This window comes from Amblyomma mixtum, chromosome 5, assembly GCF_055824585.1.
Source record: "Amblyomma mixtum isolate Tamu chromosome 5, ASM5582458v1, whole genome shotgun sequence".
NCBI lineage: Eukaryota > Metazoa > Arthropoda > Arachnida > Ixodida > Ixodidae > Amblyomma > Amblyomma mixtum.
Window position 1 is genome coordinate 123,491,909 of NC_143016.1, and position 144,179 is coordinate 123,636,087.

A 144,179-nucleotide genomic window follows, 5' to 3' on the forward strand; every position below is an offset into this window, starting at 1 on the left:
AGCACGCAACAGACCGTGGGTTCAGTGGAGGAGGTATTCTCGCGAGTTGCTGAGTTCGATCTTTTTCTCGGTAAAGTCCGATGAGAGGGAGGCGCTGACTGCTCTGTTCAATGAATACTCGCAGGTGTTCGCCGTTAAAAATTGCTTTTTGAGGAAATGAAACGGCGCAGCATGTCTCATATATCTCGGCGGACACCTGAACCGCGCTGTAATTGAAGGTAGGAAGGTGAAGTGAGAGAAGAAAGAGAGAAGGAGGTGCCGTACTGAAGGGCTGCGGAACAATTTCGACCACCTGCGGATCTTTAACGTGTACTGACATCACACACGCGCACACGGGCGCCTTTTTGCGTTTAGCCTCCATCGAAACGCAGCCTTCAACGTCCATCAAATTGCGACATTCCAAGACGCATATGCCACATGCCCGTGCCCTGTGCACGTATAGATGTCCTGTCGCGTATAGGTGCGCTTGACTCTCTCGCACATGCATTAAAAAACAAAGTTAGAAAAAGCGAAACGCAGCTACACTGGTAATAAAATTTATTGCGTATGCCCAGTTGCTCTCTTCAAAACTTGGGCTTGTGTGCGAACGCGTTGTGTGTGCGCAGCAGTGCACTGTGTGTAGACACAGCCTGTGTCTTCCATACTCCTCTGTTTTTTTTTTGTTGCGAATCTGCTTTTTGTTTTTTGTTTCCACCTTCGAATTTCGCGCCTGGTGCTATACCAACTGAGCTATGGCGGTGACTGTCCAATGGAAGTGCCACCTTTTGGGCGGCACTTCCTTTAAAGTTTGAAGTTTTTTTGGGAGTATTTACAATCAGCGCCACCTAACCTTTATAGTGTCCACCAGCGCCACCATCATCTACAGCGGCAGGTGTAGTAGTCCTGTACTACCGCGAATGCCACATGGGACGTGATCGAACGGAGAGGGCGAAAGCTGCCCTGGAACCCTCTTCAAGCACGTTACTTGTGCACCTTTTACTCAAAATTAAGGCGTAGACAACGCTAACACAGCCGCATATATTTTTTTCTTTTGCAAGCGGCCGCTTGCCTCCCCAGAATATGTACGTAGCATTCCTGACGTCCACGTCCATGAACCGAGCAATGCGTGTGGCTTTTTCGTACTATGTTGCTCAAGAAGGCACACTCGGCACCTAGCTTCGCGAAACTTCGTGCACCTCACCTTAATCTGGAACATCGCCACGACGCCGACGCCGAGATGAATTATTTTGTGTGGTGGTTTACGAAGTCTGCGGTTCTTGTCTCGTTTGCTGATGAAGATTATCTTGTGGGCGGAATGAAAGTGGTCGCGGTGAATGAGCTTAGTAATAACGACCGGCTGCAGGCAGCGGTGGTTCTAAGGGGAGGGGGGGGGGGGGGGGACGGGTCGGTTGTCACCTTTCCAAGAGCCTTTGCACATCTTCGCGAACGACCATTTTGAGGCTTCATAGGGCGAGATGCGATGTTTGAAGTAGAACTGGAAACCTATTTCGTCGGTGATTAGTCAAGTAGTCCCCTACTTTTTACGTTCACCCTGTTAGCGGCTGTTTTATTTCACACTATTGTACGTTCTACAGGTTGGTAGTTATAAGAGTAGAATTCGTAGTGATTTTCGAGGTATCGTGGTCCTGCCGTTCTCTTACCTTGGCGCCGTCGCCGGTGTGCTGACGACGGCGGCGGCGGTGCCATTCGCCTTAGGTTGCGATGGCCAGCAACCTTGTCGCGGCAGCAAAGAGCCACCCATTGATGTCTTGATCCCACCATAGGGTGTGTCGATGGCCAGCGCCGAGTGGACATCAGGCGCCCTATCCCACGATGGGACACAGTGGCGCCAGCCATGGGATCATCCCTTTTGTTGCCCTGACAAGCAGCGCCGAGCAGGCGCCTTGTCGGAGGGGTCCGAGGGCGCAACAAAGCCCAAACAAAGAGAGTGCAGATGCGGACGTTCTAAGAGGTGAGAGAAACGTGCACGGTTTCATGCCGTCGTCTAGAGGCCCGTGTACTGTGCGATGTCAGTGCACGTTAAAGAACCCCAGGTGGTCGAAATTTCCGGAGCCCTCCACTACGGCGTCTCTCATAGCCTTAGTCGCTTTGGGACGGTAAACCCTGTAAACCAAACCAAACCTTTCCTCTGCAGCTGAAGCTGAAGCTGCAGGGAGGTGCGTAGCAAGCCTTCGGCAACCGTCGGCGCAGTAAGACGAAGCATTGAAGTCGCACTACACAGATTTAACTGTGCAAACTCCGTGTGAGTCCACTGCGAAAGCAGAGCTTCTCATCATTCCCAATGCTCGGCGCCTTCCCGCCTAGCCTCCATGCATGCCTACATGTAAAGTCACTGGAACTCTGAAAGGGCCGCAATTGGCTGGAGGCGCGAGGTTAGTGCTAGGGTATTCTTGCTTGAAATGGTCCAACGCGGGAAGCGCGTCGTCTGCTTGGCGAAGAAAACACGGATACTGCGCGTAGTGTCTTCCCGACGGCTGATGTGCTGATCCTTGTTTCACAGAAAATGACGACCTAAGTATTAGCACATGAAAACAAAAGAGATGAGGGTTTACGAAAACCTCCGCAGTTTCGCACGAAACACGCCTAACCTGTCAGTTTCTTAAATCCTCGGGCGTGTGCCCATAACCAAAGGAGCAGGCTGGTTCTTACGCTTCATACCCTTCTTGCTTCGTTGTTAGCAGTGCAAATGACACTGCCTGATCTTAACTATTTGTAGGTGGTAAAATTGCATTTAAGGCTCCTCTAGCAATTGAAAGAGATCATTTCCAAGCAGCTTAGGCCATTGTTTTTGTAAAAAAAAAATCAAGGCGACAATTAAGCTCCGCCTTTAAGGGTATCACGAGACAGTGTTAGTGGCTCCCTTCAGCGCTTTCTCTTCACACAGAGTCGCTGCTTTTTGTGCACAAACACGCATCTGTCTCAGTTATCAAAACACAATTTCCACATTCTTGTCCTCGAAGTCTCCCACACTGCAGTTTACGCACGCAATGTTGCTCTAATTAGTATTTCACTTCTTAGAACATATCTAGTCCACTGCACTAATTACCGCATAAAATCACGAAGCTAAGCCAACAAAATACCCTAATATCTCCCCCTCCCGCCTTGTACTTTAACCAAGTCAACATGCTGACTTGACTTAGCGGGTAGCGTGCCTGGCTGGCGACCCGAGGGTCGTGGGTTTGCATACAGCCTACAAATTATGCCAAATATTCTGTACGTAAAATCAGTCACTTCATTCAGGTAATTAATTTGAACCTGCTCCGACCTTTATTTCATAATACTAGTCCTCTTCAATTATTTTCGTTCCACGCATGCACGCGTGATGTGACGCATGATGTTGACGTCATGTCACTTTGGTTAACATGATGGTTAGCGTGGCCTTGGTTAACGAAAGCAATTGAAAGTTAAAGTGGCTGGTAAGAGCCAAGTAACTGCCACTAAGTTAAAGGACGGTAAAGGTAATAAGGGAGTAATTAATCATTGGCATCCACCCAAGCGCAGCCATACGGCTACAAACGAAAGCTATACAGCTTTCTCAGAAACTTTGTAGTTGGTAGAGCTCAGTTGGTAGAGCGACTGCTCCGGTAAAGCGGTGGTCCCGGGTTCGAACCCCGGACCAGGACGAATTTTTCTTTAACTACGAGTTTCTGAGAAAGCTGTATAGCTTTCCTTTGTAGCCGTATGCCTGCGCTTGGGTGGATGCCAATGAGTAATTACTCCCTTATTACAAATCTACTCCACCTTGGGGGATTCCCCTAAACATTTGACCAACACTGTTCCTACTTCGAGTTATTGATCAATTCGCTCTCGCCCTACCATAAGCTTGCCGTCCCGGTTAGCTCAGTTGGTAGAGCGACTGCTCCGATGAAGCGGTGGTCCCGGGTTCGAACCCCGGACCAGGACGAATTTTTCTTTAACTACGAAGTTTCTGAGAAAGCTGTATAGCTTTCCTTTGTAGCCGTATGCCTGCGCTTGGGTGGATGCCAATCAGTAATTACTCCCTTATTACAAATCTACTCCACCTTGGGGGATTCCCCTAAACATTTGACCGACGGTAAAGGTATTGTGCTATAGATGATCATGTGCCCCATCACTGAAGTTCTCCAGCGAATTGGAAGCATTGAGAAATACCAAAATTTAATCAATAAAAATAACATCATTTAGGTAAGGTTACACAATCGGCCTGCGGCTGCTCACTCTATACTTACAGAGGGTATGGCGAGGGTTCGACTCGGTAGGAATACAAAAAGGGTTATTTGAGAATAGCTTTGAGGCTCAGACTTGCTTACGACAATTCTATACTGTAAAGTAGCTATAAAGTAAAAATCGTAGAGTTCATTCTGGAGCTAAACAAGCAAAGTGCAAAAGTAAGAGTAAAGATAGCAGGAAAAAAACGGAAGTAGGGTTCACTAGTTCTGGCTGTGAGCTACAGTACACGACAGGCAGCTGGGTATTGGAAGAGGGACTACATAATTCTAAGATGAGTAACACGACCATGCGATTTGGCACAACACAATGCAGTAGCAACCTCTTCAAGATGTTCATGAATTGTCAGCACCCACAGTCTCACGGTAGAACAAGCAGCGAAGTGGATTTGACATAACTTTAAAAATAGCAATGGGAAAACGTGCATTCCATATTAATAGACAATGTAAATTCCGCTACCAAAGCTGACTGACCTGGTAGCTTGCTCTTCGTGTCGTCTGATGTTCGTCGCTGGGGAAGCGTGACCAAAAAGCGTAACAAATCGCCAACACACGCTCTTATAGGCACGCAATTCTGCTGGTTGAGCTTGAACAAACGTTAGCGCTCTGCCAGCTAAGCTTTGCCTTCGCTGCGCCGCGCCCGTGTGCGGAGGAGAAAATGAGTCACCGCCGTGCACAGAGAACGGCGAAGCGCTAACGAAAAACCTCTAAAAAAAGATGGTTTACAGGACAGTAAAGAGCCCACTACCTCTCTCTCTCTCCTCGCTGGACACCTCAGCAGCACCGTGGGGACAGGACTGAAGAGGCTGTGAAAGAAGACAGAAAGAGGTGCTGAAGTGGAGGGTCCCAAATGATTTCGTCCACTTGAGGATCTTAACGTGCTCTGAAAACGGACAGCACATGGACACCTTTTGCATTTCGCCTCCATGTAAACACGGCGTCGCTGCTTAGGCAATTATCAAAGAGAAAGCCAGCACTGCGGTCTGTGAGAAGAGAAGCTGTTTTCCTCTCCCAGGCTCTTCGATATCTTGCTCGAAATGCGTGTGCCTTAGGTTGTCGCGCCGTCACGGTCGCAGGGAGAGTAGGGCCAGGGGATACACTGGGACGTAGACACCGCCACGACCGCCTTCAAGAGAGTCTCAGAACAAGCTTTTCATTCTCTTTCTCCGGTGGGAGTACCGGGAACTCTAGCGCTAACCCATGCGGTCTTATACAGGCCGTGCGAGGGTATTCAATAGGATTAAAATAAGTAAGTAGAGTACAACTGGACGACACTCTTGTTTCAAGGGATGCTAGTTTAACAATATCTGTAGAAGGGAAAGTACAGAACTGCTGTCTTCTCAGTACTTGCCCGTGGGACAGAAGCGTGAAGGCTAATGAGAATGTTTCAAATTAAACTGATGGCTTTTCTGAAGAAGTAGCGCAAAAAACGAACAAAGGACAGAAAGAAAGGACACATAAGACATTCACGAGCGCTCATGAATGTCTTATATGTCCTTTCTTTCTGTCCTTTGTTCGATTTTGCGCTAACTTCTTCAGAAAATGCATCACCAACTAGCCCGACAGCTTGCTCTAGCCCAACTAGCCCGGCAGCGCATATATTAACGTGGAGGAAAATGACAGATGTGCCTTTCGGTAGAAGCACCATATGAATATATCCTAGCGGAAAGCACGAAGAGGAGAATGACTTAGACGGGGATGAAAATATAGCAGGAAATGCTGGAATCAGGTGGTGGGCGGGCGGGCGGGCGGGCGGGCTGGCAATGTTAATTCCAAGCATGCATAGATACTTGAAGAGGAGGTCAAAAGGGCACAAAGATAAGATAACGTGAAGACATTTGAGTGGATGGCGTGCCTGCTGCAGAAGCATAACAGGGCTTACATGGGCTCAGTGGGAGAGAGGTTTTCTTTTCAATGGACATGAGATCGACTAATATAACGATGAATTAAAAGGCGAGGCCTCACAGGTCTGTGGTATTTTTAGACAGGATTGTTTCTAGATATCGCACAGAAAGTAAAAATTTATCAAGCGAACACCGATTTAAAGTTGGCAGAGAAGCAAACAGCCATGAAAGACGTAGATTTGCTTTTCCATATCCGGAAAGGCAGGGCATTAGAATAGCAAGTCCTAATGCCAAAAGTGACGTGGTCTTATCAAGCGGGGTGCTCTAGAAGTAAAATGATTAGAAGAGAAAAGCGTAACGAGTATTATTTTTTCTTTATTTTGCTCTCGCAGAACTCCGCTTCGTAGTTGCGAAATTTCTCGGGACCACAGAGAAGGTCATAGATGAAGAAGCAAATGCCATTGACTTCGGTCGTGCGATTCCTATCCACCCAAAGCCCGCAACCTGTGACGATGAAAAATAGAGGACATATTACGACCGCCGCTATGGACGAGCGTGGCGCTGGGTAACACTTTGAAGTTTCGGTCATACCATAAATAAATACCCCCAAAACAGAACACTGCACTGCCGTCACCGTAGCTACGTTGGTAGAGCACACTGGAGGCGAAATTCGGAGGTCATGGGCTCGGATGCCACCGGTGGCTGGTGGCGTTTTATTCTGTTATCAAATGTATTATCTTTAAAGAAATGTCCATTAATCTTTCGCTTATGAACACCAGAAATAAAAATAAAAAAGCATCCACTATGCTATTTTGTTTTGGTGTTGGCGTCCGTCATGTAGAAACCTATTTTTGACATTTCTAGGCAAATGAAGGAAAGAAAATCTGTTTTCGCTTTCTGTCGTTATTTATCATTTTGCGGCCATCATTGATGCTGTTGCTGACATTAGTTTTAGCTTGCGAATATTAGTGGTAACTGAATCCTCTCTGCTTCAGCGCTTATCTATTTTAGCCTTCGTCATGGGGCTATGTAAGCAGAGTTCTATTTTGCGATATAGAGGAGGCATAATGTAGTGTCCAATCGTGCCCAACAAAGCCCCGCCCCCCTCCCCCCAGACAACGCTAACATCCTGAGCGAGTCCTCTCACCGTTTGATCTGTGTGGAACACGTAGTATGTCGCAGTTGTCGTCTTCAGAGACAGCAATCGGGTAGTAAACAGAGATAGCGGCGTCTGTAAGAGAATTCATCCACTATTAAAAATATATACACGGTAGGAAGCAGTACACTTCGTACAGGAGGGTTCGTTTCACAAGAAGTGATTTCACAAGCCGTGACTTGACGCTGCTAATTACTCCAATCTATCACAATAGTTAATGCACTTTGGTATAAGGAACTCCACTCTTGATTGCTTTTCAAGCTACCTGTGCAACTAAAAACAAGTCCTCATGAAAGACTTGAAATCAAGTCGGAAAATAGGGTGTACTGGTTTTCCTCAAGGGTTCTGCGCTATTTTGTCTTTGCGTTATTGACTTCCCTCTTTCCTTGACACATCCAGAAACAGCGATGGGCGCCGGTGGCACTGCAATAACTACAGAGGCAATATTGTTACGAAGACGACGAAGAAGCGGGTAGTGGCGCGAAACGAGCGCTCGTGCTAGACCCGCAGCCATTAAAAATAGTATTTCATCTGTCATCATGTCGTCCTGCTTCTTTGCTTGGTACCTCGTAACAATATACATTTAGAAATTGAACCCCTGATAAACAACATTTTTTCCCAGTTTTTAGCACGGTTTAAAGCTAATATAATGGCATTAAATACAGGTAAGAAGAAGTGACCCTGATTAGTCAGCTAAACAAACGTTGCCGTTCTACGCACTTATATATTCTCCTCCACAATGTACTAACTGGGCAGATGGACGTCATTAAAGGGACAGGGCACTGAAATTCAAGGACCCAATTTCCCTCGGCACAATGGACAGCTCGCTGTTCAAGATATTGGAATCCGCAAAGGTTTTGTTGGAAAGGCTGCAGAAATTTAATCGCGAAAGCAATACTACTCCCAAGAACGGCCTTTCGCGTAGCGGCGGCCACTTGGCACATTTGACCTTTAGAATGACCCCTGACGTCATACCATGCCTAGTGACGTCACAGCGTGACGTCATACCAGGAGTGAGAGACGGGCCACCGACTCGGCTCGTCGGGTAACGGCGGCCGCTTGGCACGGCGCGCCGCGCTCTTCCCACTACAGGTGCTGCATATGCAGTATAAAACACCTGCTTTCGCAACCTACCAGGCTTAAAAGGACAGTGAGGAGAGCACTATTTATATTTTTTTTATAGCAAAATCCGATAGTTCGGCATGTCATGGCTTTGTTGCCACTTGGCCGGCATCGAAAGATGCGTTTATTTCTAAGAAATTTGGATTCGAAGTTGAAAAAGTTTTTCCTGCCGCTCTGATTCAAACTTGGGATTCTCCTATGACGACACAGGACTAAGTAACGTGAAACATGACGTGAACATGACGTAACGCAGAGTCCGTGATTTCTAGCGGCCAGCAGTGCGGCCTAGCAGCAGCCGAAAAGAAATCAACCGCCGGCCGCACGTTGAAGGCATCTATCGGCTATTGCGGCCGTCGCTACAGTCGCTTCGCTTACGTTTGCATTGGCGTTTTGCCAGCGTTACGATGGATCTCGTTCTCGAAGTCGTGAAAGAAGTTCTTGCAAGACACCTTTAGCATACCGTGTACCTTAATTGTTACCGCTAGCGGAATACCGGGAGCTCGCCTAACGCCGGTGAGCAGGCGCTGATTGGTCCCGATGCTTCAGGCGCGTGCCGAGCTGCCGGGAACGTGGCGCCATCTGGCGACGTAAAGAAGATTTGCGCATGCATTGGCTGCGCCTCAGTGATTTGTGGCTTCTCGGGTCCTAGAGTTGCTAGAACATTTGGTTCTAGCAACACTGCTTTGTCCTATGACGTCATCACGCTTGTACTAGCGACTTTGGCCTGTAGCGGCGATACCTGTATTTTGTTTCCTGCTCTTTTCTACGTTACAAGAGCTTTGTTGTCAGTATGAGTGGCGTTTTTGTAACCAGGAGCTGGTATTCTGTCGATACAAGCCAACTTCAATTTCTCCTCAATGTCCCTTCAACTAAAGCTAAGCCCCCGCCAATATTTTACAAAGAATTCTTAAATCAGTGCATGCTGCAGTTTTTGAGCGTCGCGATGCTCGAAACCATGATTGAGCGCGACGGCGATTTCAAGTCGGCAAAGTATAAGATTAATGTAAATCTCACCGCCAAACAGCAATACCGTAATTTTAGTAGAGCAGCGTTCACTTAAGTTTCCACACTGAAAGTTGTTACTGCACAGTTATGTTCGCCTCGTCGACGAAAATTTTTTAGTGGACTGTAGTGTCCGCTCCATCCAAGAAAAAATAGTCTGGCGACATTTAGTTACAAAAGCGAAGAACGTATGGTTGACTTCGCGAAGGGAGTGTTGCTTTGGAACGAAGGGCACACTGGAGAGAGTGTAAACTGTGATAAAACATAGTCTGAAAAACTCCTAAAAAAAAAGACACCATGCACTTAGAACAAATAAGCGATATTTTGCCGAGACGTAGTCACGGGGCCTACACTGATAATGGCGGGTTTCACCGGGAGGTAGTTTTTTATGCGATTTTCAATGCGAATTTAAAATTAAATATCCTGTTTGCTTTGAAATTGCATTTTTCGATTTTTACATTATGAGGCATGATCGTTTCATTTCCGCCACCATGACACGCTTTGGTCAGTGGTCGGTGCTTTAAAAAACTTCATGTAACATTAGCTATCAACCGAACAAGTCGACCTTAACTTGCAACGCCATATCAATAATTTGCGCTGTAATGTTGTTTCGGCTTTGTAATCGCGTCTAACTCAAAACTAGGGGGTTTCTTGACATGTACTCCCCTCGTCAAAAGTATACTGCCCAAGGGGTTTACTATTGAGGCCTACAGCATGCCGCGTTATGGATCATCAACGACCGTAATCTTTCGAAAGAGGAATGGTTTTGCGCCCTCAATCCACGCAAGGTTTGGACTGCTTGATGCGCTAGAAAGCTAGGCTAAACAGCTTAGGAGCAAAACCCTTTAGTCTGTATACTTTTGACGAGGGCAGCACTTGCTGAAGATTATTAAATTTTCTTTTTTGCATTGCCATTTGACATAAGAGTGCTAACCTTGGGCCAACACACAAAAAAGCCTACTTCATCCAATTATTTCTCTATAGAAAAGGGCGCAGCATATTGCAGCCTTCCCGAACAGATATTAGTCAGGCATCCCTTTGTATACTACTTGCTTATTTATACAAGTTCTTTTAGGGAAGAGTAAGTAATTCTCAAAAATAGGCTTTTGAGGTAAAAATATGGCTTTTTCAGGAAAGTATTGCGAGTGTTGGCGGACGCCAGAAAATCGGCGAATCGTCTTTAGCTCCATTGCGCCAAAATGTATGCGCTTTCGAGAAGTTTGCATGCAAAGCAGCTTCTCCATTGCACGAAACTCATCGAAATAGCCGAAATTTGTAGGGGCACAGAGCCTAGCGTAATTGCAGTTTAAAAATCCTTAAAACTGATATGAATATTACTTACGGTGGACTACATGCTTTTCAGTAATTAAAGATCCAACAGTAATAGTTAAAAATTTAACTATGTAGTATTAGTTAACCAGCCTGATAGTTAGCACGTCTTAGCTGTATTCTGATGTACTACACAGCTGACAATGCTGTGCCAAAAAAAACGGCTGTCTAACTCAAAAAGCCGATCGTTAAAAATTTTGTAATGTCTTAGGTGCAACACCCTGTATACTGCTACTCATGTTATCTTTTGGAACACTTTTCTGACTTTAAAAATACGTAGGTGTGGTATGTGCAGGTGGATAGTGCGCCAAAGCGGGCTAATGCTTCTCGTAGCTACTAAACGCCAAATAAATAACTAGCCTAATCAAATTGTTTGTTATTTTACAATGCAAGATTATATTGTAATATACTGTATCTTATAGGCAAGCCCAGTTTTCGAAATACCTGAATTAGCGTCGCCATTCGAAATACTGAAAAAGAAAGAATAAGCGCTTCTGAGAATTCTTTGAGTTGGGTGACACACGTCACAGATTTATGAAATGCTGTCGGCGGCCAGGCGTGAGACAAAGACGAAACGATGACCATGCTTGAGAGCGATTGCTTTCGCTCTAGGAAACACGACTACATCTCAGTCATAAAAACACGAATAGTTTCTGGATTTGCTAGCGATACACAAAACGGAATTATTGAAGCTGGTTTCCGAGGCTCACCTTTGTCCTTGGACACCCTCATAGCATTGGGTACTTCGTAGCCATTGGTTGCCTCTGTAGTAAGGTACGCAGTGATGTTAATCCTGAGTGAAAAAAAAAAATGTTTTTCCTGCTTTACAAAAAATATCGTATTGTTCATATTGATAATAAAAAAGTGATTATGAGTACGGGCGCTCTCTGCTTACTATGCTCCTCTATAAGTGTCCCAATAGCATGTTTCACTTATGGCGTACTTTTCTTCAGGATTCAGATATACGACGCTGCCGTGGTGGCAGAGCCCGTCCCAGCCAGTTATTGGGTCGTATTTGAACGATCGTTGATGGAGTACAAACTCATAAGGCTGATAAAACGACTGAAAACAAAAATAGAATCAGATGTTAGTCTGTAGTTTGTAGCCTGGTGACGAACCTTCAGCAAACCAGTGAACAAGCACGTAAAAAAAAGGCAGCTATATACGGGCCATGACATATTTTCATACTGTTTTGAGTGGCGGTTTTTGGCGGACTACGACAGCGTGAACGCGCGCTTCCTACAACTACTGTGGGGTGCAGTGCCGTTGGAAGTAAGGGCACTTGAAATGGAGCTTAAATGTAACCTGCGGATATTTCTACGCCAAATGCATAAACGAAGCTACTAGCCATTGAAATGAGGGAAAGCATAGGGGAATGTGTTTTTAAAGCGATAGCTTTAAAGGTATTTGGTGGAAGAACCGAGATCGGCGTCGTTGCTACTGGGGAATTCTGATTGGTCGACAGGGTAGGGACGTAGAAAAGCAGTTTCTCTGAAAAGAAAAGAGGTTTCTCTTTTCTCTGAAAAGAGAAAAGAGAAATTCGCACAGAGGGATAAATGGCGGCCGTGCACGAGCGCCTCACACCACAAAGTAGGCGAATTAGAGTACAGGAACAGTTACTTAATTACAGTCACTAATTAGCGCAACTAATTTTTATGAATGATGTCTAATAAAGCAGTACTTGATGGCAACAAGCGTGTCGGTGTCTGCAAAAGGGTGCTCCAGGGGCGCCGCAAAGGACCTAGCGGCTATTTAACGGTACTGCATCATACTCTTAAGATGAACTTATAGTGTCACCTACGTTTTACTATTTTTCATTTCGTGGATGAAAGGGAAATTTTCAATGTGATCGCCTTTATCTGAAAGATATTTCGTTGCGTAGTAGAGGAAAAGATAACCACATATGCTCGTGGAATCATGACACATGACCTGCACATGTCACATAGAGTGCTCTCTACCACATCAGCTACAGCGGCGGCCGCCCTACCTTTGGCTATCGAGTGCATCTGTGTTGTAGCCTAACCGATGGATGGATGGATGGATGGATGGATGGATGGATGGATGGACGGACGGACGGACGGACGGACGGACGGACGGACGGACGGATGGATGGATGGATGGATGGATGGATGGATGGATGGATGGATGGATGGATGGATAGGAGCGCCCCCTTTGAAACGGGGTGGTGGCAAATGCCACCATGATCAGCTTTTCTAAATTTTTTTTGTTTACTGTGTTGGCAATTCTCATTAAGAATCGCCACCATCTTTATCTACGGTTTCGTACAATTCTAACTTTATGCCACATCTCTGCTTTTCAGCCACCAATCCTCCAATCGCTTTTTGCTGACTTCCACTGCAGATTTATTTACATGACCATTGTTATCTCTAAAACCGTAGGGCCTCAGGAAGAGTGACTGCGCCTGCATCGACATCCGGACGGATACCGTCACATTTGATTATGAGGTGTTCAATTGTTTCCACAGATCTACCACACACTGCACATGTGTCATCTTCTTCGTTAAATTTCTTTTTGTAGCTGCGCGTTCTAAGACACCCTGACCTAGCTTCAAAAAGTAGGGCACTGCCTCATGAGTTATCATAGAAAAATTCTTTCCTGATCTGCCTTTTCCAGCATCGATATAGTTCTACACTATGTTTCTTTTCCATTGAATTCATCCAATTTTTAACTTCCGCGTTTTTAACCTGTCGTTTAATGCTCTTTCTTTCTCCGTCCTCATGACTGGCATACTTACTGGTTAGTTTTCTAGTTCTTTTCCGCCACTGTGAGTCAACGCTCTTTCTGTATAAATATTTAAATACCTTAGCTGCCCACCTTTTATCGTCCAATTTCCTCAGGCGTTCTTCATATAGTATTTTACTCTTAGCTTCCCGTGCTTCGAACGATGCCCAGCCCATATCCCCTTGTACTGCCTCGTTTGTTGTTTTGCCGTGGGCACCTAGTGCTAATCCTCCAACAGCTCTCTGATTTACATCTAATCTCGACTGAACTTCTGCCCTTAAGCACAGAACCGCATTGCCGAAAGTAAGTCCCGGCACCATTATTCCTTTCCAAATACCTCTTAGTACTTCATATTTGTTGTACCCCCATAATGCCCTATGTTTCATTATCCCGGCGTCTCTTCGTCCTTTTGCCCTAAGAGCCTGTTCGTGCTTTTCCGTGTATATGTGCCCTTTAGAGTTCACCAGCGCCACCCACGACCATAGCGGCAGACGCTGAAGGTACGGTTATATCGAAAGTTTCACATGGAACGTGACGCTGCAGTCGCAAGCTGCGAGAACCATCTTGTGCTACCAGTGACATCAAGATTACCAGAACCGAGAGGAGGGCAGGGATATAAAAGGGACTATTATGATCAAGGGTGGCGCTGGTGAATATTGTCCTGGTTACGCTGCACACAACAAAAATATAATCTAAAAGTAGATGACAACTGCTCTAGCTCGATTGTTAGAGCACCGTTCGCAACATGCGGAGTTCGGGGGTTTGGATTGCAAAGGCGTCATGTACCCGCCGTGGTGGCTCAGGGATTAGAGCGCTCGGCTACTGAGCCGGAGTACCCGGGTTCGAACCCGACCACGTCGGCCGAGTTTCGATGGAGTTGAAACGCAAAAGGCGCCCGTGCGATGTGCAATGTCAGTGCACGTTAAAGATCCCCAGGTGGTCAAAATTATTCCGGAGACCTCGACTAAGGCACCTCTTTCTTCCTTTTTTCTTTCATTCCCACCTCCCTGCCTTCCCTTACGGCGCGCTTCAGGTATCGACCGAAATGTGAGACAATTACTGCGTGATTTCCTTTCTTCAAAAACCAATTTATAATTTCGTCGTTGAGGCACGTCGTGGTGGATGGCTGCTGCGAATTTTGGCCAACTCGATCCCATTAGTGCGGTATGAGAAAAACGTGTGGGCACAGGTGGCAGTCACAGCAAGAAGAAGCTTTCTACACTGTTTACTTTTTTTATTGTGATCTATATATTCCCCAAAACACTACTCAAAGACGTATTCTACTGACTTTACCCAGAAAGTGCAGTGGGCCTTGTCTTCGACTAGATGATTTCTGTCTTCCTTGCCGAGGATTATACAGACTAGCAGGGATAGGCGGAAGGCTAGATTGGCGGGCAAAATTCGGGAGTTTGAAGGGTGTTCCGGAGAAAGCGAAAGGAGCGCGAACAAAACGACGACAGAGAAGGAAAGACAAAAACACGCGGATCCAAAAGGTGCCACAATGTTGGCACCTAGCTGGCACCACAAAGCCAACTTGAACATCCCTCTGGCTATGTGCGCCATCGGAAGCCGGGCCGACCCTCAGCCACCTATCTGCCATTCCGTCCCTGCAATTACTTCCTACGACGTTTACCGCAATCCGGACGCGTAGCGCACGGTGAATGAACAACCAATCTGCTTCCGCTACTGTCGCATCAGCCTCATTGCTGAACACTGCCGCGGTGCTTGGTATTCCCACCCCGCGGCGACTCCTCCTCTGGCTAAGGTCATAACTGTTTCCGGCGCTTGAATTTTGGAGCCTTTGAATTCTTCTGTGCCAAGTTAGCTATTCACGCATGACAAAACACACCTATGTATTCGATAAAATTTGAATACACAGTGATTTTGATATCAACATTCTTTGCGGGAATCAGACTACGAAAAAGGACACAGCACTCATCGAAAAGGCAGCCGATCACCTTCCAGGCATCCTGATATGACGAAAGATATTCCTTTCTTTCTGGGAAATCAGTGGCAGTGGCGAATAACATCACTGTCGTGACGACCGCACAGGAGATGGCAGCATATTTAAGATCCATGGCGATAGCTCTCATTGGGGTCCCCTGCAAAAAATAGAAAAAAAGAATAGATTTTTGAGTACCTGACGTCCACAGCACACCAATATGTAAAATTCGCATCGCAAACAAAGAAGGCATGTGGCAACTTTCGTATTGTACACAATGTGCTGTTTTGGCAGGTGCCCGGGGCATCATATTGGTTAGCTCGCCTTCGTCCCTCATCGCGCTTCTGCCAAGCTAAGCCCATTGGCATCGCTAGATTGTATAGTTATTTCTATTAGTTTTTTAACCTGCCCTACGGCTCCAATTCTTCGGCGCTGCAGGATTATTTCATTTATTTGCATCTGCAAATAAATGAAGGAGGAACTCCAGAGAATGTCACCGTTCTGAGAGCAGTAAACGGCGTAAAGCATCGAGAACGGTTACGTCGCGCTGTCGAACAAAGGAAGTGAAGTCTGTTACCCGGTTCTAAACACAGTGCTCAAGCTGTAGCGAAAGGGCAAGAAGGTAGAATTTTCCCTGGAAACTGCACTTTTCCAGTAACAGCAGCCGAGAGAACATTTCATTTTCCGTGTTCCGTAGGACACCTCTCCAAAGGTATAGACAGTCGTGCTCACGCTTGTACGTGACAGCTGTTTCGGGGAAGGAGGACAATGAGCGGCGTAAGCATAGCTTAGAGCAGGTCGGAATAGGCAAGAAGGGTTCGCGGGAAGACGCCGCCTGCCAATTGAGTAGCAATGAGGAACGGCGTCTGCGACTTGTTCTCTGTCGATTCCGCTGGCCGAATATAGTACCTGTGAGAGAGGTCCGCTGCCGACTGCCGCAGTACACAAAGCGCGTGAGTCGGCGTATAGCTCCCGCGACCCATCATTCACGATTATCATCGTGCTCTGTGAGCGATCAAACTGGTACCCTCAGATATCCCCACGAAACGTCTCGGTGTGAGCAGAGGTTCGATTTGATTTTGCAGTTGCATTGGCCCGAAGCTGTGTTGCTTCGACTCTCGAACAAAAAGGGGAAGGCACTTCAGTTTCGCCAAAGGGCGCAGCGTCACACAGGATATAGAGTAAGGCATTATTTACGATCGACAAATTAAAAGTGTCACTTTCTGTATTGCCATAATAATGAAAAGGTTTGGGTCTCTCTACTAGTGATTGTATTTTTTTTTTGACCGAAGTAGCAGAGTGGACCATGAAACATGCCTGAATGGCTCGTATCTGATTAAATGTACGCTGGTCAGGACTCCACGTAATTTTACTTTCAAGTAAAAGTTCATATTATGTCTCAGTAAGTGGCTGCTGTAGCCTGGCGCTTCAACGCACTTTGTAATGTGACCCGGGCCGTCACTATACATCAACCACAAATGGGATTTCTGCATGCCGCCTGACCTAGATGGGCGTGACTGCTCATGGCTCCAGTGTACTTGCTTCGACGTATTAACCACTAAAAACCTCCTCCAGCAAATTGGCTGTGCGCAAAACCTTCGGTCATTTAATCTGTAGTAGCAGTAATTTTGACACATGCCGCAGAGCATTAAAAGCTCCAATAGTTCACCGAAAGCACTACACCTTAATTGTGTTGAATGTACATGGAACATGGTGTGACAAAGCGTCGGCGCTGCGGGAAAACAAAGCCGTGTTACAATTTCTTCAAGTGTGGGTTCTGTACGCATCCGTTGGCAACCCTGCGCGTGTGTATGTGTAAGTGACCGAGTGTTTTGGCTTATGGTTTATGGAGGATTAGCATCACAAAGCAACTGAGGCTATTTGGGACGCCGCAGTGAAGGGCTGCGGGAATTTCGACTACCTGGGATTCTTTAACATGCACTGATATCGCGCGGTACACGGGCCTCTAAAATTTCGCCCCCATCGAAATTCGACCACCGCATCCGGAATCGAAACCATGTCTTTCGGGTCAGTAGCCGAGCGCCATAACCAGTGAGCCAAGGTGGCGGCTAGAGTGCTTTCGGTAAATATGTTTTGCTTCATAATTATAGCCCTCAACTTGAGCAGCCTGCCAGTTACATCACCACACCGGTGTCTGCAGCGATCATTAACGAGCGCGTCCTCAACCTCCTCCACGTGAGAACACGTGATTCACGATAATTTCGCGGCTGCCGGGTATGCAGCGCGCTTTCTCGCAATTCTGCGACCGTCCCCAGCATTTGTCTCCGATGCCAAAGCCGATCTAAATCATATGATCTGGAACTGCCCGCAGTCCCTACCCGCGAGTCGCTTCATTACCGACTCTCATCATTGGGAGGCTCTATTGCTCAGCCCCGACCCGGGGACACAGATCGAGCTCCTCCAGCTGGCTGAAGACGCCGCCGCTGCCCAAGGGATAGCGGCCGCCGTTTAAGCGGGGGGCGACTTCGGGTCGCTCCTCTATATCCGCTGGAAATAAAGTTCCACCACCACCACCGTCCCCAGCAAAGCTGCCTATTTCTCGTGCCTCGTCCTTTCTTCGTCGTTCTCGTGGGAAGCGAGTACGGAACCTCGCACAGTTTGAGAATGTGAAGACAACCCAGACTTGGACCCCAATCCAAATCGGACATATGAGCGCTGTGAGGTATCCCTTGATAGCCACAGTCCCCGCGACCAGAAATATTTGGTTGAAAGAGGCCGGACTATGATGACAGCCAATGTATTTTCCTAATGAACCCATCCAGAGTTTATGGTCTTAATAAATGTTCTTCCTCCTCCTCTTGTATTCGCCGTTTTCGGATGGCGCGCGCGATACGAACAAGACTCCCCCGAATGAATAAAAAATACTCACGAAAAAACTCTGCGATATTTGACCACCTCCCTAGCCGGTTTTGATCAAGCTTCGATACGCGTTCTTGCTGGTGACTTCAGCGTAGACTACATGAAGCACAGACAGTTCGTGGGAATTGGGAATCTTAAATGTTCTCTCTCGAAAGCACTCCAACGCAGTGACATCAGGAAACAAGTGTATCGATCCGGAGTTAAGTCGGCAGTGAATAGTAAAAGTGATTAGCTCATATCCATGTTCTTTCCTGACCTTTAGCTATAAACTCACTAGGCCATCGCAGAATTACAATAAGAAAGATCCTTATATCAGTGGTTATGGTGCTCGGCTGCTGACCCGAAAGACGCGGGTTCGATCCCGGCCGCGGCGGTTGAATTTCTTTGGAGGAGAAATTCGAGGCCCGTGTACTGTGTGATGTCAGTGCACGTTAAAGAACCCCAGGTGGTCGAAATTTCCGGAGCCCTCCACTACGGCGTCTCTCACAGCCTTAGTCGCTTTGGGACGTTAAACCCCATAAACCAACCAACCAACCAACCAACCAACCGACCGACCGACCGACCGACCGACCGACCGACCGACCGACCGACCGACCGACCGACCGACCGACCGACCGACCGACCGACCGACCGACCGACCGACCGACCGACCGACCGACCGACCGACCGACCGACCGACCGACCGACCGACCGACCGACCGACCGACCGACCGACCGACCGACCGACCGACCGACCGACCGACCGACCGACCGACCGACCGACCGACCGACCGACCGACCGACCGACCGACCGACCGACCGACCGACCGACCGACCGACCGACCGACCGACCGACCGACCGACCGACCGACCGACCGACCGACCGACCGACCGACCGACCGACCGACCGACCGACCGACCGACCGACCGACCGACCGACCGACCGACCGACCGACCGACCGACCGACCGACCGACCGACCGACCGACCGACCGACCGACCGACCGACCGACCGACCGACCGACCGACCGACCGACCGACCGACCGACCGACCGACCGACCGACCGACCGACCGACCGACCGACCGACCGACCGACCGACCGACCGACCGACCGACCGACCGACCGACCGACCGACCGACCGACCGACCGACCGACCGACCGACCGACCGACCGACCGACCGACCGACCGACCGACCGACCGACCGACCGACCGACCGACCGACCGACCGACCGACCGACCGACCGACCGACCGACCGACCGACCCACCGACCGACCCACCGACCGACCCACCGACCGACCAACCGACCGACCGACCAACCGACCGACCAACCAACCAACCAACCAACCAACCAACCAACCAACCAACCAACCAACCAACCAACCAACCAACCAACCAACCAACCAACCAACCAACCAACCAACCAACCAACCAACCAACCAACCAACCAACCAACCAACCAACCAACCTACCTACCTTATAGTGTGAATCGTCATTTCCTCATTCATATAGTGCACCCATTAGCACCTCGATTACTCGCTGTACCATTGGAGTAAGCGCACGTCACTTTTTCTTCTCACCTACCACTTTCCTACAGCCTTACTATATACGGCAATATCCCCTTCACAATTGTCCTGGTTATTCTGCCAGATATAGTTACACCAGATATGAAAGGAACCTGAATTTTAATCTCCGTGTAACGACTAACGCCTATGGCCAACTCTTATTGAAAATTGGTGGGGACCCATCATCTTCGTCTTAGTGATATTACTCAATAGCGTAATGGGTTAATTCGTATTATACAGACGGTCATTGTCTAGTTTACATTAATGGATCCCTGAGAGTCCTCATACCCCTCTTGGCATAGTAGTGCAGCGGTTAAGCGATGCGCCGCTGCCCTGCGCTTGCAGGTGCTTCAAGCGGTGGGCTTTGTGCACCCAGGTTGTTCTTCCCGAGTGACCAATCATTAATCTAAGTGCCAGCTGCTATGGTAGGTGGTTTGCTCAATATACGATGGGCAGGTTTTGATGACGCTGCAAGGTCACGTGACCTAGCTGACCCACTTGCCTCCTCGGTTGCTCACTGGCGAACACCTCCCAGAGCCATGCCAGTGAATTTTCGCTCACAACGCTGACGCCGTTAACGGCGACACTGTATTTTCTGGGGGACGGTATGATCTAGGTATAAGAGGTCTATATATACGAGGTCTACGAATAAATTTAGAGCAGCTTTGGTTCTTTAGTGTGCGCCGACACTTTGCAACACATGAGCATTCCTTCATTTCACCAATATCAAAATGCTGTAGCCGCGACCGGGACTCGTTCGTGCCATCTAGGAATTGGCAATAGAACTCCATAAAAAATTAGTCGCTGGTGCGGGTAGGCAGACATCGTAGTTGACCTTTCAGGCGTGCATGCTAATTCCTGCGTAAAATGATGATTTTTCATTTAAACTCGGCTACAGCTTTGCTGTCATGCAATTTTTAGCCCAATTGCCAATAATTATTCATTGGTGATGCACGCACAATCCATCAAATATTTTCTTGAAAACAACTTCATGCGAATACAGTCGCTCAGCCAATGAATGGTTGCGCATTGAGTAAGGTAATAAATGGGCCTTGGTAACTATATTTAAACATGGTGGTATAGAATAAACTGAATGTCACACTGACAGGAGGAGGTTTTGCCCTATAAACGACATGGGCTGCGATCTGTGTTTATGCAAGCCCTCGTTACGATCATAATTTTCATTGCGCTGAGAAGGAGTGCTCGAAAATACGATATGTTAATGGCTTTTAGTGCGAAAGAAAATGCCCTTTGTGGAAGTCTTTACAAAGGAGGACTGAAATAAAAGGTAAAAATCGACAAAAAAAAAAAACGCTCTCACCTGGAGCTCTCCGCTCTGTCTACAACGGCGTCTTCTCGGAATAGTGAGTATCGGAAAACAGGACTTCGAAGCACCAGGAAAATGTCTTTGACGGCACGTGCAAGCCAGGAAAAAAATTGATTGTCGCTTGGCTATGCACTTCTGTAGCTAAGCAGCTTACGCGTGTCTGATGCCCTTGCTGCGACCCGCGGATTACAGGCTCGCATACAGAACAGGCTGTGCCGACACATGGCTACTATTTCTGTCCGCGTATTATGCAGTCATTCATCCTAACACGGGACGCCAATAACAACTTAAGTTTATCAGATGCGCACTCTAATTTTATTTTCATCACCGCACGCTGCACACTGCATTGCAGATTTTTGCGGGAATTTGTTGTGTTGTTACAGAAGGCTCACATTCTATGCATCCTGTACCTTTTTGCTGCAAGCAATATGAATACACAGATATTGTAGAAAGTTTCTGAACTCTATATAACAAACCTTAAAATGTTTTTCTAGCTATATTGTAATCACTCCGACTGGGATTTCTTAAGTTCTTTTCTTGTGAAAGAACTACAGTGAACCTGGTTCGCGTGTTGAATACGTGGGTCGCTAAGCAGCACTTTTTGCGCAGTTCGGTGACCAAAAAAGACAGCACAAAGAGGCTGGCTAGAAGATAAACAAGGCGCCGTAACTGTCGTTCCAACTGCACAGTAAATATTTTCATGTGTTTAATAGTCTACGGGCTATTTCCTGGCTCTATCTTGCTTTGAAGGTCCTAATAAATACTGTGGTCGATACGGGGTCAGCGTAACGTCCTCGGTAAAGCAGTTTCCTCCGCATACACTCGTCTCGACTGTGCATGTTGAAAGCCTCTTCTCACACACTCAAAGCGTCGAGAGTCTTGCTTAAATTACTCATTTTTTGTTTCTTTAACGCTTACGCGTATATTGCTCATTTAAAAGAATAAAAAGTAAGAAATAATACTCGTGAGTAATCATCCAGCGCACAGCATAAGTATGTTCTAAAGTAATTGAAATCAAGACCGAAGAGAAAAGTGACAAAAAGCAAGGTTGTAAAAACAGAAGGCAGAGGCTACAACGCACGTGGTGAGCTTTATAGTACTATGGTATTAAGGTATGGTACTATGCCCAATGGACATGTCGAAACCTGTGCGGTACGCATGGCGCATACTCCGTACAGTAGAAGAAAAGAGAATAAGTGTCGATGTAGAATCGTACGTATTTATCAGCACAAAATGCATCTTAAACTCGTTGGAACGTATGGTGTGAACATTAGTACCTTGAAGACGGATGGATAGCTGGGCGAGTTTGTAATAATACATCGTGGGAGGGAACAGCGCGAACAAGACGACAGACGAAGCAAGAGGACAAGGAGACGAGCGCTGTGTTTTGAAACTGAATTTTGTATTGAAAAGAAAAAAAACATATATACATCATAATCACGTGAACAAACAGAGCAACGAGCATTGGTCTAGCGGAATCAAGATCACCAATCGCACAATATGCCACGTGGTGAACTCCGAACAAAGGCACCCTGAGAACCGAAATGAAACAAGTCACGAATTATCTAAAAACGATACTTCTGTGTCAACTAATGGCAAAGAAGGCTGGCTGATACACTGTGATTCTTTCTTCCTTATGAAATAAGCTTCCATAACCTCCCTGGTCAATTTATCTTGGTGTCTAAACAAAATTTTAGTTTTTGTGACCAAAGGGTGGCGCTTTTTCTGTTTATTTTCATCATTTTCCTTCCCACAATCGCGGCAGTGATTTTTAAGATGGGAGTATCTGGTGTCTGATAGTGAGTTAAGATGTTCCCTCAGGCGAACGTTAATACAGCGGCCTGTCTGACCAATGTAGACTTTTTTGCACGAGAGTGGCAGTTCATAGACTACAGAGCATGCGCATTCCACCAACGGTGACCTGTGAGTAACACGGCATTTGAACGGACTAACTCCTAATACATTTTCACTACGGTTCCTAACGGCCCGGCAAAGCCCGCTCAACTTACAAGGTGCCGAAAAAACAACTTCGACTTCAAACCTACCAGCTACATTTTTCAGATTATGGGCTACTTTGTGAATGTAGGGGATGACCGCCCTTTTCTTACATGTCTTGTCCTTCTTTGACTTGACGAAATCCGTCCTCACCAGCCGCATCAACTTTTCGCACGTTGCCGAAATAACCGAATCAGGGTACCCTGCGGTTTTCAGCCTGCTGACCTGTAACAGTACACTCTCTTCGGTCCGGTGAAAACAAGAATTCTGTAAGCTCGAGCGGACGGCAGACACAGCTATTCCATTTTTTACATTTTTTGAATGTCCGGAAGAATACTGCAAAACGTGTTTCTGGGATCTTGGGGAGTAAAGCCAACAAACATGGTCGTTCTTGAAAGACAACTTAATACTAAAAAACTGGAGAACAGCGCTCGTCTTCGTGTCCTCTTGCTTCGTCTGTCGTCTTGTTCGCGCTGTTCCCTCCCACGATGTATTATTACCGTATGGGTTGTATTTGTTTAAAATGACTGGTATCAGAAAATGTGGTGTTTGACATCCGTAGTTTGTCCTGCTAGTGGAGTTCGCCCATTGTTTTTTAGATCTTGTAAAAAAAAATTTTCGCTTTCAGTGTTTCTTTGCCTATGGACTTCAGAAATTCAGTCACTATGGGTGATGAAAACGTAAGATAGTACATTAGTCGATATTCGTGCACAATGTTAACTGATATAATTTTATATTCAATGAAGAAAGAACCGGTGTGCACTGTGGAAATGATTCCAGCTACATGTCTTATTACCTTTTGCTGTAGCAGAAATAATTTATTGAGGTTTGTGTTTGATGTTGTTCACCGATGCAGTTGGTAGTAGTTTAAGTACGAGTGAAATAATGCATTATGAAAGCTTAGTTCAAGCATGTGGGAGATTCTGATCGTCATCTTTAACGATGTAATTTACATGCCCGTTGCATCTCATGGTGCTATCGAAAACAGCCAAAAGGAACCTGAAGCTTTTATCTAGCTGAATGCAATTATCGCCAAACATAAGGAGATCGGTCGATGCAATATTGCAGTTTACAGATCGAAACAGTACAGCTTGAGATTTTTTGTACAGCTTTAGTGTTTATTGTTAACCCACTCACCGTGAACCATTTATTTGAAAGCACCCGCTCAAAATTGGCTAGTGTCGTCAGCATACAAAATATCATTGGGTTTTTTATATATTTCAATTAGGTCATTAATGTACACATTAAACAGGAAGGGGTCAAGAAGACGGCCTTGAGGTACGCCACATTGAATGGTTGTATCACTGGATTCAGCATAATCACTAAATATAAGTCCCTATTATTTCCTTATGTATTAAATATTTAAATACTATACGTGCCCTTAAGTCATCCTGTAACAGGGAAACGTGCTTGCGAATTTGGGTGTAACTACATACTTTTAACCTAGCCTTTCGCTGTCACCTACCTTGGTTCTCGTTTATTTTTTCTTTTGCGTACACTTGCACTTAGCTTGCTCGTGTTGTTCATTGTTTAAGCATGTTTCTTTGATTTTGCTGCAAAGTTTGAGTTATTTTTTCTTCTTCTCTATGCTGATGCATTCATGCTAGTTAAATGCGCTCATTTCCCGACTGTCACTGAAAACATGAGGTCGCGGCATGCAGCGTAGAGGGGCAGGCGTTGACCGACTAGGAAAGTACATTTTATTTGGGTGGAAGTTATCAACTGCCTCGCATTTCTTGCCCGGAGTTATTGACATCTGAGACCGGAGGAAAACACCGGAGAGGCGAGGAAACTGCACCAAGAAGCACGGTTTTTTGGTACCGTCTCTCTTAGGCGTCGAAAAGGCTGTGCGCCTCTGCGCCCCAGTTTTGAGACGATGGAAGAAGAGCGGCGTGCTTCAAGCATTCATAGAGAAGTCTAGCCATTCCCATGATGCTCAAATTGGCGACTTAATACACCGAGAGCTTCGTCAAACCCGTGGTGTTCGATGAACGGCATGTTCATTGTCCTTAAGCACTATGGCTGCTGTTAAAAAGCCATCGTGCGCCGTTTGACTGCAGACCACTGATATTGGCAGCACATACGCGGACTCGATCGTCTGTGCTTGAAGGCGGTGCCCATTTGTGCTCTTTCGTTGCGGTATTTTATGCAACTTAGATGTATGTAGAGAATGTAAATTAACACAGCTTAAAACGCAGCCTAAGATGTAGAATTGTGTGCTGACGCATTTAATGGTACGATGGCTGCTTGACAGGGAATGCACATAATTACTAAGGATACGGCGAATATCACGGCTATAAAATTTAACGACAGTCAAGACACACGTTTTTAACTATAATAGCTGACAGAATGCGCGTGAATGCAGCCTGGATTCTGTCTTGTGCCTAATGCTGAAGTAAAACTTTTTCGTGGGCTAGATGGTGCATGAACTTTTTTGAAAGTCTGTGCGCTAAACAAACGCTCACAAGAAAAAAGTAGAGACTACATGACAAAGCGTAATGCCTTCCAGTTGCGCGGTGTGATTTGTCACATAAAATATGAAAGCACGATCCGCTCATGTAACCATTGTGGGCACATCTCAACGCTGTGCGACGATGAAGGCCTGAGGATATCACTGCTCAGTCTAAGATGGGCGGTTCAGTTCCTGCATTTTTGTCCTAGGCAGGGTGCGCCTTTGAGCGACCGTTATTTGGCAGAAAATGTTTCACCTTCTTTTCTCTGCCCTGCGGGGTCTGTATGTATGGTCTTGTTGCCTGCATCGCGCTGGTAGTGATAGCGCTGTGTATGTGCACGGAATTCAGCAGCAAAAAAATTGGTTAAGAAAATGGAGCGGTTTAGCTGTTTTATTTTCGAGTCGATGAAAACTCGCCTGGTAGATAGTTGCGAGTGGTATATTCAAGCACCCGCTCGTGTGGTTACTTACTTTAACGCACTCGCAAGCGAGTGGAGTGGCACAGGAAAACTTTGTGCTCTCCGGCTTTAGCAGCTGCTCCCACTGCAGCATAACCGCACATGAATCTCAGGCACCTGCGTCACTATCTCATTGACTATAATGTGCGATATTTCAATTGCAGCCTCTATCCGCGCTTCTCAACGCCAGCGATACAGAGCCCGGCGTTGTTCCTGGCGTTGATTCGGCCGAAGGCGTCTCTGGATTAGGTAGTATGTTATATGTTAGCATATGGCATTCTGTTAAGAAAAACTTCGAGGGGACACTTAATGTGCAAGTGAACAGGTTTTAGAATTGGACGAGTTTAGAAGAGCCCACTGTGTTAAATTTGCAAGTAAAGCATGCGAACTCTTTATACACTAGCGTTTGAAATGTTGACGCAATTGCCGAATAAAGCAGCGTCAGCGTTTAGGCTTCTCTGCGGTGCACAGCGAAAGGCAGAGGCCGCTGTGATGACGTCACGTAGGGCGGCAATAAGTTTCCAGCGAAGAAGCGTTTGTTTCAAGGAAGAAGACGAATGTCGTCGAAGGTGAAGCTCACGATGCATTGTTTAGCGGTATCGGAAGGAGCAAGGTAGCATGTAGACGAAGGCCACAGACATCTGAATTTTCGGCAAGAACAACGTCACCGCAAGCTTTCTGCACTCCTCCAACGCAGTGAGGCGAAGACTGAACATCGCCGCGGTTTTAGTCTGTGATGATGTCACTATGTTGAATGCTAGCGCAAAACTATACTATGCAAGCTTCGCGTACAGGTTTCATAGATTCTAATTCTTAAATTGTCGAGTTCTTAAACGACGTTTCACCTTCCCTTTAAGCTCCGCCTGAAGGGTATTTCGCAGACATGCAGAAGGTCGTATTCTACTTTACAATCATAGACCTCAGGGAGTCTTCATGCCTCTCCTGGCGCATTGGTGCGGCGGTTAAACGATGCGCCACTTCCCTGGGATAGCAGCTTCCCCCAGCGATGGCCGCTTCCTCCGGCGATTGGCCTTGTGCGGTTCCAGGTTGCTCTCCCTGAGCTACCAATCATTAGTTTTGCTTGCACCTGCCACGGTAGACAGCTTGCTGACTGCCGCTGGTGGGCAGATCGTCATGAAGTGCAAGGCCACGTGACCAAGGTTGCTCTTTGGAGACCACCTGCCAGAGCCATGCCATTAATTTTTCGATCACAACGCCGACGGCGACAGTGCCGCCACCAGATTTTCAGGGGAATGGGGCCTTTAACACTCACGCGTTAAAATTTTGCCAACAAAGGCGCCCAGAATATGTTTGTGTTTGTGCTAGACATCCGACTTGCCAAATTTAAGCAGTCTTCCCTTATGGCAATAAAAGCGCGCTTGACTAGGAAAAAAGGCCTGCAGCAGTTGCTCTAGGGGATTGAGGCTTACCAGTCTGTGCGCGTAGCGTGCACTTCGCTGCCGTTTAGAAACTTGCCTGGATCTAAAAGCTGGACAATGAGGGAATAACTGTGCTGAGAGAATAACCGCTGCCCCGAAAGTGTTGAATTCCGCAGCATTAAAGAGGACAATTTTTTTGAACGAAAGATAGAGAAACACACAAGACGAGTGACTACTGGCAAATGTTTATTTCTCGAGCGGGTAAAGACATCTTGAAGTAAAGCCCCGCCGCGGTGGCTCAGTAGTTACGGCGCTCGGCTGGTGACCCGAAAGACGAGGGTTCGATCCCGGCCGTGGTGGCTGAATTTCTTGAAGGCAAAATTCTAGAGGCCCGTGTGCTGTGCGATGTCAGTGCACGTTAAAGAACCCCAGGTGGTCGAAATTTCAGGAGCCCTTCACTACGGCGTCTCCCATAGCCTCAGTCGCTTTGGGACGTTAAACCCCAATAAACCAACCAACCATCTTGAAGTAAAAGGCAAGGTGCACTCAGAGTGACATTTCTTTCCAACATTCACTTGGGCAGATTCTCTTGGCTGTTTGCTTTGAAATAGCAAAATATTTTTTCGGTGAGTGCACAGATGGGTTGCTCAGGTATTCACGTTCTTGTGCGGTCATCATGGAAAAGGCTCAAATTAATCCTCTTACTTTTTCGATTATCGTTATCTTTCGGAATGCAGGACTACAAGGAGGCTTTTTTCTTTTTCAAGGCGCCCTTTTACAGTGTGTATCGCTAGGCTGCCCGGATGCACCCTATCATCATGACACGCGCGCTTGTGCTCTCGCAGCCTCTCATTCAGGTTCCTGGCCGTCTGTCCCACATACGCCAGTCTGCATGTCAGTGGTACATTGTAAATTACGCATTGCACGCAGTTTATGGGCAATATATAAAGTCTGCCTTCTTGGCTTCAACTATTTTGGTTGAATAGTACGATTGAAATCCCATTGAAACCCAACTTTGGAGGGCGCTCTGATATCTCTTTAACCTAGTATCGGCGCCACCCGTTAGTATGTATGGCAGGAAGGCCCGCCCATCGTCGTCCAAAAATACGTGTGGTTGTTTCATTCACGTGTGACGAAGACGTTGCTAGTACAGCGGATAGTTGTTCTCAAAAGCCACCCCCCCCCCCCTTTTTTTTATTCATCGTACGGAGAAAAACAGCTAGTGCGTGCGCTGGCGTCAAACTCCCTTCAGAACGGGCGGCCATCAGTGTGAGCTTTTGAGACAATCTACATTAATCACGGCCGACGAGATGATTGACTCGATCTCAAGCACTTGATAATATTAATGGCGAAAGCCAGAGCAATACATTACTTGAATTAGACAGCGAAATTGTTGGTTTAAGAGGTTTATTGTCTGAATCAGGCGTACACTTGCCATTTTAGGCGATGATGTTCGTACTCCTCCCGCGCCATGCGAAATACTGAGTCGCCAAATCACGACAGAAAGATCCAGTTGGCAGTTATTGTTATTGAAAGGAAGTACAATCAACACACTAAAGTTGCACAGACACCAAGGTAGGTGATTTTCCTACATCTTGGCCGCAAAGGTCTCTGTCGTAGACAATGTGCTTTTCCGGTCCACAGAGCAGGTGGAAAGCAAAGAAGCATAGAGACTTGATGTTATGAACCTGTCCCGCTTTCGCCCAAAGTTCGCAGCCTGGAAAGCAAAAATATTTTATCGATTAGGCTCGTTCAAATGGATTCAAGGGCTGCGTCTACAAAGAAGCCTGCGGCTTTCTAACTTTAGCAGCTCTCACCATTGTTTCTGTGAGGAACCCTCATGATGTCGCAGTTGTCGTACTCCGAGAAGGCCACAGGGTAGTCAACGGTGAACAATTTGTCTAGAAGAAGACGACAAATCAGTTCACGGTATGGTACGATACTTTATGGTGTGGTATATGACGTTTAACGCCCTAAGGCGACACGGGCTATGGGGACATCTCAGTGTTGGGCTTCAGACTAATTTCGGCCACCTCGGTTTCTTTAACGTACTCTGACAACGCACAGTACTCGGGCGTGTTGCGTTTCGCCTCCACCGAAGGGGGGCGCCTTGGCCATGATCGAAAACGCGCCGTGGGGCTTCGCAGCCAAGTGATTTATCAACACAGCCTCCGCAGCGGGGTCAGAAATAAGTTCAATGTTTGTGAGAGTTTTGTTTTCTCAACATAAATCGTTTTTATCTCAGTTTACATAGTAATGATCCACGAAGGCAATCCATTCTATGCAACAGATTTAGTTAAATGCGTTTTCCCAGCGTTAACAAATGCACTAGGTGTTGGCCAAGATTGAAATACCCTGTTGGAAGAAGCCTGTGGAGTATACCATGTCTCTTCTTAAGTCCTCGGCCCTTGGTGCGCTTTGCGCTTCTGCCATAACACTGCTGGCACCGAGCAAAACGGTGGAGTAAAATGAAAGTCGGTAAACGTTTATTGAACCATGTGACAGTTTGGATTCAAAATTTTTTATATGCGTGACAGTAGCACTGTTGGAAGGGTAAGATCTTTTCTGTTCTTGTGGTAATAAAACTTCCCCATATTGCCGCGCACATTAAGAGAACTCGCGGAGGTTGATAAATAAACATTTAAGGCTTCGTGTTGGCACTGTGCTGCGAATTTTCAGTGTTCCCCGGCAAGATCAACATTGTTGCAGCTGAAATTTTAGTATCATTAACGTTTCCTTGCTTTATTCTGTGCATTTTCAAACCATTTCGTCTAGGGATGGCAAGAGAGCGAATATTATGTTGAGAAAATTCCTGACAATCATTCTGTGTTTGACACCGCCTTATGCACTGGCGTAAAACCAGTGTACCTCTGTAGTGCTTATATAGCATAGCGGCATGCTCGTAAAATTAGCTCAGACTTTCATATTTGCCTTAGAGCAAAATCAATGTATTTTAAGGTTCCTGGCAGTGAGATCTAGCGCTGCTAGGCTAAAAAAATAAATTCAATTGGAGTGGCATAACCGATAAATGATGCGTGCTTAGGACACACGATACGAGACTGAGAGCACTTTGCACAGAATTCGCCATAGAAACGGTAACATTGCTAATGGATCACTTAAGATTGGAAAATATATTAAATGTATTTAAAACACTGCATTTAAAATTTTCGCTAAGTATAAGTTAGAAGACGCAGAGGTACGCTTCTCGAATTTTCTAAATTCAATGCCAGTCTAGTACAAGTAATCCTTAACTGTGAAAATAAGACACATTCGAGAAGTATGTGTATCCTGCATGCTATGCTGCTAAAACATGTTGCTATGTGCTTGACAAAACAGCAACCAGAACTCAGAGCCACTTGCTTGAAGAAATGCTGGCGCTATGTAGACATTAGCTAGAGGAAGGTTCAGGAACTCCTTGTATACGTTGGAACTTCGCGTGGGAAAATGAAGTATATTTATTAATGCATAATGAGAGGCACGATGCTATAGCTGCTTTAGCAGCACCTCTTGTACTTTCTGTTTGAATATATAGACAAGAAACGTTACAACTGTTGCGGAATACGTTAAGCAGCAAAAATAAAGTAAGCAAATGTTAGTACCTTAAGTATACTTGCCTTTAAGATAGCCTAACGTTGAATTGCTGTACTCACCTTTGGAGTCCGCTGCTTCGATAATATTGGGCACGCTGTATCCATCAGATGCACGGACAAACGAATAAACTTTGCGAGTTTTCCTGGTAAACGGAAAGAGTGTGAAGTGTGTAGTTGTACCGACTTCTGGGAAAATTAAATGCACGTTTTATGCTTTCGAACACTGTTTGTGCAATGATCGATGATTGGCTTAGCCTTTGTGGCCTAAATCCTCTAAGCTAGGGTTGTAGACATTGCACAGTTGAGAATTTGCAGCCGTCTTGTACGTTTAGTTTTTTTTTTTTCAGACTCTTAAAGTCACCGGCTGATGCTATAACAGTGAAAGGCGCCTCGCTATCGCTCCATTTCCAAGTTAAAAAGGGGAAGAGGCGGCGAAAACAGTTAGTATATAACTCTACAATGAAATTATTGGTAGCGCCAGTCAGAAATGCTTCACTCCGTGTGGAAAGCAAAGGAACGAGTGGTCAAGTCTCAAAATTAGTTCACAATGGAGTGAACTTAAGCAGATTTCAGTGATACTGCAATTACAGAATTAACTTGCTTTCTGCGACAAGGGCAGCCTTACTTCCCGAAACGCCCCACTAGGTTCGAGTTCCCCGAACAAAAATATCTGTTGACATACTTGTTTTCACAGTGCCTTCTAAAACATCTTTTAAATGTTTGCAGTGCTTGCCTTGGGAAGTTTTGATAGCGCTTTTACCATTCTTACAAAACTCTTGTTTCGCGTACTTAGCGTGAAAACATGGCGACGTCCTACCAAGTGACAGCCGCCCGCTTCAGCCCAACAAGCAGTCCTTGCGGTACCGGTCGACAGGTTTAACGGTAACTGCTGATGTTGTTGCCTTCCACTATGACTTACTTTGCTTCGACGTCAAAGTGTTAGCTGCTATGGAGCCTGCGCAGTTTTTTAGCTATGCTCTCAGTACTAGTTTTCTCGAGACTAATGGGGTTTGCCGCTGCGTTGCAACCGTCTACAAATGCTCGGAACGCAACAGAAATAGGTTTCGAGCTTAGCCATGCTGTTTTATGTATTTAAACTACTGAAGCGAGCAAATGACACTAACTTTGTTTTAGTATATACCTCGCGCAGCCCCTGTCATGTAATGAAAATCATGCTTCCTCGAGTGGTTTGTACTTAGCAAGTCACTGACATGCTGGCGCCACGATGTTTTTCTAATTTCACATACTTTGAATCACCTAGGCATTTTCTTGGGCATTTCGTTGGTGGAAATAAGCCTTACTATATTAAAAGGAGAGAAAAGAATTATCTAAGCGTTATTTTCGCAAATTAGCTGCTGCACCAAAAATTTCTAAAGAGGCTTCCATACCTCTATACAATTTACAACCCGTTTAACATTTTCAAAACGTGTACTAAATATCTTTGTGGATATGAGTGGCTTACGGCACGTGAACGTAAATTTCCTTATGTCCGCTATCGCTCTAACGCCCCTCTAGAACTCATCTAATCACGGCGTCGGCACGTTATAACGTTTGTAATAAGGGCGTAATTACTCATTGGCATACACCCGAGAGCAGCCATACGGCTACAAAGGAAAGCTATGCAGCTTTCTGATAAACTTCGTAGTTAAAGCAAAATTCGTCCTGGTCCGGGGTTCGAACCCAGGACCACCGCTTCACCGGAGCAGTCGCTCTACCAATTGAGCTAACCAGGACGGCAAGCTTATGGTAGGGCGAGAGCGAATCGATCAATAACTCGAAGTGGGAACTGTGTTGGTAAAATGTTTAGGGGAACGTTTGTTGCCTCTTAGTTGATGCCGTAGCTTTGCACAGGTCGTAGTTCACAATTAGATAATCGAAAAACCTGTGGGGCTTCGTCTTTTGGAGGTTCGGGCTCTAGTTTCTCGTTTCTTGTTCAAACAGCACTCCACCGCTCCTTTCCAAGGCCGGAAAGGCATCATCATAACCCCCCTTTCCAAGGCAGGAAAGGCACCAGCATAACTCATACTGGGCAGGAAATTTTACTCTGCCCTTGTTTAGGTGGGGTGCGTACACTTGCGGTCATTTCTGGAGCTGTTTGCGTATGTTTAGGGTGCGAATACATGTAAGCTCGATGGTTAACGCCTTAGTTATGAGACCGCTCTTTCGACTGCAGCTACCGCCAGACGGCAAGGCCAGGAGAGAGGATGTAAGGGGTATAGTGGTGCCATCTCTTTGTAGATACTGTAAGAAGGGGCTATGTCCCTAGCGCGTCCATCAGTTTTATTTTCGTTTGTTTTCTCAGATTCACTAAGACAACTGCAAAGCATGCACGTTCAAAGAATTACGTGACACCCTCGAGTCTCGCTGAGATGGAAATGACGGAGGAAATCGGAAACCCCATGCGCGATTTTTCGCAATAATGCAGTAAGGTTTCTGTGCAGGAAAAACTGATATTTTTCAAGAAACGCAATTTATCAGTCTTCTGAAGCTTATTCTGCGTGGGCATATTTTTGTTCACTTTAACTTAAACCCCTCGCCTTTTTTATTCTTCAGAAAGCCTTAATACCGTATATGACAGTTGCTTGCTTATTGGTATTTTTCTACACTAAACAATCACAAATCATTAAAACTAAGCACAGTTGCGACGCAAATTATTTTGCGAATAATAAAAAATACGTTGACAATATAACGAGAGACATAATCAGGAATGCTGAATAAAATAATTCTTACGTCAATCCGTCCGTGAGATCAATGGATCCGAACTCGTGGATGGTGTATTTGCCTTCTTCGTTCACTGAATCTAATTCACTGAAGACACATTTCCTGTTTGCTCCGTAGAACGCCTCGTTCTCGTAAGATCTCATGTACAGGTAGTACCTGCCTGGTACCTTCAGCAACTGGAAAAATATAAAAACAAATGCAATATTTTTTTGCTTCCGGAAAGGCACGAACGAATTCTATAATGTAAACGCTAAAATATATTTTGTTTTTTCTCAACGTGTCATGAAATGTGACAAAAACACTTTCCGTCCGTTGCGGTACAAAAACCTCCGCTTCAAACCATATTCGACAGCTTGCACGAATGACACATCGGAAAATACCTGAGGGCGTGGTTTAGTAAATTCTGAAGATTAAACTATCGTGCGTTGTTCGCTGTTCAAGCGAGATGGTTTTGACCGAGACACAGTTCTATGGCACAGTCGTTGAATCGTGATTTCATTACATTCCTTTGCTTGTGTTAGTTGCTGAAGCCAAAATTGCAGTGCTGTCACCAAGCCCGCTTAGTCTAGGCAGACATGACTTAAAGGCACAAGGACAAAAGATGGTGAACAGAACTGTCAGGCGAGGGGGCTCACTGAATTGTCTTAACTTTTACCCGTGTCCTCCCCCCTGCTCATTCGCGTGGGATAAAAGCAGCCAGTTTTTTCGACGGGAATATTAGACAGCGGATTAACCCTTCAGTGAAGAAAGAACGGAAGCTATAACGGCTCGTTTTTGTATTTGGGTTCGTTTCATGTTAACTGCCTATTTGTTTTTGGAAATGCCATAACCCAGCTGGTATCAATAGCTCTTGTAGCATTATATTTCCTTTTGGATGCTGAAACGCTACAGACTTTGCAGTTAAGTTGAATTGAGAAGAATATAAAAATGCACAGAAATTTGTTTGCTTTGTCATGTGGTACCTAAGCGAAGCTTAACGAGCCCTGACTTGTGTATCAGCTATGCTGAAGCCTACTGGAATCCAGCTTTTCTGCAAATTTTCACCCATCCTTTCTCAATCTCATCGATATTCATCATATTCTACTTTGTTCTCTTTGTTGTAACTTTTGTATAGAGCGGCAGGTTAGTAGAAACACTTCAGAACATCCTCTCAGCATACACGCTTATAAATGTTTTTTTGTATACATACCGAATGCTTTCTATTTAAGTTCACTAGAAAACAACTTGCCCTATTTTGCACATAAAACTTTGTTATGGCAACCGAGTCCACCGGGACGGATTAGGTGAACTAGGAGGGATTACTAAAGCCTCAGCCATGAATTTCCTCGATGTTATTTCCAGCAGCACTGTTCTACCACAGGCGTCATGGAAGCATTAGGCATACTCTGATCATCGCTTTTCTAGGACCGTAACAATAGCAATAAAGCACCAGTTCGTGTGCGCGGGCTGTGTGCCTGAGGTGTTTGCCTTTCTTGTATCGCCCAAATGAGAAGCGCTTTGCAAACCGTCAACAGAAACGGGAAAGTCGCCGAAAGTCGAAAGACATTTTTGCAAAACCTTTTCTCTGAGCTACTAAACTTTTAACTGGGCTTTCTATGGAAACGACCATTCAAGGAATGTGAGTAGCACGTGCCTAAAGTCAAAAAGGTTGCATGTAACAGACATGGCAATGTCTGTTGCATGCATCTTTTCTGTACCTTGTTTAGCCCATATCAATGTCTGTAAACATCCGAGATCTTACCTTCCAAGCATCTTGGTATTTTGAAAGGTGGGGTTTTCGCTCGAGTAATTGCGTTTCACCTAATGCAGTTGTGAGCGCGAGGAGCAGGATGCAAGTGGCACTAAGGTTCTTCATTGCTGTGCGTGTGATGATCTTGAGCCGGCTTGTTGAAGAATGCTTTAAAGCTGCAAGCAGGCAACAGATTAAGCCTTTGTGTGCGCAATGGGCGAAAAAAACAAATTGTAATCCTTGCAACTAATGCTAAGCAATTCAATGGTTGTAATGTACGGGGCATGTACAGCCCTTGTAAAAAGCATACAGCCCAAAGGGATCTTCTTCTGAGCCCTGCAGCGCGGTTCCTCTTGCATACTAAAGAACCCTAACCTCACGAGGGCGGAAGGAACTCAAGTCCTCAACCCTCCCAAGCTTAGGTCCCCGCTACACAGCTTGGAAGCAAAATATTTGGGCTGTATATTTTTGACAGAAACTGTACGTTTAAAAATGACTGCAAATTCGGAATGTGAGGATTCGAGTTGGGGATATTTTAGACCTATCTATTATGCAGCCATGCTACTAAGGAGTAATGTGTCCACTGATGCGACGGAAATCTATTATCAATCTGATTGTTTCGACCCGACATCGCCGCTCAGCGACACAATCACCATTGCCTTTGAAACTGATGTTTAGCATTGCTAATCACCACGTTATGCAAAACCGCTTTACCATGGCTCTTCTTCTGTCTTCCAAAGCTGTGTAAAATAAAGCTACACAACAGAGATACTCGCATATATTAGATATTTTCTTTCCATCTCTCACGCGTTTCGTAATAACGAAGATGGGCTAGATAATGTTTGAGCTGCTAGCTTTAAACTTCAGTCGACGTGCGCGCAAGTTATACCGCTTGAAATCCTAAGGCAACAAGACTAATAAATCTGAATATTAGCGCCAGCTTCGCCATAACACCGTGTACTTAGACAAAAAGTGCGCACACAATTTTTAAAACCTGAAACCCAAGTGTACCTCACATGTTTTACTGCCTAAAAGGCGTTAATGTGGTTTTTTTAAGACACTATGCTCATCTGAATGGTTAGCACGCTGGTTCGATCGCGGGAAAGCGCGAAATGGGGGGGGGGCGGTTTAGCAATTAGAAAAATTAGACTGGAAAACGATTGGACAATATTTAGATAGTTGGTTGGTTGGTTTATGGGGTTTAACGTCCCAAAGCGACTCAGGCTATGAGAGACGCCGTAGTGGAGGGCTCCTGGTTAAATTAAAGGGTACCATAATTCTCCGCAAGAAGTTTCCTCCAATGTTTCTTCACACAAAGCAAATAAATAAGTTCAAAGCCGTCAAGAATGCCTCTCACAAAACTATATTATTTGACTGCAATAATGCCTGCTGTACTTCACGACGATAGGACGTTTATTTTGGGCTTCGAATGCCGATCCACTGTGCTGCTACGCCAGTGCAGCTCTACAGAACCTCGTGAATACAGTACACGAAATACAAGAAATTGAATATTCCGTTTTAACCATGTGCTAAATCGAAAGAAAAAAAGAAATGGTAGATTCGACAGCTCTTGAACGCCTAGTTAACCCCATTTTTCAGACAATAAACATTGTGGGTGCTACTCACAGATGGTAAAAGGCACACACGAGTCTCGCAGCCTGATAGACGTCTGACGCGCCTGTAGATCAGTAGAAATAATGGTGCCCTTGAAGGAAGGCCGTCGTACAAAAAAGAAACAGCATGACCACGCAGACGGCGCTGGAGGAAAGTCTCCTGACGATGAAGGAACAGAATGCATTCCAGATAAAGGAAACTGATCAATCATTTATAGTATGCTGCACTGAACAGCAACCCCTGACATGCCGCCGATCGGGCTTACTTGTAGGGTTGGCTTTGTTACCTGCGGAACGTGCGCAGAAAGAAACGTTGGCTGAACTCTAACTAAGACAGCATTCCCGTTTTGAGGGGAAGTTTCGTGGTGGGCACGGCATGATGAAAATTGAAGGCAAACAAGACACACACTTTTTTAAAGCTCAATGCCTTGTCCACCAGGTCCCTTTTTATACGCTGCCGATTCCATGCGCACACGTAAATATACTGAAACTGCTGCTGTTCCCACAAACAGTGGATTAAAATAGAACGAAATATATTAATAACCGCTAGTCCTTTTATCAGAGTTAGAATGCACTGTTGGTTAAGAGAAGGTTAGAACATGTAAGTCGAACTGCTTTCTGCTTGTTATTTTGAAAGCATTGCAAAAGAAATATTTTAGCAAACATTCGTCGGTAGGAACTTTTGTACATTAAGAATTGCGAATTTATTCACTGTCTGTAGTTTTACTTAACCTGGACAGCCCGCATATCAAGTTGGGAGGACTGTGAGGTCGTGCTCTCATCTCTGGACCCGACATCGCAGCTTGCTGCGGTGATATGGGGTGCCGACGTCATGAACCAACGCCAAATGAACGTTTCGACGTATAGTGGGAGCGTGCGGTGATCCAGGGACCCATGGGGGGTCTAACACACTTGCCTCAATAAAGTTTTTCTCGCTCTCTCTCTCACGACAATTCTTTGCATTATGTTGTTTAGCAGATTAAGTTTGCTTCCGAATACTCGTCCATAATAATTCTTACTGCAACACTCATTCAGCAAGCACATTAAATGGCACCAACCATATTTGCATGTTCCACACTAACCTTATTTGTATACAACAGCATGCACTCTTCCTAGCCTCTGAGCAGCATAATAAATGTCTTAAGTTCTGGACGATGTATAGTAAGAAAGAATACTTAGAAATGCCACCGCAGCAGAATAGTTTACGCCAAACAATTTTTTTGGGGCATATATGAAGTGCGGCTGAAAATTCAATTCTGTTGTGTTGGTTGCGAAAGCAGATCACTTGTGTCTTATGGTTATTAAGAAAAATATAATTCCCATGACACCACGCTTGCATAGCATTTTGTATCTCCTTGCATTGGAGAAACAGTGTTGCACCAACATGCACCTGTAGCCACTTCCAGACCACCATCATCCTACTTAAAGCTTAAACATTTTAATGGTCGATTAGACAGATCAGTTATATGCAGTTTAAAAAGAAAAGGGCTAAAATCGATGCTTGAGGCACTTCTGAATTATGCTGTGCTACTAATGGAGGCCTCCAATTTGAGACGAATTTCCAGTAAGCTGTCAGCAAATGTGCCGATACAGAGAGATGTCAGCGTGCAGACATTTTCCTGAGCTTCACCGTGGTACCTGCGTCATCAACGGATGTATCTTACTTTGTCTGCGCGATAAAGGGTTCGCCGTCCAGCATTTGCAAGGTGAATGCTACGTTGCGTGACCACTCGGCGCTAATTGTGTTGAGAGAACAAGCCTTCTATCTTGTGTGGAGGAATGGCAGCGTAGAAAATAACTTTCCCAATTGGCAAGTTAGTGGAATCGAACTCTTTTTTCTCCCGAAGTCACTGGCAATGGCGGCCACCCCCTCCTTTCTCAAAGGAGCATCGAGGCCCGAATTCGGTGGCCTTGCTGCACAACGTTCTTTCAGTTAACTTTGATCAATGACCGGTGCGACCGGGGCATGCTGTCCATGGGAATGCATTTCTCTAAGCCATTACCAAGGAGGTTGGAAGGCTGCGACAAATCGCCATCGCTACTGGGACAGCGAACCCTCTCCACCGGAAGAGCAGCGATACGTCAGAAGTTCTGCCTCTTGCGGTGGGCGGCTCCCCAGGTCAACATATGTGCGACCAAGTGATTGTGCATTGACAATGTATCAAATTTCTCCAGCTAGGAATGACGGGATGACCAACCTTATTTAAGCGGCTAGACGACATGTGTGCGACAGTAATCTGATTGCTTCTTGCATCTCTCGTATTCGTGTAAATCTGTAAAATAAGCCCCTTGTAAACTGCTCTCCTCGGAGGCGTCCTTCCTCGTCACTTCAAAGCAGCAGCCTTCCGAGCCGGGGACCGAGGACCTTGACAGCAGTAGAGGACTATTCGCATTCTTTGTCCTAACCAGCTGCTCTGTTCGCTAGAAAAACAATCGAAGATTAACTGGTACGAAAGCCCAAAATTAACAATCTTCTCCATAATAACATTTAGTTTAAGGTGTTCATTGCCTTTTTTAGGTCTAGAAAAAACTGAAAACAACTTAGCAAGGATCAGTTTTCTGATCTATGAAGTCAGCGCTACAAAAGCCATGGTGGGCTTCAGAGAGGGTGCAGTATATTTCTCACAGAAGGAAGATATTTTTGTTTCAACAATATTTCTCAAGTATAGACTTACCATAGCCGAAAAACAGCGGTAGGTCTGTAACACCCGGAGTGCTGGTTATTACCATCTTTGTAGATTGGTCTAACTGCTGAGAGTCACATTGCGGGAATGTGTGAGATTACTATATTTGAAACCAGTTACAAACGCGAACTGTTGGCTTACCAAAGGTGGTAACATCTGATTCTAATCACATTAAAACCAGGAGGCCCGACACACACACACACACAAAATATATGCAGTAAGTTTCCTTATATATTTTTCATTTCTGCCTATAATATATGTTGAAATTATATTTTGATGAAATTAAAAGGAAGATAAATAAATTTGACACCATATTTTCTCACGCTGTTGGCGCCAGAAGGAAATGTAAATTCTGTAGCTAGTTGTTCCAGGTGTTAAAAAGGGAAACTGGCAATAACAGTGCCATGAATGATCCCCTCTTTCTGCCTGCCACGTAATGAATTGACATTACAAGTATAGTTTTTCTTGCAAGCTTTGAAGGCATTTCTGTGGCATTGGGTTTTTACCCTTATTATCATTGCTGTTAGTTCATTTATATTTTGTTTTATTTTTTGATTAAGAAGTAAGATTTCTGGCACCTTCTTGCATGTACGCCACTTCCCTCATTTGCTATTTCAAGAAACCGAATTCGATTATTTCCTTGTTTATGAATGGTTCATGAGCATTTGATCTCTTTATGTTCATTTTCCTTCCGGAAAGCCTGTGGAAGGTGAGCGAAATAGATAAAAATTGCTGACATGCATGGCATTCTTGGACGCATCCAAGGAGCTATCCAGCGACTTTGTTACCACATAGGATCAAGTATATAATTTTCACTCACAAAGCCGCTCTTCATTGCAGTAAATCACATTAAATTGAAGCATGTAGCTAAGGCCTAGATGAATTACGGTGACGTGCATTCTTTCCCTGCCAAGAGAGGTTCAAGTAGTAGAAAGTGCTGGTCCCGTTGGAGAAGCATCACAGCGAATAAGTAGCGTAAAATGGTGAGTCTTGCATGCCACCTCTGATGGGCTTATAAGAAGTGATATAAGAATGATCTTTTACTTTTTGACCTTGTCCTTTGACAGCATGTAAAACGCAGTATCGCTTCATCTCATTAGATATCCAGCCACTATAAACTTTGCCCACACAGAGCGAACTCCCGTCTTGGTCTTCAAGTCCAGTGCACTGAAGAGGCAGGCTTTCTGCGTTGGGTACATAGCTTTGAGTCGGATGCTTTTTTCGAAGAAACGGCTGCAGTTTGACTGGCCCGCTAATGTCCAAAATCATTTTATGTCCACTGGTGTGGCCGCAGACTTTACAATAATGCAAAAAGGGTAAAAGCAAGTTTGATGTCAATCGGTGTCACCGTTTTTTTTAGGGCTCCCAGTAAACTCTGGCCAGCAGGCGCATAGATGGACACGAAGTATATGACATCAAACACTACAGCAAACACATCGCTTGTACTGTTGGTGTAATATACGGTATGAGATTACCCTTATTTGTGGCCTTCTTTGGATAGGGTATTCAGGGCGATGCTTAAATAATAGGCTCAGGTAACATGAATCGTCCTTGGATACCAGTAAAGATGGTGAAAGGCTGTGAGTATGGGTGTCATCTATTGCTTTCTATTATGTAAATTACTGTGCCTCTGGTACGCTTATTAGGGATAACTTTGTGACCTTGAGGCCAACGCGGTGACTCAGTTGTTATGGTGCTCGGCTGCTGACCCGAAGGGCGCGCGTTAGATCCCGGCCATGGCAGTCGAATTTCGATGGAGGCAAACTTTTAGAGGCCCGTGTACTGTGCGATGTCAGTGCATGTTAAAGAATCCCGAATGGTCGAAATGTCTGGAGCCCTTCACTGCGTCGTTCTTCAAAACCTGACTCGCTTTTGGACTTAAACCGTCATAGACTATAAACTTTGGACCTTGCTCATCATCAAGCCTCATATGTGAGTAAGCCATATTCAGCCAAATTTCGGAGAAGAGAAGAACCGCTGCTTTTCTATGTTCTTGTAACTGTTACCTTTGTTGGTGCTTTCCTGAGCGATTCATTGTGATTACAAAATATTGATACATGCATTCGAAGAAGAGACAGAAGTAGCGCATGCGCTAGAAGAGGAAGAAGTTAGTTGGCTCTCTCGCGCGCGCTCGAACCACTAGGGGACCGCCGCAGGTTTTTCGTCTCTGCGCGGGTGTTCTTTTTGGCGTTGCACGCTACAGTTTGGTGGAGGTGCTGGGTACGCTTCCCGACCTGCAAACTCCGTACAGCGTCACTACGGACCTCACACCGGTTCATCAGCGACCCAGCCGCCGTCTCCGCGGAGAGTCGCCTGAATTTGGGCCCCTTCCCCTGCCAACAAGGACGACGCAGCCTCGACCGCCGAGTCCAACTGACATGGCCACTGACACCAGGACCCAGCCGCCGATCCAGCCTCTACCGTCGAGTCCAACTGCCATGGCCGCTGACACCAGGCCCCTGGCGCCGATCCTTTGCCACCCACCGCGAACACCGCCATCTTTTCACGGTGATGTGTTCGAAGACGCTGAGGACTGGCTGGAGACGTTCGAGCGGGTCGCACGCTACAACGGCTGGTGCGACGAGCGCAAGCTGAATAACGTCTACTTTGCCCTGGAAGAGTCTGCTCGGACGTGGTTTGAAAACCACGAGGCTACACTTCCCACCTGGGAGACGTTTTGCCGGAGTCTCCTGGCTACGTTCCCCAACGCTGACCGCCGGGAGAAGGCCGAAGCTGCGCTGCACTCCCGAAATCAGCGCACGAACGAAAGCGTGCGCATGTACACCGAAGACATGGCCCGTCTTTTCAAGCGCGCCGACCCCAACATGACAGAGGAGAAGAAGCTGCGCCATCTCATGCGTGGGGTTAGGCAGGAGCTGTTCGCGGGCCTCGTGCGCAGCCCACCCCGCACGGTGGCGGAATTTCTAACCGAGGCGACCACGATGGAGACGACGCTGCAACAACGGGCCCGCCAGTACAACCGGGACATCAACTGCATGGTGCCCGAAGGCTTTTCGTCGTGTCTCGGCGGCAGTGCAGACACCTTGCGTGAACTAATTCGCTCCGTTGTCCGGGAGGAACTGCAACGGCTCCATCTGCCTCAGGTTGGACCTGCGCCGCTGGCAGCGCTGTCCGAAGTTGTCAGGGACGAGGTGCGACAGGCTGCGCAAGCACCTCCTGTCCCCGAAGCGCCATCCCGGTTCGATGACCGACCCACGTACGCATCTGTTGTACGTCGCACGACAGGCTACGGTCCCATTACCCCAACGCCTGGCGTGAGCAACATCGGCACATGTCACGCAAGCGTGCCTGGCTACGGTGTGACCCCGTCGACCTCCGTGAGTAACATCGCCACGTATTCTGCAACCGCATCTGCTACAGCTGGGCCACGCCCTCGCAAGTCGGATTTGTGGCGTACACCGGACCGCAGGCCTCTCTGCTACCACTGTGGGGAGCCTGGTCACCTCTACCGCGCCTGTCCGTACCGCCAAGTGGGCCTTCGCGGTTTCCATCCCGACGCACCCTGCCCTCAGAACGGCGAACGACCGCATGAGATTGCACAGCATCTCTGGGCACGCCAGAACCCTGCCTACTCTGGAAGGCGCGAGTCCCGTTCCCCTTCGCCTCTCCGTTATCGCTCTTCCAGCCCTGGCTGCCAGAGTAGCTCTGCTGGCCGTCGCTCGCCGAGTCCGCGTCGGGAAAACTAACACCAGCGACCTCTGGAGGCAAGGCCGCTGACGTCGGGACGTGTCAACATCCTCCATCGCAGAACCCTCGAGCCGACGATACCCGGACAGAGAGAGGAAGCGACAGTATCAGATACGCTGCATCCGATTTGCCTGTGACAATTGATGGCACTGACATTACCGCGCTGCTCGATACCGGTGCTGATTACTCTGTTATGAGCCGTGCCTTCGCTGGAGAACTTAAGAAGGTTCTGACACCGTGGACGGGGACCCCCATTCGCACCGCTGGTGGCCACCTAATTTCCCCTGTGGGCAAGTGCACGGCTAGAGTTGGGATTAGTGGTTTTACGTACGTTGGTGAATTTGTCGTACTCCCCGAGTGTTCCAGAGACTTGATTCTGGGGATCGACTTCCTGCAGTCGAACGGCGCTGTGATTGACTTTCAGGAGGCACGTGTCACGTTCTCGACCAAACAGGCCGTGGCGCGCTTTGACTCCAGCGATCCCTGCAGCAACGCTCTGCGCATTGTCGAGAACGACGTCACGGTGCCGCCGCGGTGCAGTGTTCTGGTGCTCGTGCGGAACGACCTCTTTCATGACTACGAGGGCCTAGCGGACAGCCATAGTCCACTGCTGCTTAAGCGGGGACTTGCCGTTGCAAGAGGTCTCGTCCAACTACGTGACGGCCGCACCCACGTCCTCCTGACTAACTTTGCCAACGAATATCAGCACCTGGCCAAAGGCATGGCTATTGCCTTCCTCCACGACGTTGCTGAGGTTCCAGGTTTGTGCACCGTGGGAGGACCCTCTCCGGAGTATGCTGGCCCACATCACGTTCTTCAGTCAGTCAGAATAAATCCTGCCTTGCCGTCGGTTCAGAGGGATCTTCTGTCGGCCCTCTTGGCAGAATTTGCGGACTGTTTCGCTACGTGCTCGAAGGTCGGCCGAACTCCACTCGCCAAGCATCGTATCATCACTGACGAGACTACGTGACCCGTCTGCCAGCGCCCATATCGTGTTTCCCCGGTGGAGAGAGAAGCCATTCAGAATCAGGTTGCCGAGATGCTTGCAGACGATGTTATTCAGCCGTCCACCAGTCCGTGGGCATCGCCTGTGGTTCTTGTCAAAAAGAAGGACAATACTCTGCGTTTCTGCGTGGACTACAGGAAACTTAACAGCGTGACCAAAAAGGACGTTTACCCGCTGCCCAGGATAGATGACGCGCTCGACCGATTGCGGAACGCCAGATACTTCTCGTCATTGGATCTTAAAAGCGGGTACTGGCAAATCGAAGTGGACGAGAGAGACCGGGAGAAGACGGCTTTCGTGACGCCTGACGGCCTCTATCAGTTTAAAGTGCTCCCATTTGGTCTGTGCTCAGCACCGGCCACTTTCCAACGCATGATGGACACTGTCCTCTCCGGCTTGAAATGGCAGTCCTGCCTGGTGTACCTGGACAATGTTGTTATATTTTCGCCCACCTTTGACCAACACTTGGAGCGGTTGCGCATTGTGCTACATTGCGCATTGTGAATGCCAACGTCGGAAGACTCCTCCATTGAAACCGGCCGGATTTCTTCACCCCGTCGATCCACCGAAGACCCCTTTCCATCAAGTGGGCATGGACCTCCTTGGCCCATTTCCGAAGTCTTCGTCTGGAAAGCGTTGGATAGTCGTTGCGACTGACTACCTCACACGGTACGCTGAGACCACGTCTCTTGCCAAAGGCACTGCTGCTGAAGTGGCGCAGTTCTTCGTCCACAACATTGTCTTGCGTCATGGAGCACCCGCCGTTGTTGTTACTGACCGGGGAACTGCTTTCACGGCCCGCTTAACCCAGTCCGTGATGACTCTGACGCACACGAGCCACCGACGTGCTACGGCGTATCACCCGCAGACAAACGGGTTGGTAGAGCGACTCAACCGCACACTAGCCGACATGCTATCAATGTACGTTGACGTCGAGCATCGAACTTGGGACGCCATTCTGCCGTACGTAACGTTTGCGTACAACACCGCCCTGCAGGAAACAACCCGACTGACCCCCTTTCAGCTTGTCTTCGGTCGCCAGGTGACCACTCCGTTGGATGCTGTGTTGCCCGTCGACCCTTACTGCGACTCTGACGCTGACATCGACGTAGATACCTTCGTTCAGCGTGCTGAGGAAGCGCGTCAACTGGCCCGCCTGCGCATCCACCGTCAACAGGAGGCTGACGCCACTAAGTAGAACTGTGGACGCCGTTTCGTCAGTTATGCTCCCGGCGACCTTGTGTGGATTTGGATACCAGTTCGTCGCCGCGGGCTCTCTGAAAAGCTGCTGCGCCGATACTTCGGCCCTTACGAAGTAGTGCGCCGCATCAGTGATGTGACTTATGCAGTTGCTCCCGCCCCGACAGCTTGTTCATCGCGCCGGTCGCACCGAACTGAAGTCGTACACGTTGTTCGCATGAAGCCTTACCACGACCGGCTACCTGACTGAACTGCGGTCCACTGCAGCTGTGTTCTACCCTTTCGCTGACTTTTCACTCCCAGCCGCATCGTGTCGATGCTGCAGAAGAGGGGGGCAGTGATACATGCATTCGAAGAAGAGACAGAAGTAGCGCATGCGCTAGAAGAGGAAGAAGTTAGTTGGCTCTCTCGCGCGCGCTCGAACCACTAGGGGACCGCCGCAGGTTTTTCGTCTCTGCGCGGGTGTTCTTTTTGGCGTTGCACGCTACAATATTATTAGTGGTGAAAGCAGCCAAAACCTGGAGCAGAATAACTTTGAGTGCACGAGCAGCGGAATCGAGGTTTGGGGAGTGAGAGAGTGTTCGTGCGAAGGAGTTTCCTGAACCCGTCTGCAAGGCGAGTTACCTTGAGGTACAGGTTCGCGCGAAGCCAGACACCACAGCCTTACGACTACGGCCCGTTGTGTATTTGTTTTCGGTGGTATCAAACTCAAGCGACGGTGATGCCTCCAAAATTGGAGCCACGATCCGTATATATGGGCGTTACTCATTAACTCTATCGTGTCATACCCTTATGGTGGATCTTAAGTGTCCCCTGCTGTTTCTTTTTTTACTCTTGCCCGGAATGTCTAGAAAATGAAGGAATCCTGGAGCACAAATCTTTCGTGATGTTTGCCATTAACTCACTGCTGCTACTTTTCTGTTGACGGGAAATGATAGCAAGTTCATTTGGAAGCCAAGTTTGATCGAAGTCACTCGGAGTTATATGTCTAAGCAACTTCACACGCACACTCCTGACCGTGCTGAACGATAAAAGGAGAAGTTTAAAAATTATAGGCGATCCAAGTCATTGATTCGGCGGATTATGCATTACCTTAAGCATTTCCCTGGCCCCCCTGACGAAGCAGCCACTACCGTTCACGGCTCCAGACTGTGAGAGTGGGTAGCTTGATCCAGTCCATCGATCACGGTGTCACATGCCTACCCTCTCCCTATCCAATCCAGCAATCACTCTGGGACACGCCGTAGTCGTCTCCGCTCTCCCTCACTCGCCTTCCGCCGTCCCTTGCCCTCTCTTTGTCTTCTTTTTCCGATATGTTCCCTCCTCTCCTAGGTGGGTAAGTTCCTTTGGCCAACTTTTTAACCCAACACAAGGCACGCTCCACCCACTCTTCGTCTTCCCATCCCCTTCCTGAAAAAGGAGAAGATTTCTTGCAACCGAGCATTCTGATGGAGTGATGCACAGATTTTAAAATCGAGCAGCAGGGTGTACAACAGCGGCGGTCTTAGAGGAGCGTTGCAACGGCACATGATTCACATTTTCGTTTACTCAAGCACAAAGCACCACTGGCGTGGGTTGTTTCAGCTAGCACACGCCATCGGATCTGCCAGAAGGTGTTCCGCGTGTGCTGTGCTTTGTATTTCCGCTCTCAGCCGGACATTTAAAGCTTCTTAACACCCGTTGTAGAAGGACCGTCGTTCGATTCGTCGGCGAGCTACCGTATGCTCGAAGATAGTCCATCACCTTGGATAGCCTCTCACTGTCTGCTTTCGGCTGCGGAAAACACATCTTGCCGGTACGATAAGCGGCATTGATGAAGAACATATTAGTTTAAGGAACCTTGGGTCTTCAAACACATACTACACAAAAAAAAAGTTGATCGTGCTTTTCGCCTCCATCGAAACGCGGCCAGTGCGGCCATGAATTAAACCAGGGAAATCGAGCTCGTAAAAAAAAGGCAGAAATGTAGTTGCTGCGGCTTCGAGGGCGTTATGCTATTTAAATATCGCGGGGCTTAAAAACCTGCTGATTAAAACTATAGATGTAGCACCAAGTTTCTTGCGCGTGCATGCAACCCTTTTCATTTGGCTGTTCGAACGAGATAACTGTTCTAAAAACCGAGCTGGTGAAACCGCCTTATCTTGCCTTCTCTTTGTGATTAAACAGAAAAAGAAGACGAGATAACGGCTAAACAAAGTTTTTCAAGGGCGATACGATTGGTTGGATTATTGGTTTATTGGAGTTTAACGTCCCAAAGCGACTCAGGCTATGAGGGACGCCGTAGTGAAGGGTCCCGGAAATTTCGACCACCTGGGGTTCTGTAACATGCACTGATATCGCACAGTACACGTGGCTCTAGAATTTCGCCTCCATCGAAATTCGGCCGCTGCGGCCGGGATCGAACGCGCATCTTTCAGGTCAGCAGCCGAGTGCCCCAACCACTGAGGCACTTCGGCGGGGCGGTGATACGATTCGAGCGCCTTTGCTGGCTACTTTTTTACTTGGGTGCAGGAGTCTGCTTGCAGATAGTGAGCAATTCTTGAGCTTCTGCGGAAATGGATCAGGGCCAAGGTTAGGGCCAGCGCCCGGGCCTCACGTCCAGCTTGGCGGGCTGGGCCGAGTCTCAGCAGAGTGATAATGTAGCAGATCCGGGCCTTCCTAGAGCCTTCCTGGCAAACGTTCCAGAGCGGGAGCTCCGCGCATAGTCCCGCTCAATACTGTCTGCTTAACTTTAAATTTTCTTATAAATGATATTTTATTTTTGGAAGTGGTGCCCACAGGCTAACGTTTTCAAGAGCACCCTTCCTACAAAAACGAGTGGCCGACCGGACGTCTAGACTGCGATTCACTCACTATTTCCCAACGCTGAACTTAATCTCTGAGCGCTTCTTTTCTAACAGATGTGTTCATGGGTTTGGTGTGACGGCATGAACCCCGATAAACGCGGTAATACTGGAGCTGGTGTCAGTTACAGAAGACCGGTGGAATAAAAAGTAATAAAACTAAAGCGTTTCCTACATCTTTATACAGCTGCCGCCAGAAACAAAAAAAAAACGATGGAATAGAAAGGGGAGCCCTACAATGGCAGGTGCAACTTTTCCTAAGGTTATAAAATAACTAAATTTTTATTTCGAATGCAAATGGTGTTTATTATTGGAATCATAAAAAGGCTTGTTCGAAACTAACGTCCTGTATATACAGGACGTTAGTTTCGAACACGGAGTGTCCAAGATAACGAAGAAGAAGAAGCTAATGGACGGCACAGAAGGACCTCCTTTAGTTCGCCAATTTCCAAGGGCACAACAAAAACAACGTCCCTTGGGTCCGTGGTCAGCAGGTCGCGAGAAAAGTAATGCTGCAGTGCCTTCGCTCGTCCCAGCCACGACGGCCGCCGCTGGGGATGGAGGTCAGACAGCGGTCGTCAGGAGGTCGACGGATCCAGCTGAAGACAACGGTGCGGCTACTCCGAGCCAGGAGAAGCGAAGCAACGCCGAGACGACAAATGCGCAACCTCTTGAGGCCGGCAAAAGAAAACAAGCAACTGAAAGCACCGGTAAGGTCATATGAAATCCTTCTGAAACCGAGGCATGCAATATTCATCGATACATTTATCTCCTATTTAGAAAGGTTTGGTTTGCTTTATTGGGGTTTAACGTCCCGAAGCAACTCAGGCTATGACGGACGCCGTAGTGAAGGGCTCCGGAAATTTCTACTCCCTGGGGTTCTTTAACGTGCACTGACATCGCACAGTACACGGGCCTCTAGAATTTCTTGTTTAGAAAGGATCCTTTAGTTCAAATACGGGTTGGGTAACCACCAAAACTAAGCTTCTGAACAATACATACTGGTTTCGCTGATAAACCTTGTGGGTTAATTATACTTGTCGAAAAACTGGATTTAACGTAGAGCATATTTTGAAGAAAAATATACTGAATGCAGTTCGCTTAAAGTTCATTAAACCTCATAAACGGCTTTCGCATTATAAGCTCCCAAATCCATACTCGAATAACCCTTACCTACGAACGCCTTTTATCATTTCATGGCAAGTTAAAATGAAAAATGACAATATGTCTACCAGTATGCAGGCGATACCTACACAGGAGCCTTCGATAGGCTTACAGTTCATTTTCTGCGCTTACACCATGTCATGTGTGCTTGAAGATTTGAGAACATCCGGTTCCTCTCAGCTAGCCAGCGCCAGCGTATAGCAGAATTTTTTCTCTTATAGGGTAAAAAGTGAGCGAAGTGGTTGGACGCATTATATTAGCCTAGTGCTTCATTCTGATTGCCGACCTAATCAAATAATTCAGATGGCTACAGGAATATCGGCGCATTTATAACGACCTTTTATACAGTACTATGATGGCAGGAGCGTGATAAATTGGTAAATTGGTTCTTGAGGAAAGGAAATGGCGCAGTATCTGTCTCGCATATCTCGGCGGACTCCTGAACCGCGCCGTAAGGGAAGGGAGGAAGGTAGGAGAGAAATAAGAAAGAGAGAAAGAGGTGCCGTAGTGGAGGTCTCCGGAATAATTTCGACCACCTGGGGATCTTTAACGTGCACTGACATCGCAAAGCACACGGGCGCCTCTTGCGTTTCGCCTGCATCGAATCGCGGCCGCCGCGGTCGGGTTCGAACCCGGGTACATCGGCTCGGTAGACGGGGGGCCGTACCACTGAGCCACCGCGGCGTGTGCGTATGCTTTATTTATCTTGAGGGTACAGATTCGCTGCAGGAGTGATAACGGCTGTTCTCGAGAATACATAGGTTATACCAGCATGCATATCCTCTAGGTAATGGCAAAACGCGTGAAAGTAGCATTTACGTAAGCTTCATGCATCAAAGTTTAGTGTTCTGCCGTGATTTGCAGAAATAGTAGTCGTTCCGCTAACTTTACATTTCAGATTTGATGTCATGGAATAAACAATTGTAAATATTGCTTCCTCTGAATTTAATTTATCTCTCCTTTATTCGTTGTTGGAGTCAAAAAATGCCCCCGGATATACCAAAGAAATGTTCACTTTCTTGTCCCCCCCCTATTAAGGCGAAAGCCCTTAATGCCTCATGCTGACGTTAGCAGGCGTGTCGGCAGCAGTGTCGGTAGATTTGTCCGCGTTTTGGCGTCACTACTTAAAAAGAAACTGCGTCGATGCTGGGAACCAAACCAGGGACTTTGGCATTTGAAGCGGAGACGCTGCCACTCCGCCACGAAGGCTCAAGGTTCGAGCATGAATAAAGGCGCATCTAGTGAATGCATGGGTTTCATAAATGAAATAAAAGGAATAAAAAAGTAAAATAAGGAAATGAAAAGTAAAAAATGAACAAGAACCAAAAATAAAAAATAAAATATGAAAGATAAAAAATAAAAACAACAAAAATAAGAAAAGAAACAAAAACAAAACATGAAAAAATAAATTATGAAAATAAAAATAAGGAACAAACAGTGCGCCAGGAAACGCTTTCGCCTTGCAGCACTTTATAGAGCCAAAGTGCCCCTTAATCTTTTGTTTTGTTTTTTCTCTTCCCAGACAATCAGACCATGGTCACGGCACTGTCCACTATCGCAGCGCCTTCTGCCCAGCCAGAAAAGACGCCACCTAACGGCGCCAAACAGAAGCAGAGAAAACTACGTTCGCCGTTGGCTGGCGCCGACGAGCGGTCTGTCATGGATTACGCGTGGATGCACTTTGCGGGCGTGTATCTCGTTGTGATCGTGTTCATTGGAAGCATAATGGTAGCCTACATGCTACGCCAGCGCGGCATCCGGCCCAACGAGAATTTTACAGACGGCGATTTCCTCGCTGCAACTTTGCAACCGGATCGCGGTGAAGACAAGTCTACACCTGAAGGCGCGGCTTCCAGAGCGACTAAGGAAGATGTTTGGTCGGCAGTTCAGCATCGAGGAGGTGTGGAAAGTGAAGGCGTTGAGACTACTGCTGAATTTTTCCCGTCAGGACCAGATATTGTGAATAGTGCTAATGACTCGCAGGTATCTTCGCCATAGTCATCCTAGCCTGTCGGTACAAACAATGCAGCGGCTCTTTAGCGAGCAGTGCGTGGTGCTTCAGTAACCTGCAATGTGTGTACGATGAAGTCAGCGATGCGCGGGTTTGAGCGACATCTGCAGAAACTGCTGGACTCTCGCGGTCGACAGACAATGTGAGAAGCGTGCCTTCCGTAAGATATGTCCCGTTGTAAGTTTTCTTAAACTCTTAATTATGTATTAAATGAGAAGCATATTAAGGGCAAACTAGTGTCCAGTCTACGTATAGTGTAGCCATGATGTCTGGATGAAGGAGCAGAGGATGGTGTAGAACAAGAACTAGACGAAGAATACGACTGTCTCTATATAATACATGCGCAGATATGTGCCTCGCGTCTGAAGGAGTAAAAGATAGCATGAGAGAATTAACTGTTGCCCAAAGGATTTATTTTTAAATCACTTCTTTGGTACTGACCATTGGCGCAAGGCATACAAGGGTGAAACTAAACTTTTGGTAACAAATTAGTGTATCGAATTAAGTCGAGAAGGGTCCATGATTGTTTTTTTTTTATCGGAGTTACATAAGGCCACGGGGTGGTGACAACTTAGATAAAAAGCGAGAAGATTCGTGTGCCACTGAGATGCACCCTTGATTGGGGCTGACTTGCGCCCTCATAAAAAACATCCCGGTGGCGGCGGCATGAACAAGTGCACTCGACGACCGTCGAAGAAGAGGATCACTGCCATTCTCGGCCCCGGTCAATTTAAGACAGACGAGCAACTTTCGATATAAGGCGAGGAAGTAGGTTGTTATAATTTGAACAACGTAGAAGTAGCTGCGCAGGACATCAAACATTCCAAATCTGTTTTATGGAATTTATCGTCACAAACAGTGAAAAAGTCGCGTGAAGACCGCGTAGAGCATGAGCAAGCAAATGTTACAAACCTTCGCCCCGTTGCCCCTTTCCAAATAACTATCGAACCGATGCTTAAAAAAAAAGGTAGCGAAAACAAGCAGTGGAAATGCAGATTCTATCCTAGATTAGCGAGTGCAAGAAGACAATAAATATACGCACTGAACATGAGAAGATCAATCTCCAATACAACACGTAATAGTGCTTCAGACGCACAACGTGCACCATTCCTGGGCGTACGCGGCGCCGCTGCGATGCTGTCGCTCCGTCGTAAACGAAAACGCAATTCATCGAAGAATTTCATAAGGTCAGAAATAACGGATTATCAGCTTTCAGGAAGTTCTCGACAGCGGATTGGTGTCCAAACCCAGACTCTATCCCCTGGCCTGGCTGCGTCGTGTCGTCGTAGGTTGTAACATCGGTGCGTTGCTGGTGCTTGATCCGTAGTCGAGCAAGCCATCGGGCTTCTACGCGCTGAGAAGGGCTGCTACGTTGAGGTTTTCTTCTTCAGTGACGTATTGGAGCATGGCGTCGAGCGTGGTCGCTGCTTCCCAGGCATTGTGTTCCTCCTTGATACAGATGGAAAGCATTCCGTGATGGTCTTGTTGTAACACTCAGTGAAGCCGTATGTCGGCGGATGGCGCGCAGTCGTGCTGCTTTTCGTAATCTGACTCCAGAGCAGGATGGCTTGGGTCGGCTCAGCCATCAGCGCAGCTCTCCTGTCCACGATGAGCACTTCGGGAGTGCCGTGTAGCTGCACAATTCATTCCATCAAACTTTCTCGACTTCTGCTGCTGTGACCTTTGGTAGCGCTTTTTCTTCGGCGTAGCAGGTCAAGTATTCAGTCAAGGCATTTATCCTTTTCTTTCCAGACTTAGACGTCATATAGGGGCCCGCGATGTCCATGCCGACCTGCTCGAATGGCTTTGTTGATGGTGACATCGACTCGAGAAGTGCTGCTGGTTTGATCGGTGGTCTTGTTCGTTGCTGACTATCTTGACATGTGTGAACGCATCGTGCAACGTCGGCCAGCAGTACTTGCTTTGAATTTTGGTTAGGGTGCGGGTGAACCCTAACGGTCCACCTTTCGGTTCGTTGCGTGCAGCCTGCAGAACTTCTTTTCCAAGGCTGCAGGCTGTGATGACGCCTTCATGGGTTAAGGCAGTCAGTGAACAGCTTTTGACGTGATGGTGTTTCAAAAGAATGCTCTACTAACTCGCCCAGCATCATGCCTTGCTCATGGTGTTTCTCAGGGCTGCACGAGGTCACATCCTGTTGGCTCGCGCTGCATGCGCACGCACGCACGCACGCACGCACACGCACACACACAGACACACACACACACACACACACACACACACACACACACACACACACACACACACACACACACACACACACACACACACACACACACACACACACACACAAACGCGCGCGCACGCACTAACGCACGCACACACGCACACACACACATGCCATGTTTCTGCTGCATAGATGATACCGCATAACAACGGTTTGCTGACATTTCTAGTGGAGACCAGTCTTCATCAGAGTGGTGCGTGATTCCGCCAGAGCATTCCTTAAAGGGGTTGGAATAGTGCTATTGCAATGCACCTAATGTAGAATATAATGAAAAGAAAATGTCCTGAAATGGTACGAGCACGCGCACCGCCAAAGTCTAGCAGGATGTCCAATGGACACACTCAGGGCACAGCACGAAACCTCAGAACGCAGATAGGAACGGGAGATTTCACGCAAACGCACCTCCACATGGAATGCAATGTAGGGCATAGCATAGTGGTTCGTGTTCGCAGTGCTTTGGCCGAATATGCTTTCTCGATTTGAAAGGTGCTTGCTTTGATTAAAAGTAGGACACTTGTCACTGAAAAATGTAGGTGTGGATCACCAGTCCAGTTTTCCCAAAAGCAAATTTTAGCGCTGTCACTAATTTTCACATCCTCCAAAAGCGGAAGGGGGAAAAGGAGTATACGAGCCTGGAATAGGTTGTGCGTTGTTCATGGAATCGCCCAAAATTTAAGAAATGCTCCTCGTGAGGTTCTTAAAGGCGCTCTGAAAGGGGCTCTAATAAAGCTGCGGTATGCATGGCATGCCAAAGCACGCTTCTTCAGGATTATTGTCGAGCGAGAATTTTTTAAATGCACTTTGTAGAAGCGGAGTTATCTGTAGTCAAAATTTGAAGTTCAGCGCCCTCATGCCTTTCCCTCTTTTCTCGTCACTTTTTGCACGCTGAATGGTCGGCGCTTCTCCACCGGCCACACCTCGGGGGGCGGAGCTTCCTGAACAGCCTGAGCAGGGCGGCTTATTGGTCGCGGCTATGGCAGCTGCCTCACGTCTGAAAGAATCTAACCAATAGCGACGTCTCAGCTAGTGTATACGCAGGCGCGAGCGACGAAGGACGGTGTGAGCATGAAAAACTCGCCGAAAACGGATCGCCAACTTTCGCGCGTGACTGTAGTGCCCTTGCTGCGTATAGCAGTGTATTATTTGTCTGAGTCTTCATGACAACACAGTGCAGTTATTTAGCGAGTTGATGTGCTCTCCTCGGAAGGTGTTTCAGAGCCCTTTTGACGGTAGGCGTCTGCATTTTTAGCCGGAAGGATGAGGAGGAGTGTAGGAAATTATGTTATATAATTTAAATTATTATATAATATATGGAAAGCTATATGAAAAACATGTGCACATTGTCGCTTATATCCTGTCGTATAAGCGGGAGTATACGAAGTAAAATCGAATGATTTGATTTAGAGGAAGCTGTCGACAAGTGCGCTGCCATGAATGGCAAGTAAGCGAAAGCTAACTTTCCGCAACGCTAAAAGAGACCCCCTGAAGTGTTCGCACAGCGGTACTGGCTGGGTATGCGCAAATGCTCACTGTCTAGCCCGGTAAATGTTTATGTAAACGCAGTAACTATGCGCAATAACAATAATTTTGTATTCAAGCCTATTAGGTGGTCGTGTTTTTTGCAGTTGTCCTTAGGCATTGCTTTTGTGGCGTCGTGGTATACTTAAAACTCATTTCAAATTAAGCGGCCGTTTCGAGAGTTACCATATGCCCATCGCGAAACTCTGGCAAATTTTTTTTCACAGCCACTTTCGCGGAACTCTTAAATCCACGCTAACATGCTTCTGAGTATTTAGTTAGAGTCCGGTATGATAAACAGGTAACACAAGCTTCAATAGTCAATGGGCACCTTATATGACTTCAAAATGAGGTTGATGTTCTCAACTGGTCACCACTTATTTTTCCATACGTATCCTTCTTAGAAGCAGTTTATTTTTTAATTTTATCTTAAGGTGCATTTGTAATAAGGGAGTAATTACTCACTGACGTCCACCCAAGCGCAGCCACACGGCTGCAAAGGAAAGCTAAACAGTTTTCTCAGAAACTTCGCAGTTAAGGAAAAATTCGTCCTGGTCCGGGGTTCGAACCCGGGACCACAGCTTCACCGGAGCAGTCGCTCTACCAATTGAGCTCACCGGGACGGCAAGTTAATGGTACGACCCGGGACCACCGCTTCACCGGAGCAGTCGCTCTACCAATTGAGCTCAACGGGACGGCAAGCTTATGGTAGGGCGAGAGCGAATTGATCAATGACTCGAGTTATAGATCAATTCGCTCTCGCCCTACCATAAGCTTGCCGTCCCGGTCGAGTTATTGATCAATTCGCTCTCGCCCTACCATAAGCTTGCCGTCCCTTTGAGCTCAATTGGTAGAGCGACTGCTCCGGTGAAGCGGTGGTCCCGGGTTCGAACCCCGGACCAAGGCAAATTTTTCTTTAACTGCGAAGTTTCTGAGAAAGCTGTTTAGCTTTCCTTTGAAGCCGTATGCCTCCCTTACTACAAATCTACTCCACCTTGGGGGATTCCCCTAAAACATTTGACCAAGTTTCATTTAGTAGCTTTAAACTATGTGGAAGCAGATTAAGAGTGTACATATGAGGGCCGCGTCAAAGACTCGCGTCGACGTCGGTCACCTGCTAATACATCGGATGAAGACCTGTTCGTCGCTGCTGCTGTCAACCTTGAGCCAACGTTCAATGAGTGGTTTCATTGAGAATTGACATTGACAGCAGAACTTCCAGCCATTCTGCGAACGCTACATCTGCGGGATGGGGGGAGCCTCACCGCCGCATTGCATATCAGGGCTTAGACTGCTTAAGAGCGAAAAAAGAGGCCTGTCTTCAGTTGGCAGGTGACGACGTTTTGTGGACGGGTGACGAATGGACGTCCATGAGAGACCACCATGATGTTCTCCGGCGAGTAAACGTTCGTCAGTCACTAGGATCAGCATTAGCGCAATCGAAGAATCGTGGGCGCAAACTAAAACAAACTTCGCTTATTAAGGAAATAGTTTGGTTTGCTTTATTGGGGTTTAACGTCCCAAAGCAACTCAGGCTATTAGAGACGCCGTAGTGAAATGCTCCGAAAATTTCGACCACCTGGGGTTCTTTAACGTGCGCTGACAGCGCACAGCACATGGGCTTCTAGAATTTCGCCTTCATCGAAATTCGGCCGCTGCGGCCGGGATCGAAGCCACTTCTTTCGGGTCAGCAGTGGAGCGCCGTAACCAGTGAGCCACCGCGGCGTGGTTAAGGAAATAGTGAGTGCCTGTTTAAATGTGCGAAAGAAGAAATAGATATAGCAAGTAAAAACTAATGAATGATGTGTCCGCAAATCATATGGCTGTTTCACATGCAATTTCTTTGTTTAGAAACTCGGGTGAGTATGGTTGCCTTTGGCTAAGTGCTTTCAAAATCTTTAAATCTAACTGAATAGTGATTTAGAGGTTCATAAATGAATGAGTGTCTGGGATTGTCGATGTTGTTCTTTTGTGAAGCACCAGATAAAAATTGTCTGGGTCGTGTTCTCCTGTTAAACATGCCTTTTTAGCATGAAGGCAGAACACTGAAATTTATTTCAACGACTGATACAGTCATAATGTTCTGAAGAATATAACCAGAAAATTAGTCCAAGCACGGCGATGCAGAACCACAGCAAGGGATTGTAGCATGTACGAAACATTGATTTCTTCGAGATATTTGGTATACTGCAGCTGGTGTTTCTCCCGTGGACATTTGACGGAGTCTTCCTTGATGGCTTCACTTCTTCCATCATGTGATGAGGTCGCATCCAGCATTGATCGTCCACCAAAAGTTACGCCCAAATTTGCATAACAATGGTGTGCGACTAAATGTAACCGCACCTAGGAAATAGCAAGCAACTCAGAGCAACATCCTTCACGTCAACGCGAATTTTGTAGCGCCTTATATTTCTTGCTAGAGCCATTCAAGCGGCTCAGCTGGCCTCTAAATTTCTAGCAGGTTGTAAAACTGGCTGTTCCATTTTTTCAACTCAGACACTCAACCGAAAATACCCCTTGGGGCATTACTCAACAACTCAGTTGACTGTGGCGAAAAGGCATGCATCCGAGAAGAAAACATGCTTCGTAATATTCTAAATCGGCGTAATTATCCTCTGCTGAGTCACAATTTTATTTGACTCTCTCACTGTCACCAGACAGAGGGACAGAAGAAAGATTCTTTTCTAGGCGCCTTTCCGTAACGTCGGGAGCTTTTCCTTCGTTTGTTTTCGGGCTATTCTTGTTAAGTTCCCATTTCTCGTTGCGACATGGAGGGTGAATTTTTTCACGTGGTGTATTTTCCCGTGAGATGACTATTTTAATCGCGACAGACTGCCAACACACGTAACGTTTAGTGAACAGTGCGAGGCAATGTCGTGCGCTGGTTATCTGCAAAAAATACTCTTTGGTTTTGAATTGAATTTGGCCGAGAGCCACAGCAGTTCAATGGACTTTAACCACGGTGCGCGTAAAAAAAAGGCCAGTGCTTTCTTGCTTGGTAGCCGGTATTTAACATTGAGCTATTTGTTCTAAGCTTTTTCAGTATTGACTTTCATTCCGTCCTCATCACACTGCAGCACACAGAAACAGTTGAGCTTCTTCAAAAAGTGCTGGGCAATCAGTACTGCTGCAGACCAAGTTTTGTCTTGAGTGCAGAACACCGTACCCAGCTATTCTCGACAGAAACCTTTATCAACGGGAAAGAGTTCATGAATGGATTTTTACATATATTTGTAAGATCATTATATCAATCAATATATCCGTAGCTCTGCCGTCAGCAGGCTTGCATCTTTTTGCCATTAACATTTTTGCTATCGTCAGTAGTCTTCCTCCTTCTGGTGGAAAAACTTTATGAGAAAGTTTTCGCTCCGCATCCGAAGAATAGACCATTACTTGCAATATTTCCATTACAGTACCTTACCTTATTCTGATATTCAAAAGATTTGCGCAAAAATGCTGGACATGAAACATTTGCTTGCAGAACACAATTGCAGAACACATTTGCTTGCTTTCATCCTCGATTTGAGGTTGCGCAACGGTTTGGAGCCACTGCTTGTTCGAATCGATTCGGGGAAGGAGTCCGGCTTGTTTCAGATAATGCGTTCGTAAACAGAGGCCACTTGCATGCAAGTGGTTCTCAATCACCACCTTATATACGCTGGTAGCACTTACAATGCTCAAGTGGGCCAAATTGCCTTCTGGGAAGTAATGGCACTTGGCACGCTACACATGCGTGTAAAAGCACTTGGGAATGGGAAACCAGGGCATGTCTTTTCAGTCTAGTGAGTTGTTTTCACTTATGGTTATTTTTTGTGTATATCTTTACTCTTTCTCGATTCCACATCTCCTTCCCAAGATCCCCTCTTTCACCCTTATTCAGTGCATCAATAGCAGAGTGCACGACGAGTAGGAAAGTTCCGAAAGCGCCGGTTCTTTTCGGGCCTTGAAATGAGCCCAGCTAGGACTGCTGAGCCTGCTCGAAAGGTCGTTACTTTTCCACTAGCGTTTTCACTGCTCTCACGTTGCGTCACGGTGTCAGCCCTGATGAGTCCGCTAATGCTTGATGTTATGAAAATCAGGAGCCCGCCAGCCGCTCGTGTAGCCGTACTCTTGTCGGCAGAAGATGCCCGAACTGGGGGCAAACTTGTTCGAGACTTGCCAACGTCGGTAACCCTTTGGACTTGCTCTCGTAGCGGCAGTTGCAACGCCGGTTTCCTAAGCTACTTGTCTCAAGGGGGTGAATTTTCGGGTCCAGGTGAGGTCTTCGTGCCTCTGTACAGCTCCCTCCCAGCTGAAGTGTTCGAACTTGTTGCAGTATTCCAGAAATACCATTCCAACGTAAACTGGTTCTTTTCAGTGCGAAACCACGAGGATGTGCTTAAAAAGCTGTCAGAGCACTCTTGCCAGGTGGTTACTGTTAACGAGCATGAAATCAGCGCGTCTTACGATGGGTACAAATTGTGCGAACGACGTAGAGTGTTGAAAGAAGCGGACGCGCTTTCGCTTGAGCACTCGCCACCAGCAGGGACGTATCCCAAGCATGGGAAGGTGAATTACGCCCTTATGGATACTGCTGCTAGTAAGTGCACCAGTTTCGCTGGCAACGCTGCTAAAACCGCCATGGAAGCCTACATAACACTGAATAACACGCTGATTTATCAGTGCAACAGTGACAACGAGAATCATTCTTTGCTCCTGGAAAGGCAGGCTGATCTTCTTTTAGGGTCGCGGGCAGTGAACTGTTGGCCCCACTCAGGCTGTTTCTTCTACGGGTACTCCATGCATGCCCCCACTGGATGTGTGTTCTTTTCCCGCCGCGGGGCCCCTGCGTACCCTTCTTTCGTCGGCAGCTGGTTGTCCGTTCTTGTCCTGTTCGCAGCACTGTCTCCGTGCGTGGCATTGTTTTTTCTGCTGCTCCTCACGCAACGTCGCCTCCTTCCGCATTTAGCTTGCAGTGTTTCGGCTGCCACTGATTTTTTAGTGAGTACTTTCCTTGGGCGCTCTCCACCCCCAGGATTGGAGTCGCGTTGCACATCCAGCAGGCTGAGTATAGCTGCTTGGATGATCGGCATGTTCGTCTTGTTGAACTTCGTTCAGACAGAACTCACTGCATCTCGCAGTGTTCCATTGTTTGCTTCGGAGATTCGACAGACTGGGGAGCTCACCGCGAGGTTTGATTCTCAAACTCTCTTGCCGTGCATGTCTCGAGGTACGTTCCAGATGCTTAAGGACGCCGCCAGCAGCACGCCATACCTGGAATCATTGCACAGGGCTTTGAAGAACTGTGGGAGTGCATGCGTTGAAAGTGACGGCGACAGCTGTTTAAAAAAAGTTCTCAACGGGACTCATGCGACCATTGCTATGTACACTGTGTACACCGTGACCGGCGCGCTCAAGCTTGGACTTGCGCTCGGGGAAGATAGTTTCTTGACAATGCTACGAATATCTCCCGCACACGGAAGATATCCTTTGAGGTAATTGATGATCATATTGCACAGGAGATGATGATAATGCACAAATCACGCATCTGCAATTACAGGAGTAACCAGGGGTTCTTCCCCGGCTAAGAATATTTCCATAACAGTAAAGTAGCCAAACCTGACTGAAGCTATTTTGCGCACAAGCAGTTCACTGAAGCCATCTTTTTGTTTTGTATTCTGGACACTCCCTATCATCCTTCTTATACGCAATTAGAGCGTTTTTACTACAGGCAACATCTGTGTCAGCTGAGTTAAGGAATACAAACACTTACAAAGCAAATACATGCCCATGAAGGCACTCGCGTAAAGTACGCAGTCAGACTGTTCCAGACCGTATCACAATACAGAATCACATGAACGCAGAGCGACTAGTATCAGCCGAAGTTTGGGCATCATAGCGCTGCAAGTTCTTCAAGCATAACCATTTCTTGGTTTTTATTTTTCCTCGGAGACTTGAAAAGAGTGCAACGTAATATTTTTGTGTTGCTTGCTCTGTTATTTCTGTGCAGGATTCCTACTCAACTGCCATTCATTCTTACTGTTTTTATATGTCTGGGCAATTAAATCATTGCGCATTCACCGTATAGAGCTGTATACAAGGCAGGCTCCTGGATGCGACTTATTCCGTCTTATTGGTTGGTATTAGGTCTTACAGCCCTAAGTGTAGTACACTTGGCCGCTTGCATTATTTACGTCGGTTGTGTTTGCTGCGTCATGTGTCCTTGTGTTAACACCCTTTACAGGCTTCAGAAAAAGTCTCGTTTTGCTATACCCTTTGTCCCTGTCTTCTAGCTACTTTTGTATTTTAAAACCCAACGGGAAGGAAACGCAATTTTCGGCATATATCGCGTAGCACAAATAGGATATATATCAGGCGAAACTGAGTACACCATAGAGACCTACTCCCGAACTATTTCAAAAGATCCTTTTTCTCGACCATTTTTTAATCTCTGCAGGCACCAGCACCGTCGGCTGCTCCTGGCTCTGGACGAATCGGGGCTGATTATAGCCATGGAATCCCGCAACTGGACAAAGTCCCGCCGGAGAAGACTTGTCTCCGTGGGCATGCCATTTGGAAATTACGTGTGTGCTTACGCTGTGGGTTGCACTCTGTCCGTCATTGCTTTAATTGCGGAGATGATACATCGTCGTTGCTTTGCTTTGAAGCGACGGCGCCGCATCCGAGAGTTGTTGTCAATTGTTCACGTTAGTCGACCGCGGTCTGCAGCGGTCAGTCGAATGTTGATATCCCTAAAAACAAGCGGTAACCTAAGGTGAACGCGTTGAAGAGTACTTGCGGCATGTATCGGACATTAAGATTTCGGTGAGAATGGGTCTAGAAAATAATCCGGCAGTTATCCTTATATTGCAACTAGTTAAAAATAAGGACTTTGTTAATATTTAGTAAAGTTACGATGTCTTAAAAGCTGCTTTTTTTTCTGTTGCACAAGACATACATGTCTAACCCTGCACTTGGTGCAGGACAGCCTTAATTGATTATTGGCCATTGAACGGAATCACAATTACGAATTGATGCTGCATGATTTATTTCGAGACGCAAGAACATCTCAGCGATATATCTTGTGCCACTAAGCTGGACAGAAATGACGCCCCTTGTAGAAAAAGATCGTTAGGTGCTATTTTGTAAAGATTCAGCTTTCCACCTGTCTATATGCCTCTTTGCAATCGGTAAGTTCCGCCTTTGATGCCAGAGCAATCGAAATACACAGCATGTTTTCTTTCAGCATTAACGTGTCAGGGCCCGGCCACCAGTGGCAAAAGAGACAGATAATGAATCGGGAATAACTCGTTTCAGAATATAAGGCCCCTGGGAGCATTGACTCTTCTGTTCCGTTCTTATTGTTCGCGTGGCTTTTGTCTAATCCAGGAGATGACGATTTGTAGTGTCGATTAAGCCAGCTGTAGCAAGCTGAAAACAATATAATTGAAATAGAACTTGATTGGGTTGTTCCTTTTCTTTCTCTGTATGCGTAATTACAGCCTCCGGCCCGTTATAATGCTGATGTATTACGATATTAGCATAAATCCCTGTATTATTACACAATACCATATTACACATTATCTAGAGCTGAACCTCCTGTAGCTACCAAGCTACAAGTGGGGGAACATCCTGCTGCTGTTTATCACTGGAAAATATATTCAACGCGCATTTTTCAAACGCAGGGTCTTCCCGTTGTTAATGAGGCAACATACTCGAGAAACCTATTGACATACGTGCGATGTAATTCTTCTGAGGAGATGTTTCGGTCGTCACGTCTGAAGAAGATAAAAGTAGCGGTCGTAAAGCCGTTCAAGACTGAAAGCTCACGAGTCAACACGCTTTTCCTCTCAAGCAAGCTTTTCACTTGAAGCCGCTATAACCAGTAACAGACCGGTCCTCACACATACGCATTGGCATACTCCGGCTCGTATTATCCCTGATGAGATAAAAGCGTTTTATTTCGAGCGCACCTACAATCAACAGACGAGGAGGATGATCTATCGTCTTGTTGAGATATTGCCAAAGTTTTGAAAAACCGCAAACTACAGCGCGTGACATGCAATGCTGCCTTGTTTTCAATTTTGAACATAAAATTTTCATGGTTGGATTCCTTCTTAAATTTTCGCACTGCCTTTGATGCAGTTAAACACAAAATTTATTTGCCGAACTCGAACTTCATTGAATTCATGGTATATCGCACAAATTGATAAATACTTTTTTTGGAGAACGGAACCAGTCTACAATGGTTAGAGAAGCTAAAATACGACGCTGATACAAAGAAATTAGATGTATACTAAGGCTCTATATTCGGTCCTGTGCTTTTCATTTTGTACGATATCGATATCGGGAACATTCAGTTAACTTCTAACGTAGTGTCATACACTTATGGCACTGAGATCTCAAGTTTTGGTCGAAGTCTCAGAATACTAAAACAGCGTTCTAACACTCGACCTTGCGGAGTGCAAGGTTGGCTTGATGCCAGGAAACTTGAACTAAACATTACAAAAACTAAATTAACGATTTTTTACGACTTAAATGAGCCGCTGGATCATGATGTTCAATAAAATTTTGGTAACGCTAAAATTGTGGAAAAAAAGTTCAGAATAATTTTAAAGATTTTCTACAATAACTTTGGCTCATTCAATTATGCGAATAGTATGAAGATGAAATAATAAGATCAGTCAGGTTTTATTCAACGGCTACGTTATCTTCTTTCATTACAAGTCAAGAGACAGGTGAATAGTTCCTAGCGGCGAGCAGCAGGAAGCACCAACCATAGAGTTTCTTACTATTACCTAGAGGGAAAGCTGGCGGTGCTGCCCATCAGCCACCATGGACGCTCAAAGCATCATGCGGTGAGCTACTTGTTGCGGAACAGTCGTAGTTTTTCAGGAACACGGAGTGTTATTACTAAGATGTTTCATTCCAAAAACGCTGTTCGTGTGTGCGCAGACGACTTTCGCGCGAACGCAGTGTGCAAAAACCATAGTAATAAAAACGCATAGACACACGACGCCAATAAAAGGTTTCACTTTTCCGAAATGCCATTAAAAAACTTCTTAAAGTATCTAAGCAACAACATTTTTTTTGAAAACGTATTTACTTTTAAAAATGCGCCTATTAATTACAAAATATTAGTTTTTATAGTGTTCATTACTTGGCCAATAGGAGAGCGAGTCGCTCTTATTTTGGGCAAACTTTGCACTTAAATGCTTTTCTGCTCGTTTGTTGCAATCATTAGACAAGATATTCAATGCTAGGACGTTTGTAGTTATCAAACAGCTTTATTTTTCTATTATTTTTTGGCTAAAAGTTGCAGTTCCGCAACAAGTAGCTCACCGCCCCATGATGCTTTGAGCGCCCATGGTGGCTGAAGTGGTCTCGAGGGGTCGCCATGCAAACTCCCATAGACGGGCTGCCAGCTTTCCCTCTAGGTAATAGTAAGAAACTCTATGGCACCAACGCCAGCAGGAAGCACCATCAACCTCTTCTTCTTCGTGCGACCCTTTCACGCGGGAGGCCAATTCGACTTCCACTTCCTCTTCGTCGTAGCAATATTGTTCTCTTAATCACTCTCATCTTGTGGGATGTGATTTGGGCGTTAGCACCATTATCGATGGATGCTTAATGTTGTAACGGGTTAGACTTTTCTGCTGCACCCATTACGCAGCTCTGTCAGTCTACCAAGAAGTGAAACAAGTCCGAATAATTTCTAATTCTTATTTAAATAGACACACCAAGCTAAAGTTGGCTACCATGTATTTTGTTAATTCTGGGCACCTAACTAATTACAGCAGCAAAAGTGCAGATCACCAAATAAAAATGTTATGTGAAATGCATCACCCAGTGATTGCTTGTGTGCCGGATAGTGTCACTATTGATCAATTGAGCAAACGTTTTAACGGCTCTGGGTACCTACAGCCTTGAATATGTCAATTATGAGTCTATTAAGCACGAATTTCACTTTTATTGGGAAGTCAAGCTCTGCCATTGGCAATATATTTCATCATTGGTGTTCATGTCTTGCGTGGGAATGTGATTTGTCTTCGTATTTTGCCGCCTGAACAGTGTAGTTATGCCTTGGTCACTGTACCATTCACTAAAGCTGACTTTTGCGACATTCCTTGCTACTTCACTATGCTTACTGTATCCGTATTCTCAATGATGCTTGGCTGCCTGCCATCTATTCCTGATGCGTAATGCGCGGTGTACTTCTCGTTGGAATACGTTTCTGTGTATTTTCGCCTCTCCCCGCACGCACCATGTAATGCTGTTCAAAATAAACTGAACGAACACGTCAAAGTGGATGGCTCCATCTGTTTCTTTGCTGTAAACAGTTTAATTCAAACAAGAGGATCTCAGGACGACGCCATAGAATTTGATATCTCTGCGCAGGTTCCATCCCTGTTGGAAAATTAGACTAAGCCATGCTGGCCGTTGTATTCCAAGTAGTACTGAAAGTATTGCCCGAAAGGATTTTAAACTGCTGCACTTTTTGGTCACATAAAGTGAACAAGGGGGGAGTGAGCCTCATAATGCTGATCCAGGTTCAGCACTCTGAGGATTGCTCCTCAGGAAACTTATCTCCCTGCCCTATCTCTACCACGCACTTCTTTGGCGGCATGCAGGTATATAGGCGAATTTAGGAAGCACGTGTTTTGCAGGAAAGCAGTTTTATTAAAGAAAGGAAAGGAGGACTCATTAAGAAGGCGTTTCATGCCTGTTTTGCAAAGATAGCTGGGCCACGATATTGTTAATTTTCACAGGGATGTCATTAAAGGGCATAATGGCAGGGTAAAAAAGATGGTCGCTATGTTGGCTGCTACAGGATTCATGATGACACCCTAGGCTCATTTCCTCGCCGTTGTATATTAGAGGTACCGGTGTGGCCGCAACGCCATTTCCGTCACTACACTCAACCCACGAGGAAAGAGGGAGTCATCCTGACTAATCGAGGGTGGACAACATGCCGAGGTCGGAATAGGGCGTCTGGAGCGGAGCGTGGACAGTCTTTAAAGGTGCACTAAACAGGAATCTGAACTCGTCTTTTTGCCGCAGGAACTCAATCTACACCTTCCGAGCATTCTTAGAAACCTCGATTTATTGCCCTGTGTGGCCGATTTCCCTAATTAAATCGAATTAACGTCCGGCTCCCGCCTTTTTTTTTAATTCTCCCTCGTACGGTGGGCGGAGTCGACCAACGCGGGGAGTGCCTTTCAGACAGCTCCGTGGAGGCTTTGCTTTCGCTTCATTTTGTTTTTTTAGGTTTCCGCGAATAAATAGTTTCATTTGCAGATAATATAACCGCAAAATAATCCCGCAGAAATAAAATTACGCGCGGACTATTTGCTTCTACGGACTACTACGTATTACTCTGCCGATGGCAGAGCGGCAAGCCGCCACGGGACTGGGTGGAAGGCACTCCCCGCGTTGGTCGGCTCCGTCCACCGTACGAGGGAGAATTAAAAAAAAAAGGCGGGAGCCGGGCGTTAATTCGATTTAATTAGGGAAATCGGCCACACAGGGCAATAAATCGAAGTTTCTAAGAATGCTCGGAACATGTAGATTGAGTTCCCGCGGCAAAAAGACGAGTTCAGATTCCTCTTCAGTGCACCTTTAAGAAGGCTTCCGAGATAGCCATTTGTGAAAATTACTTCTCTACTTAAAATGTTCTGAAAAACAGACATTTTCCCGATGAAATCGAAAAAACGCAGAGTCGCTTGGCGTTCACGTATAGCAGGTTTCTTAGATACCAGGTAGATCCTTTCATCACCTATTCATTTCGCATCCCCTATCATCAAGATTAGATCTTGCCTACAAAGTCGGTGTCCCATTTTGCAGAACTAACGCTTTCTTTCAGTCATTTTTACCTCGAACAGCAGCAGAGTGGAATCACCTTCCCGCACCAACAGCAACCATCAAAGATTACCAGCTTTTCAAGAACGCCTTAGCTAACATTGTATGATTAGACACATCTCTAACTTTTTTATAATAGCCCCATATCGTTTATTGTATTGTTATGTTTTTTTTTTACCAGTAACCACTCCCTTCTCTAATGCCAATGGCCACGAGGGTATATGAAATAAATAAATAAATAAACACATCTAACTCCACTACTCAGGCATAAAATGCTTGAGCTACTAATTTACCATTGAATGACATCATAAACGAAATACAAAATTCCCCATTGCTTTCTTGATTTTGGTTACTGTTGGCTTGCTTCACATGCATGTCGTATCAAGACCCTCATTTGCCTACCCTCCTTGTCTGTGCAACCTGAGTTATATCTTTGAAAATGCTGCGCGTGTCCTGCATTTCTAACGTTTTTACGTTTTCGTTGTCTCAAAGACGTATATTGTTATCGTGCTCCGAAGACGTCGGTTTTTAGAGCCTTTTACTTAACTTCTCTACTTCTACTTAAATGGTCAACCAAGCAACCTCTTTCCTAACAGCTTGTTCACAATTGCGAACGTTTTCGTTAAGAGTAGGAGAGAAGCAAATGTCTGTATTTTCGTAAGGTAGGCTTGCACGCGTGTAAAACTCATTTGTAAATGATTCCATCATGTTTTCATTTCTGTGGCTCTGCTTAAAATTGCACCCACTTAGCCCTTATCAGGCACTGCATTCTCTACAAGGTCACCACTTGTTCTGTATGCAAGCTTTCGAGGCAGTTTCGTTTATGTGTTTCGTTTCGGCTGGCACTCTAAAATCGAACTCTGCAAAATGAACAGAACTGATCAAGCTTTTCGCATATGAAAACATTCGTTTCGTTTCAAGACCTCCACCACTCGATCCAGACTCAATAAATAAATGCGCATACCTGTTCATGATTGCCTTCATGCCAGGGCAAATACTTTTGTACGGGCTGTTTCATGCTTATCGTGTGCTTGCAGCTCCTAGCGTATATTCAATTCTCTGTTCCGCAAGAAATGATACGTGTCTACAGACTGTTTCCAGCTTGCCTTCCTCAATTCCCCCTCCTGTCTTTAGAGAAGCCAGAACTTTTTCAATTTTTACTAGCGGATATTCTCTAAAACTTACTGTGTTGGTTTCGATCTGGCTTTCCCAGTGCTTTTTTATGTGCAGCCTTTTATTGCATTTAACTTCTGCTCTTTTCATATCGCTTTTACTTCACTTTTGGACTCTTCCTCTTCTGTGTCCTTCGTTTTCCTTTTTTTCTGCGTCCCTTTAATTTGTTTGCATCGGGATTTTTATTTTCAAGCCGTGTTTTTCGGTTTTCTTGTATGTGCTGTGTTCGTTGACTTTATTTTCGTTTTACACATGCTTTCAAGTTTTTAGACAAAGATGTTTGTTTTGTTATCAATCTTTTGCAGACGTCGTCTATGAGAGGTATTTATTTCTTACTGGTACTGCTGACGTCGTGTACGAGGTACATATATTGCTTACTGGTATATCGTGCTCTACGAAAGCCCTGTGTTTCTACCTGTTTTTACTTTCCATTGTTCGGCTATTTTGTTCTCTACGGCCATTGTCTCTTTATGTACCATAATGTGTGAATTTTATTATTTATTATTGCTATACACTCCTTAACTAGACGGTTTTCTTGTCTCAGTTAAGTATTGTTGGACTGGTCAGTTAACTTATTTCGATAAGATGATGGAGACTTTGAAGTCTCTAATTCAAACTGAGCAAGGTCAATTATATTGGGTTTTGCAAACTTTCCCAATGGCTGCGGCTCCGCAATTCCTGGCTCCAACTGACCAGATCATTATTATACCTGGAGTTTTAGCGAGCACTTTGTAAGATTTCTCAAATATGGTGTCTGAGGCACTAAGAAAGTCTTTTCATGAGCACACTGTGGTCCTTGGCGGACGGGAGTTACTGAAACCTTACACTAAAGCTAGCTTATAATGAAGGTTTATTCGGTAACAGTTAATTTTCACATTCTCATGATCACCAGAATGATCACCACCAACGGCGAGTTTTTGGCTGCGGAGAAAACGTTGCTGTATTAAGGCGAAAGCCTTTAATGGCTCATACTGTCGTCCGTTAACAAAGCGTGTCACACGCGTTTAACTCGGGAACTAAAAAAGATAACAAAGAACCAATAATTGCTTCAGAAAGAGAGGGAAACTTGAACCTAGTAGCCAAGTTTGATGTCTGTAGATTAATTAGTTAATTAATTATCTGCAAAATTGCGACAGCCCGGTTTATTCAGCAGCCTGCTTACGTCTGCATCATTTGACTCGCTGGTCGCCTGGTGAGGTCTTGAACCTCAACGTGGACGCCTGGTTCCTTCCGCAGCTCACGGACTTGGCACCTCCACGACACGTCGGTCGCCTAGCTCCTTCAGCTCCTCGCTGACTTGAGCCTCCTACGTCCCGTTGACATTGACGAGCAGTCTCCGAAGCTTTCAACGTCACTCTATGACGCTGATTCACATTCCTCCTTTAGGATGTACCGCACTGCAGCTTGACCACTGACTAGATCTTCCGCCCCTCCTCAGATACCTCGAGCAGAAAGACGTAGCAAATCCTGTCTCGACTGCGACTTTTGATGTCCCCTCTAGATCTTGTAGAGGGAAATTGAGTTGATGATGATTGTTGAAGGATGCTTGACGTCTTGCAGATTCGAATTGCTCAATCACATTGCTAGAGGACACTTCTGGAGAGGTTAACTTTTAATAACAATTAGTAACACAAAGGAATATACAAGCAAGGAGAAAACATATTTACACTTGACTGACTCGTAGTTCTACGTGACGAAACCAGCCCTCGATCCTGCCGAAACAGCTGGTTTTAAACCCTATGTCGCCGCCATCGGTGGGGAGAATAACCAATCAGGTAGCTGCACAAACATCCAACCAATAAATTATTGGGGAAAGGAAAACATCACCAATCAACAATTCGGAAAGGACAACACAACCAATCAATGATTGCGGAAAGAAGGTAACTCATCGCGACAAACACTGTACATATATGTACACTTTCTACCATCACGATTTTGGAGAATTATGTTTTCCTGCTGCAAGCATTACGAACACTCTCACTTTCCCATGATGCAGATTATTTCAACGTCTTGACTAAAGTTCAAGGAAAGTCACTTAAACCCATCTGCTCAGCATCGTCACTCCTCATGCCTACAGCTAGCGTGGCAATATCCTGTTGACCGCGATTCAAGCTGTCAACGCACCCCGCTGCAGACATGGGACAAAGTCACGCACTGTGACGAGGATCCGCCTCGCCGCAAGCACGTGCACAACAGGATGCGACCTAATGTATCCGTCCCTGGAGGGAGTTTGACCTTTCCCGTAATCCTCCGCTATCCGGCGCCACCTTACCCCGCTGGGTAGCGAGTGTGACTCACCCCCTTCTCTGCAGTTGTGCGGATGGCACAAGAGAAAGAGAAAGAACGTAATGGGCGTTCCACTAACGCCAACCGGATGCGGCATACAATCTACAGCACTGCGAACTTCACTACATATATTTGACGTCACCGTTAAATTGAGGAAACACCTCCTCTGTTACCACTACCTGTCAGATCTTCGCCTTTCCGATTAGAGTAGCGAAGATCCCTTCTTCATCGGGCATCCGCGACGTTAATCCGGCAGTCACCCAGTCAGTAGGCTTTCTTGAACTGCCTATCCGCGCTTCGCTTCCTGCACTTACGGCGACGAGGCGAATTATGGCGGAACTACGGGGTCAGGCTGAGCCTTGATAGGCGGAATAGCTAGAGAGCGGGGTGGGGCAAGAGAGATTTGCAAGAATGGGCTTGATTCCGCATTGCTGTCTATTTGACAGGCGTTCATATTAGACCACTTGGGGGAGCACTGCGGAGAGCGATGACCGTTCTGAACCCTTTAATGACCAAATTAATACACGAAAAAAGTACCAAAACCACTAAATTGTTTGGCGATGTTGGCGAAAATGACCGTTGTCAGGCTCAAAACAGGTGCTAAAGGTGCAAAACGCTTTTCATCGATTACTACAGCGCCCTAACGTCAAAAATTTCAACTAGCGCCACTGCTGACCGTAACTCGTCTCTTTGGTAATGGGAGCAACGCTGTATGAGTTGTCATTGGCGCACATTGGCGATATATGACGAGTACAGCTCAGGGTTGTTGGTTAAGGGTTAACCAGTCGACAGTCAAGCGCACTGACTGCTGTCGTCGCCTCTGAGTTGCGTTTTGTTTGCTGCACGAGTTCCGCCATGTTGACTGCTGCCGTTGAGTTCTGCGCCAGCCTGATTGTCAGCTATGAACGTCCATGACGTCGCCAGCTCGTCACAATGGTGGAGGTGCCAGACCGGGGACCTACTTTGCCGTCGAGGATGAACCCCACCGCTCAGCCTTCACAGGTAGGTTTCGAGCAGTGCCGGGAGCCGCTAATTTTTCACTGCATACTCCACGAAGACGCAGCCTTTATGACCGTGTGGCAATGCTGAACTTCTTATATCGATGCGTAAATGCGTGATTATCACTTCAGGCTCAAGACTCTACTTTTACCGCTCTCTTTTGTGTTCAGAACCTAGGTTTAGATCTAATGTTTTTTTTTTCGGTACAGCTTAGGTAAGACCGGCTTGTGCATATACAAAGCAGGTAATGTTAGTGTTCCCTTCGCAGACAATTCATTTACGGCTGTATAATTGCTGTCCAGAAGAAAAGTTACGACTGCATGAAACTGAATAAGAAAACAAAATTCCTGAGAATTAGAGTGTCGAACCGGAACCGTACCTTAACCCGAAAACGGAACCGGACCCGCATTCTTGCCCGAAACCGGAACCGAACTGAACCCATATTTTCTGCCATCTTGAAACTGAACCCGAACCGGAACGATTAAAAGGAACCGTTCTGAACTGGTTCGACACTCGGTTCAGCCCTACTTCTTTTGTACCCCGGCATACTTTTCTTTTCAGACAGAATAACATGTGTTGGTGCGCAGATTTACCGCCGAATGCTCTCTGCTCTAGGCAGAGCGCAAGTGGCACCCGTCGATGCGACAATGAAATTGAAGGAATTCTGGGGTATAGAAAAAAACATATTTGGCGCTTCTGTAATGTTTTTCCGGTAACTATAAAGCATTGTACCGCAGTCTGATGTGAAATCATGTGTTTAATAGTATTTCCCTTTCACATGTTTGCGTACAGTTTTAATGGAATTATTAGGACTGCTCTGACTGATAAAGCACCGAGTGAGAACTGCTTCTCGTTCTTTGCGTCATCTACAGAAAGTATGTGCAACATAAGCGCAACGACTCAACGACATTCCGCAACATTTGCTTTGGGATGCTTTCGTTACCTGAGACAGCAGAATACTAAATACGACCTCTCACGATGGCTCAGTGGCTGTGGCGCTCGGCTGCTGATCCCAAGCTCCCAGGTTCGTTCCTGGCCTCGAGGCCGCGATTTGATGGCTGCGAAATGCAAAAAAAATTCAGGGGGCACTTCGGCTCTCTAAAGTGCTGCAAGGCGAAAGCGTTTCACGGGGGGTGGCAGGGAACGAAGAGGCCGACAGGATAGCTCGAGGATACATTACTTTCCGAGAATCCGACGAGACCGCCGAACTCGCGCCAGCACCCAGGGAATATTCGGCCATACTACAAAACTATAGAGGCAGAAGAATGCGATATCCCCCACCGCACAAATCTCTCAGCAGAGAGGAAGCTGTCACTTGGAGACAATTACAAACAGGCTCTTTCCCAAACCTACATATACTAAACAAAATGCACCCTACGATATATACGGACAAATGTCCCTGGTGCGACGAAAAACCTACTCTATACCACATCACATGGGCCTGCCAAAACATGCACGTGGTCCCCAAAATACAAAACCCGAGTGCGGAGCAGTGGGAGACTCTGCTGTCCAGCGACAGCTATGAAGACCAACAAGGTCTGGTGCAGCGAGCTCAACGGGCGGCAGTGGCCAGCGGAGCCCTGGACTGAGGGCAACCGACCACTGATTAGAGGCGGACGACTTCGACAGAGAAGGCTCCTGGGGGTAGAACCAAGACGTCTCTGAAGATGTCCCCAAACCGCAGGAAAAACCATTAGTGTAAATAAAGTTTTCCCTTCCCTTCCTTCCTTCCTGGCGCACTGTTTGTTTTTATTTACTTTTCATTTTTCGTATGTTGTTTTTTATTTATTTCATTGCTTCTTTTCTTAATTTTATTGTTTTTATTTTTATTTTCACATCTTATTTTTATTTTGCTTTTATTTTTGTTTACTTTCTTATTCTTATTTTTTATTTCCCTTTGCCTGACTTTACTCCTTTTATTTTATTTATGAAGCCCATGCATTCGCTAGATGCGCCTTTATTCATGCCGGAACCTTGAGCCTTTTAAGCAGTGACGCCGAAAGGCGGACGAATCTGCCGACGCGTCTGTCGACACTCCTGCCGACGCGTCTGTCGACACCGCAGCCGACGCGTCTGTCGACACTCCTGCCGACGCGTCTGTCGACACGGCAGCCGACGCGTCTGTCGACATGGCTGCCGACGCGTCTGCTAACGACAGTATGAGGCATTAAAGGCTTTCGCCTTAAAAGCTAGTGTGCTGTGCGATATAGTGCACGCTGAGGAGTGAGTGAGTGAGTGAAAAACATTTATTGCTCCAAAAATCAGGTTTTAGCGGTGGGCCGATGTCTTCATGTCTTCGGCCTCTTCACAAGGTCGGCGCCCCTATTCCAGGGCACCGCTGAGTCTTGCTGCTTCGCAGGCGTGCTGCACCAGTGCCCTTTGGGCCGTGAGCTCGCTGCTGGTCAGCAGGCCCTCCCATTGTTCCGCATTCGGGTCATTTAGCTTGTGAAATGCTCTGTTACGTTCGCATTCCCATGTGATGTGATATAGCGGGGGGGTTGCTCCGCACCACGGATATGTGTCCCTGTATTGTGTAGGGAACATCTTATGTACTATGTATAAATTGTGGAAAGTCCCTGCTTGCAGTCTCCGCCAGCAGACCGCCTCGTGCTGTGTTAATGATGTGTGGGGTGGTGGGTATTTGAATCTCCGCCCTCTGTGGTACTTTAATATATCTGCATACGTTGGTTCCACCGTCATGGGGTCCTCCAGGGTTTCTGACTGCCCTGCTCGGCTCGTGATCTCGCGAACTAGGCTGTCTACCCTCGAGTTACCCTCTATCCCGGTGTGTGCCGGTATCCAGAAAATCCTGTGTCTTAAGGTCTTATTTGGAAGCTTTGCTTCGAGGAGGATGCTCAGCGCTTCCTTGCTTATTTTGCCCTGTACGAGGTCTGTTAGAAAAGTATCCGACTTTATTTTTTTTTCGAACACCTGATGGATATGAAACAAGCGCGCTTGCATCACGTGACCTTGAACCTTCGTGCGCATGCACGAAGTTTTTCCCGCCTGCCGATAGCGTCAGTCGCTGGGACGCAGCATTTGAGTGAGGCGGTGCGCAGTGCTCTCGTCGGTTTTTTATTGCAAGGAAAATGACGGAGTGACAGGAGCAGCGCTACTGCATCAAATTTTGCCATAAACTGGGCGACAGCCAAGTGGAAACCATTCGGAATATTCAGACGGCTTTCGGTGACGATGCTATGAGTAGCACAGAGTTTAAGCAGTGGTACAATTGATTTAAAGATGGCCGCACATCGGAGAGAGCGAGCCACGCTCCAATCGGCCATCTACATGCCGAAATGACCAGGTCATTGCCGAACTGAACGCTGTAGTGATGCGGGACCGTCGCGTGACTATCCGAGAAATTGAGGAAGAGGTGGACATGAGCAATATTTCCGTACATTCCATTATCACCGAAGATTTGGCCATGGAGAGAGTTGCGGCGAATTCGTGCCGAAGCTGCTCACGGTGGAGCAAAAGCAGCTTCGTGTTGAAGTCTCACAGGACATGCTGGATTCCGCAAAGAGTGACCCCGACTTCATCAACATCATAATAACTGGTGACGAGTCTTGGGTGTACAGGTACGACCCGGAAACCAGATCCCAGTCGTCACAGTGGAAGCATTCCACGTCACCAAGACTTCAGAAGCCCCGCCAAGTGCCCAGCAATGTGAAAGTGATGCGGACTGCTTTCTTTGACACCCTCTGTGTGGCAGACCACGAGTACGCACTCCACAGGGTCAAACAATGACCAAAGAGTGCTACAGTGATGTCCTTTGTTGCCTACGTGATGCTGAGCGGCGCAAGAACCCGGAGTTGAGGTCAACAGGAAAGTGGCGCATCCATTACGACAATGCTCCTGCACATGCCTCGCACTTGATTCAGACTTTTTTGGCGAAAAACCAGACTCCTGTAGTTCAACAGACTCCTTACTCTCCTGATATGGCCCCTGCGATTTCTGGCTGGTTCCCAAAATCAAAAGGCCATTGAAAGAAACGCAATTTCAGACAAGGAAGAACATTATGGCTGCAACGACAGCTGAGCTAAACTCCATTCCGAAAGGGGCCTTTTCGGAATACTTCCCAAAATGGCAGCACCGCTGGGAGAAGTGTGTGGAGTCCCAAGTAGACTACTTTGAAGGCGACTAGGTTTGGAACGCTCCAGTTATGCAAGTTTTTTTTCTACGGCCAAAGGTCGGATACTTTTCTAACAGACCTCGTATGTAGTTCCTGCATGCTGCTTTGGAGTCTCTTAGGATTATCAAAGACTTGTTCCTACGGTAACCTTCGGCCGCCGCTAGAGCTACGGCAGCTTCCTCCCCCTCCGTTACCGTACAGTTTCTTAATGTCGCGCTGCTAATTGGTTCCCCCATGTGGTCTACCACTGCTGCCGCGACTCGGAACTTTCTGGTCCTGTGGTCTCATGGATAGAGGGCCGCGTCTGTGTATACTGTGTTTGCCATTGTGGCTAGATTCCGCTTCACATAGTCTGCCCTGGCCTGCCTTCTAGCGGCATGGAGGTTGGGATCCATGTTTCTCGGCAGAGGGCTGATGTCCAGTGTCTGGCGGACCTCGTCTGGAATGCGGGCTGTTCTATCTACGATCCCTTCTACGTTGTGCCCTAATCTCTTTAGGAGCTTGCGGCCGGTGGCTGTCTGCTGGAGCCTGGCTATTTGCGCACTTAGCTGGGCTTCCGTTAGTTCTTCGAATGTATTGTTTAGGCCCATTTGTAGCAGCTTTTCATTTGATGTGTTTCTTGGCAGGTGGAGTGCCGTCTTGTACGCCATTCTTAGCAGCGCCTCCGTCTGTTCTTTGTCTTTCTTGGTCATGCGGTGGTATGGCAACGAGTACGTGACTCTGCTGACTATCAGGCTTCTGACGAGCTTGATCGTGTCGCTTTCTTTCATCCCGCGTCTGTTCTGTGATACCCTCTTTATCATGCGGCTTATTTGTTCTGTTGACTTCTTGAGTAGGCTAATTGTGTAGGTACATCTCCTGCTTCCTTGGATCCACATGCCCAGGATGCGTATCATGTCCCTTTCTGGTATATTTTGGCCTTCTAACTTTACTGTCAGTTCCTCCTTGGTAGGGTTGGACCCTACCCTAAGAAGTTCCGACTTTTCCGTGGAGCAGGCTAGGCCCCTTTCCCTCACGTACTCTTCTACACACGTTGCTGCTTCTTGTAGTCTCTCTTGCTTTTGTCCTAGCGAGCCTCGATTCACCCAGACCGTAATGTCGTCGGCGTACATCGCGTGCTGGATGCCATCGATCTTGCTGAGTCTTCTGGCCAGTCCGATCATTGCAATGTTGAAAAGCACTGGTGAGATTACGGATCCTTGCGGCGTGCCCTTACGTGGGGGTGGTAAAGGTGTCGCTTCGCAGGTCTCCCAATCCCACTGTCGCTGTGCGTTCTGGCAGGAAGGATCTTACGTAGTCGTGGGTTCTTCTTCCGCAGTTGATGTTGTTTAGGCCTTCCATAATGGCCTCGTGGCTAACATTGTCGAAGGCCCCTTTGATGTCCAGGGCCATGATAATGTTTTCGCCAGTTCTAGGTGCCGTGTCTATGATATCTTCCTTGATCTGCAGCAGGACGTCTTGCGTCGACAGGTTCGCCCGGAAGCCGAACATGCTGTGCGGGTACTGGTCTTCGTCCTCCAGGTATTGTTGAATTCGCCTGGTGACGATTCTCTCGTACAATTTGCCAAGGCACGACGTGAGGGAAATGGGTCTCAGGTTTTCAATCTGAAGCTTCTTGCCGGGTTTGGGTATCATAACCACGACAGCGTGCTTCCACTCCTTGGGCACCACTCCCTCTGCCCACAGCGTGTTGAGGTACGCCGTGAGCTGGTCGATCGCCTCGTCGCTGAGGTTGCGGTTCAAGGCGTTCTTGATCTTGTCGGCGCCGGCTGCTGTATTTCTTGTTGTCGCGCTTATCGCCGCCTGGACTTCCTTTCTTGTGATCGGCCTGTCCATTGCGGGATTGTCTGCTCCTTGGTACTCCCCGTTGTAGCCCTGGGGGTTGTCCTTGCCGTAGCATTTGATGCGGACTGCTTCTAGCAGTTCTTCGTCCGATCCTTCGTACTGGTAGGCCAATTTCTGAATTGCCTTGCCACTTTCTGCTTTTGTCTTGGTTGGGTCCATGAGGGCCTTGAGTATGCGCCACATCTTGGCCGTGCTGAGCGTGCCGTTCAGTGAGCTGCTGAACTGCTGCCATCCCTGCCCGGCCAGTTGCGTCGCGTACTCCTCTGCCTTCGTCGTGATTTCCGCAATCTTCTTTTTGAGTTTTCTGTTTAGCTTTTGTTTTTTCCAGCGTTTGGTGAGCCCGCGTCTTGCCTCCCATAGCCCGAGTAGCCGCCTGTCCACCTCCGGTGCTTGTTCTGTTCTATCTATTTCCTTTGTATAGAGTTCTTGTATTTGTTTCAGCTGTTGGCTCCACTCCTCTATGGAAGTGATTTCCCCTTTTAGCCGGTCGCTGTGCTTGCGGAAGGCGTCGCAGTTGGTAAGGTGGGCCGTTCCGATCTTCTTCTTTACGTTGTCTGCTTCGATTGCCGTTCTTAGAATGTAGTGGTCACTGCCAAGGTCTTCCAGCAGATTTTCACACTCGGCCTGCTTTGCTCCCTTAATAAAAGTACATATTGTTGAAGTTTTTTTTTTCATAGTAATCCGATCTTTACCCGCCGCGGTGGCTCAGTGGTAAGACGCTCGTCTACTGAGCTTTGAGTACCCTGTGTCAAACACGACCTCGGCTGCTGCGATTCGATGGAGGCGAAACGCAAAAGGTTCCCATGGGCTCGGCGATGTCAGAGCGCGTTAAAGATCGCCAGTTGATCGAAATAATTGCGCAGAGCTCCAATACCGGACCTCTTTCTTCCTTCCTTTCTTTCTTTCTTTCTTTCTTTCTTTCTTTCTTTCTTTCTTTCTTTCTTTCTTTCTTTCTTTCTTTCTTTCTTTCTTTCTTTCTTTCTTTCTTTCTTTCTTTCTTTCTTTCTTTCTTTCTTTCTTTCTTTCTTTCTTTCTTTCTTTCTTTCTTTTCTTTCTTTCTTTCTTTCTTTCTTTCTTTCTTTCTTTCTTTCTTTCTTTCTTCCTTTCTTCCTTTCTTTCTTTCTTTCTTTCTTTCTTTCTCCCTTTCTTTCTTGCTTTCCTTCTTTCTCTCTTCCTTTCTTTCTTTCTCTCTTTCCTTCCTTCTTTCTCTCTTTATTTCTTCTTCTGCCACTCCCTCTTATCCCGTCCCTTACAGCGTGGTTCGAATGTCCACCGAGATATTTGAGACAGTTACTGCCTCATTTCCTTTCCTCAAAAAAAAACAATTTTCCAGTTTTGTAGCAGTGGTAGAGATACTGAGGAAAAACAATAAATAGGGACCACAACAAAGGGGCAATGCGGCAATGCATGTGCTCGCTGACATGCAGTAACGATTACGCCCCGAAATATGGTACTGCAATGAAATGTAACTGGATTTCCGCTAAGTGGCGCCGCCCTGGTTAGCTGGCTGCCTATCCTGCCCCACTTTCACCTGACCTTGGCCTGGTCCAGGGCCTCACCCGCCCCTGGATTTACTCTCCATCACTTGAGGAAGGCTTCCGAAGCACGTGGACACCATCAGCATCACGGCCCGCTGCCGTGCTGGCCCTCCAAGCGCCTCCAAATCTCTGAAGCGGCACGGTGCCTCGCTAACCCTAACACGCCGCCCCTGCACCTCTGCAATGCAGCGTCTGACTAAGCCCTTGCAGCCGAGACCCACCGATGCCTCGCCGGCATCAGCTTCTTCCGACGCCACCGCCGCGGGGTGTACTCCAACCACGCTGACAGCCATGTCTCAACTGGCTACATTCAACGCCGCTCACGCCACCACGCACATTCCTGTCGCATTCAACGCTGTGAGCGATGCTGGGAGCTCCGGATCGACGGCCGCGTCGCATCCGGCTGCGTTCGTTACCGCCGCCAGTGCCGCCGCGCCTACTCCAGCCACATTTCCCGCTGACGCCAAGACCTGCAGCCCCGCATCCGCGTCGCATATTGCGTCTCAGGCTGACGACTCGTCGGCAGACATGGACCGCACGGCGTCCCCGGTAGACGACACTCCATCCCCGGAAATCGGCTGGAGCACCGTCGGTGCCAGCCGTAAGCCCGCCTCCGCCACCCGACCCCGCGCAGAGCTCCATCCAGCTTCCCCCTGGTACCCTCAACCCCAAGCTACCTCTCTACGACGTGCTCTCCGCAGTAATCACCGCTGCACAACTCTCCTCCAAGACCAGTGCAGACATCACCCTTCAGGCCAAGCCAGCCCAAAGCCTTGTGTTTTTAAAAACTCTCTCCTCCCACCGCCCACTTCCTTCCTTCTATCACGCAGCTTCACGGTAAGCGTACCACCATCAAAGCGTATGCCCCTAATCCTCCCATCTTCTGCCTCGGCGTCATCTATAACGTCGGTGGCCACTTCATCCCTGATGACCTTATGCATAAAATCGAATCATTCAAAACCGATATTCTTGCTGCTAACATGATGGGCACCACTCAATCGGTGCTCATAACTTTCACTGGTACCGTTATCCTCCACTTTGTGTATTTTAAACGCGTTGCCTTCCGGTGCCGTCCTCATAAACCAAAGCCTGCTACCTGCATCCGTTGTCTCGCTCTTGGACACCGCGCCCGCCGATGCCCACAGCACAGCGTTCCGGCCAAGTACCGTCGCTGTGCTGCTCCTCTACCCGCCGACACTTCCACTCATGTATGTGCCCAGCCCTGGTGCGTTCATTGCCAGGTAAACACCCATCCCTCCCTCGACCCCACTTGCCCTTTCCTCCTCGCTAAACAACGTGAGTGTGCCAAAGCTGCATACCTCCGACGCATAGCTTTGGACCGGACCACGCAAACCCACTCACTCCTCCTGTAATCATGAACCTCCATCAGCTCCGATCACGTCACCACCGGGCTCCTACGCCGCCAAAGTTAAATGATCCTCGGTGCCAGCGTCCTTCTCTTCCACTACACCACCCTCTTCATCCTTGAGTGACGAGAGCCGCTCCTTCGACCTCCGACTAGCAATGCTGGAACGCCAGCAGCGGCAGCAGCAGCGCATTTCCTATGATCTACAACAGCACATCTACGCCTTGACTGAAACCCCCCACACAACCACATCTTCTCTTACCTCCCAACTTACCAATCTAAATGAGCACCTTGCCACATTCACCGCTCCATCCTCCACCGTCCAGGTTGCCCCCTTTGGCTGATCTTGTCGAAACCACCCCACAGGAACACCACACTCGCTTGGATCAGCTAGAGACTTCGGTTTTACAGATTCTCGCCACCCTCCAAGCACAATCCAAGCAATTGGAATCCTTCACTTCTATGCTCCACTCCGTGCATGAGTCACTCACCCCCGGGCAAAAAGTAGGAACGCGTCCCGTCACGAGCTTCTACCTCTGCACCGTCATAATGGCGTTTGGCGTGGACCTCGAGATTGTGCAGTGAAACTGCTGAAATATTTGCCATAATAAGACCCTCCTTCACCAGTATCTACTCACTCGCGCCTCTCTGCCCCATTTCCTCTTTCTCCAGGAGACTCGGACGGCCCGCACTGTCCTAATCTACCGCGCCTACCATGCCACTGCGGCCATACCACTTGCGTCTGTTTATGTGCGCAGCGACGCGCTCGTTGAGCCACTTGACATACCCTCGACTCTCCTTAAAAATTTAGTTGGTGCGGTCTATTGCCACGCTTCTTTCCGCATTTCAGTCTCCCTTTTCTCTTTCTACAACCCCCCCGACATTTCCTCTTTATTGAATGCCCTGGGCGAGTTCCTTCACTCTCTTCCTTCTACCTCCCATCTCCTCTTTGGTGGGGACTTTAATGCCCCTCGCACACTCTGGGGCTATCCCAAACCCTCAAACCCGGCCGCCTCCTCCTTTGTCTGGCCCAGGAACACCACTTCACCCTTCTTAATACTCCTGGCTCCCCTACTCCAGCGAGCACTGCCTCAAAGCGCCCCACGATACCCGACCTCACTTTCTCTCGGGGTTCACTCCCCTTTCACTGGCAGGTGACAGCTGAAGCCCTTCTCAGTGACCACTTTCTCAACCATATTACCACATCTCTTCCCCACATCTCTAGGTGTCATCCGGTTATTCACACGGACTGACCCGCCTTTCGCGTTAATCTCGCCTCCGACTCCTTTCAATCTTACGACGACTGGACCTCGCGCATCTCTGCAGCGCTTCAACGCTCCTTTCGCTACCAACCACACAATGCCCAACTTTCGTTCCGGATAAATGCTGTGCGGGCCGAGATGGTCGCCCACTGCGCCTTCCTCTAGCACTCTCGTTGGAGTGCTCTTTGTGATGGCCTTGACTCCGCATTGCACTCGGGATCCGCATGGTCTCTCTTTAAATCCCTCCTGGCATTAAGCCTGCCCTTGCTCCCACTCGACCTAAAGCCCTAACTCAGGCGACTCTCTGCGATGTTTTTGATCAGCTCGCCTCTCTCTACCTCCCGCCCCCTCTGGCACCCTCCTACCCGATGTACTCTGGCGGACCTAACCCTGATCTGGACCACTGCTCTACTCCCCGAGAGCTCTAATTGGCTCTGACTGCTAATGCTACACGCTCGGCTGCCGGTAAGGATGCCATTTCATACACCACACTTCGTAACCTTCCTGAGTGCGCCAAAGAATTCATCCGTCAAACCTATAATGAGACATGGGACAGCGGCTGCCTCCTCCCTCATTTCTGATTCCAAAGACGGGAAACCTCCCTCTCTCTCTAACTTCCGCCCAATATCCCTGACGTCGTGCGTTGGTAAGACCCTTGAGCGAATGGCCCTAACTCGCCTCTCTAATGTTCTGGAGGCGAGGGAATTCTTCCCCATTTTATCATCGCCTTCTAACGCCGCGTCAGTGCAGAGGACATGTTTGTGATTCCCCAGCACACCTTTCTGTCACCTACCCACTCTCAAATACATGCACTTGTGACCGTCAATGTTCGCATGTCATTCGACGGTGTTTGCCACGATCACATCATTCAACTAGCCTCATTGGGCTGTGGCTCCCGCATGTACTTTTTCCGCTCATTCCTATCTAAACGTGTGGTTCGCTCTCGCGTAGACACTCATCTGTCCGACCCACACCACCTCACCCGTGGCACTCCTCAATTTGCTGTTCTCTTTCCTACCCTTTTCAATCACGCTATGGCCCCTCTAGTCTTCCAGCTAGCTGAAATTCCCGACCTGCATCATATATTTTATACCGATGACATCACTCTCTGGTGTTTGCCTGGCTCTCCCGGTCACATACTGGACACCTTGCAACGTGGCCTAGATCTCATCTACTCTTTTCTCACCCCCGCTGGCCTCTCTCCTGCTCCTGAACAGTCTGAGCTTCTCCTTCTCAACCGTTCCTCCTACCAGCGCTCACACAACCACTTCGTCTTTCTCCACCTTTCTGTCTCTCCCATTCCTGTCCTCACGCAGTGCAAAGTTCTTGGCTTCCCTTTGCATGCGGCCAAGAATGTACAAGCCCTCCACCGCACTGTCACAACCTGTCACTCGGTAACTCACCTCCTGCGGCGCGTAGTAACTCGACGCTCAGGTCTCCACGAGGCTCATGCGTGTCGAGTGTCCCACGCGCTGGCACTCTACAAGGTCTTGTACTTTGCACCCTTCGCTGCCTTCACTCAGACTCAACTTAACGCTCTCTAGACTGCCCTTGTGGGCCTCTAAAAGACATCTCTCAACCTCCCTATCACTACCTCTACCGCTAAGCTCTTTGCCACAGGCCTCTTCCATCCTCTACGTTCTCTTCTCACTCTCTATCGTGACTCGCACCTGACCCGGCTTTCCCTTACCCGTCAGGGTCAGTGGTTATTGACTCAAGCGGGTATCTGACCCATTCCAATCGCCGCATTTACCTCTCCTATTCCCACCCCGGCTCCCAATCTTCATATCTTCTCCCTCCTGACCAACATGTCCCACGTCCTGCGCGCGAGCCGTCGTCATGCGGCCGCGCAGCACCTCTTTGACACCCAGGGTGTAGTCCACACGAATGCCTCCATCGTGGCTCCTCGCGGTTCCTGCGGCTTTGCCCTGTACAATGCCCACCTCGATGCTCCTGAAACCTACACCAGCGGGCCGTATCTACACCCTCCAGACGCACTGCCCTCGAGGTCCTCGCCATTGAGCATGCCCTCCAGTCATTTGCCCGCCTTCCCTCTCTCCAAGAGTACACAGTCTATTCGGACTCAGACTCCGACTATACACCACATACAGAAACGCACCTAACCCCTTCTCTCCAACAGGATGTCGAACGAGAGGTCCCTGCAATGCAGCTTTCCGTCGTTTTCCTCTTCTGGGTCCCTGGGCATTCAGGGACTGACGGCAATGAGCTGGCCCATGAGCTCGCCCGCGACACACTTTTCCGGGCACCGTTGATCCCCTGGCCCAAGCCCTCGGAGGACGGTGGGAGACACCCTTGACCGCACCATAACAGAGGTCTACCTCTGGCTCCGCCTCGACAAACGCCTTTACCCTCCCCCTCATCTATCACTCAGGGTGCCGGAGGCTCGCTTTCTTCGGCACATCCAAATGAATGTAGTCATCACCTCGTTCCGCCTCTTCCTCTATCGCTATCGATCGTACTCTACCTGTACCAATTGCCCCTGTATCTATGCGGACCTGGCCTATTGCCTCTTCTATTGGACGACTACTGCAGTCGAGTTCTTACTCCCCATCTTCTCTATCCATCACTACCTGGCTCTAGTGGCTTGTCGCTGAAGGGGATGAAGAACAGCGTCTTCTGGTCGCCCAGGCGGTCGACATGCTCGGCCGGTAAATTATGGTCGAATAAAGGCCTTCTATTACTACTGCAATTAAATTATTTTGTTTATTTGGCGAGTCGCTTAATTAGTTCTGCACACACAAAAATAAATGTTAATCGCTATTGGCAGGACTGGATCTTGATTTCTCTCACGGGCGTCTCATATATGCCTCACACTGTCGCTCTTCGGCTTGTTAGTGTCTGAGACGAGAGGCTTGTCCTAGTTGGCGTTCTTTCTGAGAACACTTTGGCGACGGCATACGGGGAGCATTCACAGCAATCCGCCACGGCTACATCGGCTGCAGGTGGATGGGGGAAAGTGGGGGGGGGGGAGGTGAAGGTGTGTGATGATGCATTAGTACGTGAGTGCACTTATGTGCGCCCACCATGCACTTGCGCATGCTGAGGCAAACGCACACACGCACACGCGCCCACACACAAACAAAAGCCACCACGGTGGCTCAGTGGTTACGGTGCTCAACTGCTGACCCGAAAGACGCGAGTTCGATCCCGACCGCCGCGGTTGCATTTCGATAAAGGCGAAATGCTAGTGGCCCGTGTAATGTGCGATGTCAGTGAGCGCTAAGAGCCCCAGGTGGTCGAAATTCTCCGGTGCCCTCCACTACGCCGTCCCTCGTAGCCAGAGTCGCTTTGGAACGTTAACCACCATTCAGCTAAACTGGACGCACGCACGCACGCACACGCACACGCAAACACACACAGACGCAAACAGGCACACACACACACATGTCAGTGCATTTTTTGGACAGGAGGTTATACTGCTAATGCAGTAAAGAACTTGCATACTCTAACCCCGAGTGGGATTCAAGCCAATGGCTATGTAACAAAAAGCTCCGTAGCAAAAAGAACCTTCCTGACCCTCCTCGTGCCTTATTAACAAAGTCGAATACAGGGATCTCGGCGTACGGCCTCAAATCACCATCACTCGCTTATTCTGCACTGAATTCTGCACGCATATTAAAATGCCAAAAGACGCACATGTTCAGAAAGGGCAGCCTGTTAGGGGACAACTTCCGCAGCATACACCTACTGCGCTAAAATGCAGTGTTCTCTGAACAGTGATCTCGTTTAACGCGGCAGTAATGCGTGTGTGTCCATCATGCGGCTTTACCAGGCGGATTTCCGAGGTTTTTCGTAACAAAGAGAAATCTCATATTGTAAAGCGTGATCTGAGTGTACTTTTTAAGAGTCTTGGGAAGTATGCCCCAAACCAACATAGGAGTACAACACAACACAAATGATTTCATAGTTACATAGTTTCTCGTTGTTTGTACAAGCAGTGATTCACTGATCTCGGCACAAATGTCCCCTTGGCGCGAAGGCACGTCTTAACGCGTAAGGTCGCCGCCATTTGAAGTCTAAAAATGTTTTCGTGGCCTATTTAACCTACATCCGTTGAACTCGCTTTAATACACCGGTGCCAAGAAAGCCTAGGTAAGGCGGCAGGTATACGGATAAGGGAAGTATACTGACCGATCAGAACCTTTATCATCCGCCTTCTGGGGAAACGTTACAGGTGTTCTAAGGAAGAGTGAAGAGGGAGGAAACCGAATACGGCAGCACTAAAGTTCGTCATGACGATGTCTAGAAAAAGATGAGCATTTATTCGCCTCATAAGCACTGCTGAAAGGTGTGTTGCGGTTATGAAAAATAAAAACCCTGAAACAAGTGCCTGGATAAAAAATTGGAAGGGACACTTTAGCTCCGCCTTAAGGATATGACGCGATAGCATTAATAAGTCAATGCCCATATATGCAGATTTGACCATCATTAGCCTGCTACGCCTACTGCTGGGCAAAGGCCTCTCCCAGATTTGTCCAATTAACCGTAATCAGCTGCGGCCATCCTACCCCCGCGAAACTTATTTGTATCCACCCACCTAACATTCTTCCACCCCCTGCTACACTTGCCTTCTCGTGGAAACCATTCCGTAACTCTCAAGGATCATGGGTTATCTTGTCTTCGCTTACATGCCCTGCCAATGCCCATTTCTTCCTCCTTGATTTCGACTACAATATCATTAACCCTCGTTGTTCCTGGCTCTCTGACCTCTTCCTGTCTCCTATCTGCACATCCACGATACTTGTTCTTATGGCTCACTGCGTGCTTCTCAATTTAACTTGAGCCCCTTTCGTCATTCAGCATGTTTCTGCTCCACAGGTGAGTACCGGTATCATACAGCTGTTATGTACTTTTATTTTTAGGGATATTAGTCAGCTGCCATTCATGATCTTAGAGAACCTGCCAAATGTGCTCCATCCCATTCTTATTCAAGTTATTTCGTAGTCGTGGTTTGGATTTGCGCTCACTAGCTGCCCCAAGTTCAAGTGTTTTTCTTCAGTTATGTGAAAATTAGTAGCCGGCGCCATAGCCAGGCACCATCATTTCCTTTTATGTTCATGTCAATAAAAAAAAACATGGCTTATTCTCTGCTTGCACTACGCAATACCTATACTGTATGTAAAGGCGTTGTGATTATCCGTCTTCTGTCGTAGAGGCCGCTTCCTGATTCTTGCGCCGAAGTGCGCGGAGGAGCAGTCAGCTGAAGGCTCTCGGCGCACCTATTTGAGTTAGGCTTGCAGTTCGTATTTCTCTTTGGAGATGCCCATGACGCGGGTGGTCAACGACATTACAACCGATCTTTTGTGGTGAACCGGAAGATTGTACCTGAAGTCCAGGGGCAGGCCTCTGTGCGTTCGTTTCCAGTGTACGGGGGAGGAGAGACCACCACCTCTGAACTCTGTCCAGTAGCTGAGTACGAACTGTTCGAGTAATGTCCAGCGCGAGCAGCACAACCGTCTCGCGTTGCTCGACGTTCAGACACCACTCAAAGCCGTTGAATGGTCTGATATGTACGACAGGACGGAAGCCGAGAGCCATCGAAACCAAGGAGCACTTGAGGTTTTTTTTTTATTTGTAGTTTTTCACCAACGGGAGATTAATAAAAGCAGAGAAAAAGAACAACATGCCCCCGGTGGGATCCGAATCCACGACATCCGAATTTCGTGTCCGGTGCTCTACTACTCGCGGTAATACAGTTCGTACTACGTACACCTTTATGGACGAGGGTGGCGCTGGTGAACATTCTCAAGGTTCAGTTACACTACACATAAATACCCCCTCATCCCCCCCCCCCCCCCCGAAGGAGAAGGTTACACAGCCGTCCTCGTAGCTCAGTTGGAAGAGCACCGGCCGCGAAATTCAGAGGTCGTAGGTTCGAATCCTGTCGGCTGCACGTGGTTGTTGTTTCTTCTGTTTCTATAATTTCTGAGCGTCGAAAAACTACTGGTTAAGAAAAAAACATCCTCAATGCCCCTTGGTTTCGATGGCTGTTGGCTTCCGTCTTGTATTTTATAACGAGCAACTGTTTTTTCTTTACTTATATGCCTGATATGTACGAGTGCGTCTTTAAATGTAGTTCTTTAAAGTTTATGCCCTTTCTACTTTCAGTAAACTTCATAGGCGATTTATAAAGCAAACAGAGTACATCAAGGACAGCAGCCAAATATAGAAAAGCATCGCCTTTGGGTGAAACATTAATTTTGTGCCTGGAAGTAAGACTTTCATTTGCTGTAGTGCCGTATAAGCGTAAAACATAGTAGCAAAGGGAACTTCAGTGGCTTGCTTAGCGCCCGTAATACAGTAGCCAGAAGGATATTTATATTCATGTGGATACTTATACTCTCCTATTTTAGCGGATCCACCTCCTTCTAAATCACTGCCCTCGTTTTTGTGCGCTGTGGTGTATATTTATATTCGCAAGGACCCGAGTGGGATTTGCTACTACGGGCGATCGCTTTTCCCTCTCCATTAGAGCCACGCTCATAATTCATTTTTTATTGATTCAAGCTCAAGCGCTAATACCTGTAGTGGTTCAGAACGATCCTAATGTTTGCGCAGAAAACGAAAGGACAGTTCGAGTGCCAGAAAGCATTGCCTTAATGAATAGTAGCCATCTTTCGACGAACTGTGCTAATGTATTGGAAAACAAACTGAACGATCCAGCGACAGCGCAAAACAGTTGAAACGTTGGTCCATGTGCCAACGACACAAAACATTTTAAAGAGAGCGAAGTCTGAGAACCGTCACGAATGGACATCAGGCACGCGATCACACAGCTTCAAAGCATTGTGAAAATAAAATTGCACTGAAAAAGCACAACACATGCACACGGCATTCAGAAACTACTCGCTTGCCATTCTGTAAGGTAACATTCATTGTGATATAACGTGATCCCTTACTCACTTAAATACCGCTGTCTTTAAGCAGTGATTGCACTAAACAAGTGTACTTTGCCCGATGAAAACTGCCCTCGCCGTAGCAGTTCCGCGTATAAGATATATGAGTGTACCTTTTCTGAGACAGGGTGGCCAAAAATGGTTGCGTTATTGGCAGCTATTCTATTGTGTTTTCATTCCTGTTTCACAGAGTCGACATTTTCCAATACACTCATGATATACGTCGTGAAAGGGATAGATACATGAGGATCTAGCGTAGCTGTGCTCTACGTGGGGAAGAACGTCAGCGAATTGAGTTGACATGTTCGGGATTGGCGAGTGCCTGCGACACTATGGGCTTGTTCGGGCCACAGCAGGTTCGACGGCAATTTCGCCCGCTACTTGCTTCAGGGCGTGTATTTCACGAGACCACACATCGGATTCGTGCTGAGGTGCAATTCATTGCCTGAATACGGGCTCAAAGAAGTTGAACTTTGTCAGAAGTTTCACTCGAATATAAACTGGATTTTTTCGGTTAGAAGAAACGTCGATCTGCTGCAAAAGCTGTAAGAGTATTCATGCCAGGTAGTTACTATGAGTGGATACGGAATCAGTGAACCTTACGACGGTTATAAAGTGTGTCAACGGCGCCATACAATCAGAAACGGCGCCATACTCGCCCACGTCCCCCCAGGAGAAAGCTACCCGAAGCAGGAAAAGAGCAAAATATGCCTTCGGAGGTCGCTGAGCATGTCTTGTAGCAAGATCACAGGCAACGCGGCGAAAGCAGCCATGACAGCGTGTGCAGCTCTGAACAATACATTCATTTCCCATTTCAACAATCACTCAGACAGTTCCTTCATTTTGCTTCACCGACGCGTTGACATCCTTTTGGGATCGCGGCCCGTAGATTACACTCCACGAAAGGAATGTTTTACTACGCGTACTCCATGACCACACCTAATTACTTCGTCTTCGTTGTCCGTCGTGGCCCGCCAGTGTAACCTTCGTTCTCGAAGAACTGGTTTGCATTTTTTTTATTCTTTGTATATGTTTGGTCCCGAGTGTGGCAACTCTCTTTCTCCTGCTCCACTTCCAGCGTCATTAGCTTCCAAGAAAATCCGCTAGTTTTTCAGCTGCGACCGACTTCTAGGTGACCACATTTCTAGGACGCAGACCACCTCCGGGATTGAGGTTAGATTCTGTATCGAGTAAACTTAGGGCGATGGGAAAGCTTTTCCTCTTTACTTTCATTCAGCTGGAAGTCTCTGCGTCATGCAGTGCCCCATCATATTCTTCAGAAACTCGACGCATGCACGAGTTGGCAGATAAACGGGAGGGGTAATCGCCTCGCCATCCACCTTCCATAAATCCGCCCTTTCCTGCGGAGTAGCGCCTGCAGTATTAATAAAGCCGCCAGAGGCAACGTGGCCCCTCAGTCACACTTGCGGCTGTCTCATGGATGCAGCCGAGGCGGAGCATTATGTTATGAACTCTGTACGTGTGCAGGGGCCAGAGTGGAAACGTGTGGTAATCAGAGAGATGACTAGCGCTCTCGGAAAGCTGCATGACTTGAAATGCGCTGCTAGACAACTTTCTCGTGCCCGTAACAACACATTTCGTCTGACCATAACTCATTCATAGCAACTCCGCCAGAACAGAAACAAAATTGACATGCACTCACGCATGGCAGCAGCATTCGCAGTGGCTCTAATCATTGGTAAATTACCAGGTTCAGCAGGTAGCGCTTACCATCCGCTTACCAAGGGTGGAATCGGCAATTATTTTGCAAGATATTTATTCATTTTTCGATTGCAAAATGAAGAAGATATAAAGGGAGTTGCTGATATTTTGCGTTATCAATCTTTGGTACTTTTAATGTGTGTCCGTTCGGCAAACTAATATTGAGCGCTCGCATGTCCTTTTTTGCGACAAAAGTAGTACTATCTGGGGTCTAATGTGTCGAACTGACATGGGGGCTATCAGGGGTACTGTAGTACAGGATTCCAGACAAACATAGGCCAGCTGGAGTTCCTCATTATGCTCTCATATCGCATAGCACACGCGCGTTTATGCATTTCGCCGCCATCGATGTGCGGCCTCCGTGACCAGGAGCGAACCCGCGACCTTGGGATCAGCAGCCCGCACCACAGCCACTGAGACATAGTGAGGGCTCATATTTAGAACCTGCTGTCTGAGGCAATGATTGCGTCCGCAAGTAAATACTGCATAACGGGACTGGGTCGTTGCACCTACGTTTTACATACTTATGGTGCATGATGGAATCAAAGGAAAGTCGTTATCACTCGGTGGTCATTATCACTCGGGGGATGCACTCGATCTTTTTCCACCCTCTGAAGGGGTCAGGTGCGGGGTTCGATACTTAGTGCCGCCGGGTAGCCACCGATGATGCAATGGGTACAAGCTTTCCCCTGTCTGGTGCTCGGCTTTTGCAGGCTGAAATGCTCGGGAAATGCATCTTTGACCCCACCTTGATTATTCGCTACCACACAGACAGAAAGACGGCGCAGTACCATCATGTTGTTTGGTCACTGTAAAGTTTCGCAAGCCTTCTCTGTGAATAAAAAAGAACTAATAGTTTTGAATACAGAGACGTGTAGATGGTCCAGAATGCGATGAACTTGGGAAGCATAATCCGCGTTTAGGATGATAGTTTCCATTTCATGCTTTTCCAATTGTTCTCTCCTTTTGTTGCATGCCATTTCCTGATAGTTGTGTGTGTTTATTGTGCTTTGTGTTGGTTCGCTAATGATTTTACGCTCTACATTTGCAGTATTTACACTTCCCATTATTTTAAATAGCTTCATGGCTTCCTAATAATTTTGCTTCATCGGCATTCGATCAGCTGATCAGGCGGTTCTCGCGCATGGCTTTCTGCTGGCGGCGGAGGCTTCACTCGACAACACGCAAAGACACACGTCGCCATTTACGCCTAATTGAACTCAAACTGCTTCCGCAGAAAAAGTGACTACTGGTGTTAAATGCAGTCCCTGGTGGGAGCCAAAACCTTTGGCATCTGCTCGCAGTTCCTGCTGCCGGCAGAATTCAGCGAGTGAATTAAGTCTACTTTGTTACGTAAGGTTGCAATGCAGTCCGTAGGGATGGATTCAAGCCGAGGCCCATGCTGTAGGAGTCGCGAATTCCCAGGAGAGTTGAGAGCGGCTTTGACAGCGAGCTGTAGCCCACGTTGCCCGTTGACAGATGTAGTGGAAGGTGCACAGGGGGTCCAGGGGGCTGGGCATGAGTAGGTCCGCCTTCAAAAGAAAGCAAAAATCAAAGCGTGTAAACTGGCTATGCCCCACGATCTCTCTCTCGGTGAGAAGGGCGTGCCAGCCGTATAAAGCCAGCTTGTTTCCGATTCCAAGGATCGGCCGGGTGAAAGAAGCCTGGGTTCTGGGAAACTCACCTTTGGCTGGAATCGGCGAATGGGATCCTCAATATGCAGTGAGTTCCCAGGGCCAGTAAAATATGAAACCCTGGTAGGTCTAGCGGTGAATACTGTGTGATGAATAGTAAGCGCCGCGAAAAAGTCACCTGGACCATGCGCTTCATAGCAAGTTTAGCTAGCAACCTTCATGAGCTCCATAGCAACCTGTTGTGCCGCACACCCCTAATAGCCAAAGCTTTAGCGACGCGCACCAGAAAGGCGCCCGTGCATCTGTAGGCGAGGGAAAGGAGGTATAAAGCAACTGAACATACTTCATTATCCTATGAAACCATACTATAAAACATACTAAGCCCACCATTTCTAAATTTCGCCAGCAGGAACGGAAAGAGCCTTTTAGTGAGGAGGTCTTTCTTAGGCCCCCGTTCGTGGTTTGCGCGCCGTGGTCGTCGGCGTAACACGCCACCTCTCAACCATGGGAGGCAGCAGCAGAGCGAAACGCCACCTGCCACGGCCAGAGCGGAGGAATGGAAAACCGCAAGGCGATTGCCACGGGAAGATCCCGGAGGCTGGGTAGCAGCGTAACATGCCACTTGCGAGCGGTGGAAGGAGACGTGCGAAGAGCTGCGCTCAAATTTCGCTTTACCGACTATCGTTATCTTGTCTCAATAACTCGGGTGGTTTCATAAACCGACTTTCCGTCATTTCAATGTTCTCACCTCTGTTGTTGGACTTTATTGGCGTATTGTCTTGTTGCTTATAAAGTTGTTTACTCGCGCTTTCAGTGCTTCGCTTTTAGGCTACCTTCTCACCCTGACCCTGCTTTTGCTAGGACTGTTTGACTCTTTTGCGGTGGTGTTCTGTGTCTGCGGTTCTTATGATCTGTGTTTTTCTTTTTCAAATCCATCCAAACATTGGCGGTGCGCTCTGTGGTTTGTTCTACGTTAGAATTTCTTGTATGTGCACATAGCTATCGCGTGGTATCCGGTGACCGCATCAGTTTCAACTTTTGCTTGATGCGCGTTCAGATTCGGAGTTACAGTGTTTGGTGATGAGGTGCCGCAGCCTTCTATACATTGTGGACTGCTTGCTCCAATAAGCCCACCGTCCAGCCGGCGCTTGTCTGGTCGTTTCTGTGTTGCTTCCTCATGTCTTCGATTTTACTGTGCTGAATTGCACATGTCCATTTTATTAACCGCGTGGAGTTTTGGTCGCGCTGCCTCAATGCTTTGCCCGTCCATTTCCGCGGTGCATCAGTGGTTATGGTTCTCGGCTACTGACCCAAAAGAAGCGGGCTCGATCCCAGCCACGGCGATTGAATTTCGATGGAGGCGAAATGCTGGAGGCCGGTGTACTGTGTGCGATGTTAGTGCACGTTAAAGAACCCATTGTGGTCGAAATTTCCGGAGCCTTTCACTACGGCGTTCCTCATAGCCTGAGTCGCTTTGGGATGTTAAACCCCATAACCCAAACCAAACTGTTTCACTGCTCCTCTTGCGAACATTTCGCTTGAGCACAAAAGTGCGAGACAATGATTGTTTCACGCATATCGCAGAACGCTTCGAAAGTTATTTAGGGAATCATTGCGGTGGTGCCATGGTAAGCATTTTCGCGCGTGAACCTGATCCCAACTGAGGCTCTGTTATGATAGAAATCCTGTTTTTTTCTGCCACGACGGGCGATATGAATATGTCCACATCATATTGTGCACTTTGCGTCAAGCAGTTAACGGTAGTGTTCATTAGAGCAGCGACTGTGGAAACAATTACCTGGGTATTGGCAACGCACAACTGAATGCGACTCAGGCTCTCTTTTCCATCACCCTCTCTTGCTAAGTTGATCTCTGCTTGTGTTTCACGTGTTGGAAATAAAGGTTTGGTTGGGTTTATTGGGGTTTAACGTCCCAAAGCGACTAAGGCTATTTGGGAAGCCGTAGTTGAGGGCTCCGGAAATTTCGACCACCTGGGTTTCTTTAACGTGCACTGATATGATACTGATACTGAGTAGTTTTATTAAATTTAATATTAATGTACATGAACATCGTCTCCTGTTTCCGCGGCAGGCTTGTGCTTGTACATGGTTGTCCGTTTAGAATACTGAACTAGCCAGATTAGCTGCCTTCAGCATGGATCGGATGGCCCCCAGCGCAATAGAAACGTCCTTGGGCACCAAATCAACTTGATAACAGCGCTTTTTGTGAAAACAAAGAAAAAAGTCATAATGACAGTTAAAGCACAAAAAGGTCAAATATGTCAGAAAAAAGACAAAGAGCTTCACTACAAGTTTTTTTCTTAAAAATAGGAAAAAAGTGCACAAAGTCTGTCAGCTGTCTATGGCGCGTGACTATGCAGCAACCTTCCCACGCACCTGAAAACTCTCATCCCGGCCATACGTAGTCACTTTTCGAATACACGCGCGTTGAAGGCAGCTGAAATGTTCTAAGGGCGAGCTCAACGCAAGCACCCTCAGTTAGGATATCGCGCCTAATAAAAGTTTAATTATGCGACCAGTAAATAAGGAGGTGGTCACGATGTTGCTTTGCACAACTATCCCTCCGCTAGCGTAATGAAAAAACACCAAAAAGGCTTCCGTGCAAGGAAGAATAAATAATTTCTGCAGTCAGCTTATCAGGAATGTGTTCAGGGCTAGCTAGTGATACAGGCTACAGGCGCTTCGGCGTGGAAAGGCCGGACAAGGCAAAGAAAAGCGAAACAGCGTGCAGCTGTGCTCTTCTTGTGCGTCTTGCGCTGTGTTTGTGCGACGAAACACCTTTTTAAAGAGGCCTTACATGGTTACCGACAGGGCAGTTGAAGCCTTGTACATTAGCCCTTGCTTTAGCCCTTGAACTGGAACCACACAGTTTCGAATCACGGACGCGTATTCGACGTTTAGACTGCTCATGCCGGTCTGGAGGGAACTGCTGACTTCAAATGCGTTTTGCGAGTTGTAAAAGCTTATTGCTCTGGTTTGCTTTAGTTTAAATGAGCCGTGAAAGCGAGGCATACGAGTTCTATACTCGGAAAGACACTTTTTGTTTTAGTGGGGTCAATTTTCACATTTTATCACTAAAGCTCATTAACATATATAAAAAAAGATATTGCGTGGCGATTTTAAAAGAACTAAAAATTCTCTTAAATGAAGCTCAAAATTCTGAAGCTAGACAGCCAAAATTATGCACTTATACTTACTACAAAAGACGTATGCATAGTATGGAACTCCTCGTCTGTAAACGGCACCATTTCCTGAAAGAACAAGAAATGTGTGCATTCGGATATGAACAACAAATACGAACGCGTAGCTCGTAGCTTGCATTACGAACAGCAACTTGCGATTTCGTTTCTTCTTTACCTTGGGCACTTTACGGCACACACACATGCCTGTATACGCATGCATACATGTATATGCACTTTCACAGGTGTGTGCAATCAGGTGTGTGCAATCAAGATAGCACTTTTTTTACTCATTATCTGATGTAGTAGAGAGAAGAATGCAACAGGTGCCACAAAAATGGTGAAGCTAAACAAATTGCAATTACAAGTTTGCGCGATCTTGAACCGTATAGTGGCGGACTCAGTACGATGACAATGTTACTTCATTCATTCATTCATTTTATTTGTTCTTCACAACATGACGTACACACTGTGAAAGGGGCTAAGAAGAAAAGCCGTTCCTTTACGGCTTGAAAAAAAATCTCGGTCCCCCTGGCATTGACGGCAACGAAGCAACACCATCCAGAAACAAATACATGTACAGAAATATACACAAACAAACAAAATTATAACTTGACATTTTTAGGAATGATATGGTGACAAGCTGATGTCACGGTCGGGGAATAAAGACAGTTATAATGAAATAGTGGCGAAATATCTCTACAAGGTGTTTTGTTTATGAAATGCGTGGTGTGCATTAGGCACTTCCAAATTAATAAAACAACTCCTTCAGGTTCCGGAAATTCAGTTCTAAAATATCTCTTCCTGCTTTAATACGTTCGTTTAGTAATCGAGGCAGGTTATTCTTAAGACTCTGAAGCCCATAGTTCGTACGGCACTTTGGCACTTTCCAACGGTCTGTTGTCCTCGTATTATAGGCCACGTTGCCTATTAATTCTAAGTTCGATATGTCCAAAAACAGCCTTTGATTTTCCTTGATGTTGATGTTATATTCGCGTAGGAGTTTATAATGATACATTTTAGTTATTGGAATGACCTTAAGATTTCTGAAGATAAGTTTACTTGAGTGAAACAGGCAAATTATTAATGATCCGTAAAACCTTTTTTTTTTGCATCCTTAAAAGACTACTGAGGTTTTTGTCGGTCGTTGTGCCCCGGACTAAATGAGAGTAGTTTATGTAGGAACAAAATAAGGCATAATAAAGGGCTAGTTTTGCAGACATTGGAAAGACATAACAATTTCGATTGAGTATACCTGTTATGGAACATAATTTCTGCAAGACATGGTTTACGTGGTCATCCCATTGCAACGTCTTGGAAAAGAAAACGCCCAATACCTTTATAATTTCGACCACCTCAATCTTTGCGCCTCTAAATAGAAGATCGTAATCGGCAGACAGCTGCTTACTCTTGGGGTGAAAAATTACTGCATTTGTTTTTTTTTGTATTAATATTGAGTTGATTACTGTCTGTCCGAGCTTCCAACTTTTTTAAGGCTATGTTTCCTTTAACGAACGCGTTAGCACAAGAGGATGAAGGCACAAATATACTAGTGTCGTCTGCATATATAACAAACTTCAGGTCAGATAATATACATACTATGTCATTAATGTATAAATTAAAGAGTAAGGGACCAAGAATACTTCCTTGGGGTACGCCTGTGACTATTGATTTCTGATTAGATATTAAATGGGTTACTTGGACAAATTGTTTCCTGTGAGAGAGATAACTAATTAACATATTAAGTGCATGTCCTCGGATACCGTAGTGATGTAATTTATCAAAAGGAATAGAGTGATCAATGTTGTCAAAAGCCTGCGTAAAGTCAACAAAAATCCCCAGAACGTAGTTCTTATACTCTTCATATTATCCACAATGAAGAATGAAACAAATACTAAAAATCATATAATACACAGACTTGAATGTTCTTGCCTTATAGACGCAGTGTGTCAAATAGGAAAAAAACGCTGGATCAGAGCCGAGCAATTTGTGACATCGTTTCGCATTATTTGTATACAGATAGGCACATCAAGAGATGGGCGCTTTAGAAGCTTTATGTGATTCATGAGTATTTGGCTGGAAATGTGTAAAGCTTTAGTCACACAGACTTATATTTGCACGAGGTAACTGAGAACACGCAGTATTTGCGAAATTCTGATAGGTTTCTGGCTGGCTAGAAGGGAACGCACAGTACACAAAAACAGCACCTGTATGTCAGATAGGTTGTGGATATGGGTGTTTCTGTTTTTAATTAAACCCTGCGCTAACCAGCCTTTGGCCAGCTACTGAAGAAATAAATTGCAGAATATAACTCAAAAACAAAACAAATGTGCGCCTTACCAGCAAGGGACGAATGTGAAGTCGGTTCAGCGATTGATGCATATGTAAAACTTTTCTCTGTACCAAAACAACGCTGTTATCTTGGGCGTGTACAGCTTTCTTGGGCATCAACAAATAGTTTCATCTGTTGAACGCTAGCAGCAAATACCCCGTGGCTGAATGAGGATATTGTCAGGCGGTGGTGTCAGAGCAGTGAACGATGGAGCAGCAAACCGAAATGATTTGTAAATGAGCTCTTTATTCGGCTCACTTGCACGCAACAATAGCTCAGCAGTCTCGAACCGCGCGGTGGGGTCGCGCGTATCTGATATCATATCCTGTTTGGCATCACAGTTATAAAGTCGCACGCCGGCGACTTTGAGCGTGGACAAAAAAGGCAGTACAATGCGTTGCGGATACATTTGAGAAAACTCCCAAGACATTGTGGGTTAACTTGGTGAATACCATGGCCTGCTCTTATAAATTGCTTGCTGCGCTCACGCCGATAATTTTCGACGGCCATAGAAAACCATTAGGATGTACCGAACATTCTAAACACCTGAGGTGCATTGATGGATAGAATGGAATGAAGGTACAAGCATCCCCTTTGAAACAGGGTGGTGGCAGTTTCCGTCATGTTCGGCTTTTTTCTTTATATTTCTTTAAGAAGTTCTGAAAAATTAATTTTTTTTCTATAAACTATAGGCCACATGAAGAGTGACTCTGGACACGGCCGCATTCTTTTATAGGATGTTCAATGGTTTCTACAGATCTACCACACACTGCACATGTGTGACCTTCTTGGTTAAATTTCTTTCAATAGCTTCGTATTCTTGGACAGTCTGATCTAGCGTCAAAGATTAAGCCAATGCCTCTTGAGTTATAAAACGATTCCTTACTGATCTGTCTTTTCCAATTTTTTTATATATTTACAGTCGGCACCTTTTATATTTACTTGTTCAATTTTTACAATCTGCATTTTCTACCTGTCGATTAAACCTCGTTATTTCGCCGTCCTTGTTTCCAGCTTACTTAATAGTTAGTTTCCGTGTTATTTTCCGCCACTCAACGGTCTTCCTGTGTAAGTATTTAAACACCTTAGCGGCCCAGCTGTTAACATCCAGTTTCCTCAGGCGTTCTGCATGTAATATTTTACTCTGTCCTTCCTTCGCCTCGATGCCCTGCCCAATTCTTCCTTTGTGGCTTTACCGTGGACACCTACTGCTGATATTCCAGTAACTCTGATTTATTTGTACTCCAAAATGAACCGCTGCTATTACCGCTCTAAGTTCGCCGCTTAATTTTGCGTTTTCTTTTTGTGTTTTCGGTCTTGCTCTTTTGACCAGTCTTCCCATCTCCAGACTAATACGTTTATGATCAATTTCCAGACTGCGCTCCTCCTCCTCGTTTATTTATATTTTTTCGGAATCCCCACGTGACTTGTCCCTGACATTTAGCTTTTCTATTTAAAATAACTAGGTTGTGCGCCTCACAGAGGTCTAGCGTTAACTTCTCGTTGCAATCGATGCGTCCATCCAGATCATCGATGTGGGCATTGACGTCCCCCAATAGGATATTATCGGCACCGCCTCCATACTATTATATGTCTTTACTGAGAAATTTAACTAAGTCCTTGTTTTTGGCCTGCATTTGCCCGCTGTCCATCAACGAGCCATGCACCCAGACAGGTTCTTTACGTGTTGATTTTATTCTTTTGCAATTAGTTCCTTGATTCATCCGCACACCTACCCCTCCTACCTTGTATTCCATTGTTGTTCATTGGAACTCTCTCAAACATTGCCATCGATAAACGTTGGACCTTCTAGGTCTATGAGATGCGTCTCGCACAGAGTGTATACACCTATTTCATCAACCTATAATGCTGTTCAATTTCTAATCATTTCGCTCTCTCTTTCTACCCCCTCAAACATTTATGTAACTGATCGTGTAGTAAATTTATTTTTATGGTTTTCTTCCTGGACCTCCAACTGGCCATTTTGTCGAGCTCAGCCTCTACCATTACACTTTATTCTTTACTTCCCCAGCCACTGCAGCTGGAGCCAACGTGCCGCCCCCCCCCCCCCCCCCCTAAATCTTCTGCACGGCCCGCCAGGCGATAGCTGATCTCTGCTCCCCGCTTCCACTAAATTAGATGCCGTCTCGTCCAAGCCCTCTGCCGTCGCCTGCTCCGCGTACTACCCTGTTTATTTCTGCCACTTCCAAGGCTTTCTCCACGATAGTTTCCCTTACCTCCCCATTGACATTTACCACGTCCCTGTCAACTTCTCTGTTTCGCCCTATCACGTCTGACACTTTGCGCAACACGATATGCACTTGCGGCGCTTTTGTCCTTACATCGTCAGCTTCCTGAGCTAACCTTTCCACCATTTGTGTGACTTCACCATTGCAAGGGTCATTCAGTACCTCCGCTGCCATTGCCAGGTTACACCCTGCAGCATTCTCGGGCAGTTTCCTTTGTCTTAGAACGAAGAAGCATTACAACGCAAATTTCACAGAGGTTACAAAAAAGAAATACGATACACTGGCGCTGTGATGTCCCTTCACTTTGTGTATCCTTGTGAAGTTTCACATTGTTTTGCTTCGTGATGGGCAGCCGATTGGCTCGAGACGCGTTATTCGAGTTTATCTTTCAAAAACGCGTTCCCTAGGGAAGCCCTGACTGATACTTGCCTGCCTCTCCTTACCGCTCCCTTAGAGCTCTGGCGCACCAACTGATGTTTGAGTGAGCAAAGATGAGCGCTTCAATGCCCGCTTCCTCTCTCCTAAATTCAGGGTTCTGCGTGCCGGTATCATTCTGGAACTTTTGTATTGCCCCCCTGTTCACTCTGACCGCGCCCTTCGTACTGGGATTTACATTGTTCCTTTCGTCTTCATCGCCACCAGAATCCTTAGCTACTGATTGGGAATAGCTCTTTTGTCTTTCTTTACCCTCACTGCCGAAGCCAGGGCAGACCCCATTGGCGTTGCTCGCGCTGGCTGGAATGTCCGAGGTTACCAAAGGACGTGCTGGCCATTTCTTTCTCTATTGGGAATAGCTCTTTTGTCTTTCTTTACCCTCACTGCCGACGCCAGGGCAGACCCCATTGGCGTGGCTCGCGCTGGCTGGAATGTCCGAGGTTACCAAAGGACGTGCTGGCCATTTCTTTCTCTAATCCAGTAAACTCTTTCTGAGCTACCTTTTTTTCTGCCTTTTCTACGTCTACACCTCTTCCTAGGGCATCCACACGTGATGCTATTGTGGCGTTTCTTTCGTTAGCCCTATCGAGGCGTTCGCTCAAATGTACGGCACTGCGCATAAAATCCGCGTCTTCCGCCTCCTCTATCAATTAAAACCTCGTTTCGTCTAAGTTATCCAACCCCTAACATTCCATACTTGTAACATTCCTTCGCTTGGCCATTTTATCGCAACTTGATTATTCTTACGGCTAAGATGTTGAGAATTTGCGCGTGATCAAACCCCCGGTGCAAACAAATCTTCGGAGAAATTCGGTTCACTGCAAATGCCGACTACCAAGAAAAAGGTAACTCACTGTCAGTCCCGAAATTCTATTTTTTTTTTAGGCGGGGGGCGACACACGAATAAGCGCTGCAAATCCTGCCTGCCGGCTCGAATAACCTGGCCGCTAGAAGAATTAACTAAATTCTGTTCCCTAGCCAGGAAGCACCTAACCTAACTAACATACATCTAAATACACCGAACGATTAACATGTTAAAGGAAATAACTCAACTCTTTGACGTAGCGACGTCGTTCCCGCTGTTGTGAGTCCGCCGGTCGCCGCGTGTAATACTAAGAGCGCTGAAACTTAGATCCGCACCCTACCGCACCGCACGGCTGTCGACTGAGAGCTGGTTTGGGTGCCCGTTTCACGTGGTGGAAGCAGTAAAAACAAGAAGAGTTTGTACAGATTTGCTGGGCTTAAGCGGGCCCTTCTGAAGGCATAAAGATTAACTTCAAACAGCTTGGGTTCCTTAAACGTGCACCAAAATTCCAGTTCATGGAGGTTTTTGCATTTAGTCTGCATCAAAACTCTAGACCATGGTCTGGAGCAAACCTTCGACCTGAAAATCAGCAGCTGAGAACCGTATCCATTAAGATAACCCGGTGGGTTCAAATGAAGTCCGAAGAAAATGCTTCAAAAGCGGGAACTACATTCCTGCGTATTAGAAGCGAAAGCTGGGCTGGTTGTTGTTTCAAATGTGAGGACATAATATCGAGCGTGAACAAACATTCACGAAAACGAGCAGGCGACTGGACGAGGACTAGACATCATTTATAATTACTGTGAGAAACGCACTCAAATACTGTATATGTTTTTTATAAGTTCCAAAATTAAAAAAAAGGATTCTTAAGGTACAAAGAACATTTTGCGAGATAGAAATAGCAATGTTGCCGGACGTCAAAAAACAGGCGAAACATGCTAACTTTAGTTTAGGTCAGTTTAGTTTTGTTTAGTTTAGTTTATGGGGGTTTAACGTTCCAAAGCGACTCAGGCGATGAGGGACGCCGTAGTGAAGGGCTCCGGTAATTTCGACCACCTGGTGCTCTTTAACGTGCACTGACATCGCGCAGTACACGGGATTCTAGAATTCCGCCTCCATAGAAATTGAACCGCCGCGTTCGGGATCGAACTCGCGTCTTTCCGGTCAGCAGCAGAGTGCCATAACCACTGACCCACGGCGGCGGCCTAAATAGTAAAGGGATTTTCTAAATTATAATAAACTTCTTAAGTGTAGCAGTACTTACTGCTAGGCTAGTCTGTTCATCATAGAATTTCGAATGGCGCAAAGGAACAAACACAGGAAGACACGGAGACAGAAAGCGCGCCATGTTCCTTTGCGCCATTCAAACTTTTGTAATGTCTTAAGTGTTGCAGATAGACTTCTGATTGCAATTAATTATTTGTAACTGGCCAGTAGTGACACTTATACAAGTTATTAGAATTTCATAAACGTGGTTACCGTCGCCGCTCTGGCTCAAATAATGTAGGCCATTTGTGGCGCCATTCGAAAACCGCGTGCTTGCGGGAGAACGCAAAGTAAGGTCAAACAAAGCGCGACAGTCCGTAACACACGTAGCACGGGATAACCAGAACCCTGCATTTGCTGTAGAGCTTCTCGCTTCTCGCCACTTCGCTGCTCCAACGCGGGCGGGACAGGGAATGATCAACTTTTAGATTAGGGTTACCCTATCTGTTAGGGGCATAAGCGAATTGCGGGGAGCCAGTGCGCAGGTACAGGGCAATAACCGGAGGTAGGGGCATTATTGTCCTGCGTCTGCGGACTTTCAGCCCGCTGTTCTTCTATGCCCCTAACCGATAGGGTCAAGCTATTCTAAATGTCTCTAATGTCATGTTTTACGCGCGTTATCGAGTGTCGCAATTTGACTAACGTCGGTGTACGCCCACCTGCAAGCACGCGGTCCTCGAGTTGCGCGAGAAGTGGCCCCAAACAGTTCAGACATAGCGTCCAGCTAATGCCGTTTTCAAAATTCTAAGAACTGATATGGCTATTACTAACGACCGGCTACACGTATTTAATTGCAATGAGGAGCCGGTCGGTAATAGTTATTTAGCAGAATTTAGTTAATCACATTACCGGTTAAAATGATTCGCTTGTTTTTTGACGCCCGCCTACGCTACCATTATTATGCCGCGAAAGCTTCGCATTACCTCAAATACAGCTTTTAAAAAATTTTTTACCTTCTGAAAAAGCACTCAGTGTGGGTTAAGCACACATTGGTGAATGCACAAAATAGTATCTTGTGCATTTTAGCCATGCGTGCATTGCGTATACATGTGTGTGTTTCTTAGAGTGAAACAGTTGATGCCTAGCATACGTCCTGTCATTTCGTCTTCCTTTGTATAAGTGTGTGCCTGCTAGCTATTATGACTTGATATTTCAGACGTGCGCTTCTTGTAAGGGATGCAGAGGCTCCTCAACTTGAACCGTTGGAATAGTGAAGGTGTTCCAAGCAGCACCTGTTTGTTTATAAACGAATGTTATCTCAAATCAATTCTGGGAACAAGTGCCTCTCCCTGAAGCAGTAGGTGGAAGTAGAGTCCAGCCTCACAGAATGAACAGTGAGGCGGCATTACTTACGGGTAGTAAAGCGTGAAGGATGGCTGACCCATTGAGTACGCACTGTCGCACGGACTCTCTGTGTGCTTTCGCATTCTGCGCAAAAAAAACAAAAAAAAACATTGCGATGCAGACCAAAGGTAGCTAGGTAGCCCGTTCATATACGCAAGGCAACAGGGACGATATGCGAAATTCTCAGAGCTTAAAATGACAGAGAGGGTCCATAAAGTTGTAGTGTGGGCTCTAAAGCATGGAATATTGAAGAAAAGTTGGAAATAAACCAGGGCAGGAAAACGGTATCTTGGATATGGTTTTATGCCGTCTGCTACAAGCACAGTCTCAAGAACGAATTAAAGAGTGATATTACTTACGCCAGATCATTTCATAGGTTATTTTTCTGTCAATGTAGCACATAGGTCATCTATTGTCTAATGGAGCTCATTATTTTAACTTCACGCAATTAACGTTACCGCCATATGAGTTTTGATCCTTTAAGTGTGGTTATTTGTGATTTTCCGATATAGCAGATATCAATTCGGTATCAATTTTCCGCTTTTTGGTTGGGTTTTCTGTTGCGGTGGTAAGTTTATAAAACTTGTGCCAGCTGTGAGGGGAGGAAAGTTGAAAGAGAAGGGCTCATAATGCATTTGATACGTTCGAAGGAGGAAACCAAATTTGTAATGACAAGAAGGTAGATAATATTAATAAAATGCCTTTGCGCTCATCCACATCATTGCTGAGGAACCGTTATATTCAAACTAGGACACAGTAACGGAAACTGCAAAACGCCAGCGGTAGGACAAAGGTTAGCAGCCCTGACGTACTGCAAGCTGAGAACAGCCTTTTCCGGCGCTAAATTTGCAAAGTGCCGCCGCTGACGAAATTACGAAGTCCTGTCCTTCTGCAGGAGTTTTCGCTCTTATGCCATACGTCGCTTTAGACACTATAGAGAGAGAAATATTTTCTAAGCGGCTATGAAAACAACCACAAACTACAAAAAATGTGCTGATTTTGACATCTTCAAACTTTAAATTAGAATGGTCTTTTTGAATCTGTGCACTCTTTTCTGTTAAACTGTTGTTTTGGTGATCGGTTTTAGAAGTCTACACGTTACAACGCATCATCACTTGTTTCTTCAATTTGCTTTTTTCAGAGACACGGATGGTGGATTTGAAGCCACTCTCCAACGCATTACCTTTATTAACTCGGTCTCATAGTATGCATAGCACAGTCTCATCCCGATGCAAGATTTTTCTGCAATCTGTAACACAAAAGAAAAATATTTAGAGCCATTTACTCTCGGGCTCCGACAAGTGATCACTGCTTGCTCGGTCTCCAAATAAGTAATGCAAGGATGAGTCTATGCATGAATATCAATGCCGCTCAACTAAATAAAACATGACTAACCGCATTAGCTAATCAATGATTCAGCGGATCTTTGCAGGACCGGATCCAGGAGAGCTGTTTGTCGAAGTCTCGTTTAGCCTTTCTGGTTCAAAAACGGTTGCCCAAGTTCGCCTTCGCTATATGCTGGCGACCATGTAAGAGGAGCTAAGGAAAAGAGACTTTTGTTTTCTATCTTTTCTGTGTGTGGTGGTGGTGGTGGGGGGGGGGGAGGGATATGAGGTGCGGGGGTGCAGCAAGCGTGTAAGCGTGTAAGGGTGATGATAGTCGATACACATGTGGAGAACCCTCCTATAATAGCTAGCTCTTTTAAAAAAAGACGTGCTTAAAAACTATCTGCATTTTTAGAAGCATGCTAAAAATACCAAATACTTATGTTCGCAACGTTCACTACGTCCATGAATGATTAAGCTTCGTTGCATTTCTAATGTTTACACCTACTTAATGTTAAGCTGTTAAGCTCTGAACAAACGAAGCAATTAAAGAGTAACTTGCGTCTGCCGGAGCTTCGACGACGAAGAAAAGTAGTCTCCGTAATGCCGTAAGTGTTCCTTTTGTTCATCCTGTCTCTGTCTTGGCAGCGTTGAGTTTATGTTGTTAGTGGGCTCCAGTACTTGTACTACTGGTGCCATTGCCGACAATTCAGAGAGGGCGAAAGTACTGGTCGCCTCGGCAATTTCATCCAAGAACGCGAGGGTAGTGGCTTTGTAGAGGTGTCGGTATTCCTTGCTTAAAATTGTCACCAGCCCTTCAGTTTGTCCATCCGGAATATGAGCGATGCTTCTGAGCTGCGGCGTCCTCGGTCTGTGAGGAGCTGCGTCTTTTCCTCTATGATGTCTCCGATTTTATCGGTATCCCTGGCTCCTAAGGAAATGATGATGGTTGTGTAATGCTGATTTCTCATGGAGAAAACTCAGCGCAACGAGACTCTCCAGGGTTCTTCGTTCGTCAAAAGCGTGATGATCTTGCCTTAAAATAAATAATAGCATAATGTTCAGTCAGAAAGCCATTTGCCCGAAATTACATGGACGGAACACTGCTACTGGACTACGAAGGTCGCAGGATACGTACGGGTGCCCACAAAAGTTTTACGGATGCCCACAATCCCCCCAAAAGCTGAATTTCCCTGCTGCGTAGAGGAGCAGCCAAGCATTCAGAAGTGCCTTCTTAAGGTCCAGTAGGAAAGTACGGAACACATCCATCCGTTCTTCACTGCATGCTTACACTGGGCACAAATTAAGCCTTCTTGTAATTTTAGTGTGCAGAATACTTTTGTGGGCACCTGTACAACCGCTGACCATACAATCCCTAGAACAGTACCTGAGGGTCCGGTTTTGACTGAACCTACCACGACGTAAAGCAACTTTTGCTCTGTCATGTGTGGCTTGGTGTAGCTTTCACGAAAACATTACTCCTTTTTTAATCAGTGTGGCTAATAGCCCTGTATGCGCCATTTGTGGGTGTGATGAGATTACAGCCCACATTGGTTGTGAATGCCCTGCATACAATGCCGAAAAGCCGACTCTTTGCCGTGCGCTGGAGCGTCTTGATCCGCACCCACTCACAGAGATGAAGATTCTCGAACGCTGGCCGCAGAGATTATCGGCGATGAAGGCCTCCAAGGCACTGCTCCACGTCTTGAGTTTGTTGTGGCTGCACCATAGGCTGTGACTTTACCGCATGTTTGCTGACTTCGAATTCTGACCTCATTTTCCTACTGCTCCCCTTTCCTCCATATCATCGTCCTTCTTGTCCATCACTTGTGGGGTGCATTGTCCCGATGGCATAATAAGGTGGCCTCCAGTGTTGGGGATTTGTGGGCCGTCATATGGCTTCTATTTGTCTGCACGGCGAAGGCTCCGCTGATGACGGAGTAGGATGCGCCCGCGTCTACTGGGGTGGTAAGGGAACATTGAATGGCACTACAAGATAGGAATTTCTTCCCTTCATATTGCACGTTGGCCTCCGAGGTGGGTCGCGGTCGCTGCAGGTGAGGGAATTGTGGCTTAGGGGTGTCTCGACGCTTTTCAGGCTCGCGTCTCCATCTGAAACTCGCGTCGCGTTTCTGCCGAGCTTATCTCCATATGCGGTGTCGTCGTAGCGAATACCGTGTCGCCATGCATCGTCGTCGGTGGAGAATCTTTGGCTTTACGCCGTGAGGCAACCTCACTTCCATACGTTGTTTTATTTAGCTTCCCTCGGTGCGGGCTAGGGGACCTTCCTCACACGGCCTCTGCATAGCTGAGACGTGGCGACTCGAACTACGGAGAAGACAGCGACAGGGACCTCGATGGGCGGCTGTGCGTGTAGTCAGCATAACGTAAGTAACCCTCTACCTCGCTGGGTCTGTGGACGAGTTCTGGTTGTCCTCGCTGCTAGCTGGACGAGATGAGGCGCGTGCCTATGTATGGGCTGTGCAAGATAATATAAAAGGGATCGTCACAGTGCAAACAGAGTTGGCTGCGATGTTTCCCCGGACAACCTCGCAGATTGAGATTACCGATTTTAGTTGGTCGGTGACATAGTATCGCGGTGGTTGTCCGAAAGAACGTGCAGCACCCGTCCGTATTGGCGAGCTCTGGCATCTCAGGGCCTCTCTATTATGGCGGCTTCCATGCTGAATTCGGCAAGTTTTAAGCGGGTTCCGTAAGAGGCTAGTGAAAATCTGCTCCTAAATGCCTCGAGTAAGGAACTTGGCATTCATCTTTTGTCATTGCAGTGTCGGCGCGACTCATAAGGCATGTTGTTTCTAGAACATAGGCTCTGTGGGTGTAGTTTGCGTGCTGACTGCCCGTCTGAAGGAGCAACTCAGATCTTTATTTTCGGAAGATGCTGGCGAATATTTCAGTACCTTTTCTTGAATTCGTCTCAGTGTGAGAAGAAAGCCAAGTGATTCGCGTAAAAAATAGTGCTGGGCCATCAGAGCGTAGAACAAGTTCATCATCAGAGAAGTCATCAGAGAGGTCCGTACATTCTTCCACGCATTGATGGCGCTGGCATTGGAAAGTGGGCGGGGTCTGGGGCTGTTGAAAGACGAGGCTAAGCACTGCGCTGCAGAGCTCATCTACGGAAGCATGATGGATTGACTCCTCCATCGGATGTTCAACGTGCACTAAAGAGGAATCTGAAGTCGTATTCCCAACGCGGGGGAACTCGATTTACACGTTTCGAGCATCCTTAGAAACTTCGAATTATTGTCCTGTGTGGTCGATTTCCGTAATTTAAATCGGAGTTTTTTTTGGGGAAAAAACGAAGTTTTTTTGAATTTCGACCACATGGGGTGCTTTAACGTACACTGATATTGCATAGTACACGTGCCTCTATTAAGGTTATATAATTAAAATTGGCTCTTCCGGAAGGAAAAGCGCAGTAACTGGTTTCACAGGACATCGTATACAGCTCGTTCGGTCTAAAAGCCGTCGGCATCGTAGTAGTTGTAGTTGTGGGCACCGCGCGTCGGAAAAATGGTATCATGCCAACCGTTTGTAGCAGAATATTGCGGCCGGTATCATACGATTCAGCGCTTCGTGCAGCATTACCTTACTAGTTAAGTTAGAGCCTACATCACGGCTCGGATTCTAACCGCCCACATATGACCGGGGGCTGCGTATGATGCGCGGTTCGGGGGTCCACCAAGACAAGTGAGACTGTTACTGTGTCATTTCCTGTCCTGAAAAAAGAAATTGTCCATTTGTTCACCGGGCAAGGAGTCGACCGTCGGAGCGTTGTGCGTCGTGGGAGCAGAAGTCGCCGGCGTAAACGCTGCTCGAGAAAGGTCTGCTTAGGTAAAAGGTAGCTGTCACAGCGAACTTGCGGTCTGTTGCTACAGATGTGTTAGAAGGCAAAGGAACTGGAGCAAATTTGCTTAAACTTCTTCCGCCTCACAGAGAGCAGGCACGAGCTCTGTTTTTTCATGGAGTTCGATCTCGTGAGCTCCACGACAGCGCTCTTTAGTGTTTATCTTCTCTCGCGTAATCAAACTGTTCTCTAGTGGCCTTCCACTCTCCTTATTTTCATCGATTGTCTGCATCGAATTTTTGTCTTAAGTAATTATGACAAGCAGCCATTTGCAAAACATTCCCGTCACTAGTTTTCAATTACAGAGAAAGAAAGAACGTGGCAGGGTAATAAAGTCGTTAAACTAAGTAGACTTGCGAAAGCATGTGTTTAGTCTGGTTGCGTCATAGCTTTGCGTTTCTCGGTCGTCGGCACGTCTTGCGATGACGTTACACTCAAGTTAAGCTCTGATCGAGGTTAAGCTTATCTTATACGATCGCAAGTCAGATAAAAGTTGATGACGACGACGATGTGCAATGCACAGCTCGATAGTGTGTGTTGCAGTTGAACACGAAGCGTTATCGGCTACGGCGGTAGCCTAGTGCTCTCGTGCAGAGGCCAGTGAAGATGATCTGTTTGCGCCACCGCGGTTTCGAAACCCTGTCGCGGCAGTATTTATTTTATTTCTGCACCCTCGAGTTCACGCAAGCCACAAGAGTTTTGGTTGGGAGTGACGCCGTGAAGTAGTGCTTCCGCATCAAAACCATATAGAAACATCAATTGCAACCTTGTGCAGTAGCTATGTCTTTAGGGCGTGAGCCCAGCACCCAAAAGGTTTAGGTTGTAATCCCACAGGAACCTAATTTTCTTCTGCGTATTTTATTTGAGCGTGTTTTTCAATGCCGTGGATGGACAGAAACCGGATGGACAAAACTTTGCTGCCAAGGAAGGTGAGAAAATGTAGCCGTTAAATGCATTCCTGCTCCATTAATTGTGTCGTACTTCATTATTTTTCAATATTTTGGAAAAATCAAATCTGCCGAAGCTTGCATAATTATCTTACCTTCATGATGATCGATGATGTGAACGGGAACTTCAGGGCCATACTTTTGCCGCACTTCTGCATAAACTTGCTGGCGAATTCAGCGCTTCTAGAAGCTGTCAAGATCCCTGTTCGAAGATCAACCCGAAGATCAAGATACAGGCGTGATTCCGTAACTTTACCACTCTTCCGTCTTTTGTGAGCCCGTGGTATGCGAACTCGCCATTTAAAACAGGCTATTCTACTTGGGATTCTATCTCTGGAAACGTATTCACCCATTTTGAACCCACACAGGATAACTCTACTCGCTCATTGATGCTTATTACGCGCTAAACATTACTGGTCGAACAAAGAAGAAAGGAAACACACTGACTGGATCGAGCACGAACTCATGCGTTGCTATCATTAATGCTCCCATTAATGCGTTAGGTGTCTGGAAGCGCAAATGGCGACCCCCGTTTTTCAGTAGGTACAGTCTTTGTCAAAAGTTCAGAGCCCAGGGGGTTCACTTCTAAGCTTTATAATGGGACTCCAGGAGAACTCGTGGAAGTCCTACCTATTGCAGGCGGCAGTACCAGAAATATTCTCATGTCCAGGAAATTTGTAGCGCTAGAGATCCATTAAGAAGGACACAGTGTGGCTCAAAAGAAAACCCCCTGGGCTCTAAACTTTTGACAAAGGCTGTACCACACCTGTCACAGTAGGGAAGGTGGCAAACTGCCCAGCGAGCTTTGACGAACTTAGTTTAGTACTTCCAATATAACGAACCTCAGTATTGCACCTCATATATAACGGCCTTTCGTGCGTTAGCCTCGGAGATAACGAACCTTATTATGCAACGTTGCATATAACGAACTTAAGACTGTTAACCTTGGATATAACAAACTTTCGTGTGTTAGCCACTGATATAACGAACGTCAGTATGCTGCCTCGGATGCAGTGAACTTTCGTGTTTGGGCCTCAGATATAACCAATGTTTGACTGATTAGAACGCATTGAAACACGCTTTAATATGCCGCGAGCTAACTACGGGCTACAGACTCTTAGTGATTATCTTACCGCTTTAATAAATTGTCTCTTTGATGCTTGCATTAACATTAAGAGTGCAGCAATGCCAATCTCCGGGCGTTCTTTCACTGAATGATTCAATTTTCTTTTCATGGTTTGTTTTATAACTTTGTGGTATGCCTTGGTTGCCGTGTATTTGTTGCGGTCGAAATGTGCTCTCTGGCGGAATGCGTAGTGCAACCCTTCAGTATCTTAACATCACGTTGCCTTCTTTCGTCTGTGTTCAAACTTTTTTCGTTAAGTTGTTTACTCACTTGCACTCGTAGTAATGTAGTGAATGTTGAGAGCATTTTATGGCCTTTTTGTACGTTGCGTGTGTTTTGGCTTGCGTTTTTCTTTACCTCACAGTCAATGTGTGTACCACGATAAAATTATGTGCCATAATTTCTGCGTACAGAATGCTTAAATGATGCGTTCAGCCCGCGCTTTGAATTTGTACGTTACTTATCCTTTATGTCATAATGCGCGCTCACTTTAACTTCCCGCCAGTTTCTCCATAAGTAACGCTGTTCATCAATAGATAATGAATTATGCCTCTGGCTCGTGCATGCCTTTTTTATTTTCATGTGACCAATGGCGGCACTGTTGCCGGATATTTTGGGCGTCGGGAGCGTGCCAAGCTGCGGGTTTCTATTCCTGTGGCCCGTGGCTCTCTGTAGCAGGAAATAAATTGAAACTGAAAGGACCCACCTGAAATCGGCTAAGGGTAATTTATTTATTTATTTTTAAGGTACTGTACATTGCCTGTAAGGCATTATTCGCATCATTTATTTTCATACTGCCAGTGAACTTGCAGCCCGTATAGCGATTATTAAATTTAATTCACATGTTTCTTTACAAGCATGCATGCCCAATGTTTTGACACAAAGCTTTTTGCCTAGAGTTCATTAATATTTTGACGACATGGCGAACGGAATCTTTGCGCTCATTATGTTGTAACGTTGCAAGATGAAGAACAATAAGGCAGAAAGAACGCTGACGAACAAGTTGCTGTGGGCGGTAAAAACGAAAAATACTAGTGCTTTTGTGATTAACAATGCAGTCTAGCCCAGCTCATGGCGCTGAACAAGTGATTGATATTGGAACTTAATTTATAGCAATAAGTATTAGATTTTCATTCTAAAGCTCCTCATGCTCCTGGACAGAGCATAAAACACCCGCTATACAGCACACAGTACCTTTGCACTCTTACCGGACCAAGATCGACGATATTTGGCCTCAACCCTAAACCTCTAGTTGCAATTCCAGCGAAAATATTCGAAGAACGCACATAGAAACTGCAAATATATGTAGTGCGAAAACTGGTATTCAACTGCTGTCAGCCCGAGTGGTGTAAAACAAATACTAAAATAAGTAGGTAACACTTGCTAAACACACAAAATATCGGTTGCAGCAATAAAACTATATCTATACACTTCAGTTTGTTCACTTCATATTGCGCCTTTGTAGTTGTCTGCTGAACGGTAGGTCTGAGAATTAACTCGCAGAAAACCAAAGCTATGTTCAACAATCTCGCAAGGGGACAGCAGTTCACTACTAGTAGCCAGGTGCTGGAAGTGGTAAGGGAGTACATCTACTTAGAATAGGTAGTGTCCACTTGTACGGATGATGAGAGGGAAATAACTAGAAAAATAAGAATTAATGTGGAGTGCACAAGGCAGGTTCTCTCAGATCATAAATGGCAGTTTACCAATTTCCCTCATGAGAAAAGTATGCAACAGCTGTATCTTAATAGTACTCACCTACGGGGCAAAAACGTGGAGGCTAACAAAGAGCGTTCAGCTCAAGTTAAAGACAACGCAGCGAGCTATGGAAATAAAAATGATAGGTGTAACGTTAAGAGACCGCAAGCGAGCGGAGGAGGTGAAGGAACAAACGCGGGTTCATGGCATCCTAGTCGAAATCAAGAGGAATAAATGGGCTTTTGCAGGGCATGTAATGTGAAGGCAAGAAAACTGCTGGTCCTTTAAGGATAACAGAGTGGGTTCCAAGAGAAGGCAAGCGTGGCAACGGGCGGCAGAAAGTTAGGTGGACGGATACCATTAAGTCTGCGTGGACATGGCGGGCGCAGCTGGCAAAGATTTAACTGGATTGCCATGAGACAGGCTTTTTTCTTGCAGTGGGCGTAGTAAGGCTGATGATGATGATGATGATGAGTACGGGGTCTTCTCGAGGGAGAATAAACAATTAAAAGGATAGTGGCAATTTTAGAACCTTCAAAATATCTGTGCCAAACAGAAGCATTTATGACCTGTATTATGAAGAATCGTTCATGGTACATGTTCCAAAGTGCTAGAACTTTGAGAAATTTGTCGTTCTTATTTCTCACAAGATCGTGGTTCAAAGTTTCCTGCAGCCATCTGGGCGGAAAATTCGCCTTATAATTTCATATCGATGTGTATTCCTTTATGGCTCCCTTTCCCTAATTCATGTAGTACACTCTTGAGGAAAAATATCTTCCGCAATTTTAGCTGGTTATTACTAAGAATCATTTATCTAGTACACCTGAGGGTATTCGTGCTCCAGGTGCGTTTTTTAAGTTAAGATTGCTAACGCAGGCGTCCACTAGGATCAATTCTTGGAGCGATACTTTTTCAATTGGTGTAATAGGTTCCCTATATGTATAATTTCATCTGAGTTTATGTTATATGCTCTTCACACCAGGATATAAAACTTACATAAAAGCATAATAGCTCTTGCGTTCGAAGGTAAGAACGCGACTTAGCTAATCTATTCTCTCGATGCCGGCAGCATACGTTAAAGGTAAACCACTCAAAAAGTAATTTCCTATCCCTCAGCCGCTCGTCAATATCTTTAGGAGCCGAATTAGATCACCATCTGAAATTGCATTCGCATACAGCTCGCATCCAATCCAAGATAGCTTACGGCTAATAAATTTTAACAAGAACTCGTCCGTACTTTACTCACTTTACATTAACACTTTTTCACGTGTTTATACATTCACATCTCAACGCTGTATACGACACGGGGGTAACACACTACTCCTTCCACTTCCTTACCAGCAGTTCAAATTATAGCATTTCTAATACTGATGTACCTCTCCTTGGATCAAAATGCTGTGTTTTATACATTCACTCTAAGTGCTTTCCGTGCTCGTGCTCGTTCACTATACTCTTAAAATCTTCATATACAAACTGTTTAATAGACACATTTCATTTCTCCCATTCCACAGCCAGCGCTTACATGCACTAGCGCTACGAGATGTGCGATGAACAGGAAGCTAATTCAAACTACTGTATATAGCAATTACGGAAAGAAAAAAAATTCATTTTTCATCACTTTCTCTGTGCAACATTTAACAGTGAAAATGAAAAATACTAACCCGTTATAAAGATATAACAACGACCAAAGGCACTATTTGTTTGGAATAATTATTGACCTGATTTTTAACTGACTGATGAATTAGACTTAAAAAGGATATTTCGCTGGATGTGAACTTTGCAGTGTTTATTCGAAACGCACATTTAGTTACTACTTTTGCTGCCCTTTTGTTCCTTCTTATTTCCTATTACAAAACTCCTGCCTTCATTGTTATCTCTGCGTATGCTTTTGTATCTCTGCGCATACATCTTCATTAACTGCACCGCTGCCGAAAAAGATTACTACATAATATTTCATTAGGTTTTTATTGCTAGCTTCTTATGTTCTATATACACTACCTTTTTTTATTAATGATATAGGATATATTAATGATGCTGTTTTAATGTGAATTACAATAAAACCCAATTTTGCTGCAATAAATCTATTACTTCAAAGACGCCTCGCTTATACTATGGAAAGACCGTTAGCCGTTGGAACTACAGTACGCTTCTTGCAATTGAAGCGTTCTTCATCAACAGTACGTGCATTCGTTGTGATGTCGGCTTTCACCACGTAATATGACCTCATACACAAGAAAACTACCACGAAAAAGCACTCACCTCGACTTTTCCCGCAGACTGCAAACTTTCCGCGTTGCGACATCGCAGTATTCAACCAGAGCAGAAACAAACAGCTCCACTGAAGTCTTTTTCTCATTATTGTTTTCCCGCCCACTCCTTCTGCTCCTCCTTGACTTTTCTTTTGTTTTTTTTTTCTCGGACGGCCTTTCTTCTGCGGGGCAACTAGACAGCCGTGAATGCCGACTGATGTCAGAGCTTTCGGAAAGTGTGTTTGTACTGCTGAAGTGTGAAATGCACCAAGCAATAGACGAGGCAGGCTCTAGACGTTGAGTGAAGCGGCTACTGATGACCCAACTGATGGATCGTTCCGGCTGAAAAGACAAGGTATATTTAGACAGCTGAAAGCGAGCGTGACTTTAGGTAAGGCCTGCGGACGGCACTGGTGCTTCCAGTGCATTTTTACCGGTTGTGGTCGCAGTTTCTATCAGTATTTATCCTTCATGCAATAAGCCAGTCACTCGGTATAACTCTTGAGCTTCGGCTACAAGGAGAGTAACACTATTAATAAATGCGCTAACAACGCGCGCGATCGGAAAACTTACAGCAGAGTTTGTGAACTGCCCGAGAACAAAAAAAAACACGTTATATGTATTTCTTTTGACAGAACATTGAACCCCTGAACACCCATTAAAAGGTCAACACATGGAGGAAGCAAAGAACTCAGGAGAGGCGGTTACGTCACATTTTTTGACGCCGGCTGCCCCCTGCTTAAAATCATACAGAGAGCTTAAAATCATACAAAATGACGGCACGTTCCATGCACTGGACGAAATGTGACCTCCTTAAAGACACATCACATTCACGATCCAACAGAATATATTTTCACCTACGATGCATCCTCTGTAGGGTAATAAAGCTGGAGACTCAGGAGGCTAAACTTTGGCAGAAGGAAATAAAAGAAAGTGCACGGATACTAAACATTATATCTGACTAAGAAACGAAGTGACAGAAAAGAATTTAAAATACAGAAATGGTGCTCCGACTGGCTCATGCAGCTTAATATTTCGAAATGTAAATGCATGCACATATCACGCAAACGTTCGATTAGTAACTTCCAGTATTCCCTGAACTCTGTGGCGCTGTCAGTAACGAATTCATACAGGTACCTTGGCGTCGAAATAACGAACAAATTAACATGGTCAGACGACATTATCAAACTTTGCGCAAGCACTTCCAGAGCACTTGGCTTTATCCGAAGATCACTATCAATGTCCCCTCCATCAATCAGACAACAAGCATACGAAACATTCATTCGCGCTAAAATGGAATATGCCTCAGCAATATGGAACCCTCACCAGGCTTACTTAATACAACTGCTCGAAGCTATCCAGAATCGGGCAGCGCGCTTCATAACGTCGCAATATTCGTCTCGGCACAGCGTTACCAACCTAAAATCGTCTCTCGGCCTTGAACGATTAGCACTCCGCAGAAAAATATCAATTCTTTGTCTTTTACACAAACTATACTTTAACTTCCCTGCACTACGCCTAACTTTGCCATGACTTTGAGGAATATGATTTATAGGAAAGCTAACCGGCGCAGAAGTCACAAAATGTAAGTATGTGCACTGCAGAAAGAGCGTAGTAGACAAGATTTATACACCCGAGAACGGGACGTTGCATTAAGGGGACACTGTGGACAATTCTAACCAATTTTTTTTTGTGTCAGCAAATCCTATGGCTCGGCATTTCGTCGCACGGCTGTAGCTTATACGAGAGCGAAAGGTGCATTTATTGCGAAGAGATTCGGATTCGATGATGGGAAAAGTTTTTCCCGCCGTTCTGTTCCAAACTCGAGACTCTCTGATCATGTAATACACGGAAAACGACGTATATTGGCGCAAATGTGCACTCCGTGATTGCTGACCCGAGCAATGCGGACTAGCAGCATCTGCATTGAGGACTACGGCCGGCCGGACGTTCAAGGCAACGACCAACTGCCGCTACCACCACTTCGTTTAGTTTGCACCAGCATTACGATGGCTTCCGTTCCCGATCCTGACAGCGAAGTTCTCCCAAAGTATTCCGGCCTGTACTTCAGCGCTCTCATCCAAGCACAGCGTGCGACGCTTTTGAAGGATGAGGCTGCGGTTGAGGCAGGATAGTCCGCCCCTAGGAGTCGGCAGCGTTGGCAGCAAGCCAAGCTACCGATATAGCAGCATGGGTATAGACAGCTACGTAAAGAGCTATTTAAAAATTACGAGGAACTTTAGCGGCTAAAGTGGTGAAAGGCGAAAGCCTGAGTGCTGCATTCTGCTACACGATTGTTCACTGCACATTTTGTTGGTGCATTAACTGGCAATTAATGACGCTTAAGCTTCGCCTTTAGGAGTGGAACGCGACAGCGTGTTGTAGCGCTGCCACGGAGTCCAAGGAACGCCACCACCCGTTCGGCGCGATGCGTTGCCCTTTGAACGCAATGCTTTTAGAGGAAAGGAAATAGGGCTGTAATTCTCTGTCATCCCGGTGGACACCTGAGCCGCACCGTACAGGAAGGGAGGATGTGGGAGAAAGAAGAAAGAGGGGCCGTAATGAAGAAAATGAAAATTGTATTTCAGGAAAGGAAATTGCGCAGTAACTGTCTCACATATCTCAGTAGACACTAGGCGAAACTTGTATTTGAGGAAAGGAAGTTGCGCAGTACCTGCCTCACATATTTCGGTGGACACCCGTCAAAATTCGCGCGTGGTGACGTCACGACAATTTGGACCAATCTGAAACGCGGACAAATACGCCTTGCTCGTCGGTAAATTGGTTTTTGAGGAAAGGAAATGTATCTGTGCTCATATCTCGGTGGACACCTATACGTCGCCACAACGGGAAGGGAGGAAGATGGGAGTGAACGAAGACACCGTATTCACTAGACGCACCTTTGTTCATTCCAAGCCATCGAGCTGGCACGCAGGATCATGAGCACCGGCGGAGCGGCGATAGCGGCACTTGCTGGCCGCGGAAACAGGTTAGCTGCCGACGCAGATCAGGAATACGAAATTGTTTTGCCTACCTAGCCTACAGGACGTGTTGTTCTTAACACGGTGTTTCTTCACGGAGACGTGAGAGCGAGGCCCTACAGGGTGGATGATTTTCGGGATGCCCTGGCCAACGCTGGTGCGCTCCCCGACGTCGTGGCGTTGGGGGCGTATCAGAGTAACCACGTGTGGGCGGTGACGATGAGCACCTCAGAAGCTGCGGAGAAACTTGCTGCCTGCAAAGAGCTACAAGTGAAAGGGCGCCGGTGCATTATTTTCGACCCTGAAGATCAGCAGGTAAAGCTGCGCCTGCATTGGATGCTGCACGGTGTGGCGGACGACGACATCCGGACTGCTTTCGCGGCGTTCGGCAACGTGACGGAGGTGACGCGGGAGCGTTGGCGTGTGCAAGGCTTGAAGGAGAAAGGCTCGACCACCAGGACCGTGCTACTGAAGTTGAAGCCGGGAATTAAGGTGGATGATTTGCCACACAAGGTCCGAGTAGCCGGTGAGCTGGCCCTCGTTGTTGTCCCTGGGCGACCGATGCAGTGCCTGCGTTGCCACGGCACGGGTCACGTTCGCCGCGACTGCAAGCTGCCCAGGTGTTCCCTGTGCAGGCGCTACGGACACGTGGACGCGGACTGCGTCCGTACCTATGCGTCAGCTACCGGGTTCGGAAAGGCGAACGACACTGCGGAACTTATGGACATCGCCGAGGCGGAGGAAGCAGCCACTGGTACGGACGAGGCGGGCAAGTCGGCTTCCACACTTGCGACGTCTGGGACTCCCAGTGACGACACCAAAGCGGCCGACGAACCAGAGAGCCAACAGCCGACGGGAGGCTCCCTCGGCGTCTCTAACGAGACGTCAGAGAACGGGGCGTGCCCATCAGAGCCCGTAGTCGTCGAGGGAAAGGACCTGAACGAGGAACACCACGAGAATACCGGCGCCCGCACAACAAGCGTCACGCCCCCCCTTAACACCCCGGCGAAGCGTTCCCATGACCAGGCCAGCCCTGAAGGGGCCAAAGTGGTAGCACCCGGCGTCGAGGAGCCCCCTGCAAAGACGACTCAAGCCCGGCGTTCGTCGTTACGGCCACGCTCAAACCATGCGGCTGACAAACGGTACTCCTCCGCAGGCAAGGTACTACAAGATGACCACCTTCAACGAAATAGTGAAATGGTACAGACTGAACAGACAGACTATGCCGCCACCCCACCCGGGGCTTGCCCGGAAGGAGGCAGTGTTATATAGACAGTTACAGACGGGGTCCCTGCTCACCCCGGTGCTAGCTAAGCACGTGTGTCCGAGTGTGCACGCGAGCGACATATGCAGACTGTGCGCGAAGGAGAGAGCCACCGCGGCTCACATCCTTTGGGACTGTAGCGTAAATCCGCGCGAAGCCAGCGAGAAGACGACGATCCCGCCGCAGCTAGAGGCTGCAACGAGGAGCTGTGATCAAAAGACACAACTCAAGGCCGTCCAGCAGGTCTCGGCAGCTCTCGAGAGGCAGCGACCGAGCAAAACCGAGGAGAGGGGGGCGGCACCCACAGGAAGGGGGCGGCGGCCCTCTCGAACCCGCGGAAGTAGCGAGGGACGTAACAAGACCTCAAGGAGCACAACGCACGAGATTGACGTAGTGGCCGCGTCGCGGTAAAAGCTTGTCCTCCCTGCTTGGAGGGAGCCTAACCGACTCTGCAGGCTTTCTAAATAAAAGTTGTTCTCTCTCTCTCTCGAGAAGACTGATGTTCTTGCGCCGGATGATACCGGCGGCAACAGTGGCGTCTAGCGTGGAAGGTAAGCACCATGCGGTTGGTTCCTTCCTCTTGCGTAAAAATGGCTCCCGCCTCCGTCTTTAGAGTCGCTACATTGAATGTGAGGGGCCTGGCGGCAAGGAAAAAGCAAGGTCAGGTGTACCGACTTATTACGGAGCGCGAGATAGATGTATTGGCCGTGCAGGAGACGAAAGTGGACTGCAACGAAGGAACCGACAGCATGGTGCGACGTTTCACGACTAGATTTTATGCTGTCGTCAGTGAAGCAGTGGGAACATCGGCTGGCTGCGTGCTTTTTGTAAAGAAGATGCCGGGGCTAGAGGTGCAGGCTTATTTTTCGTGTGTGTATGGCCGGTTTATTGTGCTTGATTTTTGTCTGAACGGCAATGAGTGGCGCATTGTTACTGTGTACGCGCCGAATGTGGTTGAGGAAAGGGTTGCCTTTTTCCAAAGCCTCCAAGAGCGCCTTTGCACGGAGAGGCGGCTCATTGTATTAGGCGACTTCAATTGTGTTCTTAATGCGCGCGATAAGTCAAGCATCCGGGGGTTTCGAGACAGGAGCACTGAAGTGTTGATGCGAATGATCGAGAACGGAAACCTTGAGGATGTGGCTGAACTTATTGAGGGTGCGCGGACAGTGCAGTTCACTCATTTCCAGGGCTCAAGCCATGCACGGCTGGACCACATTTACGCATCAGTCGACCTTGCCCCTGTTTGCAACCATTATGAAGTTGTGGGAGTCTCCTTCTCAGACCACTGTTTAGTTGAGTGCTGCCTGGGAAGTGTGGACCGAAGCAAGGCATTTTCGTGGGAAATGTGGAAGCTAAACAACACGCTTCTTCAAGGCGAAATCTACTGCAGAGGAGTAAAGGATGAAATAGGGAAAATAAACCCGCGCAAGAACCTGAAGATTTGGCAACAGTGGGAGCTAAGTAAAGAATCTTTAAAAATCAAAGCAATAGAGAGGGCGACATGTATCCGTTATAAGGAAAAACTAGACGAAACTGAGCTAAGGGCACTGCTTCAAACGCTGATGAAGCAGGAATGCAAAGAGCCTGGGAAATGGGTAGAAGATGTCAGGAAAACAAAACAAAAGATAGAGCTTATGGAAGAACGGCGTTATCGCGGAGCACTAGTGAGGGCAAGGGCGGAAGACACAGCTGCTGGCGAAGCGCGATCGAAACGTGCTCTTGGTCTAGAAAAAGCGCGCGCTGAAAGAAATCACATCGATAAAATAGAATGGGGGGGGGGGGGGGGGGGGGTATCTCATCGGCAGACACTGACCACATCAAAGAAGCCTTTAATGAATACTACCAGAGGCTTTTTTCATCGCCTCCTGTAGACGCAGTAGCCTTTACGCATCAGTTTCTTGGTGCAATGCCACGGCTTGACGAAGAAAGCAAAAAGAAAATGGAACTAACAATAACTCACAGCGAGGTAGAGCACGCGATAGATCAGTTAAACCTAGGAAAATCACCAGGACCAGATGGATTCAGTGCGGCATTTTATAAAGAATTTAAGCACGAAATTGCCCCAGTGCTGTGTACAATTTTCAATGAAGCCTATGAAATAAACGTATTGCCTCCGTATTTTGGGATCTCCCATACAGTGCTCATACCTAAAACGGATGATATAGAGAAATTACAATTGGTTACAGCGTATCGACCCATAGCACTCACTAATGTGGACTACAAAATTTTTATGAAGGTATTGGCGCGTAGACTGCAGACAGTGATATCGGATATTGTTGGACCCCACCAGACTTGTGGAATCAAAGGGCGCTCAATTTTTTCCAACATTCACAAAGCGCGCAGTGTGCTTGAAAGCTGTGACGACATCAATGGGCGAGTAGCGATGCTTCAGATTGATCTCGAAAAGGCATTTGATTGTGTTTCCCACGAAATTTTGTTTACCGTTTTAGACCTTGTGAACGTGGGTTCAGTTATCCGTAAGGGTGTAGCCCTGGCGTATCGAAACTGCCCGACGAGACTGATTGTTAACAAGAGTCTGGGCGCCCCCATTAGCGTGCAGCGTTCGGTGCGTCAGGGCTGCCCCCTCAGCCCTCTCTTGTTTTGTATTTACATCGAAACGCTGTGCATGAAAATCATAGAAAACAATAGTATTAATGGCTTTAGGTTACAAGCAGCTGAAGTTAAGCTGCTGGCCTATGCAGATGACGTTGCAGTATTTACATTTGATCAGGGGAGCATAAGTGAAGCTGTAGGGTGTGTACGCGCGTTCAGCGAAGTCACAGGTAGCGGGGTTAACTGGTCCAAGTGCCTTGGGCGCTGGCATGGATGGGGCCATCCCCCCCTGACCATTTCGCCAACGTACCGTGGGCGACGACCTCAGGCAAGTATTTGGGCGTTCCGCTCGATGCTTATCGCGATAGCGAGGAGTATTGGAAAGAGTAAACTAAAGACACACGTGACCGAGCTGGGAAATGGAAAGGCAACAGCCTTTCAATTTTCGCCAGAGCTACAGTCTGCAATCTTTTTTTTATTAGCAAACTCTGGTATGTGATGCAGGTTTTGCATTGCTCGCGTGTGAACGTTCAGAAGCTACACAGGATTTTTGCAGTTTTCATATGGGCGTCTGAATGGGAACGTTGTAGCAGAACGAACCTGTTCCGGCGGGTAAAAGACGGGAGGCTAGGGCTAGGGCACCTCTCTTTAAGGCAGCTGGTGAACCGTTTTTTGTTTTTTCGCGACGTCACAGACCCGTTCTTGCGCACCGTGTGCCAAGTGAAGCTGCGGCGATTGCTGCCGGAGTTTGTGGTATCCACAGAAGAGCTCTCTGGTGGAACTTTTGGTTACTATAAAGAGATTGTAGCAAGCGTTCGGTTTCTTTCGGCATGTTTTTCCACCGATTATTTGTGGAAAAGTAAAAGGAAAAATGGCTGAGGCTTAACTTGGTTAAGCCTGGAGAATGCGAAGCATCATCGTGTCGCGTAATTTGGAGGCGCACAACCACAGCGACGGCGCGAGGTGGGCCCCCGTTTCTCCATTGTCGTGACGTCATCGTGTCACGTGGTGTGACGTCATGTATCACGTGATTTGGAGGCGCACAACCACAGCGACGACGCGAGGTGGGCCCCCGTTTCTCCACTGTCGTGACGTCATCGTGTCACGTGGTGTGACGTCATGTATCACGTGATTTGGAGGCGCATAACCACGGTGAAGGGCTGAAGTGGTAGCTAGAGTAGTATGCTTCGCATAAAAGTTGTACAATGATCTTTGTGATATTGTTTTCCCAGAGCCCATGTACAGGGCCTTGTACAGTGGAGGCCCGGGAGGGGATGTTTTAAAAAGGGTGAAGAAAATGCAGGTGCCACTAGGAGGAAAGACTTTCTTTTTTAAGTTACACACCGGGACGTTACCAGTTAAAAAGTTTCTAGTGGGAAAGGATTTCTTTTTACCGTGGGGATCGAACTGCTTAATTTGTAAACAGCCTGAAACAATAGACCATGTTTTTTTTGCATTGCTGGGAAGGGGTTTATTTTTGGGACGTGTTACAAAGGACCATAAAGAAAAAGCTACCACTTGACGCGCACGGAATTCGCTATTTAAGCACTGATAATGAGGATGGGGCACCTTTTGATCTCATAATGCTCTTGGGCCTCCACTGTATATGGCGCTCCAGAATGGCAGGCTACCATTGTGACAAAGACGCACGACCGGCCCGAATTTATTTTCGGGAAAGCATGGGCTGGTTTCTTGCAATCCAAAAAGCAGCTGCGGAGCCTCCCGAGTGGCTCTCAAGACTAGAGCCGTTGTGTATGTTGCGGAAATTTTAAGCTGACGATGCCAGTCTCGTGCTGGCTGACCACGACAGTGTCGTATGTATATAGCGTTATGTGTATTTTTGTTGTGCAATGTGATGAGCCAAAGCCAGGCAATAAAGAAAAAAAAAGCTGGCATGGCGGATTGGTAGCGTGCCCGACTCCCACTCCGGAGACCGGGGTTCGATTCCCAAGCTCGGCTAATTTCCTACGGGGTTTTATTTATTTATCTGGTCTGACTAGGAAGCTTAATTATACTAATTGGTTAAGTAAGCAATTAACTAAACTAAGTAAAACTTACTTATAGCATCCCTATACGATCCCTTTAATTGGGCGCATGGTTAGGAGCCAAAGTACAATTGGCCCCGTTTGAAATTCGCGCACTGTGAAGACACGACCGTTTCGACCAATTGAAAAGCGTGACATTTCTGTCGACAGCTCCTGCTTACAACGATGAGGCATTAAAGGCTTCCGCCTTAAAATCCTGATTAATAGTCCTCGTAGCACTACTTATGCAGCCCAGTGTCTTGGTGCGTCGACGAAGTGAACGCGCCGAGCGATGCGTTTGGTAACGCGGAGGTTTAACACCCACAGGTGTTTTCCTAGTCGCAGGTGTGTAACAATACATAAAATTCATCGGAGGAGCACATAGACGGGTACTTGGAGTTCCTGTCTTGCTCCGAACTTGTAAACCTAGGCGCTTCAAAACCGAAACCAAGCTGGAATGCAAAGCGCATAGCCGCAGAAATACCGTAACATACCAAAACATATCTGGCCGCCTGTCGCGCCGCACAGTATATGTTGTGTTTGGCTTCCAAAATTGTGGCTGCCTTTTTTTCGTCGTTCTTGTGCGATAAAAGTGCAGTTTCGAACTTCAGTTTTATAACGCGTAACTTTCATGCACATTTGCAGGCTCATAGATTTGTGCGTTTTTTTGTATATTTTCTCATCGCGCATCCACTTTCGATGACTGTGGCGGCGATGTTTGTATTTTAGTCCTGGCATTTTTATACCCTAAAAAAAGCTTCATTTTGGGCAAGCGTTGTCTTTTCGTGGTTAGGAGCTGGTGTTCTATCTACTGAAGTCAACATCAAGTTCTCCTCAGTGGCCCTTGAATCTTTGAATAGGTAAGCATAAGATAGCATAATAAAGTCGGTTTCAAACATTGAGCAGTCCTTTTAAAATCTTGGGATTGTGTACAGATTTTTTAAGGAAATGAAGGTGATCAGCCTTACAAAAAAGAGAACGCAATAGAAATGCTTGAAGCCTGGGGAGTAGTGAAATAGGGCCCCGATAAAATGTGTTTGTGTCAGTTCAATGTAGGTTAGGTGTGACTTGGGCTTACTGGGGTGGCGAGTTTCAGTCCTGTGAGTGTGCATGCGTGGTTGCTGATCATTGAATGGGCGGGTTTCAGTCCTGTGAGCGTGCATGTGCGTTGTTGGTGATCATAGAATGGGTGCGTTTCAGTCCTGTGAGCGTGCACGTGCGTTGTTGGTGATCATAGAATGGGCGGGTTTCAGTCCTGTGAGCATGCACGTGCGTTGTTGGTGATCATAGAATGGGCGGGTTTCAGTCCTGTGAGCTTGCATGCGCGTTGTTGATCATAGAATGGGCGGGTTTCACTCCTTTGTGCGTGCATGTGCGTTGTTGGTGGTCACAGAATGGTCGGGTTTTAGTCCGGTGAGCGTGCATGTGCATTGTTGGTGATGATAGAATGGGCGGGTTTCAGTCCTGTGAGCGTGCATGCGCGTTGTTGATTAGAATGGGCAGGTTTCAGTCCTTTGAGCGTGCATGTGCGTTGTTGGTGATCATAGAATGGTCGGGTTTGAGTCCTGTGAGCGTGCATGTGCGTCGTTGATCATAGAATGGCCGGGATTCAGTCCTGTGAGCGTGCATGCGCGTTGTTGATCATAGAATGGGCGGGTTTCAGTCCTGTGAACGTGCATGCGCGTTGTTGGTGATCATAGAATGGGCAGGTTTCAGTCCTGTGAGCGTACATGCGCGTTGTTGATCATAAAATGGGTGGGTTTCAGTCCTGTGAGCGTGCTTGTGCGCTGTTGGTGATCATAGAATGGTCGGGTTTTAGTCCTGTGAGCGTGCATGTGCGTTGTTGGTGATCATAGAATGGGCGGGTTTCAGTCCTGTGAGCGGGCATGCGCGTTGTTGGTGATCATAGAATGGGTGGGTTTTAGTCCTGTGAGCGTGCATGCGCGTTGTTGGGGGTCATAGAATGGGCGGCTTTCAGTCCTGTGAGCGTACATGTGCGTTGTTGGTGATCATAGAATGACAACGTTGTTCTTTTCAGTAAACTCCACATGAAAGGCTGCGCTCCTTCTTTCTACCTCTCCTCTCTGTCTCGACTGCTGGAGCAATTTTTATTTTTGAATCGTGTTGTTCCAACTGGCTATTGATAGCCCGTTTCAAGATGAGAGGTCACTTGCTGCTCATTCAATAACCACGTGGAGGGTGGCTTTGATCAGGTGCTAACAGCAGGATTGCCTTTCTGTCCATATGTGCGTTTTTCATGGTGAAGAGGGGCTTTGTGCACATTTGATAAGTTCGTGCTCATCAATCTTCCAGATTCGCGAACTATAATCCGTGCAAGGTGTTGGCTGCTCGTCTGCGGGAGGTATTAATGATATGATAGGCTGCACACATGTGTACGTACCTATTGGAGGCACACAGACGCTTAGCATGGGTTTAGCGAAAGCGTCACTAGGCTAGCAGAAGCGCATTTGGTGGTGGCTGCCAACGGCCACAATTGCGCATGCGCCGTTACCAGTGCAACCAGTACCACGGCAACCATGGCGCCACTCGGACTGTCAATCATAAGAAAAGAAACGAATATGAAGAGAACATTCGGGATGTCGGTGGGAATCGAACCCGGGCCGCCGGTGTGCGAGACGGGGACGCCGCCAATCTGCAACGACAATTGGCATTTCTAGCTGAATAAAGACGCGTCTAGTAAATGCACAGTTCTTAAAAACATATCTTCGAAGTATGTATTAAGGCCCACGTGAGTAATTATGAGCATGTTAATTACAGTGTCGCATTCAAGGGAGTACCACATTTTGTCCGTTTCCGGTAAATTTCCTGCGTGCTTGTAATTAAAGTAACTGGAAAGGGAAAAGTACCGCATTCGTTTTCTCTCGCCGTCGCGAAGGCAGGCCAGCGCGCGCGCGCTCCCGATTGGTTCTCCGCGGTCACGTGGTCATTCCCCGCCATAAATGGTCCGCTCGATTCTTTCTCGCGGCCGCCGACACACAGATCGTCCGGAACATTACGTAGCACTTGCTCTTATGGGCTCAGATAAGCGTGCGCAGCATTTCCAGTCGCGTATGGACGCTTTTGCATTTGATGCCTTCATAAAGACATCGAAGAATGCCTGGGTGCTGCTCTGGGTTCTGCGCTGCGATGGAACAGTGTGCACCTTTTGAATGGCTCTACTTGTGTGCTTATAATTATGCATGCATGCCATTCATTTAAGCATTTGCAGGGCCGATAAAAGGTAGTAACAGAATTAGTGCTAATAAAAACACTCTAAAGCCCTCCATCATTGCGTCTTTTTATTGGCAGTCAGGTTACAATTGTTACGGATTGCATCTAAGTCTACTGAAGAGCCAAATGCGAAAACCTTTCACTTCCCTCTCTTTCTCCATTTTTTCTTTTTTTTATTTTTACTTCATTTCTGCTAGGGACTGGACCCCACGACAATTGCGGGACTCGAACCAATCACCTCTTGCGACCGCTATCATCATTATTATCATCGGAGGAGAAATTCTAGAGGCCCATCCACTGTGCGATGTCAGTGCACTTAAAGAACCCCAGGTGGTCGAAATTTCCGGAGCCCTCCACTACGGCGTCTCTCATAGCCTTAGTCGCTTTGGGACGTTAAACCCCATAAACTAAACTAACTAAACAACCGTCATCATCTCTATCACCATAACCATACCATCATCACTTCATCATAGCTATCACCAACAATCGCTATCTCTATCAGCATCCCTATTATCCTTATTATCGCAAACTCACTATTGCACTCATCATTACTATCATTATCTATGTTTAACACTATCCCTATCGGCAGCTATCATCATCACTATCACTATTTTTACTACTTATTTACTATTACGGCTACCACTACATATATGCTTCTAATCTACCTGTTGCTTAATCAACTTATACATTTCATTATTGCTTAAGCAATAAGAGACTATTCTGGGAGGGTCGTGTCACCAGACGTTTTTTGACAGGATTACAATTGAACGAAACGAAATATAAGAAAACGAATGGCTGCACTAGATAGAGAATATAAAAGTCTCGCTGGGGAAAAAATTTGGTTCACGTGATGCAATTACTTAACCAATTAGAAGCAATGAAGTGAATTACCAATGGGGGTGTGACGTAATTGCCTGACGTCACAAACCGGATGTCTCCTCTGCTACCATGTCTCTTTTTCCTTCCACAAAGAATGCTTACGCATTCCTCCAATGCAGGGGCCGCAGTGATCTCAAAAGTTTTTTTTAATTACCATACACGTTATGATTTACAGTTCATGTGCACACTTTTTGACACGCGGTCTTTCTACAACCTCTGTCCACGCCACTCATGAGGCAAGAAAGGCTTTCGCCTTAATAAATGCGAAGAGCGGAGCGCACACGCACCGCGCTGTTCGCATGTTTTTTTCGTGACAGTACGCGTGATGCATGCGAAAGCGAAAATTCAGGTGAGCACTTAAGTCTCCTCACGCTCGATAATGCGGAAGCATTTGTGCTTTCCTATGCGTTGTTTGTGATTCGTTTAAGCGGCCCAGACTAAATTTGGAGGTCACCATCGTATAAATTTCGGCAGTCGACATAGGTTGCAGATCGATTTTGGTCCAAATCAGCCGAGGTCAAATTTCAGGGGTAGGGGGGCCAAATTTGGGAGCGGTCCGGAGAAAATTTGGAGGTCACGGTAGCGTTCGCCGCAGTTGAAATATGCTGGAGATTGATTTTGGTTCAAATCGGCCGAGGTCAAATTTCGGGTGTGGGTGGGCCAAATATGGGAATGGCCTGGGCCAAATTTGGAAGTCATCATCGTGTTTGCCGTAGTCAAATTAGGTTGGACATACATTTTGGCCCCTATGGGCCGAGGTCAAATTTCTCGCCTTAGATGCCTTCTAATGTAAGTGACACATCCGGTCACACAGCCGCATACAGATTTTCGTTCCATGAGCTTCAAAAGGCTTCTGCCTTAATAATTATGGCCTTCTTTCACCTAATTTGGAAATGAAGAAAGGTATGCTTCATTCATTGCTGTAAAAGCACGGACAATTTGCAAAACCTAGTTTATTCTGTATAAAATACACAGCGCGCTGCCGTCGCTTCAGCGGAGCTGGACCAAATATGGCGGCGGGTGGCGGCTCCGGCGAGGGTTGCGGTACTTTTCCCGTTCCAGTTACTTTACTTGTGTATTAAAAGCGCCATCATGCGGCACTTATTAAAAATCTGTGTCGCAATGTACGGCGCTAGCCCAGCAGAGGGCGCAGGTGCCGGACCGCGCACAGCTTTCGCATTTATGCACGTAAGGAGACTTAATTGCACCTGGAACCAAAGCTACACTAGGCTAGCAGAAGCGCATTTCGCAGTGCCTGCCAAAGGCCACTACTGCGCATACGCCGCTACCAGGGCAACCATACCCTGACGCCGCAGCCGCTGCGCAGCACTGTGCATGCGCAGAGTGGCACCGCGCAGCTGGGATATAAACCGGAAACGATGCGCTCGCTCCTCAGACGCACATCAAGGAAGAAGGATATCGGCCGTGCTAGTCACGGCAGCAGTAGAGAGAGAGAGAAAAAACTTTATTTAAAGAGGAATTCGGGGCACGCCCCAGGGTCCCCGCACGGCCCCACTGCACTCAAGTGTTTATGTTCCTAAGGTCCATAACACTGGCAGCCCGGCCGGTGGCGATGGTCTGCACGGTCGGGTCCTCCGAGCGCAGCAGGGTCTCCCAGTCCTCCCAGGTCTTGAGGTTCTCTAGGTCCCGCGGGGGAGGGTCCGCCGGGCAGAGGGAAAGGATGTGGAGGGAAGAAGCGAAGGGTTCTGGGCATAGCGCGCATGCCGGTGTGGGGAAGGAGGGATGATAGTGGGCTAGGGTAAGGGGTGAGGGGAGAAAGTGTGTCTGCAGTCCACGGCGGCAGTACAGGCTACGTTACATTGAGTCTTCCGATTCAGAAGTCGGCGCGTGGTACAAGGCCGGCCGGCAGCGTGAAAACGAGGCGAGATAGGCTGAGCGGGCGGCCGAGACGCCCGAAGAACGAGAGGAACGTCTCGCGGAGACGCCGCCAAGCTTCAGAACGACAACGACGGCGTGACGCCACCGAAATGTCAGTAGAAGAAACTGCTTTCGCTACGTATATCCTGGCGCCTAGCTGAGCGAAGTCATTGCCAGTTTTTTGTAGCTTCTGCTGACGCTTGTTTCGCGGACAATGAATCGTTTCCCTCTGAAGGCCTCGTCTAAGGGGACAGGTCAGTAGCACATCGATAGCTATTTCGGCAATAATCGACACTACCGCCTAGAGGAGTTGTCCCTACGTGCTCTCTCTTTGGGAAATTTCGGGGCTGGTTTTCCATGCATCTTGAAGCTAGTGATACCTTTTGCTATCTAATGCTGTGTGAAGCAATATAGCAGCACGAAACAAGAAACTGCCGCACAAGCGTCGTTTTAGTTGAGTAATGGTGCGTAGCTTTGCGAGATTTCGGACAGAAGATGGAACAGCAGAGTGCGGCTGTCGTGCGAAGCCTAACAGCTCCACGTAGTCGGAATGGTTTCTGCACTTTTGAGCATTCGCTGTAGTAAAAATATGATTGCTGAAAAGGGGATAATTGCTAAGAAAAAAAGCGTTGTTTCTCATATAACAACATAAGGTTTTTCTGTGTGCAGTAATATCATAGAATTTTTTTAATGCAACTGATGTTTAAAAAATCATATTTGTTTCTATAAATTGCCTGCCTCTTGGACGTGTTTTATTCTACTGAACGGTCTTGATCTGGCTTGACGATGATAAAGATTTTGAGTGACTTAGCTGGACAAAATCGTTCCGCAAACAACTATAGGGACACTAATTACATACACGTGGGGAATGTAATGACATTAGAAGCAGCGAATTTTGTGGCAGGCTACGGCACCGGGTTTTTTTCTTGGAGAGGCTTCGCTTTCAGCAATGTAGGTGGAGAAAGGAAGAGGGAAAAGGCGGGACATCACGTGGCCTGATGACTTCCTGACTGTATCGACCAATCAGCGAATTTTATGACAGCACAACGCCGGATGTTTTGCGAGTTTCCGCCATGAGGCTAATGTTTTTCATGATGAAGAAGAAAAATGGGGTGGAGAGAAGTGACTGATGACGTCAGCAAGAGAGCCGATGCCGTCGTAACTGTCGAGACCAATCAGGAAATTTGACGCCAAGATTTATACTGATCAGGTTTCTAATGCAACCGCATCAATACCAGAATGTCTGAAAGATGACAACGGATTGAGAAAAGGAAATCACGTGAATCAGGTTGAAAGAGCGATGCGTATTTCCGAACCTTCAGCGAAGAGTACAGTGCAGGAAATTAGTTGCGCCAACAAGGGCAATATAGAATATTTATTAGACGGGGTGAAAGCACAATTAATATTCCGCAATGCCGTTCTGCTGCACAATAGATTAGTGCGCTGCATCTGAGTGCATACGAGACGAGTTCTGATCTTATTTTTACTTGTACACTGTACCGTGCACTGACTTGTGGTTTGGACTCCTGGCCCGTCTGACAGGTTTTTAAACGGCGCCTTTTGTTCCAAAGCGGCTCAGAATGCAACCTTATGGGGTAACACATACAGTGAAAGGAAACTGTAAGCTATTTTCAGTGGTGGTAATACTGTGTCGAAAAATAAAAATAAGACGAGAAAGATTGGTTTGCACTGACTGGCTTAAAGAGCGAGTTCCTCTGAAAAGCACCAACGCAGCCTAAAATGCAACTCACAAACAGGGGATTTCCCTTCACTGTGTTACCCCATAAGGTTGCATTCTTAGGCGCTTTGGAACAAAAGGCGCCGTTTAAAAACCTGTCAGAAGGGGCAGGAGTCCAAACCACAAGTCAGTGCACAGTGCCGTTTACATAATGAAAATACGCTAGAGTAATTCAGAGGATCTTTTGAAGACACGGCCTTTGCGGCCCTCTAGGACCAAGCGCAGGCGGGAAGAATCTCGGCGATGTCGTGTATATTCCCTAGCAATCATCGTGCATCGCAGGACAGGAGCGGGAAGTCTCTATTATTCAAGACGCTCGAAGTACAAAAGCAATGGAGTGCTGCCATGCAGTGCGCACTTCACAGGCTGATGACAGAAGAGGAGCTCTGAAGAGCTTGCTATTCGCCCAGCCGCTCTTGACTGCTCAATAGGATTACTTCAGGTGAAATAGGGAGAAGAATAAATAGCATGGGATTTGCATTGGGTTCTATTTGTGGAAATCTCCATGATTACATAATTGCAACTGGTAGGTTGATTCGCTAACTCCTTTAAAAGTCTCGTAGTTTTTCTTTTTTTTCACCAAAATGTTCTTTGTTATTAAACTTTAAATATTCCTCTATCGTTTCTCATCGATACATTTTTCAAAATTCACGCTTGCCTCCTATATTTTCTCCTTATCGCCTACGGAAATTTTCTTGTTTACGTCACTGCACCTTGGCCGTCCCCCCGTGTGGATATGTGCCATTATAAAGAGGATGAAGAAGAAGTAGAAGAAGTAGGTGCACGGGACACGTGTCGCGCGTCTCTACCACTCGTTCTCCGCGAGTCTGGGCAGAAGAAGGAGGCTTTCTTTCCGAAACGCAGGTCGGCGACGTTTTCTTCGAACATGGAGCCGAGTCCCGATGAGAGCCCAGAGGCCGCAGCGCCGATGGAGCAGCGGCCCGCCGAGGGCCCAGGCCAGGCGCCACCCGGGAGCAGCCCTGCGGGGCCCCAGTCGCCGAGGACTCAGCATCTGACTCACTCGAGGAAGCGCCGCCCTAAGCATCGGCATCGCAAGCACCGGTCAAAAGCGCAAGGTGTGACCTCCGTGGACAGTCAACTCAGCCCTAAGTCAGTTGACAGACAAGGTGAGTCCCGCTTCTGGAGACAATAGCTAGCGATGGACAAATTTGCGTTAGCAGTACGCACAGGGAAAATTACGCTGCTATTACTGCATGTTAGGCGACGTTGTGGGCGTATCCGCAAAGCCTCTTCTGCCTGTGGGCCTTTAACTCATGATTTGGTACTCTTAGTGGCGCTACCTTCCACTTCCGGTTGAGTATGACCAAAAGGCGCCAGATAATTCGCTGTCACAAGGACACTTTCGGGTCCAATAGACCCTGATCCCGACGGGTATTCTGAGCGCGCTCCACATGCAAGGCTCCTGTTGCACGTTCCCACTCAGTGCCGACGGGTGACGTGCTACGCTAATTGACAGGTGGTATTGCATGCCCACGTGGTTGTATAAATAGATCCAACAGATAGGTGTGTTTGTAAGTAATGCAAGTAAACACACACAGTTCTGATAAAATATTCCGTGCCTCTGACGCTTCCTCGGACGTTCAATCACAAACCAATTCCAAACATCATACCAATCACCTGTACACGTGGGTGCTAGTTTTCTTTATCGGCCAGGGAGGCAGGCGACGTTGTTGTTGCTCTCAAGATAATGTCGCGTAGCCTTTGCGGGGGTGTGGCCGAGACATATCCCTCGCATGGCTTGACTACTATTTTTGTATGCGTAATCCCACTTTGCTGGCGAAGATGAGCTAACGCCACAATGCCTATAATTGGGATTGAATTTTTATGTATCGAACGTTCCGACCATCAGGGTGCCTGCCAAGACAGCGGAGAAGTACGTCAGTGACAATTAAATCTCGAAACATCTAACACACTCAATGCTGGAGAAGGAAATGAGGAGTTTTAATGTTAAGTGTTTAAAACCGGGCTACTTGAAGAAGGAGCTCGAAAGGAGCGGCAGGCGCCCCTGGCACTGCTTCTCGTTTAAGACACCTCCTTGGTCAGACTGCTCAGTGTTGGCTGTAGAATGTTAAACGCTTGCACATCGGCTCATCCAAGGAAGAGACTCAGTCGCACTTCACGCTGAACACCGGAGGTAACTGCGACACCGAGAGTAGTAGACATATGCATTTAAGAATGATTGGGTGGAGTCTACAGTGCCATACATGCGAAACGTACCTATGTGGATGGACGGAAGTAGCATCGATACAAACTAGGGGTGGTCCTGTAGCGTTTCATACGTTGTGTGTGGCGTCAACCTCTTCCGCACAATTATGACTTCTTGGGATCCCAGAGTAAATTCACTGATGTTCCTGGACGAACGTCTATAAGCCGAAGGACGCGAAGACTGCGCAGTGCCCTTGTGAGAAACAGTTGTCAGAAGACGTCAGACTTCTAACAAAGCAACACGGCTTACGGCTTATTCGCGTTGGCATATGCCCGTATTACCTGTTCAGGGGCTACACATATCGTACGCAGCTATTCCGTATGTACGAATCGGTGATGTCAGCCAATCCTTCCAAAAGACCAGTTAACCTCGGCTTTTGGAGTAATTGCGCAAGCACACTAAACAAACTTTGCGCGCCTGCGGAGATAATATTAGCATGGATTAGTCACAACGTTAACACACGAGCGGCTTGTTTTGGTCTGAGAACAGCTCAGGGATGATTTACCTCCGCTAAATTTTGTCCCGGTTGCAGGGATTGCTGCTTTGTAGTGTCTATTTAGGAGACGGTCCATGACACCACTGGTGTAAGACTCTGTTTCCGATCTGTCTTTCTGTTGTACGATTGCTGTATTTGTTTCTCAGGTGTGCCGTTGATATGTCACGTAAAAATATAACAACCTCTCTACAAGGAGATGTAAATAGCCGCGCACGCTGCTAAACGTTTCATCCGACGAAAGGTTGCCGCGCAAACAGCGATATCGGTGCGTTCTATGTCTGCGCAGCCGAATGCGGGCCGGGTGAGGGGAAGGTTGCCTCTTCCTTCGGTCTCTCCGGCGGCACTGACCACCCAGGGCGCAAAGGCAGCGCAAGAGAGGCAGTCTCACTCGCAGCAGTTGTGCCAATAGTGGAACACGACGAGTCAGCGGAGTCGCCCTTTACGCCGCCGCGGCAAGATTCGCCTCTCCTGACACCGCGGTCACCACCGTCGCTGCCATCTCCCGAGTTTCATGGGCGCCACCTGTTTGGCGGCGCCAAACTCTCACTCGGCTCAGCGGGAACGCTGGAGTCGCCTGTGAGTGCCCTTAAATTCTTCCGGTGGGGTCCCGCTCATTACGACGGAGAGAAGCCAGTTCAGAGGAGGGCGGGGGGGGGGGGGGGGTGCTGAAAAGGGCGCATTCAGGGCGGGGATAGGCGAAACACCTCATTCGCGATTTATGGCAAGAAGCTACACGAAACTACGGAATAACAACCTCGACACTGAGGCCAACTGCGAGACAGTTTGCTCAGAGGACACCGTCGCATCAAGAATGCGGCCCCGCAATCCCAACAAAAGGACACAAAAACAATAGTTTCTGAAACTTTATATTAATACAATTTACCGCGATCAGTAGTTAAATCAGCATAAAGCGGCCCTTTTTTGATAATTTCGGCTTCACTTGTAGCACTTTTGGTATTTCCGCTGTGGGTAAAAGCAAGGAGGCCGAAATTTTGTAACGTACCTTAACTTACATGGATTTTTTTCCTGATATAGCGAGCCCTTCATGCTTCTTCGACTCTATTATCCGTGAAAGGAAGCATGTAATTTTTTAAACGCTCTGAGGCACTTCATGGGTAAGAACGCACGAAGACCGACAAGCAACTGCTGGTACGAGCCTGATGAGGAGGTTAGCGTCTAACACTGCAGGTGTTTTTGTCCGAATCTGAAAAAAGGAAAAAATCTAAAATTCGTTATTTTCCTAAATTTGCGTCTAAAAGACTCGTTTTGAATGTTACCCGTCTCGTTTAAACGTTCTAGACAGCTTGGAAGCAAAACGTAGTTGACCGGGAAACATGAATCTTTTTACAGTGTGCCCGGAGACATGAATCCTCGCCTCGTATTCACGCTTTCTACCCATGTTAATATTGAGCGTTTCCGCCCATGATGTTTGAAAAGTTGTATTATTGGGTGTAAGCAGAGCATTGGTGAAGGTGTTTGTCAGCAAACGCATTGAGAAGATCTCTGAGAAGTGTTTGCATGAACCATCTCGCCCAGATGAAAGTGCTTATAGCACCCGTATTTTGAAACGAAGCGTAATGAGCACCCTGAGCAACGGCAGAAGCCTTTGTATTCAGTTGACAAAGTTGAGGTGGAGCTGCAGAGCCGTAATTGGCGCCAGCACAGATTCCTACGAGAAAGTAAATTGTAATCAACAATCTTGGTCACTGTGCTGCTATTCTGTCGGATTGTTCTGGGCATCTCAAGCTCAATGGGCGTCTCAAGCTAAGTTCCATGCAAAACAAACCCGTCGAAGTCGTCAAATCTGCAGGCCATGGATACGATATGTAGCGTGGTCGACGCCACCATTTGGGACTCGTTGTCGCTGCAGCTGCCAGAGTCGTAGTACTGCGTACACCGAGTGCGAGTAGCTGTGCAGCAAAACGCACATTCTGTGCAAGGAGATGGATAAGGAAGCACGAACGTACCTTTGTGCCTGCCTGAAGAAAAGGACGCTCCAAGAGAGGCCTCAATCATCGCTGCTCAGTAAGGCGTATGGAAAAATTGACCTAAGCAAGGCGAGGCGCTGCTAAGGGATTCTCAGAGAGGCAAGCAGCGTTGTGTAATTTTGGCTGTAATCTGGATAACGGTAGAAATGAAGGGTGCCATGGGAAACTGCTTATTCTCACGTTTTTGTTCCTGGACTACTTGGGCGTGCAGAAGATTTTGTACGTTTTTCACCATTTCCTTAGTCAATAATCCGATGAAACTTTTTGAACTGATTATAACAGCAATCGTAGACCACCACTCTTCACTTGTTCTCATACGAGAATATCACGGCTGGGTGCTTAAATTGTCACTCAAGTGAAGTCAGGAAAGTCTAGTTCATCGCTTTCGCATCTTATTTGGACAACTTAATTCGTCGCGTCACTCAATTGTCTATCAGTAAAATAGTCCTGGTATGAGTAGCAGAAGTTGCAGAAAGTGCATGGTCAGGAGAAGATATTTATGTAAAAATTCAGAAGTAAAGGAAGGTGAAGGCAGACGGTAGACGTAGTAGAGAGAGAATCGAAACCTTGGTTTTCTCTCATTCAGCGCGTCGGCAGTGGACGCATTGGTAACATTTAGCAGTATCGGCCAACATAAAAGTTGCAACCAGGAATCGTATTTCTAGGAATTAACGATTCTTCGCTTCGGATTCATTCGATCCTCCGGCATTGGTCACTGTTGTTAATTGCCGTAACCGTGGGTTTCATGCGTCCGTGGGAAGTGACTGGACTTAAAATCTCCGTAGCGTGAGGTTACCCCGATATGGATTTTCTTGCTAGTCTCAGCCGACAGCTGCCAGTACAACCTTGCCGCCGTACAGCCAGAGTCGCGGCGATCTGCAGCCGTGCGACCGTAAACAGTTTCGTCCTTCGTCTCAGCTGAGACTTTTTGTCGTCATTAGCATCAAACATTTTCCTTTGCTTCTGCCTAAACCCAAAACTCTGATATTGAAACGTCTATATGGAGAGCCGGAGCTCTACATTCACATTTACTTGTCGTGGGCACCGTTCCTACTACTCTCCTCCTTGTATTGTTCCCAACTGCGTTCCCTGTGCTACGGATTGAGATGAAGCCTCAGACTTGAAATTTACCATATGATCATATTTAGAGCGACTGATTTTGAATCTTACTGTCCTGTATTAGGAAGACAAGGAAGTGGAAAGAGGTGCTTCTTATGACATATACGATGGAAGCAAAACAGTCGCCGAAACCAAGGGGCAAAGGGATTTTTTTTTAATGGTTTTGTATAAATTGGAGATTGATAAATGCAGAAGAAAAAGAACCACAAGCAGCAGGTCGTATCTAAATTAGGTATATGGCGCTATAAACGTCCCAAAGCGACTCGGACTATGTGGGACGCCGTAGTGAAGGACTCCGGAAATTTCGACCAACTGGGGTTCTTTAAAGTGCACTGACATCGAATATACTTTAAGAGAGTTAACTGCTGAGCTAGTTGGTTTTCAGACATAATGAAGGATCTCTTAGCGCAACGACACAACACAAGAAAGACGACTACACGGACGCTTACTCCAACTGTTTAATCAAGCGTCAGCATACGAAATATATAGCCCTCCCAGCGCATGCGCACGCGTACAAGGCGCATGCCCTGGGAGGGCTATATATTTCGTATGCTGACGCTTGATTAAACAGTTGGAGTAAGCGTCCGTGTAGTCGTCTTTCTTGTGTTGTGTCGTTGCGCTAAGAAATCCTTCATTATGACATCGAATAGTACACAGGCCTCTAGAATTTGGCCTCCATCGAAATTCGACTCCCGCGGCCGGGATCGAACTCGCGTCTTTTGGGACAGCAGCCGAGCGCCATAACCACTGAGCAGAGGCAGCGGGCCCATAACCTTCGAATTTCGCACGTGGTGCTCTACGAACTGAGCTACGGCGACGGCTGCCCAAACTTCTGCTTTCGGGGGCATTTATATGTGGTGTAAACGAGCCTTGAGTGTGTTCACCAGCGCCGTCCTAGTCCACATCGGCGGGCGTAGTACGTCCTGTATTACCCTAAGTGCTTCGTATACGAACGTGGTCGAACAGTGAGGGCGGAAGCTGTGCGAGAACTCTGTTAAAGACTGGCAGATTCGATGCCCTTGGAGCACCGGACACGAAATTCGGAGGTCATGGGTTCGGATCACACCGGCAGCATGTAGTTGTTTTTTCTTCTGCTTTTATTAATCTCCCATAGTTGAAGAACTAAAAAAAGATCCCCTATGCTCCTTGGTTTTGGTGAGCGTTGGCTTCCGTCATGTCTGTCTGTATTAATTTGCTGTGCTTTCGGCAGTATACGAAAGTGCCGCATTCAGCAACTTTCTTGCTCTGAACCGAAACAGAGGTTGGAATGCGAGAAAATTATTCCCGCAGTGTGGAATCGCATGCTTTATATTGGCCTCAAGGTATGTCAGTAACGAAACTGTTTAAACATTTCTCAGGCCTCACCTACTGCAGAGGGTCAGCCCCCGGACGTAGCGGCGGCGGAGACCGAAACGACCCACGTTCGCAGGTCGTCCGTTCGATGTGAGTTGTGGATGCGATGAATTCTACGATGTGTGAGCTCCACCAATTTGAAGATGCTTTATGATACTGAGTTGCCGTTTTCTTATGCACCGTTGACAGTGACACAGGAACGCAAAGGAAGGCGACAAACTTGATATGTGGGTATCGCTCTTTGAACAATGAGGGATCACAATGGTGTCCTTAGAGCCCGTATTCGTTGTAGCAAATATTTTTAATAGTAACTCAGCGATGATGTAAATGGGATTATCGGTAAACTAGATTCTATTTTCTTTGTTGAATGTCTAAAATATAGACAGGCCTCGAACACCCTACGGTAACCTACAAAAAATGTTTTGTTAGAATATGGGATGCAGACACCATTCCCGTCGTTGCCCTTGAATGAATAACTAGTAACTCCAATGTACGAGAGTGCGATGAGGGCTGTGGTTTTATAATGAAAATATAAAACCTAAATACACGCAATTATTAACTTAAAAACTTCTGTTTTATTTCCGTTAGGCTGCTTAGCCCGAAATTTCACAGAACATCCACGTCTTACCATTACCACAACGACGCTGCGCAGCCAAGAACCAAATATCATGTTCAGTTTATATTGGAGGGTTTCATTATGTACTTTGTTAGGTGGTTTTTGATCCAAACCGGCCGGCGATGTTTTAGCTCTTTCAAATTCAGTGCACTACGAGCCACAGAAATAGGAAAAAGGGAAAAAGGAGAACTCACTGCATGACCTACGCAGTTTGGCCGTGGTAAAAAAAAAGCGAAGAATGAAACAGTTTGTGTACGTCATAGAAGATACACCTTCCTCGTTCTACGTAACACTGCTTTCCTCTGTAACATGACACCATACATAAACTCGTCCTAATGAGCAACCCTTAAGTTGCAGCCCTAGGCATGACAAATATCTGGTCACGTTGGATGTAAAAAAAAGTTACGTAACCGTTAACCTGTCTCTACGGCGTAGTTTGATGTTCTTCTGAAGGTTTTAAGCAGTTATGACACGCCATCGGGCGCTCTTTTAGGAGAAAGGTTTTATTGCCGGAAGTTCTAGATCAATAAAAAATACATCAAAACGAACCCTTTTTCCTAGAGCAAGAAGTGTGCCTTTCATAACCGATATTTACTTTTAACATTATACTCGTAGATTGTCCCTAATAATGTCGCTTCCATCGACCTTTTCGTTTTGCAGTTGGAGCCACCACAGTTCAGGAGATTTCGCCCTTAAGCAACCCGATTTTCAGCGGCGAGAATCTTGTCATTTTCGTGAGCATCCTAGGAATAACAGCTGGGCTCATCGGCACCGTAATTTTATTACTGTTAGCCCGCGGCAAAGGGCGTCAAGACACGAGCGTCGAGGAGTGCTCCAGCCAGTCCTGCAGGCGCGCATTGCGCGACTTAGACCGGCTTATGAACTTTGACGTGGACCCATGCCAGGACTTCTACACCCATGTCTGCCAGCGCTGGCAGCAGAAGACCGAAAAAGTAGTCGGGGGACCCGTCACCTTCCTTCGCAGAGGCGCAAGGGAGCTTCTGTGGCGTCTCAACACCACTCTATGCAGCGTGACAGGCTCCAAGCCAGCCTCACTCGACCTCTACCATCTGGCGAAGTTCTACCAGTCGTGTGAGCGCTTCGTGACAGCGGATAGTGTCTCAGAGGAGATCAACCTTCTCCCTTTTCGCGCCCATGGCAAGGAGCTTCTAAGCTTGCTCAGTTTTCCCAAAGTTGTCCGTTACATAGTGCAATTGTCGCTGGCGCGCGGGATCCACACTGTCTTGGAGGTCCGTCTGAACAAATTCCCCGACGCCGTGTTCCTGCGACTCTTACGAGGCCAGACGTTGTCCAGCAAGATAGCTGCAGAGCCTACGCTGCCTCTCGAGCATTACTTGAAGGAAGTGGTGGCTAAAATGTCGGGCATATTCGGACGCCAGTTTAGCGCCACCGACCTCATAAAAACAGAACTCACGCTGGAAAAATACATGGCACGGGCAGCTGGAGAGAAACGCGAAAGCATTACGATCTTTGAAAACCTCACTGAGGGCATGGGTCTTGACGACTGGCTCGATATAATAAATGCCCACCTGCCGCAGCAGTACAAACTCAGCAGTCGGTCTATAATATCAATTGACAGCGTAGATGTGATTCAACAACTGCTCAGCTTCTTCAGGGACCTCGCGGATTATGGAGTGGTTTATCTGTACGTCCAGATCCTATTTGACGCCCTCCGTTTCGACTATCTGCGCCGAGTCAGCTCCAGCGACTCCGAACGCATAGTGTCATCATGCCTGCGGGCGACGCGCCTGGTCATGCGAAATGCCAGACACATCATTGCTTCTCAGTTGTTCCCGGAGCAGAGCACGGACGCTGCCATCCTTCGCACCTACTATGAGGTGCTCAAGTCCGTCTCAGTTCCAAGCATGTTCCCATGGATGACAGCGTTTATGAGAGGGGAGGCTGCGAACACGCTCCATGATGTCACGATAAACCCCTTCGGGGTCTATTCCCAGAGCGACCTATTTGATGAGGACTCTCGAAGGGAGGTGCCTTCCGACACTAGCTACTTTCCATGCTTGTTCATGAACATGAAGGAGAGGCAGCAATGGAGACTTTTGGATGATCCCCCAGCACTGCAAGATGGCGACATTGACGACGCATTTTTCTTGAGTAGCGATGTGTTTTGTGACGACCAGTCCAGCACGGTAGTGGTCCCTGCGTCAGTCCGCCAGGAGCCCTTCCTGTACACAAGCGACGTCCCACCAGAGTACGTCATGGGCAGTCTGGGCGCCCTGTTGGCAAAAGCCCTCCTGGGCGCTGCGCTGCCGACGAATTCAACGGGATTGTGGTCGCCGACAGAAAGGATCTACCTGCAGCGCTTCCACGAGTGTATGGACGAGCTTGCTCGCTCGGCCTTCAATGCGAGCCTTGGTAGTGAAGACAGTGAGAAGCCGCGTGACCTGTATATCTGGGTCCATAGCGCTCGCAGCGCTTTCAATGCTCTAAGGAAAGTCTACGAGCCACGCCGTACGGCCAGCAACTGGGACAGCTACTGGCGTTCCGCTCAGAAGACCTTTTTCAGACGCTTCTGCCTTTTGTCGTGCAGCGTGAGCAGCCAGCAGCCGCGCCTTACTTCAAAAGCCTTTTGCTTTCTTCCACTGCTCAATATGAAAGAGTTTGCTGTGGCATTCAACTGCCCTTACCAAACGGCGCTCTACTCCACAGATCATTGCGCTCTTTAATGATAGCTTTTCTGCTCATTGTAACCGAACGTCAGATACATTAAGTTCTATTAATATGACTACCAATAGCTACTGCCCTGTATGTAAAATATTTACTTGTGGGGACTTGAAGTACATCATAAAAGAGTGGTCTTTTTAAATGAGTCATAAAAGTAGCTTGAATGTACTTGCTCAGCAGTGGTAAAAATTTTATACCTCTACGTGAATTGCTGTACTTCTTGACTAGGTTGAACACTGGAAAATGCAGGTGTGAGTGCCAGTTTTGAGCCTTTTAGAGTGAAATTTCTCAATTTCTACTCTGGTTTTTTGTCAGTAGAGTGTGAATCCAAATATGGCTCTTTCTGTAGTAACATGGTAATTTTGTTTTCATGTTTGCCACCTAGCTCAGCGGCTCGCTATTGGTTGATACCCTCAGCAGTCGCTGCGCTTCCACCGAATGGTGTAATCCTGTCAGTGTTGTCGGGTATTGGCTCGGAATCATTGCTTGATTAGGGGCGGGGGCAGGGGGGCGCTTTTTTGTGTGTATGCATAAATATGTTCATAGTTGTGATACTGAGCTCCGGACGAAACAACCTAAGCCTTCTCAACGCTACCGTAACTCAGAGATGGTAGATTCCTGCACCATTTTACTGTGTGTTCATCCACTCTTCTCATTCTTTGATTATTCGTCTTGTCCAGGTAGGCTGGCGTCTTCTCAGAAGTTGCGGTATCATCCCACATGCTGCTTGCATAAGTGTTTTGAATGTGTAGCTCGATACCATAGGCTACGCGGTGTCAGACGTATGTTGGCATAGCTTACGGACTTCCGGACATCTGTGCGGCGCTTAACATGTTGAAAGACTGCAGCTATGACTTTCATGTGCAAAGAGTGAAATGTCGGTTCTGTTTTATGTGTAGCACACTCCTACAAAAAAAAAAACATGTTGCGCATTGTACCCTAACAAAGACAGGCTTCCTAGCTTTTAGGCTTCCGTTGTGAAGACCTTTGTTAATGTCTGTTGCGTCTCTTTTTCAGTGTGATTCATAGAAAGAGAACGTTGTTTAACGTAACCCATTAAACCGCATGATGATGTTCAAGCTTCCAGCACATATGCATGCGTTACCTGTTGAGTGTTTCAAGAGATTTATAGATCCCTTAAGCCATATTTTCAGCTGCTCTGTTGCACTGAATGTGAACCACATCGTTAACTTCACTTCCGTGAGGCTGTGAAAGCTTTCGGCTCGAAACCAAATTCGTTGGAGCAATCTAGGACATACTATTGTTAATCGCGCATTGAAATTTTATTCATTCCCACGTCAAACACTGTCATGCTCTTATCGATGGTGATAGTCTGCGAATGAGAATGCAACTGAGTGCTACACCAATAAAATTGTGCTACACCAGACCCTGTGTGCAATTATCCTGTTTATTACATGGTCAATCAGGTCACAATCACCATCCGACAGCGTTCACGGTAGTTGGCACTGTTAATGCATTGGCCGCAGATGAATGGCGGCATCCGCAGAGCGAACCCTCGGATCCGTGCAAAGCTAGAGTCATGAGGGCTGGAGGCACACGATAATACAAAAGTAGTACTCAGTATGCGAACTATTAATGGGCCAGTTGGCTTGAAACGGTCATACAACCTGAGAACAGTATTAAAAAACTGGCAGGCTTAGCTCACCTATGCCAGGATATACGTAGCGAGAGGTAATGCCAAAGGAATTGTTCGTAAAGTCCGTTTCGAACGTCATAGTCGCACTCGCACTTGCACTCAGTCTAATCACGTGATCGGTTACACGGCGGGCCTTCACGTCGTCCTCCATCGCCGCACCGCATTCCAGCGATGCCAGGGCACGCCGCTCCGCGTCTCGATGCCGTCTCTTGAGGAGGAGGAGGAGGAGGAAAGAGACTTTAATGGATAATGGAGAGGTCTGCCTGGTTATAGGCCTGGCATGCTACTCCAGATGAGGATGAAAGAAAAGGGTGAAAAAAAAAGGTGACATCAAACATACTCAACACTCACGCACTCTCACACACACAATGAGTATCAAAGTATGTCCACTAAACCCGTGTCCCTTAGAAAAACTAAGATAGATTTTGTCCCTCGCTCAGCCGAATGAATGAATGAATGAAAAACTTTATTGTACAACAAGTGTTCTTTACCGAAGAGTAGGTGGAGCCCT

General features: G+C 47.0%; 4 protein-coding genes and 1 non-coding gene across 5 annotated transcripts; 3 read left to right on the forward strand and 2 right to left on the reverse strand.

Annotated features, from left to right (window-relative positions):
• Nucleotides 1-3,829: 3,829 nt before the first annotated feature.
• Nucleotides 3,830-3,903, forward strand: TRNAI-GAU (transfer RNA isoleucine (anticodon GAU)). Its single transcript has one exon. It is a non-coding gene; the product is annotated as a tRNA-Ile (tRNA).
• Nucleotides 3,904-28,930: 25,027 nt separating this feature from the next.
• On the reverse strand, nucleotides 28,931-37,180 carry LOC149343590 (female-specific histamine-binding protein 2-like). The gene is made up of 6 exons (XM_089547025.1): nucleotides 37,044-37,180; nucleotides 35,430-35,593; nucleotides 33,698-33,864; nucleotides 31,028-31,110; nucleotides 29,195-29,278; nucleotides 28,931-29,094 (listed from the first exon to the last, which is right to left on the reverse strand). Exons 2-6 carry the CDS (start codon nucleotides 35,541-35,543, stop codon nucleotides 28,931-28,933), a joined length of 612 nt encoding a protein of 203 aa, XP_089403151.1. The 5' UTR covers nucleotides 35,544-35,593; nucleotides 37,044-37,180.
• A 21,980-nt stretch (nucleotides 37,181-59,160) lies between these two features.
• On the forward strand, nucleotides 59,161-91,821 carry LOC149343591 (uncharacterized). The gene is made up of 5 exons (XM_089547026.1): nucleotides 59,161-59,191; nucleotides 59,665-60,883; nucleotides 61,846-61,987; nucleotides 79,410-79,769; nucleotides 91,753-91,821. Exons 1-5 carry the CDS (start codon nucleotides 59,161-59,163, stop codon nucleotides 91,819-91,821), a joined length of 1,821 nt encoding a protein of 606 aa, XP_089403152.1.
• Nucleotides 91,822-91,872: 51 nt separating this feature from the next.
• LOC149343592 (uncharacterized) lies at nucleotides 91,873-115,347 on the reverse strand. Its single transcript, XM_089547027.1, has 5 exons — nucleotides 114,972-115,347; nucleotides 109,984-110,090; nucleotides 104,935-105,000; nucleotides 103,761-103,835; nucleotides 91,873-92,019 (listed from the first exon to the last, which is right to left on the reverse strand). Exons 1-5 carry the CDS (start codon nucleotides 115,066-115,068, stop codon nucleotides 91,873-91,875), a joined length of 492 nt encoding a protein of 163 aa, XP_089403153.1. The 5' UTR covers nucleotides 115,069-115,347.
• Nucleotides 115,348-132,377: 17,030 nt separating this feature from the next.
• On the forward strand, nucleotides 132,378-142,198 carry LOC149343593 (uncharacterized). The gene is made up of 4 exons (XM_089542430.1): nucleotides 132,378-132,636; nucleotides 134,519-134,808; nucleotides 138,698-138,782; nucleotides 139,969-142,198. Exons 1-4 carry the CDS (start codon nucleotides 132,396-132,398, stop codon nucleotides 142,011-142,013), a joined length of 2,661 nt encoding a protein of 886 aa, XP_089398556.1. The 5' UTR covers nucleotides 132,378-132,395; the 3' UTR covers nucleotides 142,014-142,198.
• Nucleotides 142,199-144,179: the final 1,981 nt, after the last annotated feature.

Coding starts and splice junctions, on each gene's coding strand:
- LOC149343590 (XM_089547025.1), bottom strand. CDS start 35,543: ATGAAGAACCTTAGTGCCACTTGCATCCTGCTCCTCGCGCTCACAACT. Junction 33,865..35,429: donor AATACCAAGATGCTTGGAAG/GTAAGATCTCGG, acceptor ATATTTTTCCAG/TTGCTGAAGGTACCAGGCAG. Junction 29,279..31,027: donor CGAAGCAGCGGACTCCAAAG/GTGAGTACAGCA, acceptor GTCTTCTTCTAG/ACAAATTGTTCACCGTTGAC.
- LOC149343591 (XM_089547026.1), top strand. CDS start 59,161: ATGGGAAACCAGGGCATGTCTTTTCAGTCTA. Junction 60,884..61,845: donor CACGGAAGATATCCTTTGAG/GTAATTGATGAT, acceptor TAATCTCTGCAG/GCACCAGCACCGTCGGCTGC. Junction 61,988..79,409: donor ATTACGTGTGTGCTTACGCT/GTGGGTTGCACT, acceptor TCTGCAATGCAG/CGTCTGACTAAGCCCTTGCA.
- LOC149343592 (XM_089547027.1), bottom strand. CDS start 115,068: ATGAGAAAAAGACTTCAGTGGAGCTGTTTGTTTCTGCTCTGGTTGAAT. Junction 103,836..104,934: donor ATGAGACCGAGTTAATAAAG/GTAATGCGTTGG, acceptor TTTTTTGCGCAG/AATGCGAAAGCACACAGAGA. Junction 92,020..103,760: donor TCCTTCACGCTTTACTACCC/GTAAGTAATGCC, acceptor TTTCTTTTGAAG/GCGGACCTACTCATGCCCAG.
- LOC149343593 (XM_089542430.1), top strand. CDS start 132,396: ATGGAGCCGAGTCCCGATGAGAGCCCAGAGGCCGCAGCGCCGATGGAG. Junction 134,809..138,697: donor CGGGAACGCTGGAGTCGCCT/GTGAGTGCCCTT, acceptor AACATTTCTCAG/GCCTCACCTACTGCAGAGGG. Junction 138,783..139,968: donor TCGCAGGTCGTCCGTTCGAT/GTGAGTTGTGGA, acceptor TTCGTTTTGCAG/TTGGAGCCACCACAGTTCAG.